Source organism: Muscardinus avellanarius (assembly GCF_963383645.1).
Source record: "Muscardinus avellanarius genome assembly, chromosome: 3".
NCBI lineage: Eukaryota > Metazoa > Chordata > Mammalia > Rodentia > Gliridae > Muscardinus > Muscardinus avellanarius.
Genome location: NC_137788.1, coordinates 50,268,836 through 50,413,014, shown reverse-complemented (window position 1 = coordinate 50,413,014; position 144,179 = coordinate 50,268,836). Strand labels below are relative to the sequence as shown.

General features: G+C 38.4%; 2 protein-coding genes across 2 annotated transcripts; both read left to right on the top strand.

Moving 5' to 3' along the window:
- Positions 1 to 12,618: 12,618 nt before the first annotated feature.
- On the top strand, positions 12,619 to 13,584 carry TACSTD2 (tumor associated calcium signal transducer 2; the record flags this gene model as incomplete). Its single annotated transcript, XM_080690889.1, has 1 exon — positions 12,619 to 13,584. One exon carries the CDS (start codon positions 12,619 to 12,621, stop codon positions 13,582 to 13,584), a length of 966 nt encoding a protein of 321 aa, XP_080547015.1.
- A 30,941-nt stretch (positions 13,585 to 44,525) lies between these two features.
- Positions 44,526 to 104,471, top strand: OMA1 (OMA1 zinc metallopeptidase; the record flags this gene model as incomplete). The annotated part of the gene is made up of 8 exons (XM_080692811.1): positions 44,526 to 44,998; positions 48,081 to 48,309; positions 49,968 to 50,141; positions 50,239 to 50,346; positions 53,591 to 53,719; positions 57,030 to 57,104; positions 85,048 to 85,197; positions 104,259 to 104,471. The coding sequence occupies 8 exons, from the start codon at positions 44,526 to 44,528 to the stop codon at positions 104,469 to 104,471; spliced, it is 1,551 nt and encodes a 516-aa protein (XP_080548937.1).
- Positions 104,472 to 144,179: the final 39,708 nt, after the last annotated feature.

Sequence of the window (144,179 nt, the reverse complement as noted above, 5' to 3'; positions counted from 1 at the left end):
TACACCCCCAAAATCACCAAAGGACACAAATTAGGACACTGGCCCCCTACCCCCAAAACATGTCAAACACCTTTCTGTATTTGTTTATTCTTTATCTCCCCACCCCAGGTCAGAACGTTCATCACGAAGGCAGAGATGGTGTTAATGATGTATTTCCCACATCTAGTGCAACGCCTCACATCAAGCACATACACCACAATATTTACCAAGTGAAGGACAAATGCACAAATCAATGAATGAAAAACTACAGTCACACTGAGGTAGAGGTTGGGCTCCCTGAGAACAGGCGCTGGCTCTGTGCTCATCTTTCCCATCCAGCTCTTAGAAAGAGCTCAGGAAACACAGGTAAATGAGCAAATGTACTGTATATTTGGGGCTGTATCCAAGTCAGATTCAGCTGCATCCAGATGGGCCTAGGACACTGGACTGGACGATGCCAGCAGTATTTCCATGATGTGCTGAAGCCAGGGACAGGCCTGGGTGGCAGAAGCCCAGGTTTCTAGTCCTAGCATGAGTATACTTACTGTGTCAACTCAGGCTCACCTGAGTCTTAGTTTTCCCTCTGATAAAATGAGGCAATTGGGGATTGATGATTGAATCTGTATCTGGAGCTGCCCCGGGTGGAGCTGCTCTGAAGTAGGCTAGGTGTGGGCAGAAAGTGGCTGACTGGCCTCCTACAGGTGCAAGAGGCCGGACATTCCCAGCACCCCAGAGCTGGGAGATGTCGGAACGCTCCAGAACCCAGAACTCCTTAGCTGTGAGCTGGGCTCCTTCCTCCTCCTATGTCTCTGTGATCCCCCCTTTATGTTCTTCCCCTCTGCCATGAGTTGGCACCTGACTTGTCACTTTATTAAAATACACAGAGCTTAGGCTGCTCAGCCTCCTCAGGCTGGATGCCAGTGGGAAGGCCCTAAGACTGGGAGGGGCAGGGAGGCTCTGTATACCTTGGTAACCTTGGCTTATTTTTTAACAAACAAGCTGGCTGAGTGGTTTGTCCAGCACCTCATTTCCTGTTATTTTCTACAGGGAGCATAAGCGGTTCACTGCAGTCAGAAGCCCCGGTTTGGAAAGCAGAAGCTGGCATTAATTGAGCATTGACTGGCATGCCAGGTGCTGCTCTAGGCTGAATGAAGGTTGGCAGACTTCAGACTACTGGCCAAATTTTATTTTTGTATGGAATATGAGCTAATAATGTTTTCTACATTGTTAAAAAGTCATATATGTGTCTCCATAATCATCACAAATTTTGGTCCTTATCCCAGAAGCCTAATACCTCACCTTTTACAAAAACAGTTTGTTAACAGCTTGCCAAAATGTCTGACATGGACTAGCTCCTCATCCTCACAATGACCCTGTGAAGTAGGTTACTATTATTATTCCCATTTCACAGATGAGCAAGCAGAGGCAGGGGAAGGTTACCTGATTTACTAAGGCCAGATAGCTAGTAAATAGACAAGGCAGCATTTGAACTCAAGCAACTGACTTCTGAGATCTTTGTTTTGGTTTTGGTGGTGTTACTGGTAGATATTTTTGTTTTGTTTTTAGTACTGGGGATTGAACCCAATGGCAGTCTACCTCTGAGCTACACCCCAACCCCATTTCATCTTGTTTTTTTATTTTAAAATAGGTCTCACTAAGTTTCTGTGGGCCTAGCTGTATTGCTGAGGCCGGCCTTGTACCAAGTACTTAAATTACAGGCATGTGTCACCACGCCTACCTCTGAGTTCCTTCTTAAGATCAAACTTCCTAGTGTTTTCACTAACAGGCTGGCTGTGTTGCCTTGAGCAAGTCATTTCATTGTCCCTGTTAACTGAGGAAAAGATAGGATTGTGTGTGTGTGTGTGTGTGTGTGTGTGTGTGTGTGTGTGTGTTACTGGGGGTGGAACCCAGGGTCTTTTCTACCTCTGGGCTATACATACTCTCAGACCTATTTTATACTTTATTTAGAAACAGGGTCACTAAGTTGCTGAGAGCCTCACTAAGTAGCTGAGGCTGGCTTTGAACCTGTGAGATCCTCCTGTCTCAACCTCCCAAGCACTGGGGTTACAAGCAAGCGCCACCATGCCCAGCTGAAAAGATAAATTTTAATCAGAGATTCTAAATTGAGGGAGAAAAACTCCTTAGAATGAATGAACCTCAGGGCCCTGTGCCACTCCCACGGAAAACTGAATAAAATCTAGGGTATTGTGCACAGCTGCATTGGTTAGAGGAGAGGGACCATCCAAAACCATCCAAATGTGGTGCACACTTGTAATACCAGCATTTGGGAGGAGACAGGAGGATCCAGGTTTGGGGCTAGCCTTAGCTACTTCGTGAGGCTCTCCGCAACTTAGTGAGATCCTGTTTCGAAATAAAGAATAAAAAATCGGGCTGGGGGTGTAGCTTAGAGGTAGAATGCCCCTGGGTTCCATCCCCAGTACTGCAAAGAGAGAGAAAGAGAGAGGGGGGGGGAGAGAGAGAGAGGGAGAGAGAGAGAGAGAGAGAGAGAGAGAGAGAGAGAGAGAGAGAGAGAGAAAAGAAAAGAAATAGACTCTAGGACCACAGCAGCTTAGCTCTGCTGGTCTGGCTTTCATGATCTGGCTTTCATGGGAGGTCCTCTCCAGCTTCAGCATTCTTCAAGGTTATGCACTTGGGTTGTCATTTTTGTCTCAATTATCATCTCTTAGGTTGTCCTTTCTACCCTACTGTTACCTATTGTAGTTGTCTTTGTAAAACACAATATTCTCTATTGGTTTGGGTTTCTCTCTACCCCTCAAAACACTGGATATTTGATCAATGAAAAAAGTGAGAAAAAAAGATATGCTTAAGAGCAAATTAGGTTTCTTGGCTGGTGTATTCTGCAACTCTAAGAAATTAATCCCCATATTAGTAGGGAGGACAGAAGCTGTGGTTTATAACCCTTTATTGTAATCATTCGTCTGTTCTTAGGTTGAAACATAGGTAGTGGTAGTTACTATGAGGACTCGGAGCGTCTCAGAGCCAGGGGCTGGGTGCTATTTTGTTTGCATCCCTTAGTCTAGTGTAGGCCTGGCACATGGTAGGCATCTGACAAAAGATGCCTGGCCAGCTGCCTAGATGGATGAATGAATAGAGGGATGAATGTATCAAGAATCAGCAGAGTAGGTGGAGAGTGGCGGTTCGGGATGAGAGCACTTAGTTCCATTGGGTCCTGGCTGTCTTCCAAAAGGCTTTGGAGGGCAGTTTCTTGTCCCTGACAGTCATGACTTGAAAAGTTACAACTGATCCTCAGCTGATAGAGCCAGGCCTGCACAAATGAATCCAGAGAAATGAATCTCCTTTCTGGCATCCTACTTAGGCCAGAGAAACAGTGTGGAGTTGCTTGTTCATTGTCTTGGGCCCATACATCCCAGAATCAGAGAACAATAGCATCTCCTCTTTCTCATCTGTCTTATTCTTCCTAGACTTCCAACATTTTCTTCTCTCCCACTCTTCTTCACCTCCACTTCCATCTCCAGTATGCCTCATGAATCCTAAGAGCTGACAGAAGGGGCGGAGTCCAGTCCTCAACACACTCAGCTCTGGATAGATGTGACCGGAGACCTCTCAGGATGGAGAGCCACAGAAGCAGGAGCAGTAGGGCTATCAGGGAGATGGCTGAGGTGTTGGACATTTATGCCCATGAGAAGGACAGCCAGGATAAGGACAGTGTGTCTCTACCAGGGACACTAGGAAGACCTGTCCAGCTCTCTTGCTTTGAACAAATGGCTCTTCTGCACTAGGCTACACCTTCTTCATTTGCAGGGCCTGCCATGCCTCCACTGACCTCCCCAAAGGGTGAGGTTCAGCTCAGATGTCAGATGGTGAAACCGGAAGTAGTGAGATAAAGTCAGCAATAAAAAAATAATAACAAATAATAATAATCTCCTAACTGGGCTTCAGTTGGGAGATTATTTCTCCCTCCTACACTCTACTTCATTTGAGCAGCTGTTGGCGAGGTTGGGATATAGTTTGAACTTTTACACTAGTAATTCTTTTGTGGAGTTTCTTTTAACACTTGGGTTCAGGAAAGTCATATAGTGTAGCAGCATGGTACCCCTGAAAGGGAAGTCCCCCAGGACCAGACACGAATGAGAACAAATCCAGCTCTATCATCTACTATCTGTGTGTTTTCATCTGCACATACAAGTGTCCTTTTGCCTGAGTGTCCTTATTCATAAAGGCAGAATAACAAAACCTACTTGGTTTAGGTGTTCTAAAGCTCACATATCATAATTTATCAATAGTACATGAATATTGCCCAGGACCCAACTATTCCTAGGAAAGAGAAAATAAGTAGATTTTGAAGGGTGAGTTTGGACTACTCCTACCTTTCTGGGCAAATGAGTAGAAAGGTGAGACAGGAGGAGTGAACCTTCACAGCATCTCAGGATTCTCCGCTGGCCTCTGCCCACACTGCCTCGTCAAATGACATCATTTGCTGGTCCAGGCCATTGGCAGGAACATTACCCACCACCACAGGGTTATGAGGTTGGCACAGGAGAAGGATGAAGAAATAGGGATGTTGAGTTTATAGATGACAAGAGAAAAGACAGGAGAGAGAGAGAGAGAGAGAGAGAGAGAGAGAGAGAGAGAGAGAGAGAGAGAGAGAGGAGATGTAGGGAAAGGAGCCTGGGGGCAGAACTGTCTTCAACTGAGTTGAAGTAACTTAGTAGTTGAACCAATGAGTATGAAAATCGGTGTCTGAAATCAGAATCATGGAATCTCCCCTAATGCTATGATGAACTTTCTAATGGAACTGCTTGGGCTGGGCTGGGCTGTCTCACCAGGAGGGAGGATGGTTTGGTATCCTAGGTGGCACATAAGTACCTGTGCAGGGAATTTGGAACAGGGATTCCCCCTTTGGGAAGGAGATTGGAATGCACATCCTCTAAGACCCCCTTCAGGCATCTTACGGTGCAGCACTTGGGTTCGCACAGCCTAGAAAGGTGGGCTAGTTAGGGGTGGCAGCAGCACATTTGAAACTTCCGGTCCCCTGCCTACATCCAGAACACTGGAAGTGCTTAGAAACAACAAGCACCTGTTTGCCTCCTCAATGGGACTCCCCATCACCTGGCCAGCCCTGGGAAAGGAAGCCCAGGTGACTCATCTACGTGGGCTCTAGGACTCCAGGACGCAGGGACAAGATTTCACAATCCCTTCTCAATCATTGCCAGATCTCTCCAGAAACTGCCAGCCCAGTAAGATTAACAACAAAGAAGCACACGTCATGGGGTGTTTTACTGGCTTTCCCCACTGGAAAGCTCTTAGAAGAGAAGCCAGCTATTCCAGAGGGATGGAACAGAATGCGAGGGGCCCCATGCATGGTTTGCAACTCATATACAAGGAACTCACCAAGAGAGAAGAGTAAGGACAGGGATACTGAGCTGAAACCATGGCAGACTTTTAGGAGGAACCACAGTCACCTTTCAAACCCAGATGAACGGTAAGCACCCAGTGGAACCACAGACTTCATAGCTAGATGCTCCTCAGAAAGGTGTAAGAAGTCAGGTGTGGTGGCACATGCTTGTAATCCCAGTACTTGGGAGGCTGGGACAGGAGGGTCATAGGTTTGAAGCCAGCCTCAGCAACTTAGTGAGATAGTTTCCAAACAACAACAACAACAAAAAATCCATGTGGGATAAAATGCCCTGGGTTCAATTCCCAGGAACACACACACACACACACACACACACACACACACACACACACACACGAACAAAAAAAAAAAGAGAGAAAGGAAAATCAAAAAGGAGTAGGGCCCCACCCAAATGAGCAAGTATCAACAGAAAAATGTGTTGTCTTGCTAGAAGAGTGAAAAAAAAAATTCAAATGCTCCCTGGCCAGCCAGGACCCAAACCACACCCCACTTATCATCCTAACATCTTTGCCCTACTCTCACTCATTCAAGGTCTTTCATCAAGACACTAAACTGACATGGAAAAATGGTTTTGTCACCAGACATGGGTTCAAATTCCTTCTAGGCTGATTCCTAGCTGTGTGACCTTAAGCCTCAGCTTCCAGCTTAAGTGATTGGGAACGATAAAATTAATTATTTTGTAGAGTTGCTGAGAGATTAAAAGGAATTTAGAATATGGCAATCAATCAATGGTAGTTTATACTAGTAACAGAAACTATGAAAATGGAGAAAAAGACACATGGAAGCAAAACCAAAAATCCTATCCCTAAATATTTCATCCTAAACTTTCTTTGTGGGATTGACTTAATGTGATTTTTAAAAAAATTCTGAACATCTTCAGCAAACAAGAAAATATAGGCAATGATCTATCCTCTGGCTCTTGCAAATTCTAATATTTCACAAAATTTGAGTTACAGTTCTTTTGTTGTTTGTTTGTTTGACTGTACCCAGAGGTGTTCCATTTCTGAGCTATAATCTCAACCCCATTTCATATTTATTTATTTATTTACGGTACTGGAGATGGAACCCAGAGGCATTCTACCTCCGAGCTGCACCTCCAGCCCTATTTCTAATTCTTTATTATTTATTTATTTATTTGGTGGTACTGGGGTTCCTGGAAGCCCTTCTACCTCCGGGCTACACTCCCAGACCTATTTTTACATTTGTATTTGGAAACAGGGTCTCCTAAGCCAGCACGCGGCTGGCTTCGAACCTGCGCAATCCTCCTGTCTCCGCCTCCCAAGCGCGGGGATTACAAGCATGCACCACCACGCCCGGCTGTCTAATTCTTTATTTTGAAACCAGGTCTCTCTGAGTTGCAAAGGGCCTCACTAGTAGCCGAGGCTGTTCACGAACTGCAATCCCTCAGCCTCCTGAATGCCCGGCTTCATTTTTTATTTTGAAACAGAGTCTCACTAGGTTGATGAGAGTCTTGCTAAATTGCTGAGTCTGGTCTCTCAAACCTGCAATCCTCCTTTCCCAGCCTCCCAAGGATTGGGGTTATAGGCCTGTGCCACCACACCCAGCTGAGTCACAGTTCTAAAGAAATGAAATGCAGAAGGTACAGTTGGGCACCCCTATCTATTCTCTTCTCTGTACTCCACTCTCCAGGTCCTGGATGGACTTCCTCTTCTATGTTCTGTTTCTTGGGGCCTCCTTCTATCCTGAGCTGACAGTCCCCACAGCTTCTCCCTCTATACTTCCTGAATTTTTGCTGAAGAACCACCTGCTTCTCCAGGGGTCCAATAGCCTCTGGGGAGGAAGGAAAGCCCTGTTTGGTGCTCCAGCCTGGTCTAGTGTCTCAAAAGAGGCTCCTTGTAGAGCTTGAGCTGATGGTGGTCAGACCTGAAAGAAGAGTGAGGAATATGCCCAACGCAGCCCAGGCAGCCTCTTAGACACTGTGTCATGGGGTTCTTACATCTATCTCTAAGAAGTAACTGCTGTTTCTATTTTGGAAAAACTGAAACCAAGGGAAGGACCTGCTCAGAGTCCACAGGTAAAGAATGGCAGCACAGACTCACAAGCCAACTGTTTTTTCACAGCAGGATAGAAGCAACAGAACCATTTCCATGGCAAAGTATGAGGAACTGGTGGTTAATGACATAGCTCTAGGGTTTTCAGGTGTGGGCTCACAGCCACGTTCTAAGCGGTTTGCTGTTTGTTAATGCTTTATGAACACAGAACTTTCCAAAAATATTTGCACAAAGAAGGGAAAGGAAAAAATTTTTTTTCTTGTTACGGTACCAGGGATGAAACCCAGGGACACTGTACCTCTGAGCTACACCACTAACCCTAGTTTTTAGTCTTTTTATTTTTGAAACAGGGTCTCACTGAGTTGTGAAGGGCCTTGCTAAGTAGGTTAAGACTGTCTGTGAACTGAGATCCTCCGGTCTCTGCCTCCTGAATGCTGGGATTACAAGCCTGCACCACCATGCCAGGTGCAAGAAGGAGAAATTTTAAAAAGCCCAGGAACAGGAGGTGAGACTTTAGTCTCTTTAATCCTGTTAATTTCATTTTTGTTAATTCTATATACACTTGCAATCAGGAGACCTGGATTCTGAATATGGCCTAACTACTTACGAGCATGTGACCATGGGCAGGTTCTCCCCGCCCCCTCCCAAGATATTTGTTTCCACATCTGTAAAACAGGGATAATAATAACTTTCCTGCCTACTCCCCAGGGGTGTTTAGGGAGTCCAGAAGATAATGGGATACAATACACCAAAGCACTACCTCCATGTAGATATTGTATACATTTCTGTGTCCTGGGAGTCAGGCAAAGGTGAGGGACTCTCAGCATCTCTCCTCCCTAGTACCCAATTCCTTGGATTTGATCTTCAGCAGCGCCTGTAATCACAGGCTTTGTGAAGAACTCTTTAATGGTCTCCAAGCATTCTCACATTCCTGAGATAGCTGATAAGAATAGCTAAGATTGTTCTACTTAGTACATACCAAACACTGTGTTGGGTGTTTTGCATTCTTTATCTCAAATCATAAAAATAATTCTGAGTGATAAATATTGTTTCTTAAATTAATTAAACACAGTGTGTGTGTGTGTGTGTGTGTGTGTGTGTTGTTTTTATAGCTCATACCCCTTAATATAAAACTCACGTGTTGGTCTTATCTTACACCAAAGAGAATTAGGTAATCACTAAGAGTTCATAGAACAGAGCATATGAATAGCAGAAGTAGGAGGTTCAGTAAGGAGAAATTGCTTGTTTGTTTGTTTGTTTGTTTGTGTTGCTGGGGATTGAACCCAGAGGCATTTTATCTCTGAGCTTCACCCCCAGCCCAATTTTTTATTCTTTATTTTGAAACAGGGACTCACTAATTTGCAGAGGGCCTCACTAAGTAGTTGAGGCTGGCTGCTAACCTGAATCCTCCTGTCTCAGCCTCCCAAATACTGGGATTACAAGTGTGCCACCATGCCCTGCTGAGAAAATGTGTTTTTAATAACAAAGCATGCAATCATTTTTTTCACAGACATTGGGGAAATGTGAGCATTACTCCCCCTGCCCCATTTTACAGTGAAGGAAACTGAGGACCAAAATGCTGAAAAAACTTGCTAAAAACCACACAGCATGTGAGTGTTTTGAAGCCAGGATTTGAGCCTGTCCAACTGATCCTAACTTCACTTTCTTTCTACCACATGCTGTGCCCTGCCTGCAGAACTCCGGCTGCTCATGGCCTCACCAGACCACATCCCTCTTCCCTACAGGCACAAAGCCAATAAAAGTTGGGGATCATACATAAAAGCAAAAGTAACACTCAGGGCATTATTATCAAGTCTTCCTTGAGACTGGGTGTTGGGAGGGTGGGTTAGAGCAGGGATGGACACGTAAGGCTAGGGGAGGTAGTAAGATTTAGATGTAAAAGTACTGAAATGGTCCACCATGAGCACTCCTGGAGGAGTACATACATACTGTAACATTCTGGGCACAACTCAGCATGAATTATTCCAATACACACCCCTTAATGCCTCTCAGATGGGCGTGCTAGGGCTACAGGGCTCAGATGTGGTTCCTGCCTGCTTATAAACACTTCAAAAGCCTGAGTTGATGGAATGCTTTTGTTAAATGTTTAAGAATTAAAATTTAAAGGTAAGATAAAGCTAAAAGGTGCTATTTTTCCAAACTAGGCATGAAATGGATGAAGGGAGAAATCAGAACTGGTGCTATGCTGACTTTAAGAACCTATCCTGTTTTAGAACCACAGCAGTTAAGGAAGAGGTTTGGGGCATTTGAGGATCTTCTTAGGCTCACCACCTTCCCACAGAGGATATGGAGCCTGGGCTCCTTTTATTCCTTTCCTCCTGGAACCTCTGAGTAGTGGCGTAGAGGCCTCAGAGAACTCATCCCAGTGATGCACGTCTTCTGGGACTTTCTTAGCTAAGTAGTCCACACATCCTTACATGTATTCCTGAGCCTTGATAACCCTCCCCCATCAGCTTTGTCAGCCTGGAACTCAGTGGAATTTGAAAATCAGGTGGCTCTGTTAATCAGAGGGCACTGGCTACCTGGTCCATTGCTGGGGAAGTGCGAAGACAAGATCAGTAGTTTAAAAATAAATATGCAATCCAACCTTTTTACAAAATCTAGGAGTTTCAAAAGCCTTAGCTTCTACTGTTTTATCTATTTAGACTGATTTCAGAATAACCTGCGAAAACTCTATTATACCCATTTTATAGATGGAGACGAGAGTGGAGAAGCCCAGAAAGGTAGTGTGTGCTAATCCCAGTATGTAGAAAATTACAAAGACACAGAGAAGACACCTATTCCTGAGTGGAGCAAGGGGAATCACATCAGAAAAGGCTGCCTGGAGTTGACCCAAGAGCTGAGTAGAAAACACAATAATGTGCTAAATAGATGGAGAAACTCCAGGAAGGTGACTTTGCAAAGGCTTGAAAACATGAGGAAAGCTGGAGGGGTAGCAGGAGCAAGATGACAATGACAGTCATGGCAGCTAGCACCTCTCTATTCTTTACACCTGCAGATCCTGTCTGAACCGGAACTCTTCTAAGCAGTTTATCTACATTAATTATCACAGCCAACCAAACCGTAAGCTAGGTACTTTTATTGTCTCTATTTTATAGATGACACAGAGAAGATATGTAGCTTGTCTATACGGTCACAATTGAAATGTTATCATGTGCTAATTCATTTATTTATTTTTGTGGTACTGGGGATGGAACTCAGGGGCCTTCTACCTCTGAGCTACACCCCCAGCCCCGTTTTCTATTCTTTTATTTTGAAACAGGGTCTCACTGAGTTGCAAAGGGCTTCACTGAATAGTAGCTGAAGCTATGTTCAAACCACAATCTTCCTGTCTCAGTCTCCCAAATGCTGGGAATACAAGTGTACGCCATCATGCTTAGCTCTCATGTGCTAATTTAAGAAGTATGAAGTTTATCCTAAGAGCCAAGAGCACATACACACACACACACACACACACACACACACACACACACACACACACACTACTAAGCTTGAAGCATTTTCAGCCTAGAGAAGATAGGCACAGATCGGTGGCTGAGAATCTTCTCTGAGCCAGAGTGGCCTGGGGTGGATGGAGGAACTGAATCTGGCTATTGGTCCAGAGAAACCCTGGGCAGAGACTATAGGGAGAGAGAGTGCATAGAGATGTTCTCACCCCTCCTGGTGTTGGTCAACAAGAAATTTTCCCTCACTTCACAACTTCCTTTACCTGTAAAAGCAGAATAATATGTCTCCATCTACCTGCCTCAGGAATTGCTTGAAAATTAATGGGGCAGAGGCCCAGCTGGCTTTCATGTGTTAAACAACACCTTTGTACTGGTGGTACCCACATTAACTGCTGAATATATAAAATGTGCTTTGATGGAGGACTGGGAATAATTATAGCTTGCTAATTATTGTTAATTTTACCATGGCTTCGGAAACCTGGACTTTCTCAGTAATTCAAAAAGAGATTGAGACCCCTCTGTCCCATTAAAGGAGACACACACTGGTAGGCTGGCAATTTCTTTCATTATGTGCACAGTGGTTGAGGTCTGCTCTTTGAGGATCAAATTCCACACAGAACTCCTTATAGTCTTGCTGGCTCTTTAAGAATGTGTTCCTTCTCATCTCCTTATAAAAACTAAGTATAAGCATAGTGTGTGTGTGTGTGTGTGTGTGTGTGTGTGTAGGAGAAAAAATGTTTGACAGAATTTTTAATACATTGGACACCAGGAAATTTGGTTCTACTGGAGATGTGCTGGGTAACAAAACTGTTTTCTTTTTTTTATTCTTTCCTCTCTTTTCTTTCTTTTTTCTCTTTTTTCTTTCTTTCTTCCTTCCTTCCTTTTTTTTTTTTTTTTTTAACGTGCTGAGGGTCTCACCAAGTTGCTGAGGCTGGTCTCAAACCTGCGATCTTCCCATTTTAGCCTCCTAAATACTGGGATTACACGTCCGGCTCAAAACTGCTCTTTTTAAACTTTAGATTTTGCATTACTTTGTTTCCACAACATTTAAGATCTCACGACTGCCAAGCCAGATACCAAAAGACCCCTCCCAGGAATCGGAGGAAACTGAAAACTGGGAAGCTTTCGTGTGTAAGCCGCGCCGGCCACCACTTATAAAATGGGTCTCTTAGCCCAAGCCTGCTGCTGCTGTCGGGGCTGGAGGATGAGATACAGCGAGTGAGCCTAGAGCTCTGCTAGAACGGGGCGAGGGGCTGGGTGGGGGGAGAAGAGAGAGAGTGCGAAAGCCTGGCGGGTGGGGCCTGGAAAGGGGAGAGGGAAAAGGCAGGCGTGTGGGGCCGAGTGCGGAGAATGCACAGTCGCGGGTGGCCCTTCTGGATTCCAGGGACCCCCGCCCGTAGAGCGGCGGGACGCGGAGGTCCCCATCCTGCAGCCGCGAGGGGGCGGCGGGGCGGGGCGGGGCAGGTGCGGGCAGCCACAGGTGAGTATCGGTTCCCCCTCCCTCCTCTCGGTGGGGAGGAGACGGGAGCAGCGTCCCCGCCCCGTCCCATCCGGGCTGCGCCTCCGCGGGGCCGGGAGGTGGGGGGATGTGTCACCCCAGCCGGGGCGGGTGAGTCGCGGCAGAACCAGCCGGGCAGGTCGGGCGGACTATAAGAGCGGGAGGGAGCGGCCGGGCGGCAGACGCCCGTGGACCGTCCCCGTCGCCGGAGCCCAGCCCGCCGAGCCTCAGCGCCCGCGTCCGTCCGCGTTCCTCCGCCCCGCCATGGCCAGGGGCCGGGGCCTCCCGCCGCCGCCGCCGCCGCCGCTGCTGCTGCTGCTGCTGCTGGGCGCCGCGCTGGGCTACACGGCCGCGCAGCCCAACTGCACGTGCGCCACCAACAGGATGGCCGTCTGCAGCCCCGACGGCCCCGGCGGCCTCTGCCAGTGCCGCGCGCTCGGCTCAGGCGCGCTGCTGGACTGCTCCACGCTGACCCCCAAGTGCCTGCTGCTCAAGGCGCGCATGGTGGCCCCCAAGAGCGGCCGGCGGCTGGTGCAGCCCAGCGAGCACGCCATCGTGGACAACGACGGCCTCTACGACCCCGAGTGCGACCACGAGGGCCGCTTCAAGGCGCGCCAGTGCAACCAGACCTCCGAGTGCTGGTGCGTGAACTCGGTGGGCGTGCGCCGCACCGACAAGGGCGACCGCAGCCTGCGCTGCGACGAGGTGGTGCGCACCCACCACATCCTCATCGACCTGCTGCACCGCCCGGCCGCCCGCGCCTTCAACCACTCGGACCTGGACGCCGAGCTCAGGCGGCTCTTCCGCCAGCGCTACGGGCTGCGCCCCGGGTTCGTGGAGGCCGTGCACTACGAGGAGCCCACCATCCAGATCGAGCTGCGGCAGAACGCGTCACAGAAGGCCCCCGGGGACGTGGACATCGCCGACGCCGCCTACTACTTCGAGAGGGACGTCAAGGGCGAGTCGCTGTTCTCCAGCAGCCTGGACCTGGGGGTGCGCGGCCAGCCCCTGCAGGTGGAGCGGACGCTCATCTACTACCTGGACGAGAAGCCCCCCCAGTTCTCTATGAAGCGCCTCACTGCCGGCCTCATCGCCGTCATCGTGGTGGTCACGGTGGCCGTGGTCGCCGGCGTGGTCGTGCTGGTGATCTCCAACCGGAGGAAGTCGGGGAAGTACAAGAAAGTGGAGGTCAAGGAGCTGGGGGAGTTGAGAAACGAGCCCAGCTTGTAGGTACCCGGCCGTGGGGGCGGGGAGGGGCCAGGACTGTGGCTTTACCCCTGACCCTTGAGGCCTAGTGGAGGCCTTTTCCTCCCCCAAACCTGCTACCCTGTCCCCTCTCCATTCGCACCAACTTTGATCGATAGGTCCCGGTCTCAGGGTCACTTCTTTTTGACTTCCATCTTGAAGGAAGTATTTTGTAAAATCCCCTCCCTTTCTGTCCAACAACAAGAAACTTGACTCCAAGAGTTAAGACTGGCACAGAGCCCAGTGTAAGGAGAACCAAACATCTGATGACCCAGCCTCTTTTGCAAGCGATGGGATCCACCCCAAAGGCTGAAAGGGGTTTAGATGGGAAACTCATTTCAGCACTTTTACTGCCTTGGGTTTAAGTTATTTGATGTGCTTTTCTGTACTGTGGTCTTCCCAAGGAGAAGAGGAGCTTGTTAATTGGACCTGTGGAGTATGCTCATTTACTGTCATTTGTATTTCCAACCACATAGCTTGTCTGGAGGACAGAAACCTGTTTCTGCTGCCTGAACACATTGTAGATGTCTTTGTTAGAGGACAGGCTGCCCCAGAAACAGCGTCTGTTCCTCAGCTCACCCTTACTACGGCTGAATTCGCATTGTTTTCTTTTGTTAAAAAATATTTGTACATATGTCTTTGATAATGCTGCTATGATTTTTTTTAAAAAAAAATTGAATTTAATAAAATGTGGGAAGGACACAACCCCAAATATGGAGTTTGTGAAACTCTCCTCAGACTCATACCACTTTGGTCTCTTTTAATTTCCTATGACTTGGGGGCTTTATATTTTATTTCTGATTACATTTACTTATTTTCTTTCTCAATTTAAAATTTTTTTATATTTATTGGTGCATCTCCATTATACAGAATGGTGAGGTTCACAGTGTCATATCTGGATATACGTAAAAACACATCTTTTTTCGTGGTACTGAGGATTTAATCCAGGGGCATTCTACTTCCAAGCTATACCCTCAACCCTATTTTACTTTTCATTTTGAAAAGAGGATCTTTCCAAGTTTCTGAGGCTGGCTATGAACCTGCGATCCTTCCATCTCAGCCTCCTATATAGTGGAATTATAGGCATGTGCCCTGCACCCAGCTAAATACAATATGATCAATTTCACTATCCAGTATACTCTGTCTCCTGCCCCCTCCCACACCCCAAAGGATCGCCCTAGATGGAACACATATAAAGCTTTTGCTCAGAGGGAGATCAAGAGTTTTAGGCCTCATTGCAGTGGCATCATGGCCTCGGATTCCTGCTGCGTGTATTGTAAACAGAAGCACCATTCTTTGGGCTCCCTGTTCTGAGCATACTCCATGGGGATTTTTTTTTTTTTTTTTTTTTTTTTAGATTCTAACACTTTTCCTTTTTTTTTTTTTTTTTGTAAAAGTGTCCAGCCATTTTATATTGTTGCTCTGGTGTTTCCTGAGCTACACTAACTGGCTGTTCTTTCTAGATAAATTATTAGGAAATCTTTAAATTGCAAGAGGGTGCGTTTGGGGGTGGAAGCTGAGCGTAGCTGCTGTCCCTGGGAAAGGATCTTGTTTGGCTGTCTCTAAGCTAGCCTTTACACCGGTAGAGACTGGAAGCTCTGATTTGTTTATCAAACCGTATCTCCTCTGAATCCCAGCCCTACCATTGAAATAGGAGGTACTATTCTCATTTAGCCCACGGGCAAATTTCTTAATCCCACAGTGGTGTGATGCTAAGAGAGGTTAAGTAAACTTTCTCATGAAACTAACTACAGCCAGTCTCTAGTGGGTCTTATGATCTGGCTGTAGGTGCAGGTGATTTCCCTAGGGTGTGTGCTTTAAAGAATTTCCTTTCCTGGTAGCTGTACACCCTGGCCATTGGCTCCTCATGCTTACCTCCTGTTCATGCATTCATGCTCATTTCTGTGAAGCCAGGCATGTACAGAGGGGCAGCCTACAGGTACTCAAGCAATTGCTATAACCTGAAGCCCATAGCTACTGCAATGAGCATGTGTAAGCAAGCAAGTGGTCTGTGTATCAAATATTCTACAATACACAAGCAACATCCAGGACTTCAGTTTCTCTCCCAGGAATCCATTTCATGCTCTTCCTTCTACTCTGCCTCTTACAGTCTCTGCCCACCCTTCAAGATTGAAACACCAGTGAGAATATGGGGAGGAAAAGCTCCCGGCCGCTGTGTCCCCAGCTTGAGGCTGTGGGTGTCAGGCACTGGTAAAGTGGATACTTGAGACTGCCAGAGAGCTCAAAATCCATCACCACCCAGCTGGGGAGGGGCTCGCATCCAGCCTTAAAAATCGCCTCAAAAATCCTTTCTGGTGCCACTGGCATTGTGATACATACCTGTAATCCTAGTACTTGGGAATCTGAGACAGGAGGATAGCAGGTTTGAGTTCAACCCTAGCAATTTAGCAAGAGGATCTTTCAGAATTAAAAATAAAATGCACTGGGGTGGATAGCTCTGAGGTATGAATGCCCCTGTGCTCAGTCCCCTGTACCCAAATAAAACAACCTCCCTTCCTCACATATACACATATAAAACCAAAAACTCCTCTTGGGTTCCGGTGGGACTTTAGGTGGGGAAAAGAGGCTGTGGGCTGGCTCCCTGAAGGACAGTGGGGAAGCTACAAGAGATTTGAAGAGGTAACTTTGAGAGTGAGACTCTCCATTCTCCCACTCCCTGGGCTTTCCACTTTCCTGAGTCATGGAGCTGTGACTTAGCACAAGGGATGAAGGCCATGGCCTCTGACCTAAGCTCTTATTTAGCTGGTTTTGGAAAAGAGCAAGTGGTTTCTCGAGATTAATGTTTCCGTGGCACAGCTGGAACTAGAAAGCTCATTGTTTCAAGAGTCTCTTTTAAAAAAAGGAATCACTTGACTGCCTAGAAAATAAACAGATTGCGGATGGAGTGGGCGACTGAACAAAGGCGCTTTAGGCAAAAGCCATTCCTCTGTCAGAAGGTCACTTGTGTACAGAATCGAAGTTTCAGCACCAATTCCAAACTATGAATCTTTGCCCTTTCAAATGACTCACAGCTCTAAAAGCACTTTCACATGTGTAAGCATCGGGACTTACTGGAAACAATGGAAGTGTCCACAAACCCAAGTTCAAGGCCTGCTTCTTAGGCTGGGGAATCACTAACTCCCATCCCCTCATCTATTGAATGAAACTACAAATCCCTCTCTTGCTACTGTGGAGAGGAAGTGAGGTAATTGATGTATGTGCCTAAGAAAATCTGGATACCTTTCTTAATACTTTCCTCTGGGCCCTTTATGCTTCTGTTGTGAAATTCAGATTACTTTTGTGTAGACAGGGTTCCAGCAACAGCTACCTTCAGGGACTTAGCCTCAACCTCCAGGAAACCCCTTTCCTCCCAAATTTACCTTTCATTGCTTTGAGCTCAGGGAGAGAAAGGAATGTAAGAGGCATGTGTGGCTCACCTAGCAGGTCCCAGCTTGTCCTCTGAGCCTCTAGGAGGCACAACGGATTTCCTTGTGTAGGTCAACAAAGCTTTCTCCACTCTGTTTTATTTATTTATTTATTTACTTATTTATTTATTATCCTCCTCTTCATCATCATTATTTTCATTTTTGTGGTGCTTGGGATTGAACCCAGGGGCATTCTACCTCCAAGCTCCAGCCCTGTTTTATTTTTTATTTGGAAACAGGATCTCAGTAAGTTTCTCAGAGCCTTACTAGGTTGCTTAGGCTAGCTTCGAACCTATGATCCTCCAGTTTCTGCCTCCCAAGTACTGGTATTACTGGCATGGGCCACCAAGCCCAGCTTGGCTGTTTACTTAACTGGAGTTATTTAAAAAAAATACCCATTCTCTCATCCCCACTTACATATTTTTGCTCACCATTTTTCAAGTAGAATGTTAGAGCTGGAAAGAGGGTCACTTAGTTTAACATCCCCATCTATGGGTGAAAATCAGAAGTCCAGACAAGAGAATGAATTTGTCTAAGTCAGGTAGAGGGCGACTACCTTAGAGCTTCAAAATCCTGACTCTGTCTCCTCTAATTTTTATTCCTCTTGCCTCCCTGGTTAGTTTCCTGTTTCTTTTTCCTTGGTGATTTCTGTTAAGTAGCTGTAAATCTTTAACTTTTGACTCACCTAAATGGGAGAGATAGTTGGATTGAATGTAAAACAGATTAAAGCTTTGAAGTTACCTGGGAACTTTTTCTCTACTTGTAAAATAGCTATAACTTTTTCATCTATAACTTTTAGCTATACTTTTATTTATAGCTTGATTTTTAAAATCAGGCATAATATCTGAAAATACTAAGTATGTGTTTAGAGAACAATCCTCTCTTATTAGAACTAAGCTAGTTATTCTAAGAACTTGGAAAAAAATGGAATGTGAGCAGAATTTCTACCCCATTTTCTTAAGAAGCCAGCTCTGTTCATAGACTTTGGCTATTGGGGAGGGCAGAGCAATTTTGGAGCCACCTGTTTAAAGAGGCAACTATGGCCTATCCAGTTTGTATAAAATAGCTAATTTCTATCCAGGTGAAATATCGGTCTTTATCCATGATGTTAAATAGAAATAATTGGCTGGGCATGGTGGTGCATGTTTATAATCCCTGGGCTTGGGGGCCGGAGACAGGAGGATCGTGCAGGTTAGAAGCCAGCCTTGCTGGCTTAAGAGACCCTGTTTTCAAATAAAAATATAAAAAATAGGTATCTGGGAGTGTAGCCTGGAGGTAGAAGGGTTTCCATGGACCCCAGTACCACCAAAAAAAAAAAAAAAAAAAAAGAATATATTTGTCTTGCTTTTTAAACTACAGGTTGAAAACCTGAAGTCTAACCCAAAAATCTGAAGTCTTACTTGCTTCAAAATCTGAATTTCTTGAGAACCAGCCTGACATCACAAGTGGAAAATTCCAGACCTGACCTAATCAGATGAGTCATTGTCTAAGCAGAGATGTGCAAAAAATATTGTATAAAATTTTCTCCAGGCTATGTGTATAGGTGTATATGAAACAAACTGGGTGTGGTGGTACATGCCTGTCATACCAGTACTTGGGAGGCTGAAACAGTAGGATGGCAGGTTTGAAGCCAAGCTCAGCAGCAAAGCAAGACCCTGTTTCTAAATAAATAAATAAATAAATAAATAAATAAATAAATAAATAAATGGTTAGAAATGTAGCTTGGAAGTAGAATGCTACTGGGCTCAACCCTTAGTACCAAGAAAAAAAAATGCATTTTGTAAGTTTAGACTTGTGCCATATATCCCCAAGCTATCCCACTATGTATATGCAAATACTCCAAAGTCTGAAAAAATCCTAAATTGGAAATACTACTGGTCCTGAAGTAGTTTGGATAAGAGATTCCTAGCCTATATTTAGTACTGAGTCTTACCAGTCTTTTATTTTAGCTTACTCTTTTACTCTAATATTGGTATGTGTGGATATATTACTCCTGGAACAGAGGGGAAAATTAAGAGACAAAGGAGTTAAATGTTTTTGCCCAAGGTCACACATCTAATAAGTAAGCATATCTGGGAAGATTAGAACCAAGGTAAATTCACCCTCTGATTCATGTTATTATGTGTGTGTGTGTGTGTGTGTGTGTGTGTGTGTGTGTGTGATGAGGATTAAACCCAGAGGCATTCAACCTCCAAGTTATACCCCCAGACCAATATTTTGTTCTTTATTTTGAAGCAGGGTCTCATTGAGTTGCAAAGGGCCTCACTGAGCAGCTGAGGCTGTTCGCGAACCTGCAATCCTCCTGTCTCAGCCTCCCAAATGCTGGGATTACAAGTGTGTGCCACCACACCTGGCTTCATGTTCTTTTTTAAAATATACTTTTATTGGTGTATTATTGGCTCACATCATAATGTAAACCATGTTGATAGTGGCATACACAGCCTTTGGTGGGCTTTCCCCTGGCCCTCTTTCCATCCCCCTTCCCCATACAAGTTACTGAGACTGACACTGCATTTTCACATGTGTACATAAAGCTGATGTAGTAATTCCTCCACTGATCCTCACTCTTCTCTCTCCTTTCCCTAGACCACCTTTCTGGCTCCACTCAAGTTTCATTATCTGGGGTCCCTCTGGTTTCCCAGTTACTCACTAGCTTCCTGCCTATTAGAGAAAACATATGACCCTTCTCTTTCTGTAAACACATATTTTTAAAGTGGAAAATCTAAGTGGTTCCTTTAATCTGGGGTCCTTTCTCTAGATATAGATAAAAGTGGTTGGTAAATTTACTCTATTTCAACTATTTAATTATAGTTATTATTAATGTTTCTTGAAATTGTATACTCTATCCCAAACACCTCAGGCCAGGAAGTATTAAAAATCACTCCTCAGATGCTTTAGTTAAAAATATGAAAGATGATACTATTCTGATGTGTCCTTAACTACTCCACAGAGCACACATTTTAATTTAATTAATTAATTAATTAATTATTTTGGTGGTACTGGGGATGGAACCCAGGGGTCTTCTACCTCTGGGCTACACTCCCAGACCTATTTTATATTTTATTTGGAAACAGGGTCTCTTAAACCAGCTGGGGTTGGCTTTGAACCTGTGCAATCCTCCTATCTCTGCCTCCCAAGCGTGGGGATTACAAGCGTGTACCACCACACCCGGCATTTATTTATTTAATTATTTATTTATTTATTTGGTGGTCCTGGGGATGGAACCCAGGGAGAGCACACATTTTAAGAGGAAAGCTCTTTGTTAAAAAGTTTTTTTTTTTTTTTTTTGTCAATTGCTTATGATCCCAAAAAGAGCTGTGGAAAAGAACAGACCTCTTCTTTTGTTGCAGGAGAAAGGCTAAAAAAAAAGTTAAAGAGGAGAATAATAGCTGAGAGTTGAGTTCTGGCAGACAGTATGATATGATCTGATATTCAATCAATTTCAAAACAGAATTTATATATCTCCACCTGACATCAAATATAAATGACCCATCAGCCATGTGGTCAGTGTTTCTGAGCACAGGATGCCTTGCAATAAAACATTTTCTGCTTTATTTTACTTTTTCCCCCTTTAACAAACCTCCATATTCTCTCTCCTGCTTTCAGTCCAAGCCAATAGCTTGATAAGACAGGGCCTCATAGTAGAAAGAGTATTAAGATAAGACAAAATACTTTGAATATTAATATTGACATTTTTAGTCCACCAGTTATGGGAAAATATCCCCAAGCAGCCAATTCCGGTGTAATTTGAGGACCCTGCTCTCTTATAGCATTGCTGGGAAGTGATTTCAGTTTATCTGAATGCCCCAAGAACGCAGGTACTCCCTTCTTGTCACACAAGGTGTCTTAGATGCCCTTTCATTATTTTTTCTGGAAAGTGACCTGAAAAGAAACAAAGACTCTTGTCAAAATTCTTTTTTTTCCCTTCTTCCAGGTTAAACACTTTGAGTTGTATTCTCTTTTAATCTTCTCAATAATCCTATGGTTTCAGTCAATAGGGCCAGCTCCAGAGCATAAGTGTCAGTGGCTGCAGTGGCGGGCAGCGTGGAGGGACACTGCTCCGATATCAGGGAATCTGGAAGCTGTTCCCACATCAGGGAGTCCGGAAGCTTCTCCCACACATGGAGGCCGAAAGCTACTCTCACATCATGGTGGCTGTAATCCCCTGTTATATTAGGGATCTCTGAAGCCGCTCTCACATCATGGTGGCCAAAAGTCGCTCTCATATCAGGGAGGATGAAAGTCCTTGTTATATCAAGGAGGACAGAAGTTACCTTCCAATCCAATAACCAATAAACTATACTGCTCTTGTAATTTGTATAATTGCAAGCCAGAGTATGTTAGTTTTCTATTGTCATTCTAACAAAGTACCACAAACTCAGTGGCTTAAATAATACACACTGGTTATCTCAGTTATATAGGTCAGAAGTCCAACCCAGATCTCACTGAGCTAAAATCAAGGTATCCAAAGGGCTGAATTCCTTTTGGGAGGTGTTAGGGGTGGGGGAATGTTGTTTCTTGCTCTTGCAGGTTGTTGGCAGAATTTAGCTCCCTTCAGTTGGGCTACGCTTCACTTTCTCATTGTCTGGAAACAAGCCCTTTCCCAGTGTGTCGAGGTGGCCCACATTCCCTAAATCACACTCCCCTACCTTCATCTTCAGTGTCTACAATGGCAGCAATTTCTTCTCTCTGACCTCCTCTTTCTGGCTGTACCTGGAAAGGATCTCCCCACTTGCAAACAGTGCTGTGATTAGATTGAATCCACCCAGATAATTTAGGTTGAGATGATCTTGTCTCAAGTTCTCTAACCTTAAAATATCTGCAAAGTCCCGTTGGCCATATAAGGTAACATATTCATAGGTTCTAAGATTAAGGCATGAACATCTTAGGTAGAGGAGAACATTATTCTGAATAGTAGAGAGAGAGAGAGAGAGAGAGAGAGAGAGAGAGAGAGAGAGAGAGAGAGAGAGAGATTTCCATTTAGGTATTGCTATCAACTGCATGTGTATCTGCTTCAACTTATATGTTGAACTAATATCCCCAATGTGTTGATATTAGATGTGGAGTTAGGGACCTTATAAAAGCAGTTCAAAAGAAACCAATGATCTTTCATCATGTGAGGACATGGCAAAAAAAGATGGTTGTCTGAATCAGGAAGCAGACCCTTACCAGACCTGAATCTGCTGGCACCTTGATCTTAGACTCCCCAGCCTTCACAACTGATGAATCAATGTGTGTATAAGCCACCCAGTCACGAGGCGTTATTAGAGTGGCCCAATCAGACTACGTCATCACCAAAGAAAACTCATTCCCGTATAACCATCTCCTCTATTTCCTTTTTTTAACAGTCTTTTCTTTCTTTTTTTTTTTTTTTTTTTTTTTTTGCAGGGGTGGGGATCTGGGGATGGAACCCAGGGGCATTCGCCCTCTAAGTTATACCCCCTGCCCTATTTTTATTCTTTATTTTGAAACAGGGTCTCACTAAATTGTAGAGGACCTCACTAAGTAGCTAGGGCTGGCCACGAAACACGATCCTCCAGTCTCCCGAATGCTAGGATTACAAGCATGTGCCATCATGTCTACCTTAACAAAGTCTTTTCTATGAAGAAAAATGAACTACCAGAAGAATTATTCCTGTATCCCACATCAGGTCACATAGGATGCACCTAGTAAGTGCTCAGGAAATGTGTGTTGAATTAAACTAGTTACAATGCCTTCTAATGACTGTATACCCAGAAGGTGCCCAATGTTGTCCTCTAAGTTTTTTTTTTTTTTTATGGTATTGGAGTTGGAACCCAGGGGTATTCTATCTCTGAGCTACACCTCCAGTATTATTTTATTTTTTATTTTAAAACAGGGTCTCACTAAGTTGCAGATGGCCTCACTAAGTTGCTGAGGCTGGCCATGAACCTGTGATTCTCCTGTCTCAGCCTCCCAACTAGTGGGATTGCAAGTGTGTGCTAACATGCCTGGCTCCTATAAGCTTTGAGTTCATTATCTCATGGATTTCACAGCAAACCTATGAATATGAAGTATGTTCTGACATTCTTGTTTTATTGATGGGAAAACCAAGGCCTTAAATAAAAAATCACATAGCTGATAATGAGCGAGCTAGAGGTCAAGCCAGATCACATCTCCTCCAGAGACCATGTGTTCCCTACTATACCCTACACCATGTAAGGCCAAAGAACCATGCTTCTCAACAAATAGTGATTATGTAGCAGGGAGGCTTATTCTGTGGGGCCTACATGGAATCTCTCAAAGGACCATTTGGGAGCTTAACAGATGTCTTTTAGAATCAAACACATCCTGGTGGAAATCTTCCAGTTGTAATTTCCCTCCTGGAACCATTCTTAGCTGCTGCTAAATTCCACCAGAGGTTTTGCTGTTACTTTTTATGGGAAACTCAAGAAAAAGATTATTGAAAGGGAAGATACATTACTGGGTTAGGACCATTCACTGTCAGGAAATTATGCTGAAACAGGAGATCTGCATCCCCTGGTACCAAAAGCAAAGCCATTGTTCTCCATTTCAAAAACGTCGCGGGTTCATGCTGCACAAGGCCAAAACAAGATGGGCAGGAAGAAAAAGGAAAATGATCAGAAAGTCCAAACACATTAACCAGCAAATTTTTTTTTTTTTTTTTGTGTGTGTGTGTGTATGTGTGTGATACTGGGGATAGAACTCCTAGCTGCACCCCCAGCCCTATTTTTTATTCTTTATTTTTGAAACAGGGTCGGTCTCACTGAGTTGCAAAGGGCCTCACTAAGTAGCTGAAGCTGTATGAGAACCGTGATCCTCATGTCTCAGCCTCCCAAATGCTGGGATTACAAGCATGCACCACCATGCCTGGCTTTTTAATTAGCAATTTAACAGGAGCATCTCAACTTATCCAGATCATCTTGCTTCCTTGGGAGGAGATGAGTGGAGCCTATGGGAAGCCTTGTATCCTCACGGCTCCCACCCTGGTCACGTCACCCCCCTCTCCACTCCTTGTGGTCTGACTCTGTCACAGGAAATGTTCTGTCCCCTAAATTGGCACGCAGAGGGTCAAACTTGTCCCTTTGCCACTCAAATGTTTTGAAGCACATTATCATATGCTACTGAACAAGAAGATGCAGAAGGCAGGGAGAGGTACTGTACTAGGTCAGCAGACGAGGCTGAAGGTCCTTTCTAGCTCTGTGACCTTGACTATGGCAGTTCACCTCCCTGAGCCTCACATTTGCTTCTTAAAATGGGTTGAATGATGTCCACTCACTGTAGCTCATCGAGCTAGCTCTTATCATACTGGGACTGAGATGAGTTTGACCCAGTAGCCATTTGACCTGGGCCAGCTGTTGCTGGAATGCAGCCTCCTGTGACTGTGGGTGGACACTCTGGAGCAGTCACGAGTTGGGCTTCCTATGTCTTTAAAGATGCAGTAAATTGTCCATTCATTCCTTCAAAGATTTTGTCTTATTTCACACAGATATTATACTCTTTGGGGGACTATATGATGAATTGGACAGATATGGTTTCTTGATGTTCATTTATCATTCTTTTCTTAGCTGGCATCCCTACAACCTTCTCAATGGGGGAAATACCCCTGTTTACAAGAGTCTTGGTGGGAGGCCAGATGGTCCTGCTTCTTGGCAGGTGGGACATGGGCTTGTGACCTGCCTCGGCCAAATGAACTTTCCTACCTGACACATTGATCTGGAGGACAGGAAGCCATAAATCAGGCCAGTTGTGTGATTTCCCACTGCAGCATCGGTATGGCCAAGAGTACAGCTGTTCCACTGGTACCAGGAGTTCAGTGGTGGAGAATCCTAATAGATTTCCTCCTAGTATGACCTTGGCCACCTCCCGTGCTGCACAGCCAACCTTAATTCTTGTTCATTTTCTGTGTCTGATAATCGGTCTTCCCACTGATTATGTGAACTTAGCTCAAATCTTTCAATAAATTCCTTTTATAATGAAAGTAGCCAGAATCTGCTTCTGTTATTTACGATCAAGAATCCTTACGAGTAGAATCTCTGCTTTTATGGAACCTAAAGGCAGAGACAAGTATTAACCACAATCATATGACTAAGGGTACAGTGATAAAATGGGTAAGTGCTCTAACGAATAAAAGATAAGAGTTCTGACCCAGACCTGGGAGAAGTCACATCCTTAAGGAATTGATGCTTGATATGGGATGGTATTTATGCTTGAAGAGAAGCATCTCCAGTCAGATATAGTATCATGTACAAAGGTCCTGAGGTAGGAGGGAGTGTGGATCATCAGAGGACCTCTGAATAGAGCAGCAAGCATGGGATGTAGATAGACTGGTGCTACAAGAAGCTGAGGAAGTGGGCTGGGGATAGACTATGGAAGGCCTTCTATGTCAATTAAATATTCAGACCTTTGTGTAAATGATAAAAATCTTGTCCTTTGTACAGAAAATTTAGGAAAAAAGGTCCTATCTAGCTATACTTATCTTGTGGTGTAGTATTGGCAAATGGGATGGTAGGTGAAGCAATGGGGCATCCTTCACTCTGTTGTAATGACTTCAGATCCTCCCCAGTCAAGGGCATAGGGATATCATTGAATAAAAACTTTTAAAGCAGTGGGTGACATAATCAGACTAGCGTTTTAAAGATCCTTCTGGGTATAGTATGGAGATTGGTTGGCAAGGATCAAGAATTGAGCAAAGGGAGTAATGGAAACCCAACCTGGGAACAAATCAGGCCACAGAGGTGGCTGGACTAGGGATGTAGACCTGAGATGGTGATGAGGAGAAGAGGTGTATTGGAAGAATATTTAGGAGGCAAAATTAGTAGAACCCTGGGATGAATTCTATATGGGGAAAAGGAGAGGTTGGATTAAGTGGCCAAGGCTGTCTAGGTACAATTTTGCGAGTAGCCTAGCTGTTTGGCAGTGTGTGATCTTGGATCAAGTTACCCTCCTTGTGCCTCCATGTCCTCATGTATACAATGGGAATGATAATATGCCTCCCCCCTCATAGCAGCAGTTAGAGAAGTGAAATTCTTAGTGCATGTGAAGCTCTTAGACTAGTGCCTGGCATGTAGTGAGCCGCACTCATAAATGTTGGCTGTCTTCAAGGTTATATGAAACCAGGACACACAGAGCCCTTGCAAGCTCCAGGAAGGGAGGCACTGTGGCTTTTCATTCCATTATATTCCAACCCGCAGCATAGCTTGGGGCCCAGCCAGTGCTCAGTAACTAATGCCGATTGGATGGATGGATGGATGGATGGATGGATGGATGGATGGATGGATGGATGGATAAGGAGAGTGTATATGTCTCCTAGAAGGGAGATCCAGCCTGAGAGTTTAAACAAGGCCAAATGTGTCCCTTTGACATAGGGATCAACTGTTCTAGGAATTAGATTTCATATGTTTCTATTCATATCTCACCACTGAAATCAATATTCCGAAAGGAAAGGAAGCTACTTACAGCCCCATAGAGATTTCTTAAGGAAAAGCAACAGAGAACACATTTAGGTAATTTAAGAGTAGAATAAATACAAAGCGAAAATCAAGGAGAAGTCAGTAAATATGATATGTAAAAAGTTAATCGCTTTGCTACATAAAGACAGAAATTAATTAGGAAAGCAATTATCTAGTTCAGGCCTCAGCTAGAGACCTTTGCGTCAATATGAAAGGGTGCCCCCTTCTGGGCAGACAAATTAGACTCCATTTAGTTGGAATCAGCCAGGCAGAGCAGGGTTCCTCAATTGTATGTGCCTTTGTAAGAAGAAAAACCAGGCTCCCTCCTCAGGCAAGGGCACACAGGTAGGTGAGTGAAGTCAGGCTTGACTTCAGCACCTGCACCCCCACCCTCTGGCCTTTGTGCAGCACATACACAGAACAACCTTGTGACCCAGCAGTGACTTCAGTAGAGGGATGAAGATTATGAATGGAAAATTCCAGAAAAAGGAACTAGAAATACTAATTAACATCTTTAAAATATATATACCCAATATCACCAGAAACCAATTGAGTTGAAAGCCTAATGATATAAACATATTCTTTATGAAATGAGCAAAGCCAGAGTTAGTCCTGGTGAAGAGGTATTACTTGGTAAGATCTTTTTGGAAAACAAGTTAATGATATCCACCAAGAACCTTAGATGTTTATAGTATCTATTTTCTTTGGCTTCCTAATTACGTATCAAGGAATTTATTTCAAGGAAATACACAGTCATTCAAAGATTTACATTAATAACATGTTCCCTGTAGCACATCTTTTAATAGTAAAAAGGTGAAAATAATCCATCGTATAACAGTAAAAAGGTAAAAATAATCTAAATACCCAACAGAGGAATGAGTACATAGGTCAAGAACTCCTTGAGACATTTGGTACATTTCAGAATTTAGAAATGTGCAGATTATAGGACAATTTTGTGCACATGTTATTTAATCCCCTTGGCAGGGTCTGTGCCAAGCAGCTTTCAGTCACCGCATCCAGATTTCTGTCATGAACCTTATGATAGAACTAGACCACAAATAGCCACAAGTCCCTTCAGGTCAGCTTTGCTGTGTCAGGAATTTGCATCAAACTTTCAAAGCAGCCTTTGGTTTTCACCACCTTGGCTATTTGTGTATAGTGGATTGTAAATCTGTATAAATAATATCAGCCTTCCAAATACTGGGTTTATGCATGTCTGCCACCATGCCCAACTGACTTTAATCTAAAAATATACTCAATCTACTGTAGAACCAAGTGATATCATTATATAACAATACCACTCCATTTTTAAAGAATGTAAACAACTTTTTAAAAAATAAGTTTAAATAATTTTGCATAATTTGTTAAATTTAAACTGATTGTAACTGTTTCCTTTTTCCTCCCCTTCTTCTTTTTCTCCTCCTCTTCCTTCTTTTTTTTAAAAATATTTGAGTGGAATGGCATACTGTGTGTGTGTGTGTGTGTGCACATATGTGGTACTGGGGACTGAATCCAGGAGCATCCTACCTCTAAGCTATACCTGCAGCCCTTTTCAGTTTTTGCAACAGGTTGTCACTAGATTTCTGTGGCCACCCTTGAACCTGTGATCCTTCTGTCTCAGCCTTCCAAATACTGGGTTTACGGATGTGTGCCACCATGCCCAACTGTATTGTATAATTTTTTTTAATCAGTGAGAAAATCCACTGTTCTACTATGGTCAGTCAGTTGTACTTCAGTCTCTACCCTTTGAAAGGCCTGTGATACATAAGAAAAGAAAACCCACGTAGCCACCTTTTGTTTGTGGAATCAGATGTATAAGCCTTCAAAAATGCTAAGGAAGGCCCAGTGCTTGGATGATGGGGCCTAAAGAACCTGCATAGTTTTACTTAAAGGTGAAAGAAAATGTTTTGGATTGGAGTGAAGTTAGGTGGTAAGGGAGAGAAAGATCACTAGGTAGGTGATTGGACCATGTGTTTTTAAAAATATTTTTAGGGGCTGTCATACAAGGTACCACAAACTCAATGCATTAAAATGACAGAAATTAATTTCTTACAGTTCCACAGCTTATAAGTCTGTAATTGAGGGGTCAGCAGAACCAGGTTTTCTCTGGAAGCTCTAAGGGAAAATCCTTTTATGCATTCTCTAGTTTCTGGAGGTGGCTCACAACGCTTGGTGGCCCGGCCTGGAGTGGTTATAACTTCTCTTTCTGGTTTCTCTCCTCACTCCACCTCCCTAGTCCCACATCCTGTCCAGAACTTGTAGTCAGTGTTCTGGATTTTGGCCATTTCATTAGGTATGAAGTGTGGCTCACTGTTGTTTTAATTTGCATTTCCCAGAGAACATACAATATAAGCTATTTCTTCTTTTTGTTAAATGTCCATTAAGATCTTTGGCTGATATTTTCAATGAATTATTTTGTTTTCTTATTGTCGAGTCTTAATTGTATATGGTGGACAATAATCCTTTATTATCTTTTGTAAATATTTTCTTCTGTGACTTGTCTTTATTCTTTTGACAGTATATTTTGCAGAGTTGACATCTTCAATCTTGATGAAGTCAGTCTTATCAATTCCTTCTGGCATAGATCTTGCCTTTGGTGTTGCATTAAAAAAAATTGCCAGACTCAAGTTCATTTAGATTTTCTCCAGACTCAAGTTCATTTAGATTTTCTCCAGTGTCATCTCCTATGCTTATAGTCTGGTATTTTACATTTATCCTGTGATCTATTTTAAATTAATGTTTTCTCCAAATTATTACCTTGCTTTATTGTTTTAGATCAGCTGGCAATATTTATGTGAGCCTATTTATGGGTTCTATATTCTATTCCATTGTCCTATGCATCTATTCTTTCAATAATACCTCATTGTCTTGATTAGTTTTATGGTAAGTCTGAAGTTAATAATAATAGTCTTCTAAATTTGTTCTACTTCAATATTGTTTTGGCTACTCTGCATATTTTTCTTTTCATTATAAGTTTTGTGATAATTTTTCCAATGTAAAATAACTTGTTGAAATTTTGATTGAATTTGCATTGAATCTATATGTTGATTTGTGATGAATTGATATTTTGACAATATTGAGAGTTTCTACCCATGAACATGGAATATTTCTTCATTTATTTAGTTTTTTATTTCTTTCACTAGAATTTTACACTTTTTCTCCTATAAATCTTTTACATTCTTTTTATAAATTGTGCTGAAACATAGATAACAGAGCAATGTGAATACGGAGGCAGAGTTTGGAGTGATTCAAGAAACTCATTTATTTTAGTTTAGTGGTTTCAGCATGGGATTTGGAGACAGGCTAACCTGAGTCTCAGTACTTCTACTTAATGGTTTCTTCATAGGAGTAATAGAAGCATAAAGAACCCCAGTTGTGATCAAGTGGGCAGCTCACCAGACCTGGTATAGATATATGCAAGATTTATTACAATTGCTAGTAAGCCAAGATTAACCTTTTTTTCTTCTTTGTTCTTCTCAGGTATTTTGTTACAGCACTGAAAACACTGATGAACACACACATCCTTTACATAGATTACCATGCATTAATTAAAATGGATTAAGTTGATCTGTATATATTGATTTAGAAATGTCTCCTTATGTTATTCAAGTGATAAACTAAAAGTCACAGATAATGTGTATAGTGTAAGGTAATCATGTTTTTAAAAACACAAGATTATACCCCAAATATTTGGTTGTATAAGAAGGGGACTCAGTATGAGATGGACTGATGAAGTGATTTTTTAAAATTTCTTCTAGCTTTCAGATTCTGTAATTCTAAGAAGTAAAAATTTATACACCTTTAAAAAGTATACTGCTTTGACCCATATGAGAAAGCTGTAAAACTTTATAGAGAGACATAAAAGAAGTCCTGGAGAAATGGAGATGGATGTCAGGTTCCTAGATTGATAGTCAACATTTCAAAGATATAAATTTCACTGAAAGTAATCTAGGATCAAAAACAACAACAATAGCAAAATCAAATTCTAGTGCACTGGGGGATGTAAAAATAGTTCTAAATCTCATTTTGAAGGTTAAATGTGTAAGGAAAGCCAGACAATATTTGAAAATAAAATGTGTATTGTAAGGTAGTTAGAATCTTGTACTAGTGGTAAAACAGACAAACCAAGCAACAAAAAGAAAATACAGAAACACGGTAATTTAGCATACAACAAAAATTACACTTCAAGTCAGTCAGGAAAGGATGGATTATTTAGTTAATTGTTGGACTAGCAGTCACCTTTTGTGATTCTGCCAAGGAAAACACACATATACAGAGCTTTTGTAGAAGCTTACTGGCCTAATCATTTAGAAAACATTTTAGGTTATATTTTTCTCTCTGACCTGATCCTGAAATACATTTCTAGTTTCTGCGGTTTGAAAGTAAATGTCTCTTGGACCCCATTCTCTGGAGACAGCCATGCTTAAAAGTGGGCCCCTGGGGGTGTGGCCTCTGAAGGTAGGGCAAGGTTGGAGATGGATCCCTAGGGGTATGGCTCTGGGGACCATATATGTGCCTCACCCCATCTCCTTTCTCTGTATTCTGCCATCATGCCTTGGGAATCTTTAGCACCAGATCTTATATGACAGCAGATATAAATGGTGTGTGTGTGTGTGTGTGTGTGTGTGTGTGTGTGTGTATGTGTGTGTGTGTATAGATGAACTTTCTTAACCCATAAGCAAATAAATGCTTTTTCCTTTACATTTTGTGCATGCCAGGTGTTGGAGCATAACTGTAAGAATGCTGACTGAAACATTAACAGTTTAAAGAGTTTTTAAAAATTCAAGAAAAGCTGGGCATGGTGAAGCACACCTGTAATCCCAGAGACAGGAGGTTCGCAGGATCATAGCCAGCCTCAGCAACTTAGTAAGGCTCTTAGTAAGCCTCAGCAACTTAGCAAGACATTTGTTTCCAAATAAAAAATAACGTAGGACTGGAAGTGTAGATTGGAGGTAGAATGACCCTGGGTTCAATCCCTAGCACCCCATTAAGAAGAAAAAAAAAAAGATTTAAGAAAGAACAAGGTCATTAAAGTACTACAAAAATTGATAAATATATAATTTTGAAACATATTGCAAGTATTATCTCAAAGGCAGAAAGCACAATGAAAAAATGGAGAGGATTGTCCATATCAAAAAATTTAAAATTAGGTATATTTATATACATGAATTAACAAAATTGAATGACAAACACCAAGTGGAAAAAATGCTACATAAACAACAAGCAATTATTAAATACATACAAGACTTCTACAAACCAATAAAATAAAAATGAATATTTTATAGAAAAATTGGTTAAGGGTATAAATAGGCATTTGCTAAAGAAGAAATTCAATAGCATATAAGCATTGGAAAGTGCTTACCTTGTTAGAAATCGCACTAAAATGACAAGGGTAGGGGGAGATTCCATCCTATCAATGTTTTAAGTAGTTTAACAGTGTAAAGTATTTTAAGCTTGCATTTCAAGAGAGTTACATATCAAAATGTTAGCAATAGCTATTTTGGGGGAGTAGGGGTATGGATAACTTCTTTATCCTTTATTTTGACTTTTCTGTGGTGTAAATATTCCTCTAGGGAATGAGCAAGGATGTGCCTATGCTGTAGCCTTTCTCTTTGACTTTACCTGGAGCCTGTGGAGACTTATTGAATTATTCTGGAAGCCAGCTACAGGATCCAGATCCTGGTGACTGTTATTCAGACAAAAGAAATACAGCTGGAGTCAGAAAGACCAGTCAGGAATCTGGTGCAATAAACTGACAATTTATAAAAATAACCTACTGGACCTTGGTGTGACCATTCCCTTCAAGCAGAAAAGTGTTTTAAAGCAAAAAGATCTGCTTGTGTTATGTGGGAAGAATGATTGGGATGACAATGGATAGGAAATGCCACAATCATTTTTATTGAAAAAGAACATAAAAGCTGAGTGCAGAGGCATATATGTATAATGCCAGTACTTGAGAGGCTGAGACAGGAGGATTGAAAGTTCAAAGCCAGCCTCAGCAACTTAGCAAGATCCTGCTTTGAAATAAAAAATAATACAGTAAGTCTAGGGGTGGTAGAATGCCCCTGGTTTCAATCCCCACTAACACACACACACACACACACACACACACACACACACACACACACATAAATGCAGGTGCTGAAATTTTGTAGGTTGTGGTGACTTTGAATTCACAACCAGCCAGTTCCACCATGTTGAACGGTCATGCCTGGCACATATTTGAGAAGAAAGAAAAGCTACATCAGTGAGGTACTGCCCATGCATTGCAGCCCACCCAGTAACGTGGCCCCTCATCAAATCCTGAGCCATCTCACCTGGGTCTCAACCTGCATCATAACCAGCAGAGATCTGATTGTTGTGCTGAGTTTCTGTCAAAACCTTCTCTAAAATAAGCCGTGCCTCACAATTCTTCAGAATTTCTATCACCTTTAACTCAGTACAGCTTTTAGTACTTCCTGTAGGAGGTATGAATAAAACTCTTTTAAAAAAAAAAAAAAAAAAAACCAAAGTGGCTTTCCATCGGAGAAAATTGAGTTGTCTTAGATTGGATTCCTTGGAAACAGATTGAGATAAATCTTTGTAGGCAAAGTTATTGGAGAGGGTCATCAGGAACAACACTTATAAGGAAACAGGGAAAAGAACACTGGGTACAGGGAGACATGGGACTTCTCATCCAATTCCAGAGAACTCTGGAGAGAATAGCCTGGCAGGATTATTTTGAATTGAAATACAGAGAGGGACCAGCACTTTGTTCTCCCAATTGGCCAATTTTTGGACAGTATGTGCTATCTCTGGGGTGAAGGCGCTTCCTTGAATGAGACAGGTGCCTTCAGCCATATGAAATCTCCCAGGAAGCAGGCAGCTGCTGAAATGAGTACCTCTGTGAATGGGATCTACTGTGCAGAACAGTATCAACTGTAAGTATTAATGCCCAGGGGTCTAACAGCTGTGACAGTGTCTGAGGACAAATGCTTCAATAGAGTCCTTCAGGCAAACTCTTCTACCATGAATGATCAGTAAAGAACTCCTACAAAAAGTGCTCACACCTCATCAAGCAGTGCTTAGAGTGGAGCTTCTTATCCAAGGGCTTAGCCAAAGGAAATTATTCTTGTCAGTCTTCTGAATAGCTTTGGATTTGTGACCAACACAAAATTTTCAGGTGTAGCAAGCCAATACAAGAATGTTGATTCTTAGAAAGAGATCTGATCTTGTTGTGTCTCAGTCACTCTGGGATATTATAGCAAATAACCACAGACTTGGGGGAGGTGTTTAAACAGTAAATATTTGTTTGTTATAGCTCTAGAGGCTGGATGTCTGAAATCACAGTGCCAACATGGCAAGATACTGCTGAAGGTTCTTTTCCTGGTGTATAGAAGCCATCTTTTTGTATGCTTACAAGACAGAAAGATAAAGTCTTGGTTTCTTCATCCCCTTTAGAGGGACTAATCCTATTCATAAGGACTCCATCTTGATGCTGTAATATGGGACCTTAGAAAGTCCTGGTCTCCAACTATGAAAAAGCAGATTTAAATTTTAACCTATGAATTTGGGGGAATCACAGGCATTCAGTCTGTGGAACGCTGGATAGAGGATTTTGCAAAGGGCAGTACAAAGAAGATGAGTAGTCAGAAAAAAAGACTTTTTATTTTATTTTATTTTTTTCAGAAAATTTATTTATTTGGGCATATATATGATACATAAAACACTTTTCCGAGCTTTTAAACATAGCTGAAACTAATGCATATAAGAAACTAAACTAAATGATATATTCGTCCTGACGCTAATTGTAATCCTAATTCTAAACATATGTGAAACTCTTAGAATACACTGAAATTGAACATAATTGCACATATATATGACATGTAAAACACTTTTCCAAGCTTTTAAACATAGCTGAAACTAACGCATATAAAAAACTAAACTAAATGTTATATTTGCCCTAACTCTAACTGTAATCCTAGTTCTAAACGTATGGGAAAATCTTACAATACACTGAAATTGAACATAATTGCACATATATATGATATGAAAACACTTTTCCGAGCTTTTAAACATAGCTGAAATTAACACATATAAGAAATTAAACTAAATGTTTTATTCGTCCTAACGCTAACTATAATCCTAATTCTAAATAAATGTGGCACTCTTACAATACACTGAAATTGAACATGATTTCGTGTTAGGACGAATATAACATGTAGTTTAGCTTCTTATATGCGTTAGTTTCAGCTATGTTTAGAAGCTCGGAAAAGTTTTTTACATATCATATATATGTGAAATCATATTTAATTTCAGTGTATTGTAAGAGTTTCACATACGTTTAGACTTAGGATTACAGTTAGCGTTAGGATGAATAAAACATTTAGTTTAGTTTCTTACATGCGTTAATTTCAGCTATGTTTAAAAGCTCGGAAAAGTGTTCTATATATCACATATATGTGCAATTATGTTCAGTTTCAGTGTATTGTAAGAGTTTCACATATGTTTAGACATAGGAGTACAGTTAGCGTTAGGACGAATATAACATTTAGTTTAGTTTTTTATATGCATTAGATTCAGCTATGTTTAAAAGCACGGAAAAGGGTTTTTCATATCATATATATGTGAAATCATGAACGAAAGTCTTTTTTAAAGTCTGAGATCCTCCAGATGCTATGACCATGCAAATGTGCAATGAGATATGCCATGGGGAGCACATTGGCTGATAGTCCCTGACCTTCTGGGTCCTCCCACACATTCACAACAAGCCTATTCTTCTCTTTGTCAATGAATGAGCATGTGTGAATACTAGTAGATGACCATTCCTGTGAGATACAGACTCCTCTAATAGGTCATTTTGGCTCAAGGACTCTGTTTCTAAAACATTCTGAGAACTATGCTATAGCCTGAAACGCTTCTTACCCAATTTTCTTTTCTCTTCCTTCTCCTTTAATCAATATTAGACCTGCAGCATGGTCTGAGGGCTCTCCATGCCTATTCCTGTTCTTTTTCTATTATCTTTCCCAGGATTCTCCCTTTAATAACTCTGCGCATCTGACCCGTCTTGTCGTCTGCTTCTTAGAGGCTGGTGATACTAGAAGTTGAACAGGGATATGTGGTATTAGAAATGGGGTCTGAGGAAAAGAGGATAAGGTGGGCTTTGAGAGTGGCTCACTGACTTCCCAGTAGCAAAGAACACTCCATTCTGAGTGGCACATAAGGCATGGATTGGATAGTTTCTGGCACCAGACAGTGGCCCAGCTGCACAAGATGCCATTTCCTTTGTGTTGGTTTTCATTTGAAAGATGGAAGTCTCCAGGCATGGTGGTGTGCATATGCAATTCCAGGTACTTGGGAGGCTGTGGTGGGAGCATCATAATGTGGAGGTAACAATGTCTGAGAGAACTGTGGAATCTGCTAGTCACTGCTATGTTTTTATTGATGTCCTGCATGAAATAATGAGAAATTGAGGGCCATTAGTAAGTAGTTAAGGCTGAGTGTGAGTCTCCATGGTAGGCAAGAAAGAGACTCTTAACTCCTTCTGTGGGGAGTAATACATTAGTCAGTTTCACATTACTGAGACGGACTACTTATGAAGAAAAGGTCTAGTTAAGCTCACAGTTTTGAAGGCTCAAGTCTAAGGTCAGGTGTGCCTACTGGTTTGGGCTCTCACAAGGGTGCACATCCTGGTGGGAGCCCATTTCAGCGTGAGTACTTGCATCTTTCGCTGGTAAGCAGGGAGAGACTATGGATGGCTGGGGTCCCACAATACCTTCTTGAGGACACATTACTAGTGACCTAAGGACCTCCCACGAGTCTCCACCTCTAAAACATCATAGAGCCTCTCAAAACGATTAACCTGGGGATGAAACCTTTCACTCATGGATGTTTGGGAGACACTACCTATATTCAAGCCACAGCAAGTGGGAATGCAGAAGATTTGATAGTAAGAGTCACAAAGTCCCAGAGATGTTTAAATGCTTAGCTAAAGCAGATCTAAGTCCTGGTTGGGGAAACTTGGGACTTAAAGCACGGACTAGGACCTCTAGATAGAACCCTTGAGGATGCTGGCTCCACAGACCCTCAGAGTTTGCAGACCTGGCCGACCCCTCCCTAGTAAGAGTAGCACTTCCCTATGTAGGAAGGCAGTACCGAGGCCTCTATCACAAGGCAACAGGCATTTAGGAGCTTCCTCCTCTTTCCCCATCTGCTATTGGTTATGGGTAAGGCTGATAATTATAGTTGAATCCCAGGATCACCCAGGTGGGGATGCATTGGACTTGATAAAGGAGGAGAGAGCCTGCATAAAACAGGAGTTACAAGAAGAATTAGCATGCAGCAGCAGGAACCAGAAGGAAGCATTTTGATTAGTTTTGATTTTTGAGCATACTTGATTAAGATAGGCAGGAACTCAAACTTGGCTGCATAAAAAAAAAATCTTTGACTTGGGGGCACTTTCTTGGGACTTGAGACCCTGATAAGATCTTAGAAGATGGTGCAAACTCATTGCTAGGTGATTCTTAGAAACCAGGAGAAAGTGTAACATCTCCAGGTACTTTCTTTGGTCTCTCAGCAGCCCATGTCCATGCCCTAACACAACTGAGTTGTAGACAGTGTGGAGCTGGACCATATCCCACAGAAGGTTCCCATTTACGACACCAATGACATTATGCTAAGCGGGCAGGGTGGGAAGAGGTGCCTGGCACAATGTCTTACCTTGGTAAGACATAGTACTTTACAGGTTCATAAAACAACTCCAGGGAACTGAGAGACCTGCTGCTTCAGTGTTAGTATCCAGTGGTCAGGGGTTTAACAGGTTGTAACCTTCAAAGTAAGAGGCAAATGATATAATTAAAATGTGCAAGATAAAATAAAAAGGTCACTTGTAAGTCCTCTGAAAGAGGTACCTAAAATTGTTCAGAGTGATTACGACCTTTGAGTTTTTCTATTTTTCAACAGAATGTAAATATAACAAACCACAGTGGGATCACTACTTCTCACCGCTCTCTGATATTTTACTTATTTACTTGTTCACTGCTCATTGTGCATTTTCCTCATTGTAACATAAGCCCCATGAAAGTCAGGTCTTTGTCTTATTCACTGCTGTATTCTTGGCAGTCCTATGAAAGCAGAGTATTCCCATAGTAGGAAGGGAATATGCTAGTATTTCTACTACAGCAGCTCCAGAACCAAGAAGCCTTAGTCTCTGGGTAGCCCTCGAGTCGCTTGCCTTTTGGCCAGTCTTGACTTAGGCTCTTGGGTCGTTCTTTGGGCCCAACTCAGCTGAGGCAAATACCAGGGACCTGAGTAATCCATTCCCAGTTAAGCAGCAGCACAGAGGCACGTCCTCCCTCCGGCCACACGGGGGCGCGAGGGCGCCACAGCCCGCGCCGGGCCAGGCGTGGGGAGGACGACTCTGTGCCGGAGCATTGCCTGCCCGAGTGGGCGGAGCAAAGGGCCGCGCTGAGCCCCGGGCAGGAAGTGGGGACCAGGGCTCGGGCGGGAGTGCGCGTGCGCGGAGCTGGGGCCGGAGCCGCCCGGCCTTTCCCGCTGTCCGGTCTGTCCTCGTGGTGACGCCTTTATCTTGTTTTCGGAGCTGGGCTGGGAGGAGGGGGCGCAGCTGGGGTCCCCGGGGCGCGGGGAGGCGGGCGGGGCAGGCGCAGCCTCGGGACGCGCGACCTGGCGCTGCCTCAGTATCCCCCAAAGAGCCTCTCCCTTCCCCGCAGCCGCGGGTTTCTGAGCTCGGCGTTCCCTCCTGGGCGGGACGCTGCGGGCGCCTGGACCCCCGCAGACCCGCCGGGCGCGGGTCAGGGCAGCTCGGGCTCAGCCTCCACCTTCTCAGGGAGCAAGTTTCCCTGCCGTCCTCGCCAGTGAAAACCAGAAGGTGCCATGTCCAGACAGTTGTAGGGAGTTTTAGTGGTTCCTTTATAAACTTTTCTACAAAAATCAGTTTGTATATTATCTAAATGCAACCTCTGTGCGTAAAACCAAGCAAAAGCGTCCCGGTGCCACGCAGCCCTCTACGAGCAAGAAGTGTAAGCGCAGGAAGGCGGGGACACCTGATCTGTAATTCAGGGGTTGACCCGCTGTAGACTCTCCACCCAGGCCTTGTGACCCTCGTTGAAAGCATTTAGAAATGACCCGTCATTTCTCTGGCGGGGTGGAGGGGTGCAGTGTGACATTTGGAAGCTTAAGAACCAAGTCGGCTGCCTTACAGTTTTTTTTTTTTTAAGCTTTCCATCATGTGTGTACTTTGCTTGAATGATTATTTTAAAGCACATGTCCTATTTTTGCCAATCTGACAGTTGTTTCCATAGAAACTAGAGAAGAAATAGTCATTTCCAGCAAGCGTTGTTAAAACTGTCTTCCAGTCTTCAGCTGTGAGTGCTGTACTTGCTCATTCTGAGATGGTACTTAAAGAATTAAGGACCCGGAATTTTCTTAGAGGCTAACAATCCAAATTGTTTAATTTTCGCACATCATTAATTTAGTAATCCTAGAAGTCTGCCAGCTATGTTTGTTGACCTGCCACAGTTTTTTGAAGAGGATGTGCGAGCTCTAATTCTTTCTTGAGTGCTCTGTAGTCTAGTGATTGGTCCTTTAGAAATGTAGAAATAGGTTTCTACCCCCATTCTGACCCGATTTTAAGAATACACCAGGGATTGTAAAATATCAGGTACTGTTTTCTGTTGTACGTGACACTTGGTTGTGAGTGATAATTTTAATTATATTCGTGCAATATTTGGTTGGGGCTTTTGCTTTTACCTTCTTTAAGTACAAAAACAATTCACACACATCATGAGAGATGAGCAGGAGTGTGCTTTTCATATGAGCAGAGCTGAGCAATGGGAATAGATGCATGGGCATAGATGTGACAGCTTGGTTTTCTGAGGGGTGTAAGTGAGCCAGAGATTCTTTAACTTGGGAATGGGTGAAGGAGGTGTACAGAATATCTGGAAAAGCACCGGGGGTAGTGTTATGAAGAAGTTTATTGAAGCTTATAGAAAACCAATGGAAATAAAAAAAAATATTTGCTTGGCTTGAGGTTTACAAAATAATATATCCTGTGAAAATTTAGACTGCACAAAAATATATAAGTTGTAAATACTAAATCCCTTGTAGCCACTATTTTACTACCTGAAACAATAATTACAACTAGCTTGTATATCTACCTTAAGATTTTTTGGGGTATATATTAGCATATTTTGTCATTACTATTTTTATAAATTTGGCAGAGATTTTTATCTGTTCTTTGTAGCATCTCTACCACCCAGAATGTTGTCTGGCATGTAGTAGAAACTCATGAATGAATGCATAACAGAATAACAGAATTCAGAAGTCAAAAACTGAATGAGATGTATATGTTTGGTCAAGGTGGACCAGACAATTTTTTTTATGTTGTTTGGCAGCGGTTTTTTTTTTTTTTTTTTTTTTGTGTGTGTGTGTGTGTGTGTGTGTGTGTGTGTGTGTGTGTGGTACTGGGGATGGAACCCAGGGGCATTCTACCTCCAAGCTATACCCTCAGCCCTATTTTTTATTCATTATTTTGAAACAGGGTCCCAGTAAGATGCAGAGGGCCTCAATAAGTAGCTGAGGCTGTCTGTGAACCGTGATCCTCCTGTCTCAGCCTCCCACAAGTGTGCGCCACCATGCCTGGCTAACAATTTAAAATTGAGAAATTTCACATCAAATCTAAATGTCTGACTTGCCTTGAAAGATTTGAAATATTTGGGAACATTAAGCTCAAGTTCCATTATACTTTTTTTTGTGACTCCTTTTAGATTGGAATGAATCTACATTCACATGTTAGGTCTTTATTGATATCTTGCTGAACCCTATAAACCTGTGCTGTCTGGTGTGATAACTATTAGTCACAAAGAGTATGTCCATTTAACTTAAGTTAAAATTAAACTAACTAAAAATTCTGTTTCTCACATGCACCAACCACGTTTCCAGTGCTCAATAGCCATGTCTAGGGGCCGCTATATGCAAATACAGCACATGCATCATTACAGGAAGTTATTTGGTGCACTGCTGCCTGAGACTTTAGGGTTGCCTCTCCTGCCAAATAGAGCTTTTGCAAATAGCATTTATTATAATTGCTTTTAAAATTTGCATATCTGTCATGACGCACATCGTCTTTTAAGTGTCTGCACAGTATTTATCACCATAGGAATTTATGTGAACTATAGGCTAAATTCTGTTGTCTGATTTGCATTGTAGAAAAGTTGCTTTAGCTTCAGTTTGGGAGGTTGACTGGAGGGGGAGGAGTTGGTAGTGAAATAAGGCAAAGTGGTTAGAGAGTGTATAGTAATTAATACTCTAGGTTCCCAGGAAGAGCTAGATTGAGCTATTAAGGTGAAATTGACAGAAAGGATTTAACGTGGGTTTAGAATTTCTGGATGTTAAGGTCACTGTAGAGGCAATTTATTGTCTTTTGGAACATTGTGAAATTTATAAAGTGTAGAAGGAATCCGAAGATAGTTCCAGTAGGCAACATGCATATTAAAATGTCATCAATTTGTATATAAACAAATGTGTAACTATTTCATACCAAATAAATGTCTTGGTCAGAAATCATTGATTTGCAAGATAGAATAATGCAAGAGATGCAAAATTTGTAAGTTGCATTTAGTTATTGTGTCTTTTTAGCATTCACTGATCATAGATTACATTTTTGTGCATGGTATATTATAACTTGGAATCAGAGAGTACTGCATGTACCTTTTTGGAGGGGTATGTCTGGCTTCTGTAGCTCACTAGTACAGGTACTTGTATACAGTTGATCGTATTCTGTTACCTTACTAAACTAATATATTCTAGTAGTTTTTTTTTTCTGTTGATTCTATTGGATTCTCTTTTTTTGTTTGTTTGTTTCTTTGTTGGTGGTACTGGGGTTCCTGGAAACCCTTCTACCTCCAAGCTACACTCCCAGACCTATTTTTTATATTTTTATTTGGAAACAGGGTCTCTTAAGCCAGCAAGGGGCTTCGAACCTGTGCGATCCTCCTGTCTCCGCCTCCCAAGCGTGGGGATTACAAGAGTGCGCTACCATGCCCAGCTTTATTGGATTTTCTATGTAGATGTTATCTAGAAATAAAGACTGTTTTACTTTCTTATTTCTTGTCTGCATGTAGTCTCCTGCATTCCTTCCCCCTTCTGTGTCTTTCTCTGTGACTAGGACCTCAGCACAGTGCTGAGTGGAATAATGAGAGTTTATATCCTTGCTTTGTTCAGAGTCTTGGGAGGAAAGTATAGTCTTCACCAAGAAATGTTCTATTGGCTGTTTTCTGTAGATGTCTTGTATGAGGTTGAGGAAGTTTCCTTCTATTCCTGGTTTATTGGTAGTTTTTATCTGGGATGGATGTTGAGGTTATTATATGCTTTATCCGTGTCTATTTAGATGGTTATATAATATTTCTTTTTTCAGTTCACTAATTTATAATATTATTGGTTGATTCATGAAAGTTTAACTAGCCTTGCATTTCTGGGATGAATCTTACTTGCTCACCAGGTCACCTTCTTTTATATATGGACTTAGATTTTCTAAAATTGTTAACTTTTATATCTAGGTTGATGAGTGATACTACTTTATGGTCTTCTTAGCATGCAGTTGTCTTTTAATGCAAGATAATGCTAGCATTAGAAATGTGTTGGAGCCGGGCGTGGTGGCGCACACGTGTAATCCCAGCATTTGGGAGGTTGAGACTGGAGGATCCCGGTTCGTGGACAGCTTCAGCTCTTAGGCCCTTTGCAACTCAGTGAGATCCGGTTTCAAAATAAATAATTAAAAAATTAGGGCAGGAGGTGTAGCTCAGAGGTCGAATGCCCCTGGGTTCCATCCCCAGACCCACAAAAAAAAAAAAAAAAAGAAAGAAATGTGTTGGAAATGACTTTTTTCACCTTTCTAGAAGAATTTGTATAGGATTAACATTAATTTTTTCTTAAATATTTGATAGAATTCCCCAGTGAAGTCATTCTGGCCTAGAGCATTCATTGCACAGAAGTTTTTAACTACAAGTTTAATTTTAAAAAAAGTTATAGGACTCTTCAAGTTATCTTCAAGTTATTTATTTTTTCTTTTTTATTTAAAATATTTTTTTATTGGTGCATTGTAGTCATACATCTTAATGGAGTACAAAACGGTAGAGGCATACATGCATACATCACCCAAGTAGCCCTTACCCAGTTCCCACTCCATTTATTTCCCCCTCCCTCCTAATGTTTGGCTTAGTGATTGACTTTGATTTGTTAGGTTATTTCTCCTTGAGTGAGCTTATGATTACATTTTTAAGGAATGTATCCATTCATCCAGATGTCAAGTTTGACATTTCTCTTCAGTTGGTTTCAAGTTCTTGTGTTGAAATTGTTTCTTTTGTATATCTTGTGTGGGGGGTTATTAAACTTCATGGGTTTAGTTTATATCATTTGGACAATTTTTGGCCATTATTCAAAAAAATTTTTTTTCTCTATTATGCCATCCCCTTTTGGAGAATTTCAGCTACAAAGATATTAGGCAACTTAAAGTTATCCTGTGCCTCACTGATGCCCTGTGCTTTATTTATTTATTTATTTATTTTGGTTTCCTTTCTTTCTGGTATGTCTTCAGGTTCACAAATTTTCTTTTCTCTGATGCTTAATCTCCTGTTTTGGTCTGTATATCTTTCATCTTGAACATTGTAGTTTTCTTATTTAGAGGTCAAAAGTAGGCTTTTAAAACAACATATGTCTCTATAAAACATGGTCAAATTTTTCTTTAGCTTCTTAAACATCTGGAATATAGTTATCATAATAACTTGAATATCTCTCTCTACTAATGCTGTGATTTGTATTGTTTAGCAGTTAGTTTCCATTGATTGGTATTTCTTATAATTATAGACCATATTTCCTGCTTTCTTCATACCTGGTGATTTTTTATGTAACATGTACCTTGTTAAGTGCTAGATATTTTTGTATTCTTATAATCTTGATTTTTTTTTTCTGAGATGTGGCTTTTACTTAGAAAAAATTTAATATTTTTAGGTGTCACCTTTAATTTATGTTAGTTGGGGTCAGAACAGCTTTCAGTGTAGGACTAATTTTTCTCTAACACTGAGGCCAAACCCTCTGAGTACTCTACACAATGCTCATGAGTTAAGAAGTTTTCCACTTTAATGGGTGTGAATAGACAGTGTAACCTGCCCTGTGTGAACCCTTCATTGTGCCCTCTAGTCTCTTCAGGTAGTTCTAAGTGTCAGGGTTTTATTAACCTATGCTCTGATAGGACTCAGCTGAATGTGAGAGGTACGTCTCTGTAGATCTCTCAAGTTCTTCTTTGTGTAGCTTTGTCTTCTCTTGTTGTCTGCACCATAAACTCTTAAGTCCTTGGGTTTACTGGAATGCAGGTTGGTTTTTTCAGTTTAGGGAAGCTGCCAGGCTTCATTTAGGGTCCTCCTATATGCCCCAGGCTTCCCCTTGGACATCTCTAGGCAATAAGCTGGGCAAATATAGGGCTCATCTTGTTTCCCATTTCTCAGTCTTTAGTTGCTAAATGCTCGGTGTGTTGAAACCACCATTTTATGTAATCTGGCTTTTTAGTTGTTTTAGGTGGGAAGGCAAATCTCATCCCTCTAATCCATTTAGGCTCTAGTTGGAAGTCTCAGAATTTTATTTGACAGAAATAGATTTGCATTTTAAAAGATACATTTTGCAAGTTAATTTTCTATTACATTACACATTTTTTGCCCCTAGTTACTGCCAACTCGTAAATTTTGCTTTTTTTAAAAAAATCTAATCTGTTTCATGTTCCCCAAATAATTTGCTGTTAAAATAAACATAGAATCCTCAACTAAAAGCAAAAAAAAAAGAAGTGAAAAAATTTAAGTTTCTAAAGTACACATTATACAGTAAAATAATGTTATCTGTACTTTTCTTGTTTTTTATTGATGAAAGGCATTGCTACAAGGGCAACACATAGGAAAACCCAAGGTAATTTAGTCTGAGATGGTAGAGAAGAACTGTCAAACCTATTTCATTTTCAACTTGGCAAAAATATTCTCTGCAGATATTTAAAGTTTTTTTTCTTGCATTCCAGATAATCAAAAGAAAGATGAGCTACATCTTTGGACTGCAGTCTGCTACTAGAAACTGTTTTCTCTCAGGAACAGTGGCCAACTGGAGGAAATGGACCTCCCTAGCAGTAACTTCCTTGGGCTCTCATCATGTACAAAGACTCCACATACTAAATAAGTATCAGTGTAACAGGTTGACTTTCCTGCCCAGAAACTTTCACTTCCATAGGACCTTTAGTAACAGAAGAACAGGATGCCTTTCAAGGGCCCAAAGTAAGAAAATGTGGATGGTTACTCACAAATACACTGCATGGAATGACTCTTTTCCAAGACGGATACTGATAAAGGAATGTTCAGTCGTACCTGCTTTTGCAGCTTTGCGTCCTCTGAGCTGTTTGGTAAAAGCTGCTAGAAGTTTCCACACTTCTCCACGGGTGCAGGCTGCTCCTGTTCCTCTCTTATTGGTCATTCTGAAACCAGTGCAGAAGCTACTTGCAATCATTGTGGGCAGGTAAAACACTTGAAAAACAAAACAAAACAACAACGACAAAACTTTTGTGTAAGCTTTTGTATTCACGTTTTGTATCAACTACTACTAACTTTTAAAAAATTAAACATTAGGGTTGGAAAACCACACTTTTAAAGAAACCTTGTTAGTCCCCATCCATACCATATAATATGCTCTAAATTAAGTTTCTAAACAGTAGGTCTTATCCAATTTGGTTATGTATGATAGGCTGCGAACTTCTGATCCTTCTACCTCAGCCTCCCACATAGTTGGAATTATAGGCATAGGCAACCTTGCCTAACTTAAATAATACCTCTTTAACCCTGTTTTTCTCTTATTTCATGAAAATTAAAGAAAACTAATTGTCTTTTCATGAAGCTTTTTTAAGTTTGATAACTATGAAGTTCCCTCTAGGCCTCTTTTTTTTTCTTTAATAAATTAACCAAGAACTTCTCTGTAACTTGTTCTTCTTTATGATTTAGTTGCTTTTCTGAAAATAAATAGCTATCAGCCAGTCGTGGTGGCGCACCTTGTAATCCCAGTACTTGGGAGGCTGAGACAGGAGGATCGCTGGTTCATGGACAGCCTCAGCTACTTAGGCCCTTTGCAATTATTGAGACCCTGTTACATAAAAAAAAAATGGGCTGGGGGTGTAGCTCGGAGGTAGAATGTCCCTGGGTTCCATCTCAAGCACCATAAATAAAAAAAAGAAAAGAAAAAGAAAACAAATAGCTATTCTAACTCCAAGATTAAATAAAAAACTCGTCCCGGGTTCTTGGGAAAACAGCCTTCTGATGCCTTACACTTGTCCTTTTAAATTCTTTATTTTTATTTTTATTGTTGTTACTACTCTGTCACTTAAAATTTCCATTTAGAATATGTTCTGCATATATTTTTTATTTTTTATATTATTTATTTATTTATTTATTTATTTTTGGTGGTACTGGGGTTCCTGGAAACCCTTCTACTTCCAGGCTACGCTCCCAGACCTATTTTTATATACTTTTTTTTTATTTGGAAACAGGGTCTCTTAAGCCAGCGTGGCTGGCTTCGAACCTGCGCCATCCTCCTGTCTCTGCCTCCCAAGCGCAGTGATTACAAGCGTGCGCCACCACGCCCGGCCTATTTTTTATTGATGAATTGTAGTCATTTATCTTGATGGAGTACAAGATGGTGGAGGCATGCATGCACGCATCACTCATTTAGCCTTTAAGTATGTCCTATAAAGCCTTAAGTGGCAAATAAGTATATTTCATGTTTGATTTATGTCTCTTATGGTTCAAATACTTTTTAGATATTTCATGTATGCTACTGTGTTAGCTTCCCATTGCTGTGACAAAGTACCTGAGATAATCAACTTAAAAGGAGAAAGGCTTACTTTGGCTCACAGTTTCAGAGGTTCAAGCTATGGTTTCTTGGCCCTTTTGCTTTGGGTCTATGGAGGTACAGTACATTAAGGCAGCAGTGTGCATGGTGAAGACCTATTTGTTTCGTTGTCAGGAAGCAAAGAAATAGAAACAGAAAGAGGCCAGGGTTCCAATAGCCTCTTCAAGGGCACACCCCCATTGACCTCACTCTCTCTCACTAGGCCCCTCCTTTAAGATTCTACCACCTCCCAATCCCAGTATGGGCCTTAGTAGACATTTCCAAACCATAGCAGCCACGCAACAAAATTATGATAACTTTGAGATGTTATTTTTAAAACTAAATTTAAAAAAATAAATTTTTAGCTGGGCATGGTGATGCATGCTTGTAATCCCAGTGCTTGGGAGGCTGAGACAGGAGAATTGCAGGTTTGCAGCCAGCCTCAGCTACTTAGTGAGGCCTTCTACAACTTAGTGAGACCCTGTTTCAAAATAAAGAATAAAAATAGGGTTGGGTGTACCTTGGAGGTGGAAAATTCAGGGTTCAATCCCTAGTACCACAAAATAAATAGATAAATAAATAAATATAAAAAATAAAAATATTTTCTTATCAAGAGAATGATGTCACCAGTTGTGGTTTCACACACTTGTAATCCCAGCATTTGGGAGGCTGAGACAGGAGGATCGTGATTCATGGAAGCCTCAGCTACTTAGGCCCTTTGCAACTCAGTGAGACCCTGTTTCAAAATAAAGAATAGAAAATAAGAGGTAGAATGCCCCTGGGTTCCATTCCCAATATGGAAAAAAAGAATATATATGTTAAATTTTATTATGATTTTATAGATCAACTTTCAAGGAAACATTTTTACCCCATTATAAAAAGTGCTTGTAGTCAAGATGTTTCTGAACTCTGCTAAGCAGTAGAGAGTACTATTGATTGGGAAAAAATGGGCTCCCTCAGATGGTACATTAAAAGCTCCCTCCTTATTTACAGTGCTTCTGATCTTTTATTACACCTCCTTTCTCATGTTCTAGAGGAGATAGAGGAGTTTCTGCTTCTTAGCAATATTTATTTCTAAAATCAATGCTGAGATAGTTTTCCTTGCACCTTGCCAGACCACTGGCAGATTGTGCCTGAAGTCGGAGATGCAGTGGGAAGAATGGTGTTTATGGGTATAGATTTATTGTACCATAGCTCCTTAGATGTTTATTTGGGCAATTTATCCCCATTAAGATGGTTAAGTGGTCAGACTCTGGAATGTTATTGCCTTCATTGCCTGCTTTTCTTCTCATTACCTTGGCAATCTTGGCTGAGTTGCTTAACTTCTTCGCGTCTCAATTTTCTATACCGTGGTTATTAGGAAGATTGAAGGAGATGACATATGTACAGTGATTAAAAGAGTACTTTGCATATGGTAAATAGTCAATAAATGTTAATTAGTGGTAGTTGTAGTAAAATGATAAAATAGCTCCTCATTTAGTATTTGGCCTTAAAATAGCTGAAGAAGAAAATTCAAATGAGCATTAGAGTTTTTAGCTATAGCTCTACATAGCTGATTACTCTTTCATCATTCAGCTCACAGTTTTGTAAGTTAGAAAAGCCATCTATACAGAGAAATATATCATAAAGATTCAAGTGTTCGACAACATAAAATTCTAGCATATACATTTGTGTATTTGGTGATATGTGCCAGGACTTTGAATTTTTCTCTTTGTTCTAGGGGCATAAGGAAATGGTGGCAGGCACTTCCTCCTAACAAGAAAGAACTGTTTAAAGAGAGTGTAAGGAAGAATAAATGGAAGTTATTTCTTGGTTTGAGTAGTTTTGGACTGCTCTTTGTAGTATTTTATTTTACTCACTTGGAAGTGAGCCCAATTACAGGAAGGAACAGGCTACTGCTACTGGGGAAAGACCATTTCAAACTCCTCTCAGAACTGGAATATGAAGCAGTAAGTACTAAGAGTTATCGTTGATTAGATTGTCCAAGGTAACACTCCAAGCAGGAAAGTTTTTGAAAAAGGAAAGATGTGCTGCTTTTTAATTTTAGTCTGTTACATGAAATTAACATAAATGAGGTGGCTAGTTTGAATCAGCTTGATGTGGAGAAAATGATGTGACCATTAGTTCTGAGATTCTAGCAATTTCCTTTCAATCTGCATAAATATTAATGAAATGTATTTTTGGTAAAAGTTTAACCTTCGTATTAAATTAAAGTATTTTTTTTCTAGTTAGTGGGTTATGAAAGTATCTTGCTTTTTATGTTGTTTTTGTTCTCTTCTAGGCAGTTTTTTGTTTTTTAAAATACTTAGGAAAGCCGGGCGTGGTGGCGCACGCTTGTAATCCCCGCGCTAGGGAGGCGGAGACAGGAGGATCGCGCAGGTTCGAAGCCAGACGCGCTGGCTTAAGAGACCCTATTTCCAAAAAATTTAAAAAAAAGCATAAGATAGGTCTGGGAGTGTAGCCCGGAAGTAGAAGGGCTTCCAGGAACCCCAGTGCCACCAAAAAAAAAAAAAAAAAAAACTTAGGAAAGAGCCGGGCGTGGTGGCACATACTTGTAATCCCAGCATTTGGGAGGCTGAGACAGGAGGATCAGGGTTTGCAGCCAGCCTTAGCTACTTAGTGAGGCCCTTTGCAACTTAGTGAGTCCCTGTTTCAAAATAAAGAATAAAAAAGTTGGGCTGGGGGTATAGCTTGGAGGTAGAATGCCCCTGGGTTCCATCCCCAGTTCCGCAATAAAACAAAAAACAAAACAAAACAAAAAAAACACTTAGGAATGTGGAAATAATATTTAAACATTTTACTTGCATATAGATTAAGAAAAGAAGATGTACATTATCTGATTTTGATCCTTATAAAGCTACAATAATCGAAACAGTGTAGTACTGCTATAAAGGCAGATATATAAACCAGTGGAATCTTCTAGCTGTGTTCTTTTTTAAGATTGTTTTGGGTATTTAGAGTTCATATTTCATGTTAGGATAGATTTTTTTCTGAAAAAAAGTATGATAGTTTCACCTTAAAAAAAAAGAAACGAAAAAATATCCTCTGGTAAGAAAGAAAACAAGAAAGAAATATTGAAATGCTATCTCTGAGTGCTCAAAAGTTTGATATCAGACAAATGAATCTGTTATGTGAGATTATCATTGTTAATTTTGGATAAATTGCTATAATATTAAATAAATAAATAAATAAATACATAAATACATAAATAAAAATAAGAAATTAAAAAATAGGGCTGGGGGTATAGCTCAGAGATAGAATGCCTCAGGTTCAATCCCCAGTACCACAAAATGAATGAATGAATGAATAAATAAATAAGCTTGATCACATAAAATAAATATTATTGAGAAAAAAGGAAGAATGAAATTTTGATTTCAGTACATTTAAATAAAAAATTTTCGTACTAGAATCTGTTCTTTTGTGAGAAGCCATCTTGCCTTGGAATGAATAATTCAAATTTGAGAAACTTGAGTGTTTAATATATCCATTTTTTCATATTTAAATTCAAAGTGTTCGATATTAAGTAACCTAGTAACTCTCCATGAAACAGTATAAATATTTTGTAGAGCCAAAACTCTTAAAGAATATTTTCTTTTTAAATTTCTAGTGGGTGGAAGAATTTAAAAATGATGTGCTAACTGAGGAAGACCCTCGATACCTGATTGTTAAGGAAGTGGTTCATCATCTCATTGAGTGCAATAAAGATATCCCAGGGATCTCTGAAATCAATTGGGTTATTCATGTGGTTGATTCTCCAGTCGTAAATGCGCTTGTGTTTCCAGTAAGTGGATGTTCTGAAACACATTTTTATTGCTAAATTTAATGCTCTTGTTTTTTATGATGTCTTAATTTCTTACATTATTTTCTTTATGGCACAGAATGGACAAATGTTTATTTTCACTGGACTGCTAAATAGTGTAACTGATATGCATCAATTTTCCTTCCTTATGGGCCATGAAATAGCACATGCAATACTTGGGCATGCTGTAAGTACCTAAAGTGAATGTCTAGATATTTCTTCAAAGTTAGTCAGTTGTATTTTTTAAAGAATAGAATCTTTTCAGTGTTTTCTTCTTCAGTTAATGATGGAATTTTGGTTTTTAGCAATTGCCTTATTTTACTCTTACCTGAATAAATGTGATTGGCTAATTCTGAGATTTTTTTTGTGGTCTTTATATTTGATATTGAATAATTGGTGTTTCTCTTAAGTACTATTTTTATCACCTATTTTGCTAAGAGTAATTATTCTCAACCTCTATTTCTAATTAGATTTTAAACTTTCTAAAATTATTAACATACTTATAATCTAGGCAGGAAATTAATTGTAGGAAATGGTATTACTTTTGAAGTGAGCAAATCAGTTTTCCTTTTTATTCATTTTCAGAGGACAGTATAGAACATCTCTGAAAACATCTAGAATGATATGCCACATATAATTACTACAAAATAATAATACCTTGTCCTTCTGGATACTGAGTTCTTTTATATGTACCCTCTTGTTCATGACCTTAGTATCTCATGAAGTGTGTGTTTATTGTCCCTTTTTTCTATATGAGGGTACAGATCTTTAAAAAGACTCAAACACTACATGACAAAGTGGCTGAATCACAAATGGAAACTAGATCTTCTGCACCCAAGTCCAGAGATTCTTCCTTTTATCACAGTTACCTGGTTATTGGCAGCACTTTTCTTTTAGATTGTAGACTGCAGATTGGTTTATGGTCTTGTGATAAACATCTGTTTGACTTGGTATGAATCTAGGAAAATAATATATATATATTTTTTTACTAATTTTTTAACTCATTAAAATGTGAATGATTCTTTTGTCCACAGAGGAAATTATATTTTTAATTGAAAATTTGAAGGCATATCATGAAAGGATTAAAAATGTTAAGTCAGTAATCAAGTAATATTAACTTCAAATGGAAACAATAATATTTATAATCTTCCAAAAGGTCATCTTAAGTTCTACCTATTCTTAGAGAATAATAATAAAATAGGATTCAAAGTTTTTCTTTTTTTTTAAGTTTTTTTTTCAGTACTGGGGATGGAACCCAGGGACATTCTACCTCTGAGTTATACCCCCAGTCCTATTTTTTATTTCTTATTTTGAAACAAAGGCTTACTAAGTTGCGGAGGGCCTTACTAAGTAGCTGAGGTCAGTCACAAACCTGTGATCCTCCTGTCTCAGCCTCCCAAGTACTGGGATTACAAGCATACACCACCATGCCTGGTTTAAATTTTTTATTTTTCTGAAGCACAGATAGTAATTCTCTTTCTTATTTCTTCTGAGTTAACAGGAAAATTTAAAAACTACTTTTCTTAAATATACACAAAAATAAATTCAAACAACTGATAGTGTCGTTATAGGAACTCTGATATCTTCCAGGTAATGGTGTCATACCTGAAGAAATAAATCAGTTTTGGCTATTTCAGTATTTACTGTTGGGCAATACTGCTGGGCCCAGTGGCGTTCACTTGTACTTGGGAAGCTGCGATAGGAGGATGGAAGGTTCAAGCCAGCCTCAGCAAGTAGTGAGACTGTCATTAACCTAGTGAAACCTTGTTTCAAAAAATAAAAATAAAAGGGCTGGGGATGTGTCTTAGAGGTAGAATATCCTAAGTTCAGTCCCCAGTACCAAAATGAATGCATGAGTAAATTAACAGATAAGTAAATGAATAAATAAATAAATAAAGATGTCAGCATTGTGCACATTTGTTTTCTGGCATCTGGTTGAATTCTTATATTCTTTGTATTATTGTCATTTCTATCACTGCAACAACAATAACTAGATGAGATGTAAAATGCATAGTACTTAGTAATACTATGTAGTAGTACTTAGTACAGACTAGGTACTAATACTTTTTTGGCAGAGTTCTTTATTATCTGAACACTTCTCATTTGGGTTTCTCAATTTTTATTAAATCTAACCTTTTATGTTGTCTTTACTATACAAATACAGTTTCTTTTTTTTTTCTTTTTCTTTTTTTCTTTTTTTTTTTTTGCAGTACTGGGGATGGAACCCAGGGACATTCTACCTTTGAGCTACCCTCATCCCTATTATCCCTATTTTTTATTCCTTATTTTAAAATAGGTCTCAATGAGTTGCAGAGGGCCTACAGACTCAGCCTCTTAAATGCTGGGATTACAAGTGTGTACCACCATGCCTGGCTTTTTCAAGTTTTTTTTTCTTTTTAAACTGTGTGTTAGCAATTATTCTTTAATAATTAAAGCAAGGACTTTCTATTCTGTAATGACTTCACTATTTGAGTTTCATTCTTGTACATTAAAATAATTCCATAATTATTTTTCACAACACACTATTCTTAAAATGAAGCAAAGTGTACTTTTGTTTAAAGACACAGTCTAAGTCACTGTTTTTAGGAATCAACCATATTTTACACAATTAAGTAATGACTGCTATATTGTCAGTCATAGCACTATGTGAACATTTATTTATTACCCAAGTTTAACAGCAAACAAACGATTCAGTGTATTCAACTTATATTAGACATTGCTAGTTAAATTAACTATTTCATGTAAAACCTTTTTTGATTATTGCTGTCAGTAACAACAAAAACAAAACTAATTTTTTAATGAGAAAAACTAAAATTTTAAAATTGCCAACTTGAACAGATCAAACATACTTTCATGCATTAGGCCATAAAGACCAAAAGACCTTTACTTAAAACAAACTTTTAGTCTTTTTCTGAATTGTAATTTGTTATGACTGTTTTCTGAGCTAGGTAGTGTTTAGTCTTTATCCAAAAATAAAATTTACGTTTAAAAAGATATAGTAACTGTATTAGAGACTAAATCTTCCGTGGATTGATTCTTGGTCCTTTCATTAACAAAATGTAAATTTGGGCAGTTCTTTTAATGGTTGTATCCATCTTGGCTTCATTGTCATAAAATAGTAATATGTACTTATTTCACAGAATTGTTGTGCTGTTAATATAAGAAACTGCAGGCTAATGAACCTGTCATTTTTCTTGATTGATAATCAGTAAATATTAAATGCATGAATTGATATAGTATCATGTAAGAGAAAAAAAAATCAGACTGGGAAAGGAATAGCACAAATAAAAAAGGAAACTTTAAATTTTATTTGGTGAAGGCCAGTTAAACACACACGATTATTTAATGTGTTTACAGATGATAACTAGAAAATGTAAACATATGCCTTCTCAGTTTATCAAATGTACTTTTAACCTTTTGATTATTTTCAGGCAGAAAAGACTAGCTTGGCTCATTTACTGGATTTCCTAGGTATGATTTTTCTTACAATGATTTGGGCCATTTGTCCACGAGATAGTTTAGCTATTCTGGGCCACTGGATACAGTCTAAATTGCAGGAGGTAAGTCTGAAATAATAATTTATAATGGTCTGTTCTGAGGATATTGTGATATTACCATAAAATAAAATATAACAGATATTTTTATCTTTTATCATGCAGTATGAATTTTTTTTTTTTTTTTTTGGTGGTACTGGGGATGGAACCCAGAGGCTTTCTATCTCTGGGACTATCCTCCTAGACCTATTATATTTTATTTAGAAACAGGGTCTCACTAAGCTGCTGAGAGCCTAAATAGCTGAAGCTGGCTTCGAACCTGTGCGAACCTCCTATCTCAGCCTCCCAAGCGTGGGGATTACAAGCGTGTGCCACCACACCTGGCTATGAATTCTAAATTTTAGTGTCTTATGTCTTCTCATTATTAGGGAATATTCTTATATATGAGCATTTAAATCAAGGAATTCTGCATCTCTCAAATAAATGATGCATGTGGATGGATTAGAAGGATGTGTTTACTTATAGCTAGTTTTTTTTCCCCATAGTTGTTAGTCTTACAGAGAGAAAGCACAGGCACTGACCCTTACTTTCCTTCTGTGACTGTGGTTTGTGGTGTTTTAATTTTGATGGGGGACTCTTTAAAGAAACCTCCAAACTTTAATGGGCAAGGCATTGGCTAAAGATGCTTTACCGTCCTCCCCACTGCTCACTCCCAGTTCAACAAACACCGCCTCAAAAGTGGGGAAACCACAGTCTTACTAGGTGCTTTCAACTTTTGTTGTTTGTGCTCATGAATAATGATCACAATCTAAAAGTATATTTCTTCATTTTGTTTAAAATACTGCGTTACTGAAAGTAGGTCTTGTAATCTTCATGACCGCTTTGTTAGCTGTGATTAATTATTTATTTTTTTACATCTTTCTTCAAATATCTCTTCTTATCCCAGGAGGTTTGATTATTTAGGAACAATCTGTTATTTGTTTATTTAATGATTTGTGGAGCACCCATCAGAGTGCCATCTGGGTGCTGTTCAAACTTAATGTGGAAAATTCTTAGAGACAAATTACTTTTGAGATTGGGTAATTCTTTTATTCAATGTTGCTATATCATCTGGCTTCATTTATATTGAAATAAATGTTCTCAGAGGGACAGAAAGAGTGATTACTGCTTTAGCTTATGGGATCTTATAATTTGAACTTTGTTTCTGTCACTCACCTGCTGGGATGTCAGAGGAGTTCATATAGTTTTCCCCAATCTATCTATACATATACAGATGTTTTTTTTTTTTAATGGAACCCGAATTTGATTATAACAAAGCTATCTTGTAGTTCTTTCTTGAAATGCTTGACAGATTCTGCCTCTGTGGTATAATTCTTCAATTTAATAATTAAACTAAAAATAAAGTAGGCATGACTTCTGTTTGAATTCTTTTTCCCTGAATTGAGATCCCTTGATACTTTTGGTGACAAGGTGATGGTTTTCCATCTACAAAGCCCTGCTCACTGTGCTTGGAGAACAGAAAGGACTTTGCTGACAGCAAATCATTAGGGACTGGGAGTTGCCCACATTCATTTGTTGTCATGATTGAATGCTACACTTAAGGCAGGACTTCTCCATCTGAGAACTTTTGACATTTTGGACTGGATAATTTTTGTGTGTGTGTGGAAGGCTATCCTGTGCCTTGTTGGATGCTTTGTGGCATATCTGGCCTCTAACCATTAGATACCAGTGGCTCCCCCACCACTAATTTGACAATAAAAAGTATCTCTACTTATAAATGTTCCTATGGGACAAAAATCACACCAGGTTAAGAAACACTAATTTAAAGCATTAAGCAACCTGGACATGGTGGTACATGCTTGTAATCCCAATACTTGGGAGGCTGAGATAGGAGGATCACAGGTTTGGGGATAGTTTTTCAGGAAGTAGTGAGATTCTCAGCAACCTGGTGAGACTGTTTTTTAAAAAAAAAATAGGAGCCGGGTGTGGTGGTACATTCTTGTAATCCCAGCATTTGGAAGACTGAGACCTGAGGATCACGGTTTGCGGACAGCCTCAGCTACTTAGTAAGGCCCTCCACAACTTAGTGAGACCTTGTTTCAAAAAATAAAGAATAAAAATTAGGGCAGGGGGTGTAGTTCGGAGGTCGAATGCTCCAGGGTTCCATTCCCAGGCCCGCAAAATAAATTAAATAAATAAATAAATAAATAAATAAAATAAAAAATAAAATATTAGGGTGAGGGTATATCTCAGAGGTAGAATGCCCCTGGGTTCAATCCCCAGTAACCCCCTACACACACATTAAAAAAAAAAATTAGGCATAGTACCTGGCATCAAATGAGGACATAGTAAATATGAGCTATTAATTTTATTACTGGTTCATTTAAATTTTATTATTTAGTTCATTTTGCAAGTCTAGGAGTTTGACACTTTTATTAGCTCCATTTTAATTTGATGCTTCTGGCTCTCCTTTTAAAGCCAGCAGTTTTAATTGGTATCAGTAGACAAGAGGAGGCCCATGCAGACTGCTCACTGAAAGTGAAGACATCATGTATATGGTTCATCAACCTAAGACAGATGTGATTGAGAAGGGAAAAAGTCATGTCTAATGGCCACACACTGTGGATTGATTGATTATTTCTAGCCATCACAAACATGTTACTGCTTTTGAAAAATCGCGTCTCCAATTAATAGCTCTTTCCTCAAAAATGCTGCCTATTGATCCATCTCCTACAAAGTTTTAGTACTTACTGAAAATTAGAATTTAACTGAAAAGCACCCTCATAAATATAAGTAATTAGGAAAATTAATGTTACAATATCGAGTTGTGTTTTGTAAATTTCAAGTCAGAAGAAAATTTCATTTTCCTAACTAATCAATACTTAGAAAAGGAAAAGGAAATTAAGATAATTTATCAAAGAAAGAACATTCTGCTATATTGTTGATTTTCCTACTGAAACAAATCCTTTGGTATTGTCACTGGTTCTTATATACCTATACTTTTTAAAATTTTGATTTAAAACTACAAGATTAAAATGTTCTTTGACCATATTAAAAGCCTACATCAATAAGCTTTTTTAGGAACCCTCTATTCAGTGAATGGAAATTATAATTGGAAAAGTAGAAATAAACTAATTAATTATACTGCAGATTGTCCAAAAATTTGTAGACATGACTTTTTCTATTCTTGTTTTTAAAGTATTAATCTGGTAGAGGAAATAAAGGTTATATTTATGTTTTAAATGTTATTTCATAGACTATAGAAATTTATCCTAGATATTCCATGGAAGTAATTAAAAAAAAATCCCATTCTGTTATTCCTTTTGTCACAAAATAAATCTCATTAATGGAGTTTTCCTATCCTTTTTCTTTTTAGTATTTGTTTAATAGACCATATAGTAGAACACTGGAGGCTGAAGCTGACAAAATTGGACTACAGCTTGCTGCAAAGGTAAAGTAATTAGTAACTGAAAATAGTGTCCTTCACATAGTAACAGATAAATGTGTGCTGTCTTAATGTTTGACATGAGCAGAGAATGAAAATTGGACTCTATTAACCGAAAGTATTAATCAGCTTCTCATTATTACAACAAAATGCCAGAGGCAACTAACTTTAAGAAGAGATTTATTTATCTCACAGTTTTGGAGGTTCAGAGGCTTGGTTCCTGCATTGGCTCAGTTCTAGGGCAGATGGAAGATGGAGCATGCATAGAAGTAAAATAGTCACATCCATAACCAGAGCAGTGAGAGAGACAGGACAGGCAGGATCCCACAGCCCCCTTTGAAAGGGATATGTCCATTGAGCTAGGGATCTCCCACGCCATCTCCTAACAGTGGCACACTGGACCATACACTAATCATAACATACTTTTGGGAGTCACTCAGGCCTAACTCAAACCGTAGTCCCCTTTCTACAATTTTCATTAATCTATAAAGTTGGAAGATTGTGGCCCTTATAAGAATGCATAACAAGAGTTTGTTTGTTTGTTTGTTTATTTATTTATTTATTTATTTATTTATTGGTGCTGGTGATTGAACCCAAGGACATACTACCTCTGAGCTACATTCCTGACCATATTTTATTTTTTATTTGGAAACAAGGTCTCACTAAATTACAGAGGGCCTTACTAAGTTGCTGAGGCTGGCTGAGAACCTGTGATCCTCCTGTCTCAGCCTCCCAAATACTGGGATTACAATCATGTTCCATTTAACTCCTGTATATGAGACTGTATGTGTTATATGCCTTTGATAGAATATGTAAAATTCTGGTGCTATAATTATCAGGTAATATAAAAACATTAATCTTTTATTGGAAAGAATTTCTTGCAGGCATAATTTTTTCTTGTTACAGACATAAATTAGGTAAATTGAAATTTAAAGACATAGGGAAGTCTGCCCAGCTATAGTGGTGAATGTTTGTAATTCCCACTACTTGAGAGGTAGGAACAGGGGAAACGCAGATTCAAGATCAGCCTTAGCAACTTAGTGAGGTCCTCAGCAACTTCATGTGACCCTGTTTCAAACTAAAATATAAAATAGAGCTGGGGTATAGCTCAGAGGTAGAATGCCCCTGGGTTCAATCCCCATTACCCAAAGGGGGAAAAAAAAAACAACCGCCACGAACATAAAACATAAGAATATGTAATGTTTCAATCTCATTTTAAAATTTATGCCCTCCATTCAGAAAGCTATTTGAGTAAATAAAAAGATGTGTAGTTGTTTTCCCTCTATCTGGAGAAAGGTTAATCCTATTGTAGCTGAGATCCTGGCTGAGAAAACTGAACTTTTGCCATTTAAAGAAATGGTAACCCATGGGTGGGATTCCTGTCCCTTTACCGAGCTTGAAGGGAGCACATTTACCCTGTCTCCCATTGGAAGAGACGTTTCCTCTTTCCACCAGATGAGATTGTAGCCAAAGGTTTCATATATGAAGCAGAGTGTGAGCTTTCACCAGGAACCAAACCTGTTGGCACTTTAATCTTAAGACTTCTCAGTCTCTGGAACTGTAAGAAAGACATTTCTATAATTTATAAAAAATAAATAAATAAAAGAAATGGTTGAAGACCAGGCATTCAGGTTGTATTTGCTGTTGCAGGTGGCTGGCGGCTTTTTTTATTTTTTGGGCTAATCACAAAGAGAAAAACCCTGAGCCTTTACTTTTGTTTAAATTGGCTTTGATTCTCTCCACTGAACAAAGTACTTCTCACCTGGCTACGTTTTAATCACTGTGATAACTGAGTTAGTAGAATTTAACATTAGAAATAAAACATCATTTAAAAAATGAATATAAGCAATGACACTTTACATATTGAATTCAAATTTTATTTGGTCCTTTGTTGAGTTTCTAGTAATTATTAAAAGTCACTATTATTTGAACCTCTCATTATGAGTTTTATGGATTTAGTTTAATCAATCAAGATATTACTCATTGACAAAAGCTAAAGTGGCTTTTTGAATGTTAAATAAGTAAGATTAAGTGAATTTTCAGGTTGCATACATTAAGGTCCCAATAAGGGACCACAGATTTGCTATATCAAGAATTTTTTAATTTCAATATATTATATATGTAAAATTTTCTTTATTTTATATTCTAGTTAAGAAACTTTAATTTTTGATCTCAATAAATTATCCCTGCTTTATTTCCAATAAATTTTATTATCTTCTTTGTATGTTATTTAAAGACACAGCCAATATAATTTTTTTTCTTATAGATACATAAAAGACTCAGCACCATTTATGGGTAAGAGTCTTTTTTTGGCCACATTTTAATGTTTCTTTGTCATAAAGGTGGGAGTATATATGGGTGTCTGTTTCTGGACTCAGTATTCTCCTCCTTTGGCATGTAATTTCTTTTAGCCAATACCACATCATCACTGATGCTTTGTAATAAGTGTTGATATCTGATAGTTTCTCTCCACCAATATTGTTCTACAAAATTGATTTAGTTGTTCTTGGACTTTGCATTTTCATTGACATTTTACAATCAGCTTATTAAAGACACATTTATATAAAAGCATGCTTGGAATTTTGACTGGAATTACATTGCATTTACATATCAATTTGGGGATAGTTGACTAGTGTCTACCATCATGAATTTTCCATCCATGAATATATATTTTTGTTCATTTTTTTAGATGTTCTCTAATTTTTCTCAATAATGTTTTGAAGTTTTTTGTGTATTGGACTCATACAAATTTGGTTTGATTTCTTGTAAAGTGCTTGATGCTTTTGATGTTATGATAAATGGTGTCATTTTAAAATAAATTGTTTCTATATACAAATATAATTGATTTATATGTATGACTTCACACACAGCAACCTTTATTTTCTCCCTTTTAGTGTGTATGCCTTATTTCAATATCCAGAAATGTTAGTATGAAATTGATGGTGCACAACTTTTTTTTGTTCTGTTTAAAGTTTCAACATTATTAGCATAAAATTACTTTAATATATTTTACTATGCTTTTAGTGTCTAAAGGATACCTGCATTTTACATATTAAATTTCAAATGTCCTTTGTGTTCCTAATATTGATGATCTCTGCCTTGTATTTTTGCTAGTTTTATCACATTAATCTTTTCAAAAGCCATCTTTTGGCTTTACATGTTCTGTTTTCTATTAAATCAGTCTTTCTTCTGCTTACTTAGAGTTTCATATGCTAGTCTCTTCTGTCACTTACGATGAATATTTTTATCATTGATTTTTAAGCTCTGTTTTGTTTCTAATACAGATATTCCTCAACTTAGAATAGGGGTTATGTCCTTATAGACCTGTTTTAAGTTGAAAATATCCTAAAGTTGCAGATTTGTTTATACTGTGGTTTGGAAGTGTCTTCCAAAGGTCTAAGTACTAAAGGCTTGGCCCTTGGCCTATGGTGCTGTGGGAGGTTGTAGAACTGTTAGGAGGTAGAGCCTAGTGAGAGGAAGTTAGGTCATTGGGGGTGTGCCTTTGAGGAGGATATTGGGGATCTGGGCCCCTCTTGTCGTTCATTTCATGGCTGTCATGAAGTGAATAGGCCCTTTCTGTTACACGTTTCTGCCATGATATATTGTGCCTCCACAGGCCCAAAGCAAGGGCCAAGTGATCCTGGCCTGAAACCTCTAAAACTATGAGTCTAAATAAACTTTTCTTCCTTAAGTTGATTATCTCAAGTATTTTGTCACAGTGACAGAAAGCTGACTAACACAATCTATTGCACCTAACCTTTTGAACATCATGGCTTAGCAATGTACTACATGATAACATATTGGTGTTTGCTTATGGTTGACTGAGTATTGGGGCTCACTGCTGCCGCCTCAGCATCACTAGAGTATCCCACCATATATTGATAGCCTAGGAAAAGATCAAATTTAAAAATTTGAAGTTCCATTTCTTCTAAATGCTTATGACTTTCTCACAGTCTTAAGGTAAAAATATTTGTAAGTTAAACCATTGTAAGTTGGAAATGGTGTATATATACTTAAGGCTTTCCTTTTTTCTTAAAGTCTTTACTTATCATGTTTCGGGTATTAATATATATTTTTTAGTTTAAAATACTTGTTTTCACCTTTTATAAATGAATTACTTAGAGGTATATTGCTAAATTTTTTAACATTTTATGATTTTATGGTTATTTTTTATTTCTAGCTTAATTACACGCTGTAGAATATACTGAATGATTAGCAATCTTCGGAAATTGTTGGGTCTTGCTTTCTGGCACAGTAATGTGGTCAAGATTATTAAAATGGTGTGCACTTCAAAGTGGATTCTGCCATTGTGGATGTTCTACAGATGTTAGTTTTATTAAGTTTGTTAATTTTGTTGTTTTGGTTCTCATAAACTTTCTAAATTGTTTTTCACCTTTTTATCTTCTAGTTATCAAGGGAGATTTGTTGTCTTATGTATTATTATAGGTTTCCCTTTCTCTCCTTTCAGTTATATCAATTTTTGCTTTGTGTATCTTTTAACCATTATTATTATTCATAACCTTTCTGTAGATTTTTTTTTTTTGTGGTTGAACCCAGGAACATTCTATAACTGAGCTATACCCCCAGCCATATATATATATATATATATATATTTTTTTTTTTTTTTTCCTTTTTTAAACAGGGACTTGCTAACTTACTTGCTAAAGGACTCTGAGGCTGGCTTTGCACTGTGATTGTCCTATCTTAGCCTACCAAGAAAAGTGATTACAGGTATTTGACACCATGCCTGGCTCCATTGTTTTTATTATTATAGAATCCCTTTGTCTTTTGTAATGTTTCTTGCCTAATGTTCATTTTTTTTTTCCTGTTTTAGTATTGTTATCCCAGCCTTGTTTTGGCTAGTTCTTAAATGCTATATCTTTTTCCTCCTCTTTATTTTCAAACTTTTCATTTCCTCTGTGTATCTCTTTTATAACCAGAACATAATATATTTTTCTTTTATCTTTGCCTTTTTGGGACTGTCTTTAATTGACTAATTTTGACAGTTTCTTGTTGACTAATGACATGAAGCATATTTTCATGTGTATATTAGGTATTTATGTATCTTCCTTTGTAAATTGTCTGTTCAGATATTTTGCCAATTTTTAAATTGGATTTTTATTCCTGAATTTTTCCTCTTTTAAATTTTTTATTGATGCATTGTAGTCACCTTGCTAGATACAACTACTTTTGTCAAATAATGTATATTAAAATATTTTATCATTCTGTGGCTTGCTTTTATGTTTTTAATTTTTCTTTTTTGTGGCACTGAGGATGGAACCCGAGGACATTTGACCTCTGAGCTATACCCCTAGCCCTATTTTATGTTTATTTTGAAAAATTAAGTTTAGCCGGGCATGGTGGTGCATGCTTCTAATCCCCGCACTTGGGAGGCAGAGACAAGAGGATCGCACAGGTTCGAAGCCAGCCCCGCGCTGGCTTAGGAGACCCTGTTTCCAAATAAAAATGTAAAAATAGGTCTGGGAGTGTAGCCCGGAGGTAAAAGGGCTTCCAGGAACCCCAGTACCACCAAAAAAAAAAAAAAAAAAAAAAAGAAAAAGAAAAATTAAGTTTATTTTTGTCTCACTAAGTTGATGAGTCTCTTACTATTGCTGAGGCTGTTCTTGCACCTATGAGTCTCCTGTCCCAGCTCTCCCTAGTTCTGGGATTACAAGTATATGTCACCATGCCTGGTTCAATAGATTTGTTTTGAAGAACCAAAATTTCAATTTTTATGAAGTCTAATTTTTCTCCTATGGTTTACTTATTCTTTATTTAGTTCTCTAAGATGGGAGCTAAGATCATTGGCTTTAGTTTTTTTGTTCTTTAACATAAGCAGTTAAAGCTAAGAATTTCTCACCATCCATTACATTAACTGAAAATATCACATTTTGATATGTTGTGTTTTAATTATTATTTCAGTAAAAATGTTTCCTTATTTCCTGTATGATTTCTTCTATCCATGGGTGTTCAGAAGCAGTTCATTTTATGTCCAGATGTTTGGGGTTTGTCTAAATGTTTTATTGTTATTTATTCCTAATTTAATTTCTTTGTGGCCAGATAACCTGTTCTGTAAAAGCTTAATCTTTTAAAATCTGTGGAAACTGGTTTGTGGTCTAGCATTTGGCTTTTCTTTGTGAATATTCCATCCCTTGGGGGTAGGGGGAAAGAAACAAACAACTGTTTTATGGTTGTGAAGTATGCTTTCTATAAATACAAATGCAGTTTTGCTAGTTTGTAGTGTCATTTGGATTTATATCTTGATTTTTTTTCCTACTTGTTTACATGTTTTTGAGAATGGAGTTTCAGAATCTTTAGTTAAAATTGTAGATTTGTCTGCTTTTCAGTTCTTATAGTTTTTGCTTCATGTAATTCGAAGCTCTAAATTAGGTGAATACATATTTGGAATTATCTTTTTGAATTGATTGATCATCTGGAATCTTTCTTTTTGTTTCTAGTAGTATCCTTGACTTGAGTCTGTTTTGTTTGGTATTATATTAGTGGTACTTCAGTTTTCTCAAGCACTCCTCTTCACTTTGGTATATCTTTTTCTACTCATTTATTTTCAAGCTATTCAAGTTTTTTGCATTTTAAATGCTTCTCTTATATATGACATATGCTAAGTGATTGCTTTTCTAGTTGTCAATCTTCTTTTTAAGCTTGAAGTGCACAGTCCATTTATATTTAAATAGTCATTATATTTAGGCCTGCCAATTTGTTATTTGTTTTTTATTTGTCTTGTTTATTCTATGTTTTCTGTTCCTCCTTTTCTACCTTCTTTTCAGTTTATCAGTATTTCTTAGTCTCTTTAATTGGCTTTCTAGCTGTAGGTCTTTGCATTATTTTTTAATGGTTCCTTTTGGCATTATAATATTGATATATAACTTCTATCACCTTGAGGTTAATATGAAAAATTTTCTGGAAAAATATAGGGACCTTATAGTGCAATGTTTGAGAATCATTAAGGATTTGGGCAAAGATAGAGCCTATTCTTTGAAGTGTTTCCTTGCTTTTAATGTTTTCTTGAATACCAGCTGCACTGCTGGTTTCAGGTTCTGTCCACAGAAGCTTCAAGCCCAAGTGACTTCACTGTTTTGTTGCCCTAACCAAACTCCTGTTTGATGAATGCACTGATTAAAAAAAAAAAAAAAAGTCAGTAGCTGCACAGATCTGCTACCTGTGGTCTCTGCCTGCTTCTCTACAGCCCCCTCCCCACCACAACTCTTTGTGTCCCCCCACACCCTCAGGGATGCCAGTCAGTGATTTGGGCAGGGTTGACATAGTTTTTCACACCTTTTTTAACTCTCTCACTGTAAGAATTTCCTCCCTTAGATTTCTCAGTGCTTTTCCATTCCTCAACTATATTTTTCTTACTGTAACTAGTGAGGCCATTATTTTACATTTCTATTTTCTGTAGCTTTGTCTGTGGAAGCTGGGTAGTATTCACAAGCCAGAGAGACATGAACTGTCATGTCTTACTTCTAAAATTTTTCATTCTTAAACTCTTTTCTGTCTACTGTTTAGTTTTATATGTTTTCCAGTACATTTAAGTAGTTTGTTTTGTGCCGATATTAGACAATGACTTTGGTATTAATGTATTGGAAAATGACTTTGGTATTAATGTATCAGAAATTAGTTTCAAAATGTAAATAAAGTAGTCAGGGTCTGGTTGCAGCCAGGCACTTAGGCAGCTTGTTATAATGCAGGGTTCCATTACCAAAAGTAATTAGAAAGAACACAGAAGAATTGGAGCCCCGGGCCTTCATATTTTAAAGACAGGTTTACATAATAAATGACTTATAGCAGATTCCCCAAGAATGTGGGAGGAGGGTACAGGCCTCTGTCTAGGAGAGGGGGGCAGATACCATGTGACCCCTGACTTTGTTAATCATTCCGTCTTAATAAAGACCTGGGCCTACACTTGCATCAAGGCAGGAAGAAGGCTTTTGGATGAGCAAGAAATTCCTATAATCATAATCCTCATAATCATAAAAAAAGGGGCCTGCACGAAGTTAGTGAACGGGCTCACACCTAGTTGGATCAGAAGATTATTGGTTGGGCAAGATGAAGGATAATGTATCTTTATAAAAACTGTTCTGTATTCAAAACCTTAGTGACTTATTTTCAAGTCACTCCACTGTACCTATAAAGCAGTGCTTTGTAATTTCTGTCTCTCTCTCTCTTTTTTTTTTTTTTGCCTTTGTACTAATAAAAATTGCTTAAGCTTATAGCAGTAGAGTTCTGGCTTTTTTTTTTTTTTTTTTACAAATAGCTAAAAACAGTAACCCAAGGCTACATCTCACACTGTTACAGTGTTACACCCTAACCCTTTTTACTTTTTGAAAAAATGTCTCATTAAATTGCTGGAAGTCTTGCTATATTGCTGAGGCTGTCCTGGAACCTGAAATCTTCTTATCTTAGCCTCCCAAGTGCTAGGATTATAGGTATGCACCACCATACTTGGCTCCTATAGCCTGTTTTTGGACATTGTGCATCTGACTGTCTCTTTCTCTTTGGGGCAGTACTAGGTATCAAATCCAGGGCTTTATGTATGCGAGGCATGTGCTCTACAACTGAGCTATACCCTCATTCAGACTCTCTTGATTTCTTGCTATTTAATATCTAAATCATTTAAATTCTCTTCCTCCTTTAGCAGCCTTCTGATTATATCCTGATTATCTTTGTTGCATGCCCTAAAAGGGATAGTATGTGCTGACTTGAGATCACGAATGTACTCCTGGTAGTTTTGGGCAACTATAGCTATATCTATAAATTAATAAGTTGGCAGTCTGGTTTTTATGTTAGTCTGTAAGCTTGGTTAATGAGAGCTGTTCCTGAGAAGCAGAGCTATTGGTCATGTGCTAACCCACTGGATGTATGAACTTTCAAGGCTAAGGAACAAACAGAATATGGAAAATTTGCTAAAATGAAGTTACTCGTGTACGCTTTTTCAAAATAGGCAGCTGGCCTTCCCTGGGCTTCTTCTCTCTACTTTTGCACTGCTATTGGCTTCCAGTTTGTTTTGCATGTTTATATTTTTATTTTTCATTTTAAATACATTTATCATTACCTAAATTATCACAGTGATTAATATAGAGTCAGTAATAACTGGCAGAACTGAAGTGGGAACTGAACATAGAATTACTAGCTGTCCAGTTATCATATAACAAAAAGCTATCCTTTTAAGTATTTGATTTTGCAAATTGTGCATATTCGTTTATCACCATAAAGGAATTTTGACACTATAGTCATTTACAAAGATTACTTTTGTGTTTTTAATTTCACAAGCAGCTAAACCATCCATTTTCATTTCTGAGTATCTGTTTCTTAAGTTTGAAAAAGAAGAGTAATTTTCTTTTAGTGGTTCTAAACTAGGCCAGCCTCTTAGGAGGATATTATATATGATTGCTTTTTATTGTTACCATGATTGGGGAGGTGTGGAGAGATTACAGTGCTTAATGTGTGGGGAATAAGGATGACAAATGTCCTAAAGTGGCATAGAGAGCCTTCACAGGGAGGAATTCTGTAGCCCAGAGCTATAATACTGCTTCTGGGAAACACCGCCTGCTGGCTTAATACACCCACAATAACTATGCCAATAGCACCATCTAGTGAGGGAACTGGGTACCAAGCTGAAGCTGCTTTTCATCACAGAAATGAGAGACAATTTAAAATCCTAAACTTTATGTAAAAAAAAAAATTATGAAAACAGACTTTTGAAACAAGAAGAAAATTGGAGCTACTGCAATTCATCTTGTCCCTTTACAGGTAAGATAACTAGAGTCCAGAGAGGTGACTATTTGCTAACATATACCTAGTAGCAAGACCTTGGCACTTATTTTTCTGGTTTGTATTCTGAGCCTTCAGGGAACTATCTTTGTGCTCTATTTGGATTACTGACTTATTTTATTAGCTTAGTTACTCATTTAAGAAGTACAAAACAGTGAATTAGGAGAACCTCTCATTTAATAGGGCAGTAACAAAGTTATTTTCATAACGTATACATTATGCCTAACATCTTATTTTGAACTTAATTTTATCACCCAGAAAAATGAGTATTCACTTAGTGTTTTTCATTTTGTTGATGCATTGTAATTATACATCCTATTGAGATTCAGAGTTTACATTCATGCATGCATATATCACTTGATGTATTTTTCTTTCACCCTGCACCCCATCTTCCCTTCTCCTTACCCAATCATGCTAGTGAGATTGATGATGATTTATTTATATTTGATTATAACATCATTTGGTCTGCTTCCTTCCCTAAACCTCTTTTCTCTCCTTCCTTCCTTCCTTCCTTCCTTCCAAACCTCCTTTTTCTCCCCTCCCGCCCTCCCTTCCTTCCTTACTTTCTTTCTTTCTTTCTCTCCTTCCTTCCTTCCTAACCTCCTTTATTTTTCTCCTTCCTTCATTCCAAACCTCCTTTCTCTTTCTCCTTCCTTCCTTCCTTGCTTGCTTCCTTCCTTCCTTCCTTCCTCTCTCCCTTCCTTCTTTCCTTCTTTCCTTCCTTCCAAACCTCCTTTCTCTCTTCTTCCTTCCTCCCTCCCTTCCTCCTTTCCTTCCTTTCTCCCTTCTTTCCTCCTTTACTTCCTTCCAAACCTTTCTCTCTCCTTCCTCCCTCCCTTCCTTCCTTCCCTCCTTCCTTCTTTCCTCCTTTACTTCCTTCCTTCTAAACCTCCTTTCTCTCCTTTCTCTCTCCCTCCCTCTTTTCCTCCCTCCTTCCCTTCCTTCCTCCCTCCCTTCCTTCCTTCCCTCCTTCCTTCTTTCCTCCTTTACTTCCTTCCAAACCTCCTTTCTCTCTCTCCTTCCTTCCTTCCTTCCACAGTTCACTCTTCAGCTGTCTCTCATTTTCATAAGGTTCCTTTCTTTTGTTTTCTCTCTAGCTTCCATATATGAGAGAAAATATGTGGACCTTGTTTTTTGGCTAAGTGGCTGATCTCACTTAGCATGATGTTTTCTAGTTCTATTCATTTTCCTGTAAATAACACAATTTTGTTCTTTGGACCAAGTAAAACTATATTGCTTGTATACAACCATCTTTTTCTTATCTCCTTATTTATCAATGGACACCTGGTTTGGTTCCATGACTTGACTATTGAGTATTCACTTAATTTCTAATTGGTAAGATTTAAGCTCTCACTCTCAAATCTTATGATAAAAGTTTATCTAAGATAAAGAAAAAATATCCATGAAAATAAACTTAAAACTTAATATACTGTATTGATTGATTTAATGTTTCCCTGGCTAGTTGTGGTTATTACTAGTCCTGTTTTAATACTAGAAATTAATGTCTAGAATTTAATATCTAGAAAGTCCTGTCCTTTTTTTCTTTACACACTGCCACACACTTGATAAACATAAGTACCCTATGTATACTATTATTTTTATTGACACTTCCTTTTCTTTTTTGTAGTAAAAGTATTTAGCATGAGATTTACCTTGAAAAATTTTTAATATTTTAAATATTTATTTTTAATATTTTAAATATTTAATTTAATATCATTTCAATATTTTATTTTATTTTTAAATTTTTATTTATATGTAGAACCTATTGAAAATGTTACACATTTAGACTGTGCTTGGTGCCCTCATTCCCCCCAGTTCCTCTCTCCCCCCAACAGTTAGTGTCCAGGTTAACCATGCTATATTCATATATTCAGATCTAGCTCCTCCATTAATCAACCTCGCCTTCCTCCCTTCTTCCTCTCCTATCCTTCCATTCTAGCTTTGCTGAGATTTCCCCTTCATTATCTAGAGTCCCTCTGGTATCCCCAATGCTCCCTAGTTTGGGCATATTAGAGAAAGCATATGTCCCTTCTCTTTCTGTGCTTGACTGTCTCACTTAACATATTGTTTTCCAGTTCCTTCCATCTTCTTGCAAATGCTATTATTTTATTCTTCTTTATACCTGAATAGAATTCCATTGTGTGTATTTACCATAATTTTGCATTCCATTTATCTGTTGATGGAGACCTAGATTGGTTCCATATTTTGGCTATTACAAATTGTGCTGCTATGAACATAGGTATGCATATGTTACTATAGTTCTCTGATGTCAACCACTTTGGAAAAATACCCAGGAATGGTATAGCTGGATCATATGGTGGATCCATTCTCAGTTTTCTAAGGAATCTCCACACTAATCTCCATAGTGGCTGAACTAGTTTGCACTCCCATCAACAGTGTAAGAGTCCCTCTTTCCCCATGTCCTCACCAGCATTTGTTGTTATTTGATTTTTTTATGCTTGCCACTCTGATTGGGGTTAGATGGAATCTTAATGTAGTTTTGATTTGCATCTCCCTGATGGCTAATGATATAGAACATCTTTTCATGTGTCTATTGGCCATTTGTATCTCTTTTTTTGTGTGAAGTGTCTGTTCAGTTCAGTTGCCCATTTCTTGATTGGTTTATTTGTTTTGCTAGTATAGAGTCATTTGAGCTCTTTGTATATTCTGGATATTAGCCCTCTATCAGAGTGGTGGCTGGTAAAGATCTTCTCCCATTCTGTAGGCTTCCTCTTTAGGTTCCTGGTGGTTTCCTTTGACGAGAAGAAACTTTTTAGTTTGATGCCATCCTACTTGTTAATTCTTGCTTTAATTTCCTGCATTTTGGAGGTCTTGTTGAGAAAGTTACTGCCTATGTCTGTATGTTGTAGTGTTGAGCCTATGTACTCCTCTAATAGCTTCACAGTCTCTGGTCTAATTTCTAAGTCATTGATCCATCTCGAGTTGATTCCTGTGCACTGTGAGAGGTAAGGATTTAGTTTCATCTTTCTACAAATGGATAGCCAATTCTCCTAGCACCATTTGTTGAAAAAGCTGTCTTTTCTCCAGAGTGTGAGTTTGGCCCCTTTGTCAAAGATTTATTGACTATAGGTGTATGGGTTTGTTTCTGTATCTTCTATTCTGTTCCACTGGTCAGTATGCTTGTTGTTGTGCCAATACCATGCTATTTTTACTACTATTGCTCTAGAGTATAATTTGAAGTTTGGGATTTTGATGCCTCCTGCATAGTTCTTATTGCTGAGAATTTCTTTGGATATTCTGGGTCTTTTCTTTCTCCATATAAAGTTCATGACTGATTTTTCTAGGTCTGTGAAGAATGTCATTGGTATTTTAATGGGAATTGCATTGGATCTATACATCACTTTCAGCAGAATGGTCATTTTGATGATATTTATTCTGCCTATCCATGAGCACAGGAGATCTTTCTAATTTCCAAGGTCTTCTTCAATTTCTTCCTTAAATGTTTTATAGTTTTCTTTGTAGAAATCCTTGAAATCTTTGGTTATATTTATTCTTAGGTATTTTATTGGTTTTGAGGTTATATTCACTATAACCTCAATTCACTATGGAATTGTTTTCTTTATTTCTTTCATTGCAGATTCATTGTTGGTGTAAAGAAAACCCACTGATTTCTTTAGGTTGATTTTGTATCCTGCAGCTTTGCTGAATTGGTTAATGAGCTCCAGAAGTCTTTTGTTTGAATTCTTTGGGTCTTCTAGATAAAGGATCATGTCATCTGCGAATAAGGATAGTTTTAATTCCTCTCTTTCTATTTTAATTCCTTTGATTTCCTCTCTTGTCTTATTGCTGTGGCAAGAGTCTCAAGGACTATTGAAAAGGAGTGGAGATAGTGGGCATCCATGTCTTGTTCCTGATTTTAGAGGAAATTCTTGCAGTTTTTCCCCATTCGATATGATGTTGGTTTTGGGTTTATTGTATATTGCCTTAATGATGTTGAAATATGTTCCGATTTTCTGCAGTGTTTTTAACATAAATGGGTGTTGGATTTTGTCGAATGCTTTTTCAGCCTCTATTGATATGATCATGTGTGTTTTGTTCTCAGTTCTATTTATGTGGTGAATAATGTGTATTGATTTGTGTATGTTGAATCACCTTGCTTTTTTGGAATGAAAATGAACTTGGTCATGGTGTACAATTCTCTAGATATGGTTTTCAATGCGTATCGCTAGTATTTTGCTTAGAATTTTTGCATCTATGTTCATTAAGGATATTGGTCTGTAATTTTTCTTTCTTGAGGTATCTTTATTTGGTTTGGGGATTAATGTGACACTGGCCTTGTAGAAGGAATTTGGGAGAATTCACCTCTTTCAATTTCCCAGAACAAGTTGTGAATTATTGGTATTAGTTCTTCACTGAAGGTTTTGCAGAATTAAGCTGGAAACCCATCAGGGCCGGGGCTTTTCTCTGATGGCAGAATTTTTATTGCTTTTTCTATTTCTTTGCTTGATATTGGTTGCTTTAGGCTTGCTATGTTCTCTTGGTTCAGTTTAGATAAGTGATATGTGCTTAGAATCTATCGATTTCTTCTATGTTTTCCGGTCTGTTGAAATATAAATTTTCAAAATAGTTTCTGATCATCCTTTGAATTTCTCCACTGTCTGTGGTGATGTCTCCTTTTTTATTTCTGATTTTAATAATTTGAGTTGATTCTTTCTTTAGGTTAGGTTGGCCAGGGGTTTGTCAATCCTATTAATCTATTCAAGGAACCAGTTTTTTGTTTTGTTAATTCTTTGAATTTTTTTTTGTTCTCTATTTCATTTATTTCTGCTCTGATTTTAATAATTTCCTGCCTTCTGCTGGCTTTGGGATTAGACTGTTACAGTTGAAATATTCTGTATTTGTCTTTTAGGTCCATTTGATTTATAGTTTTCTTTAGTTCTGAAGAGTCTTTATTCATCTTTTGCCTTGAAGATCCATCGAGTGGTGTGAGAGGTGTGTTGAAGTTTCCCAATATTATTGTATTTGGGTCTATTTGAGTTTGATGTCTAGGAGGGTTTGTTTTACAAATGTGACTGCACCCACATTTGGAGCATAAACATTTACTATCATTATATCTTTTGGATGGATTGTTCCTTTTAATAAAAGGAAGTGCCTGTTTTGTCTCTTTTGATGTGTTTTAGCTTAAAGTTTGTTTTGTTGGATATCAGCATTACTACCCCTTCCCATTTTTGGTCTCCATTGGCATGATATATCTTTTTCCATCCTTTCACTTTCAATCTGTGAATGCCTTTGGCTGTAAGGTGAGTTTCTTGCAAAGAGCATATACTTGGATTATGTTTTTTAATCCATATTGCCAGTCTGTGCCTTTTGATTGGTGAGTTAAGTCCTTTGACATTCAGTTATTATTGCAATACAATTTTTGTTTGCTGTCATTTTGTGTTCTAATTTCTGTTTGGTATAATATTATTTCTTCTTTACTTAGATGCCTTGCTGACCAACTTCATCTCTGGTCCTGTAACTTGCTTCTTTTTTGTTTGTTACGGTTTATTTCCTTAAGTATTTTCTCTAGTGTTGGCTTTGTATTCATGAATTTTTTGAGATTCTGCTTATCTTGAAACACTTTTGTTTCTCCTTTAATTTTGAAAAATAATTTTGCTGGATATAGCAGTTTGGGTTGGAAGTTGTTTTCTTCCAGGATCTAGATCACATCATACCAGTCTCTCCTGGCATTCATGATTTGGGTTGTATAGTTTGGGGTAATTTTTATTGTTTTACCCCTAAATGTCACCTGTATTTTGTTTTCACTGCTTTTAAGATTCTTTCCTTGGCTTCCATGTTGGTCATTTTGATTATTACATGGCATGGAGAGGTCCTTCTTTGATCTTGTCTTAATGGTGTTCTATGTCTTCTGAATGAGTAAGTCCAAGTCTTTTTTCCATGTTTGGTAAATTCTCTGAAATTATTTCTCTGAAGAGATTATGAATGCCCTTGGTTTGTACCTCTATCCCTTCTTCCATGCCTTTTATTCGTAAGTTAGGAATTTCATATTGTCCCATAGTTGTGGATGTTTAGGTTTTATTGCTGTAATGGATTCTGTATTCTGTTGACTGTGCTTTCAGTTTTGAATGTGCTGTCTTCTAACAATGATATTCTACTCTTCATTTCATCTAATCTTCCAGAATTTCTTTCTATTGCTCTTTTCATTTCATTTATTGACTTTTTCATTTCATTCCAGACCTCTTTCTGATTCTTTCTTAGTGTCTCCTTTTCCTCTTTAATTTTCTCTATGCATGCTTTGAGGCCTTTCATCATATTGTAGATCAGGATTTAAAATTCTTTTTCTTGCATTTTTTGTAGGTCAGTATTCGTGATTTCCATTGTTTCTTTACTATTCCTAATTCTCATATTTTCAAGGTTCTCATGCTTGTTTTTCTGATATTTTGGAGTCTTTTGTGGTCATTATGTCTAATCCAGTCTTAGTAGTATGAATTTAGAAGTGTCAGCAGATAAGCAGTACTTTTTTTATAATGGTGAGGGTTGGGTGATGGTGGAGGAGTTGGGGTGATGGGTGCAGGAATTGGGTAAGATAGAGGATATGATTAGGTTGAGGAAGAATTTCAGTATAATAAGGTAGTATATGGTTGAGAATGGGAGAAGGTTATATAGTAGGACTCTTGTAGTTAGTAAAATATTTAAGTATGGAGATATGAAATACCATGAGTATTAAACAATGAAATAGAGAAAAGGATAAAAAAGTTTTGACATAGGCTAGAGTGAAGAAGTTCACAAAAGGATTGGGGGGGGAGAGCAAACAAACATGAATAATGTAACAAAACAAGATAAAAACCAAAAGAGAAAAAAAAGGACAAAAATGAAGTAAAATTAAAAGAACTAGCGACCATGTGAGACGACAAAGTAAAACAACCAAACAAAAACCCTAATAAAAGAAAAAAAAACCCTCAAACCCAAAATAAAACAATTAAAAAAACCCCAGTACTACTAATTTACAAATATGGGGTGGGCCCGTATAATATCCGAATGTCTGATTGCTGTGGTAGCTTCTGTAGTATTTTCCAATGACTCTTATTTGCTCTGTACCATATTGTCAGCTTTTGAGCCTACTCTTTGAGTGTTGGGCCCCTCTCTTGACTCTGACAAGTTTGTGTTTAGGTGACAGGGCATTGGGAGTCACTGTTAATGAGTTCTGTGCAAGTCCCGGGTTCTGTGTATTTCCAGCCTGTACTTCACATCTCTGAACTCTCCTAGAGATCAGGCCTCTGCTTCCCTACCCGCAGGAGTGGGGGGTGTCAACTGTAGTCTTGGAGCGACCCCCTGTGGCCCTCTGAAGGTATCGCACCTTGAGCACCTTTCCTGTGTCTCTGGAGGTTCTAACTGGACTAGCCTGCCAGGTCTCGCAGTGCACAATGGGTGCACACGGTTAACTGCCATTTCCCATGTCACACACTGGGTGCACGCTGGGTCCCGTGGCTCATCTTGGCGCAAACTTACCTGGGTGCCCTGGTCTGGGGCTCTGGAGAGCTAGCTGCACCACTGGGTCCTGTGGCTTTTCTGGGTGCAGACAGTTACTTGGTCCCCTTCCAGGTCTCTGGAGGTCTTGCTGTGCTGTTGCAGGTGCCACCTCTGGTGAGCAAATGGTGCCACTCGGGTGCAGCTCACCACTTAACATGTTGGAGCTCTATGGCCACTTTCAAACTCTTGGGGTTTTTTTCTGAATTTCTTGGGGCTGCTGTGCCAGGACTTGCGGTTTGGGCCTGCAGCCTGTGATGGTGCTGGAGGCTGGCCGCATCCACAGCAGGTCGTTGTGGGCTTGGGCTTTTTTGCAGTGGATCTCGCAGTTCAGAGTTACTGGATTCCTTTCATCGTGATTCCTGGATCTGTTTTGGGTCGTGAGCTATATTTATTTTGTTTATTAAGACTCTGCCTTCTCAGTAGTTGAACTTTAATCTCTCTACCTTGAAAATTTTAAATGTATAATACAGTATTTACTGTAGTGAAAGTGTTCTACATCACATTACTTTGCATAAGTAAGAGCTTCTATACCCCCTTATTACTGTTTCCTGCCAGCTCCTGACAACATTGTTTCTGAGTTTGACCATTTTACATATCTCACCTCAGTTGAATCAGACAATATTTTTTTTTCTGTGACTGATATATTTCATTTAGTGTAATGTTTTCTAATGTCATCCATGCTTTTGCTGGTAACAAGATTTTCTTTTTTAAGGATAAGTCATGTTGTGTGTTTATACTGTACGTTTATACTGTATTCTTTCATCTGTCAGTGAATGCTTAGGTTGTTTCCACCTCTTGGCTATTGTGAATAATTCCTCAGTGACTGTAGGAATGTACATCTCTCATTGAGATCCTATTTTCAACTCTTGGGTGAATACCCAGAAGTGGGTTTGGCTGAATCACATTGCCATTCTGTTTTTTGTTTTTTAGTAACCATGATACTATTTTCTATAGTTTGCAGAATTTTACCTCCCACAGAGAATATACAATGGTTCTATTTTCTTTACATCCTAAATAATGCTTATATTACTAGAATTTATTTTTATAATAGCCATTCTAACACGTGTGAGTGGTATCTCATTGTGGCTTTAATTTTATTTTTCTGATGATTAGTGATATACCTATTGACTATGCAGTTTTTAGAGAAATGTTTATTCAAGTCTTTGGCTTACTTTTGAGTTATGTTTTCTATTGAGTTGTAGGTATTTCTCACATATTTTTATATTAACCCATAGGTTGCCTTTGCATTCTGTTAACTGCTTTGCTGTGGAGGAGATTTTTAGTTTGATAGTAGTCCTACTTGCTTGTTTTTTGTTTTTGTTGTTTGTGCTTTTGTTGTATCTAAGAAATCATTGCCAAGATCAGTGTCATAGAGCTTTCCTTCTATCTTTTCTCCCAATTTTATAGTTTCAGCCTTACATTTACAACTCATATCCATTTTTCATTGACCTGGGATATCTTTCTATTTATTAGAGTTGTCTTTAATTTCTTTCATCATACTTACAGTTTTCAGCATACAGGTCTTTTAATTCTTTAGTCAGGTTTATTATTTTATACTTTTTGATGATTTTGTGAGATTTGCAAGATTTTCTTTTCAGATAATTTGTTGTAAGTGTATAGAATGCACTGATTTTTTTTGTGTGTTGATTTTATATCCTGAACTTTACTGAATTTGTTTAACATTTTTGAAGTAGAATCTTTAGGGTCTTCTATGTATAAGATCATATCATCTTCAAAGGTAAATAGTTCCACTTTTTTTTTTCTTTTGACTTAGATACCTGTTATTTCTTTCCTTTGTCTAATTACTCTGGCTAGATTGAATAGAAATGTTAATATTGAATATTTTTGCCTTGTTCCTGGTCTTAGAGGAAAAGCTTTCCACTTTTCATTGATATAATGCGAAATATGGGCATGTCATATATTTCCTTTACTGTGTTAAGGTATATTTATTCTGTATCTAATTTGTGAGTTTTTGCTTTTATGAAAGGATGTCAAATATTGTCATATGCTTTTTTTGAAACTATGTTTTGCAACTAATGAGATATTATTTCCTTCATTCTGTTAATTTTTTGCTTCATATTTACTGATTTGTATATGTTGAACCATCTTTGCATCACAAAAATCCCACTTGGTCACAGTGAGATCTTTTTAATTATATTGTTGAATTCACTTTGCTAGTATTTTGTAAAGGGTATTTGTATCTATGATTATCACAGATATTGGACTCTGGTTTTCTTTTCTTGAAATGTTCATATCTGGCTTTGATATCAGAGTGATGCTGGTCCAATAAAAAGAATATGGATATATTTACTCTTTTATTGTTTAGAAAAGTTTGAGAAGGGTTGCTATTAGTTGTTTTTTAAATGTTGGTAGAATTCAACCTTTGACAGGAGACATTTTGTTGTTGATTCAATCTCTTTACATTACTCATCTGTTCAGATTTTTCTATTTCTTCATGATTCAGTCTTGGTAGATTGTATGTGTCTGGGAATTTATCCATTTCCTGTGGTTATCCAGTTTGTGGGCATATGTTTGTTCACAGTAGTCTTGTTTGATACTTTGTATTTCTATGGTATTTGCTGTAAGGTTTTCTCTTTTATTTCTGATTTTATATATTTGATTCTACCTTTTTTTGTCTAACATTTTGTCAATTTTGCTTATCTTTAAAAAAAAAACCAACCAACTTGTTTTTGTTAGTCTTTTGTATTATTTTTCTAGTCTCTTTCATTTATATCTGCTCTGGTCTTTATTGTTTTCTTCCTTCTGTTAATAACTTTGGGCTTAATTATCTCTCCTCCTCTTTTCTCTTCCTCCTGCCCCCATCTTCTTCTTGTTTCAGCAAGTATAATATTAGGTTGTTTATCTGAGGCTTCTTTTTTTTTTTACTGTGTAGAAAGCCTGCCTCTTAGGACTATTTTTGCTGTAGCCCATAAATTTTGGTATGCTGTGTTTCCATTTTCACTTGTTTCAAGATTTTAAAGTTTTCACTTCTCATTTCTCTGTTGACCCATTGGTTTTTCTGGAGTATGTTAATTTCCATATACTTTTGAATTTTCTAAAATATCCTGGTATTAAGTTCTAGTTTCTTGCCATTGTAATTAGAAAAGACACTTGATATAATTTCAGTCTTATTAAATTTTCTAAGGTTTGTTTTATCCCTAATATTTTTGTTCTCTGCTGGAGAATGTTTTGTATGTGTTTGAAGAGAATGTGTATTCTGTTGTTGGATGGAAAATTCTGTCTATGTTTGTTAGGTCCATTTGGCCAAAGTGTCACTCAGGTCTGATGTTTCTATATTAATTTTCTGTTAAATTGAAAGTGTGAGGGTATTGAAGTTCTCCACTGTTGTTATAATTTATCCCTTTAATATTTATTTGTTATATTTGTAAATATATACATTGGTATATATATTTACAGTTGTTATATCTTCTTTATGAATTATGTAATGTCCTTCTTTATCTTTTTACATTTTTGACTTGAATTATATTTTATCTGTGCAAGTGTAGCTACTATGCTGTCTTTGGGTTTCTGTTTCTGTTGAATGTCTTTTGTCTATTTCTTCACTTTCAATCTATCTTTTGTGTCCTAAAGCAAGGAGAGTCTCTTTAAGAAGCATATATAGGTCTTGATATTTTCAAGCCATTCAGTGACTATCTTTTTGTTGTATATTTTAATTTATTTATATCCAAGTTAGTTATTGATTTTTGGTACTTATTACTGCATTTTGTTAGTTGTTTTGTTGTTGCTTTGTAGATATTTTGCTTCTTCCTCACTTGCTATTTCCCTTTGTAGTTTGGTAGTTTTCTGTAACAATGTACTTTGAATCTTTTCCATTTTTGTTTTGTGTGCTCTACTAAAGATTTTTTGCTTTATGGTTACCATGAGATTTATATAGAACATTTTATGCTTAAAACAACTTATTTCGCACTGATAACCACTTAACTTTGATTACATGCTGCTGTACACACACACAAACACACACACCACATCTTTTTTCTAAGCTTTTGATGTCAGAGTTTTTCACTTTTAAATGTGGAGCCCTTGAAATTTATTTTAGCTATAGTCATTATTAATAGTTTGTCTTTTAATCCTTATACTAGAAATAACATTATCTTACACAGTAGCATATGGTGTTTTACTTATACCACTGAGTTTTGGCTTTTGTATATTTCATGTTATCAATTAACAGCTTTTTGTCTCAGTTTTAATACCTCCCTTTAGCAATTCCATTATGAATATTATTCAGAATTCTTTGCCAGTCATTTCATAAATCTCTATTTCTTTGGGGTTTATTACTAGAACTTGATTTTTATTTCTAAGTGACATGATTCCCTTATGCTTTGCAATCCTTGGTCCTTTTTGCCTATGCATTAGAGAAGAACCTTTTTTGGCCTTTACAGGTATTCTTTGACCAGGATAGACTGACTACTTAGTCTAGCCTCTGCTTCTGTAAAGTTAGCTGGTGACAACCCCAGCAAGGCAGAGCTTGTGAGTTTTCAAATTAACTTGGTGACTTCTTTTAAGAAATATTTTATCTGCATAATTCCACTATTTGGGATCTGCAGTTAGATAGGGCTGCAATGTGTGTTCCAATATTAGATGTAATCACGCACAGGATAGGCAGGACCAGTACTGTGCCCCTTAGAAATGCATCATTGGGGATTGCCTCTCTGTCGGACTTGTCTGTTGTGTTGATTAGGGGATGAGGAGAGGTGGCTTGCTCCATTCAGTTCTGTAGACCATGTGGGTGCTCAGACTTGTTTCTAAGTGTTTTCAGAAGGATGCTCTAGGTTATGGACAGTGGCTGGTGGAACTTGCTGTGAAAGGGCATGGAACCAGAGATCCTGTTTCACCATTTTGCTGATATCAACTACTAGCAATTTCTCCCTATCAAATATTGTTTAAAGATTGCCATCATCTGTGTTACTTAGAGATTGAGCAGGGAAATATTTTATTTAATCTTTTGATGAGCAATTATAGGATAAAAATTAGAATAGTATGATTTTGGTTTGCATAGAAAACTCATATAATTAGATAATTCATGCATTTATAAAGGCTTTTGAAATATTTATCTTCCAATTTTCAGTATTTTGCTTATTTTCTTACTCTGCATAAGCTGTACATTTAAAATGATTTCAGTTAGCCGGGCGTGGTGGCGCACGCTTGTAATCCCTGCGCTTGGGAGGCTGAGACAGGAGGATTGCACAGGTTTGAAGCCAGCCTCAGCTATGCAGTGAGGCTTTCAGCAACTTAGTGAGACCCTGTTTCCAAATAAAATATAAAAAAGGTCTGGGAGTATAGCCTGGAGGTAGAAAGCCTCTGGGTTCCACCCCCAGTACCACAAAAAAAAAAAAAAAATGATTTCAGTTGATATTCTTTCAAGTCATTGTACATTTTATGAATTGTTTTAGGTAACCTTACTTGTCTCAGCTTTTCTGGTATGAATGTGATGACCTACTATTGACAGGTGTTTTCGTGAGTATTTGGAATTCAGCCATAACCAACTACTTCTATGTGAATATATATGTTATACATATTTTTATTTACTTATTTATTTATTTTTAATATTGTAGCAATTTATTAAAAATTAACAATGATAATCTCACATAACAGATTCATTTGTCTGATATCAAACTTTTGATCACTTAGAGATAACATTTCAGTATTTCTTTCTTGTTTTCTTTCTTACCAGAGGATATATTTTTTTAAGGTGAGACTATCATATATTTATATATTTATTTTCAGAAAAATTCTATCCTAACATGAAATATGAACTCTAAATACCCAAAACAATCTTGAAAAAGAACACAGCTAGAAGATGTATATTTTATGATTTCAACCCTTATAAAGCTACAATATTCGAAGCAGTGTAGTACTGCTATAAAGGCAGATATATAAACCAGTGGAGTAAAATAAAAAGCCTAGAAATAAATTCTTCCATATATGGTCAAGTTATTTTTGACAAGGTTTCCAAGAGCATTTGGTGAACAAAACAATAATCTTTTCACTATATATTGTTGAAAAATAATGATTACATGATAAAGAATAAAATTGGACCCTTACCTAACACCATATACAAATATTAACTCAAAATAGATAAAAGACCTAAATGTAAATCTTAAGACTTAAACTTTTAGAAGAAAACCTGGGTCATAAAACTTCACAACATTGAAGTTGGCAGTGCTTTCTTGGATATGATTCCAAAGGCACAGGCAACAAAAGAATAAACAAACAAACTTCATAAAAATAATAAAAAAAATTGTACATCCAAAGACAATGTAAACAGAATTAAAAGATACTGATAGAATGGGATAAAATATTTCCAAATGCTATCATCTGAAGGTATATTAATATTCCAAATATAAATCCTCAAAATTAGCAACAATAAAAGCAAACAATATAATTTAGAAATAGGTAAGAGACTAAAATAGATAATGAATCTCCAAATATTTTTATATGACCAATAAGCACATGAATATCACTCATCATTATCATAATATAACCATTAAGGAAATACAAATAAAAACTATAGTGAAATACTACTTCACATTTGTTAGGATGGCTACTTAACATGAATTACTTTGCTCTAGCCCTTTACCTTGAGTTTGTTTACTATCTTTACTTGTAATGTGTGTTTCTTGTAAGCAGCAGATGGATAGATTCTGGTTTTTAATCCATTTTGCCACTTTATGTCTTCTTATTGGGGAATTGAGGCCATTTACATTCAGTGTGATTATTGAGAGATAACTTTTATTTCCTAACATGTTAAGATTTTATTTCTGTTTGAGATACTGTTTATTTTTCTTTGCTTAGTTGACTGCTGGATGGAAAATCTTATTTCTCTGGTTCTGGTGTGAATTACCTATTTCTTCTTTGTAGTTAATCTCTTTGAGTATTTTCTCTAGCGCTGGTTTTGAAGACATGAATTCCTTCAGTTTCTGTTTGTCATGGAAGCTTCTTATTTCCCCATCTAATTTGATAGATAGTTTTGCTGGGTAGGAAATTTTTGGCTGGAAGTTGTTTTCTTTTAGAGTTTGGAATATGTTACTCCAAGCCCTTCTGGCTTTCATGACTTGGTTTGGGAAGTCTGGAGTGATTCTAATTGGTTTGCCTCTGAATGTCACTTGGCCTTTTGTTTTTGTTGCCTTTAAGATTCTCTGCTTGGCTTCCACATTGGTCATTTTGACAATTATGTGGCATGGGGAACCTTTTCTCTGATCCTGTCTAAAGGGAGTTCTATAAGTTTCCTGGACCTGTGTATCGACCTCTTGCTGTATGTTTGGAAAATTTTCTGCTATTACTTCCTTGAAGAGATTATTGATCCCTTTGGTTTCACCTTCTTTTCCCTCCTCTACTCTGATTATTCTTAGGTTAGCTCTCTTAAAATGGGCCCATATTTCCTCAGTGTCAGATTCCTGCTGTCTGATTTTTTTCTATGTTAGAAATTATGCATTCGTTTTTGGAGTGATCATCTTCTAGGACCGAGATTATATTCTCCATGTGGTCTAATCAGTTGTTTATAGTTTGAATTGATGTCTTTACTTCAGTGATTGCATCCTTTATTTCTTTTAGACTCTCTAAATTCTTTTTGAATGTCCTGTATTATTTCTACAGTTATATTCCTGATTTGGGGTTGTGGGCGTTCATTATTCTATTGTTGTTCCTCTTTCCCATGATTTCAGAAGTTTGTGCCTTCTCTGGGTTCTTCCCCAGGTCACCATGACTTCACTTAGGGTGCTCTAGATCTCGAGTTTGTGGTTATCTCAGCCGCCACTACTCCTTTACTGCGTTGTATTGCAAAGTTTTAGACCCAGGGAGTTAATCAAGGCTGTGCGAGACCGTGGGAGTGCCAAGCTGGGCGATTCCCACAGGGAGCTGAGACTAGGGTGTGGTATCTCTGCCACTGCTACTCCTTCACTGGGTTGAACTGCAAAATCTCAGACCCAGGGATATTATCAAAGCTGCACAAGTCCTTGGGGGTGCAATGCTGGGATTTCTCCTTTAGGGGCTGCAAGTTCACTTACGGCTGTTGAGTACACTCATCTGGAGCTGTTGTGGGCATAGTGAACTCACAGCTGCCGGTGGCGGCGGCAATATGGCGCTGCTGCCACGCCCTCGGCTGTGAGGCTGGCATATTTCTTTTCTGGTTTTGATCTCTGTTCTGAGTCCCTGGAAGGCATGATGAGCTTGGCCACTGGGAGTTTTAGATGTTCTTTGCACTGAAAGAACTGCTGAATCACACCTGAATGATCCGCACCTGTTCACTTCAGCTCCTTGTTTACCTTTCCTTTCTGGAGCCTGGTGCTGTGAGGCAGGATCGTGTCAGCGTGACTCCACCTCCGCAATGTGGGCTGGTTTTTTTCTGGTCTTTGGTTGTTCTAGTCTTCTTTTTCTCTGTCCCATGTGTTTACATTTTTTATTTCTCTGCTGATAGTGTTTTCTGGCTATGAAAAGTGATGATTTTGTGGCAATAGAGATCGAGTGTTAGCAGGACTTGTAAATGCTGCTTTTCTTGGTCGCCATCCATGTTACACATATTTTGTACATGGAGAATGAATCTATAGATACACACTTCTGTACGTGTAAAACACAGATCATATATTTGTATGTTTGCTATATGTCCGTCTCATGTACTTCTGTTTATATGCATATGTGTATATTCATATCTCTGCAGTGATATGGATTCTTTTAAACTCAATTCTCAGAGGTCTTAGAGTTACACTCCTTTAAATATTAAATAAAATTGATTTGAATTTCAATTTTTTTCACTAAATTTTCCTAGCATTTGAAAATCTATTAATGGCTTTTGATACAAAATGATATATTGTAGGTATGAACCAGTTTTATTAGATGTGGTATTTTGTATGACTTTTGGGTATCATAGTCACACTACATTAATTCTTTCTGATACCACATTTTAGTCAATACGATATAATTTTTTTCTAAATTTTAACTAAAAGTAAAATAGTTGAAAAATATACAGTCACTTCTTATCTCATTATATTTTACAGAAAAAATAAGAAATATGAAGAAATTGAACAGAGTTATGAAAATAGTCTTACCTTATGGAGGATTTAAAAATATTTTTTGTTAAAAACATTTTAATATAGTTTAGAAATAAGATTTCCACTCTCTCTCTACTGTGAATATCTCAGTTACACTCTTTGGGTAACTAATGTTAACATTTCTTAAACAGCCTTCCGGAAATATTCTGTCTACTTAGAAGTATATGTATGTGGGTGTATATATGAGTGTATGATGGAACTGGGCACACATGTACTAAGATCTATATGTATTCTTTAAAAAAAAAAACTTATGTAAGATTGAGGGGAAGTAGATAAGTTAACATGCATTAAAATACAACTCTTTTGCTGGGCATGGTGGCACACGATTATAATCCCTGTGCTTGGGAGGCTGAGACAGGAGGATTGTGCAGGTTCGAAGTCAGCCTCTGCTGGCTTAAGAGACCCTGTTTCCAAATAAAAAATATAAAAAATAGGTCTGGGAGTGTAGCTGAGAGGTAGAAGGCCCCTGGGGTCCATCCTCCTAGTACCACCAAAAAAAAAAAAAAAAAAAAAAAAAGCAACTCTTTTCTTCCTGCATGCTTATTTGACATCTAATATTCTAGTGGTATAAATTAGGGTTAAAAATTTCTTTAGTGCAGTTCAGTAACAATTTATATGTTATTTTTATGAAAACATAATTTTTAAATTTGTATAGAATTTTTACCCTAAATGAATGCTCTTAATATCCATCACACTGAAAATAGTAGGCTATCCTGGGGCATTTGGATTATTGTGAATGTGGAGGGGCATGAGAAGGGAGGGTGGATGTTCTGTAATTTCTCTAGCACCTTATTTGAGTGCTTTTTTTTGTGGTATTGGGGATGGAACCCTTCTATCTCAGGGATACACTCCCAGACCTATTTTTATATTTTTATTTGGAAACAGGGTCTCTTAAGCCAGCATAGCTGGCTTCAAACCTGTGCGATCACATCTCCACTTCCCAAGTGCTGGGATTACAAGCGTGTGCCACCATGCCTGGCTTTTATTTGAGTTTTTAAAGCAATGAACATACTCTATGAAAGTGGTGGTAGGAAATGTTACATATCAAAATCAATCACTAAGGCCAATATGAGAAGGAGGGAGTGAGGAGGGAATGGGGTGGTACTTGGGGAAGGGCTGAATGATTTGTGCCTATATGCCTCTACCATATTGTACCCCATTAAGATGTATGTCTACAATGTACCAATAAAACAATTATAAAAAACAGTAGGCAACTCGGGATTTTCATCGGCTAAGAGGGATTCCAGGCAAAGTTGACTGCCTATTCCACCCACTAAAAGTCTGCCTTTTGTTATTTAGATGCTATTATGCAAAATAAATCAGTTTACTTACATTATTCTAAAAAATAAAAATAGGGTATGTATAAAAATGAATGTGTAGGTATAAACATATTTATTAAAAGATAAAAAAGTGATAATAGTGATTGTTCTTGTATAGTCTATTTGCAGGTTTTATTTACTCTTTATAGAAGTTTTCTATTTTAACGTTCTCTTACAATAAATAATAAATTATTTTTAATCAGAAAAAATGGAATGACTGAAATGTAATTAAAAAAAGTTCTCATAACTAATTTTATCAACCACTTTTATTACTTTTGGTTTTAGGCATGTGTGGATGTAAGAGCCAGTCCTGTGTTGTGGCAGTGGATGGAGTTTGCAGATATCCTCCAGGGCCATCCCAAGTTGCCTGAATGGTTATCGACACATCCCTCTCATGGAAACAGAGCTGAGTACTTGGATAGGCTTGTCCCACAGGTGAGCTGATTTGTGTAAAACAGAGTCATTTTTGCTGCATCATTTATTATTAATCCTGGCACTTCTCTTTTCTAGAAAGAGAGTTCTAGTATGTCTTTTGATTAGTATAATTATTGATGATCAATTTTCATAAGATTGGGCTGAAGAGTAAAACCCTACATGTCTTGGGAATTAAATTACTACATACAGCCGGGCGTGGTGGCGCACGCTTGTAATCCCCGCGCTTGGGAGGCAGAGACAGGAGGATCGCGCAGGTTCGAAGCCAGCCGCGCGCGCTGGCTTAGGAGACCCTGTTTCCAAATAAAAATGTAAAAATAGGTCTGGGAGTATAGCCCGGAGGTAGAAGAGCTTCCAGAAACCCCAGTACCACAAAAAAAAAAAAAAAAAAAATTACTACATACAGTTGATTTTTATCAGTGATGAAGGTTAAACCTTCATTAACATCTGACATTTCACTTTAACTGATTTGATGAAAGTTTAAAACTTAAAGCATATTATTTTTACAATATATTGATCATAATATAATTTTTCTTAGTGATGCTAGCTTTTTGTCAGAAATAGCAGTTAATGAATTATATAAAATTTGGCTCAAATAGATATTAATTCCAGTTTTTTTCTTAGAAAAATTTCTTCATGTTGATTTGCTTCTGGTTATTTCTTTGTAAAGATAGACTGGCTATGTCTATGTACTAGCTCTTTTCTTTTCTTTTTGTAGAATTAATTAATGGATCAAGCTCAGGCAGCTTTCTCCCAAGTAGTTTTTACTCTCCTCTGAAATTCTTTTGATCTGCTTCATCATTCAAAACCTTTTCCACATCAGTACAGAATGGATGTCAGGAGTCTCTGAACCAGACAACAGATTCTCTTCTGACTCATTTGCACTAAATTTGCCAGCTGGTTTTTGAAAGCAGCAGGTTCTTTAGCAGTTTAGAAATTGATACTTGGCTATTTGCTAAAGGATAGCTCAACAGGTTCAGGTATATTATAGAAGTATCTTTCAGTATGACTTCAAAATTCAGCTCAACAAATACTGAGTATCTGTCAAAAGCAAAATATGATCCTACATTCAGGAAATACAAAGAAAATTTTTGCATGATGCTAAGGTAAGTATAAAATGATTAAAACAAGGAATATTCTTACCAGGAGAAAAGTAGAAATATAGTGGTATGTGTTTTTAAGGAAGAAGAATCTACATCAATTTTGGGAAAAGAATCAAGCACAATATTTATTCATTCATTCATGTGATCAATACTTATTGATGTTTATCGGTAGTCTTCCATTCTTTATTCTGTTGCTGGGGAATGAGCAAAGAACAAAATGGTCTCCACTGCCTTGGAACTGGCATTCTAGATAATAACACAACAACACAACAACAAACACAACCACAAACACAACATCAACAATTTGAACCTGTACGTCAAGCATCATTAAGGATACTGGGGAAAAATAGTGAAAGATATTAGAGAGGGATGGGCAGCAAAGAATAGGTAGGATTCTACCTTCTACTGTCTAGAAAGGCCTCTTTGACTAAGATCTGGAAGGGAGAAATTTTTCACACCGGGGAAGCAGCTAATACAAAAGACCTGAAATGAGAGTATGTTTGTTGTGCTCAGGGGACAGCAAGTAAGACACTGGGGCTTAATAGAGTTAAAGAGAGAAAAACTATTCAGGATAAGGTTTAGAGGGGCCAGATTATGAAGGTTCTAGTGCATTGTAAAGAGATTCTGTGCAGAGGAGTGACTTGATTGGAATCATGTCCTACATTCATCACTGGGATTGTGGTATATAAAATAGACTTGTAATGGGATAAGAGTGGAATCAGGATATTGAAGATGCTTTTGGAATAATTCTGGTAAGGAGTGATGGTGGCTTGAATCAAGCTATATGGTAGCAGAGGGTGGGGCACTAAGATTCTAGATGTATTTTGAATGAGTGATACAAGGATTTATTGATATTTTGAACATGGTATTTTACATTAACATTGGAAACAGCTAGGACTGGATTCTTTACATGTGTTTTAGTTCGTTTGGATTTCTATAGCAGTATACAAAACACTGGGTGGTTTATAACCAATAGAAGTTTGTTTCACACTGTTTTAGAGACTGGGGAGTCTTAGGTCAAAGTGCCAGCAGATCTGGTGTCTGGTGAGGGTCATCTTCTCGGCCCATAGATGCTCTCTTCTAGTTGTAGCCTCACTTGGTGGAAGGAGCAGGGGATTCTCTAGAGTATCTTTATAAGGGTACTAATCCCATTCATGGAGGTTCTACTCTCTAGACCCTACCAGTTTCTAAAGTCCACATTCTAATACTATCACATGGGGGTTTAGAGTTGCAACATAGGAATTTTATATTTAGTCTGTAGTAACATTATCCTAACCAGAGTTTATTTATATTATTAATTTGAAGGCAAAATATTTGAGAAAGAAATAACTGAAATTTACCTTATGGAATGTTTAGTAATCGTCTTAAGAAGTCAGCATGGGCCTAGAGTAATATGTGTTTACTTAGTAACTAGTAACACTGAAGTCCACTTACTTTAAGAGCTTCCTTGGTGCTACCCCAAACCCAAGGACCTTATAGTACCTACCAGGCCTGTCTCAAAAGCCAAAATAAATGTACAGTTTTCTCTTAGAAATCCCTTTCCTTTTGTTTTCACTCAGTGAAATTCTAAAAACATATGGTTTGTTTAAACCAGATAATGAATCCTATTAGCTAACTTCCACTTAAAACTTTTCCTAAATTCTGAGTTGTCTTTTTATCAGATCACTGAGGATTTTCAGAGAGGTAAAGAATATGCTTTAAGTTGGGTATAATGGTATATACCTATAATCTCAGTACTTGGGAGGCTGAGACAGGAGGATCACAGGTTTGAAACCTACCTCAGCAACTTAGCAAGGCCCTCAGCAACTTAGTGAGACACTGTTTCAAAATTTAAAAAATGAAATAAATGGCTGGGGGTGTAGCTCAGAAGAGGATGCTCCAAAGTTCAACCCTCAGTACAAAAAAAAAAGTACATTAGGGAAATGTTTAAGATAATAATGAATTGGTTGGTGAGTATGGTGAAACATGGTTGGTGAAACAAATATTATTTGGGAGCCATTTAAGAAGAAAAACACAGGAGGTATTTTTCTTCTAAAAATAAACTATCCCAGTTGAGAAACTTAATTTAAAAACCTCAGATATGTCTTATATTTCCCCCCCAAGTGATTAAATTCAATTTGAAAGCAGTAAAACTCTACTACAATATTGGGAGTAATTCAGTGGTTGAAGGGAAACTAATAGTTAGTACAAGGGTATGTTGTTAATTAGAATACACGACATAACTCAAATATTGTAATTCTCTACTATCATAGGTCTCATTTCTGTAATGAAAGAAAGCAATTCTTCAGGCAGTGTGTGGAATTATGTGAGTCTATATACTACTAAAGAATGTATTTTAAAATTACATTTTACTTAGGAGTTTTTCTACTCAAATGAGTACAGTATTATATTCTACCCAGGGTTCCTGTCCTTTGACATTCCTGGTGTTAAGGCTTAAAGAATGGATTCTCAAAGTTGGTTGGGAAGGCTACACCAGAGCACAGAGTGTTCTGGGCGAGAGACAAGTGATTTCAGTCACTCAAAAAGGGGTGGTAGTTGAAGCAATGAAAGTGGATGAGTTCACCTAAGAACTGAGTACAAAATAGAGTCCAGGACACAGTAACAGCAGAGGTGGCATTTCCCGCATTTAATTGGGGGGGAGGAAGGCAGAGTCTGTTCCACAACTGATTCATAGGAGGAGAACCAAGAAAGTAAGATTCTGTGATTCTCTGATGAGAACACAAATTTTGATAATTTTTATTTTTTAACTTACTGAAGATTTTAAGTCCTTATTTCTTTTTGGATTCCTTGACTATCATTACCATATTTATTGCCATAGCCTATCAATCAGTAAGATGTTTTAAATTCATTTGATGCATTCAACAAATATTTATTGATCATCTTTTATGCACCGTGTTATAGGCGATGTGAACAAAAATAGTCAGAAATGTGTCAATGAATAGGAGTGGGTGGGAAAAGTGGGGCTCTGTGGTTTCTTTTTATAAGGAAACTGGTCCCATTGGATCAGGGTCCCACCCCTGTGTCCTCACTTAACCTTAATTACCTTCTTTTGGGCCCTGTCTCTAAATGGCTCATTCTTCCTTAGCAGATAGATCATGTGAGCAAAAATGGGCAGAGCGCTGTAGGAGCAGTTTAAAATGGGTTAGGCAGAGGAGGTGCCTCTGTGGCTTTGCTCAGAGGTGGGATGCTAGAGGGCTTTGGCCAGAGAACCGGAGGACTGACAGAGTCTGGCAGTGCTCAGAAGAATGTGATCTACAGGTCCTGCAGACAGAGCAGTACAATTCTCATGTAATTTTGGAGTACTTTAGTATAATATATTGTTCAAGAAGGAAGCCGGGCGTGGTGGTGCACGCTTGTAATCCCAGAGCTTGGGAAGCTGAGACAGGAGGATTGCACAGGTTCAAACCCAGCCTCACGTACTTATTGAGGCTCTCAGCAATTTAGACCCTGTTTCCATATAGAGTATAAAATAGGTCTGGGAGTATATCCTAGAGGTAGAAAAGCCCCAGAGTTCCACCCCAATACCACACACACACACACACACACACACACACACACAAGAAAAGAAAAAACAACCCAAAAATATATTGTTCAAGAAGGAGACTGGTTCCTTGTTTTTAAACCAAGATAACACTCCTAAGTTGGAAAAAATATGTCCTTGCTATTTTTTAAATGTGAATTCTGAGGTAAAATATGTGTAGTTTCTTAATTAAATATAATCTTATGATCCACTAGCATTTAAAAAGGATAAATATAGGTTTATAGTAATAAAATTATTTGTAGCTAATAAGCTGATATGCTATAATTTTATTTACTTGAAATAATCAGTTAAATTTAGGAAACATATTCCACATATTTTGGTTACCATAACAACTTGGGTGAAAAATTGAAGAACAGATGTTGTATCAACCTGTTGATTTTTTAATAGTATGACAGTTTTTAAATTATAGTTATGCTATTCAGATTTTACATTTATGTGTATCGTGATTTGTCCTTGAAAAACATACCTCATTTAACTCTTTTTAGTAAGAATTTTTATAAAACATGAGTAGACATGAGCAAGGGAAATTTACTTAAAATATTTAAAAACTGATATTTAGCCGGGTGTGGTGGCGCATGCTTGTTATCCCCGCGCTTGGGAGGCAAAGACAGGAGGATCGCGCAGGTTCAAAGCCAGCTGCACTGGCATAAGAGACCCTGTTTCCAAATAAAAACATAAAAATAGGTCTGGGAGTATAACCAGGAGGTAGAAGGGTTTCCTGGAACCCCAATACCCACCAAAAAAAAAAAAAAAAAACCCAAAAGAACAACAACAAAAAATGATATTTAGACTGCTTTTTTAAAAATTCTCTAGTTTTTTCTTCTTTTTTTTCTCTCTTTCTGTCCCTTCTATCTCCTCGGTGGAGGGAGGTTAAGGGAATGGACAATGATAGAATATATAGGAAAATAATTAATTTGGAGGTTTTTTGTTGTTTAGAATTATTTTATAATCATCATAATTTGAATAGGATTAAAAAATAATTTTAGTGCTTTTGATGCCAGTTTTATTTGCAAACTTTTTTAAAATCTTGATATTCAAATTTACTATATTTAATTTTTAGATATCAAAATAACTCACTGGCAAACTGTGAGTACATTCATTTTAATCTGATTTTATTTTGAATTCTTTAAGCTTTCAGTTAGGGGTTTTGAACTCATGCATAAATTATTCTTATGCACTTATAATTAGACAAAGTAAATGAATAAGTCATTAATATTATACATCTCATGAGCAGAAGATTTGAGTGTTTAACATTAAAGTGAAATGTCGGCCAATGTACACAAACATACACTGTTCACCTTACAGAATTTCATTTTGTCTGACGTGGAGAGTGTTGAGGAAAAGGCAAATATCATAGCAGCTACTATAATTGAATTGGCCTCTGAGTCATACAAAGCCAGGAAGCCTGACAGTAACATTGTCTAAAACCTTAAAAAATCAAAGTGCATGTGATATGTATCTACTTGAGGTTGAAGTGAATGGACTATTAGGGAAAAAATTACTTATAGGAGGAAGGGAGGGAAGAGAAGTAATATTTTTAGAAAAGCATGTTAAGATATAGAGATTTTTTTCTCCTTGAAATGTCTTGCTTTCTATTTTCAAATCAAGCTTTTAATCTAATCATTAATCTTTTTGTAATATTTTCCCATTTTTTCCTTTTTATTAAACATAATTGTTATTGTTTATATTTTGTGAATTAGTAACTATTGTTTTGTTTTTATGTACTGAGAATTGAACCCAGAGGCATTCTACCTCCTAGCTACATCCCCAGCCCTCTTTATTTTTTTGTTTGGAAAGAGGGTCTACCTAGATTGCCAAGATTCTTGCTTTGTTGCTGAAATGCCCTTGAACCTGCTATCTTCCTGACTCAGCCTCCCAAGAACTAGGGTTACAGGTGTGTGCCATCACACCTGGCTATCATGGTTGTTTTATTTGATGTGAATTATATAGCAGAATCCTGATGTATAGTAGTTGATGTGTAGTTCCTAGAAGAATCAGCAGTTGTTTGAATACATTGTTGCTGAGAATAGTGCCTTTTAAAAAATGAAATACATGTGTATTTGTTATTATTTTAATTATATATATTTTTGGTGTACAACATAAAGTTTTGATTAGTTATGTATATTGTGGAATAATCAAATTGAGCTAAGTAACCTTACATATTTATTTAGGAGTGTCAATATTTAAAGTCTACACTCTTAGCCGTTTTAAAATATACTGTATATTATCATTAGCTATGGTCACAGTGCTGTATAAGATCTTCCTAGAACTTAGTCCTTCTATGTAACTGAAAGTTTGTAGACTTTAACCAGCATTTCACCAAACACACTGCCCCGTGCCTAGGCCCTGGTAAGCCGCTATTCTCTCAAATTTTCTAAGTTTGACTTTTTTAGATTCCACATGTATGAGATCAGAGAGTATTTTTCTTTCTGTGCCTGGCACATTTCACTTTACCTAATGTCTTTCAGATTTATCCATATGGTACAAATGATAGGATTTCATCATTCCCCTATGTTTTATCAGTCTTCAAGTAGTTGACTATAACATGTTTTTGTTTGGAAACCTTGTTTGGGTTTTTTTTTTTTAATTCCAGAGGATAATCGATCTATTTTAAGGTGGAATTATTTTTCTTTTATAATCATTTACCTTACATTTTCAGTTATTTATACTTACCTCCTTTATATCACTTTAAAAACTAGTCAGATTCCAACTTCCATTGCAGTGTATGAGAAGTGAAATGAGTTTAAAGAGTAAGTTTTTTGAAAGGTAAAATCATGACTCATACAAAAATAAAATGAGCACCTCTGAGATTTTATTTAACTCAATAATGAGCGAAACTCTAATCTGTAATAACTAATACAAAGGAGAATTCAAGAACCATAGTGTAAACCAAGAAATTGTAAACAAGGCTAAAAGGCAAGATAAATGCAGTTCTATTTGTACACAGAGTAGGTTTGCAGATGAGGAACACAGGCACAGTTAGACCATACCGGCCTTCCTTCCACTGTAGGAAAGTAGGTCTGGGCTGTTGGGAACTGACACAAAGAAAGGTGGTCTTAAATTTTGTAGGCATCTTAGAATATAAAAGTTAAGAGTTAAAACTTATTATTCCAGTATTTGTCTCAAACCTGACAAGGTATTGTTAGATTCTAGAAAAATTTTCCCTCTTGCCGATTGAGTTTCTGTGTGGTGACCTTCCTCCTGTCTGTAGATTTCTGAGGTTTAGGGAAAGATTTTTGCTCTTTCTCCCTTTCCTTTTTTTAAACCATTCTGTAGCCATATTGACTTTTATTTTATTAATACACACATGGTCAATAAGGAATTCAAATGGACACAAAACTACTCCACTCATAGGGCAGTAATTGGTTGTATTCCACCAGACTTTGTTAATTTCTATTTTCATGGACAATTATCATTTTTATTATTATTAATTTTCTACAACTTACAGAGTTGTGAAATAGCTCGAAGGTCATCAAAGATGGGGATAACCCAGAAGGGTGCACTTACGAGGTCACCTAATATTTTTTTACCCATTTCAAAGTCTTCCGCATTTCTTTGTTTTTATTGTCTATTAAAGTGAAAACTGTTATGGTGCCCCTGTTAGGCTCCGAAACTGTTATAGTGCCAAAAATTGTTATGGTGGTACAACATCACAAAGGCGCCAAAACCGTAACAGTGAGATGTAGCCGCGGGTTCTTGTTCTTAGCTGTGCGTAGATAACAATAGCTAGAACTTCTCTTTTTTGCTGAAAGCTTAAGCAATTTTATTATTACAAAGACAGAAAGATAGGACAGAACTTAGATTAAAGCACTATCTCATAGAGAGTTGACATAGTGGGGTGACTTGATAGTAATTCACCAAAGTTTTTGGATACAGAACAGTTTTATAGATACATGGTCCTTCATCTTGCTCTACCAATAATCTTCTGACCCAACTAGATCTGACCCTTCTGGGGCAGGTCTTTTGATAAGGGGATTCCTTCCTGTAGGCCTGCCTTGTCTTGGGTATAGACCCCAAGCCTTTTGTTACACCCCAAAATGTGTTAATTGATTATCAAAGTCTGGGATCTCTTGAAGGCCTATGGCATCCCCCCACATCCTTGGGGAATTTTGCTTGTCTTTAAAATGTAAAAGACCCTGGGCTCCCTCTATTTTCTTGTTAATCACTCTTGGTACCTGGAACTCTGCAGGGTCCCTTCCCTGTTGGAGTGCCTGCCTGCACCCAAACTCTGGCTTTCTAATACCAAAGTTATTTTCAAATACCTTTTGAAGTCATTTCCCAATACCAGCACATTGTCTATTGTCTTTTATTTTTCTTTCAAGGAAAATATACCAAATCATTATCAGACAGATATATAAAGTTAAATTTTGTTTTATTATTGCATAACCAGGTAGAGATTATTCTTGTCATATTTTTTTGTCTCTTTTAACAACCCATTGTTTCATTAATTTTTTAGTTTGTTGCTAAGTTAGTCTTTGAAGTTCTTGATGTTAATCTCCTTAGGCCTTTTCAAAAGTATATGCTTGCTTTCAGAAATTAAGATACAGAGTTGGAAATAGAGATGGTGAAAAAGGGCTGGTTTTGTTTTCCAGGAGAAACATTTAAAATCTCAGTCACTTCGAATGAAAAGCACAGACATTAAATCAAGGTTAAAGTTTCAGAAATGCAAAAATAATAGAAGAGAAAGGAGAATAGAGACCAAGTTTTTTTTTTTTTTTAATTTTAGTTCTAGATGTATTAAGTAACGTAAATCCTAGACATCAGTGCATTTTACCTCTAATTACTTTACAGAGGAGGCAGAAAAGCTATGTACCTTTCACACATCTTTGTTGGGAAGAGCTTCTTCTGACAAAAGGCAGATTAACAAGAGAGGAACAAATTTATTAACATGCCTACCTCATGTATACACAAGGGATACCAGGAAAAGAAGGCTTGAGTTTAGGCTTAGATACCATCTTCTACTAAAACTAAGTGAGAGGGGTATAGTGAAGGCCTGGTGGACGTGGCCATGGGAGGTGGCTCTGGGACGTGTCTAGAAAAAGAACAGTAAACAAGAGTAAGCTATGTTGTGGGACGTCTCTAGTGACCTAGAGAGTCACCCTTCTCTTCTTGGTGCACAGAGAGTTCCTTTATAGATATAAATTTTACAAAAGGATAACTTAACGCTTTTCAGAGTTACTCCTCTGTGTGCTATTTCCCAAAATGATGGGTTCAAAATAATTATTGTGCTAAAGAGACGTATTTGGGGTGTGGTGGCATAGTCTGGTTTCCTACAGTCATATTTTGAGATGATGCGTTTAGAACTTCATTATATGGGAGTGAAAATGGCTTTCTTCTATACTTTTAGGATTTTTTGCTTTTGGGCTAGGCTACTAATTAAATTAACATAGAACATTAACAGAAGGAAAGCTGTATTCATTACATACATATGCACAGGAATACCACAAAATATGAGCCATAAAGAAGAGTTAGATGATGTCAGGCATTGTCATGCATGCCTGTAATTCCAGTACTTGAGAGGAAGCGACAAGAGGATCACAGGTTCGCAATGAGTCTCAGCACCTTGTGAGACCCTCAGTAACTTAGTGAGAACCTGTTTCAAAAAATAATAATAATAAAGCTGGGTGTGGTGGCACACACTTATAATATCAGCATTTGGGAGGCTGACACAAGAGGATCGTGCAGGTTCAAAGCCAGCCTCAACTACTTAGTGAGGCCCTTTGCAACTCAGTGAGACCCTGTTTCAAAAAATAAAGGATAAAAAAAATAGGGCTGGGGTTGTTGCTCGGAGATAGAATGCCTCCGGGTTTCATCCCCAGTACTGCAAAAATATATATAATGATAACAATAATAACAATAACAGTAATAATAATAATAATAATAATAATAATAATAATAATAAAATAGGGTTGAGGCTATAGCTCAGAGGCAAAATGCCTCTAGGTTAAATCTCCAGTAACACACACACACACACACACACACACACACACACACACACTTAGATGACTGTAGCTCATATAGCATCCTGAACTACAGAAAGGAATAGGGTGTGGGTCTTCTGGGTGTGGTAGAGACAAGCTATGAGAAAGTAAGGACAGGAAACATATGGTGAATAAAGGTTGTCTTTTTATACAGTTAAAAAGTCTTTCAAGTAATGAAAGTTGAAGAATAGATGATAGTCTGTCTGGGCATGGTATGAACCTCTAGCCCTCTCTCCTGTAATTGAGTTAATCTCTCCTGGTTGATGAGATTACCCAAGACGGGTGTCAAGACAGTTGAGTCCCTTTAGGAGCATCTGTCTTTAGGTAGCTAAAGGGAGTTGCTTATCTTGCTTTCCTCTGCTGTCCTCTTGAGTGTCCTCATTTCCAGTAATTTGGATACTAAAGTATTATATTTAAGGGTAGCACTGCCTGAACTCTTGTACACTGTCTACCTCAATATGCATTTCAGAAAGTACTATCATTTTCTTCTATAATCATACCATTATCCCGCTGTATGGGTTTGCTTAACATGACTTGAGTTGTAATCACCAATATGAGTTGTAACATAATTGCCTCAGAGTAACCCTGATTTTTTTTCTGCATACTTTCCCAGAAAACTACAAGTAGATAAAATAACTATAAAGTTGTATATGGGGTATAACAACTGGACCCTGGTTGTAGAGATATATTAGCTTTAGACAAGCCAGGTACACTTCGGCTAGGATGAAGTCATTTTGTCCTAACTCATACATCCTTCCCTCTTTCTGACCAAAACTGTGGAATTAACTGTTCTTGCTGCCACCCAGAACCACACTCCCATCAGTAAGTCCATTAGTGAATTGCACTCTGTGTAATTCTAAACCAGTCAACCACTTTTTCTTTGGTTTCATGACACCTTGTGGCTAGTTCTCAAATACTTAGGCAAGGCTATTCCAAAACACCTGCCTATGGGAATTCATAATGATTCCTTAAAATTATATATCCTGTCCATATATAAATTTCTCTTTCTCAAAATACGGTTTATAGTGGGTTTGTTCAAATTGGGATCCATTACAATCAACATATTGTGATTTGTCCTTATATTCCTTACATCTCCTTGACTTTTGAACAATACCTCTCCCTTTTTATTTATTTTAATACAACATTGACTTGTTGAATAAATTTAGCACATTCTAGAATCTAGGTTTATCTGATTGCTTCTTTGTGGTATCATCTACCTTGTTGCTCTATATATCTGTAAATAGAAGGACTATTTTGGCAAGAACATTTTATAGGTGGAGTATTATGCAGCATGTTGCTTGGCATTGAGTCTCTTAGTATCTGGCAATGCCATGCCAAAGTCCATCAGTGAGTTTGGATGGTGATGTCCTCACTCTTCATTATATATGAAGTGTTTTCCCCCTTTGGCCCCAGCAAGATATTTGGGGTAATGATTTTGCATCCTGCAGATACTCAGTTCTCAAACAACTGCAGTTTTTGGATTGAGGGCTGTCTTCTCTATGTGAAGAGGCTAATCTGAGTGTCTCTTCAGGAGGAATCTATATAACACAATGAAGAAGGAAGTTAGATCAGCCAAATCAACCCTACTGGAATTACAGATGTCACAGCTATAGTTTTCTCCCTTTCAAGAGTAGATCTAGGAGGTAGGTAAAGAAAGACTTTAAGAAAATTAGAATAATAATAAATATACACGAGTTGAGAAGAAAGGAATAATGAAGCTAATTTTATTTAAAAGAGGTATTAAATATCTGAGTGTCCTTAACTGGCCATACCACAAGGAGCCTCATCTAAACTAATTCCAATAGTGATAATAGAAAATAAAGCCTCTGATATGTTCCTAGTAAAGTAAAACTTAAGAGTAGAAAAATTTATTTAAAAATTCACGAGTCCCAGGCAGATTAAAAAATTGTAGTATTAGAAGAGCCAACCTGGCAAGAACTGGGACAGAGCGGTGCCACCTGCAGCTGGTACACAGGCCTGACTTACCGCAGTGAGTGAGAGAGGAGAGAAGGACTGTAGAGACCTAAGGCACCTTCATTTTGGGAAGTTGCTAAACTTGTAAATACGAAAGAGAAGCTGTAAAACTTTCCGTGGAGGCTATAAAATGCAGAATTGATGCCCCAGAGCAAAGACTCATGGATATGGAAGATAAGGAACATAGCACAACCAAATTAAAATACCCAGAGCCACCAAGTGTCTAAAAAATGAAAGAATATTGATGAGACAGGAGGATCGTGAGTTTGAGGCCAGTGCACAGGAACTTAGCAAGACTCTATTTTGAAACAAAAACTCAAAAAGACCTGGGGATGTAGCTCAGAGGTAGAATACTCCTGAGTTCTATTCCTAGTAACACAAACACACACACACACACACACACACACACACACACACCACACACACACACACACACACTGACACATACAGAGTTATAGTTAAAAATTTCAAAACTAATATATATATATATATATATTATATATTTGGTATACTAAAATTAATATACTTAGGAGGCTGAGGCAGGAGGATCACAGGTTCGCAACCAGCCTCAGCAATTTGTGAGGCCTTCCACAGCTTAGTGAGACCCTTTTTAAAAGTGAAGAATAAAATAGGTCTGGGGATGTAGCTTGGAGGTAGAATGCCCCTGGGTTCCATCATCAGTACCACTAAATAAAAAAAAATAAAAAATTAAAAAAATAAAATTAATATAACAAAAGTGAAAATATAGTGGTCACATAAAAATTAAAATGCTTTAGCCAAGCCAGGTGTGGTGGTGTACGCTTGTAATCCTAGCATTTGGGAGGTTGAGACAGGAGGATCGTGGTTCTCTGAACAACCTCAGCTACTTAGTGAGGTCCTCTAAAACTCAGTGAAACCCTGTTTCAAAAAAAAGAATAAAAAATAGGGATGGGGTAATTCCTCTGGGTTCCATCCCCAGTACCGCCCCCCTCCCAAATACTTTAGCCAGGTGTGGTGGTGCATGCTTATAATCCCAGTACTTGGGGGGCTAAGACAGGAGGATCTGGGTTCACAGCCAGCCTCAGCTACTTAGATCCTGCACAACTTAGTGAGACCCTGTTTCAAAAGAAGAAAAAAATAGGGCTGGGGGTGTGGCTTGGAGGTAGAATGGCCTTGGGTTCTATCCCCAGTACAGTAAAAAAAATAAAAATAAAAAATAAAAGTAGATAAATGCTGTCAGGTAAACAAGAAATCCATAAAAAGTAAGAATATCTTAAAATCAGATCCATAATGAGGTAGTTATATTCTCATGCATTACTACCAAACCTACCTACCTACCTTTCTTTCTTTCTTTCTTTCTTTCTTTCTTTCTTTCTTTCTTTCTTTCTTTCTTTCTTGGTGGTACTGGGGTTCCTGGAAGCCCTTCTACCTCCGGGCTACACTCCCAGACCTATTTTTACATTTTTATTTGGAAACAGGGTCTCCTAAGCCAGCGAACCTGGCTGGCTTCGAACTTGCGCGATCCTCCTGTCTCTGCCTCCCAAGCGTGGGGATTACAAGCGTGCGCCACCAGGCCCGGCCCCAAACCTATATTTAAAGAAAAATTTTATCAAGTCAATGTCTCTGTTAATTAGTAAGGGAAAAATACAAAATCATAATAAGTGGTACAAGTAAAGGAATACAGTTACTAAAATTAAGCATAAGTAAGTAGAATGACAGTAGTTGATACTCTGGGAAATGTAGTTGAAGTGATAATCATTGGATCAGTTAGACAAAAATGTAGCTAGAATAAATAAATTCTTAGACAAGAATAAAAAATGTAGCCTGGTACAGTTGTGCATGCCTGTAATCCTAGTACTCCGGAGAGGTTAAGACAGAAGGGTTATAGGTTTGAGGCCAGCTTCAGCAATACAGTGAGATTCCCAGCAACTTAATGAGACCCTATTTCAAAGTAAAAATAAAATAGGGCTGGGTATGTGGCATAGAGATAGAGTGCCCCATGATTCAATCCCTAGTAACTAACAAAGAAACAGAATAAAATGTAAATTGGACCAGAAGAAGAATTAAAGTAACATTAAAACAAAAATATTTAGAATAATGTTACTTTTAGTTAGATGATGTTAGTTAATAGTTCAGGTCAAAATTAGAAGTAATTTTGTGTACTCATATGTGTATATGCATGTTTGAATTGCCAGAGGAGTTGCAGTTAAAAGTAGGAACTACTGTAAACTGGAATGAACCTCTTGAAATTAATTTAGAAAGAGGTAAAGTGCAAATTAATCAAATGCCATTAAGAAAAATAACCCCCAAAATCCAACCAAAAAAACATCTGTATTCAAAACCCATTGAACCATAACAAATGAACAAAAATAAAGGCAACTGGCCCTGATGAGGATTTACTTTGAAGAATTTTTCACAAGATCAGAGAACAGTTTTCCAGGAGGTAATTAATTCTACCCTCAAAATATAAAAAGAGATCTCAAGTATCTGATTCATTTTATGTCATTTCATGTAACATAAATGATTTTGTTTTGACAATTTGATAAAAACACCTTTAAAAGAATTGTTGGTTTGGCATCATTAATCAGAAAATTATATAGTACTACATTATAGTAATTGTTTACTGTGAGCAGGTAAATTGTCCTCAAATTCATGGGTGTCATCACAAAAGGAAAGCTATTCATACAGGAGGAGACAGGGCTTGTGTTTGGTTTCTCTTCCTCCCCTTCTGCATCCTATCTTTGCCTTCCTCCACTAGAAATTCTGTTAGAAACCTGCCATCTTTCACCTCTGCCATTTTACCCTGAGCAAGCCACCATCACTTCTACCTCAGTTACTGAAGTCAATTCATATTTTAGTCGCTCTGTTCCATTTTTCACCTCAACCCATGATAGCCTGTTTTTAATATGTAGCCAGAATGATCTTTTAAAGTAATCACCTTACCTAAAACTTCCAAAGCTGGGCATGGTGGGACAGACTTGTAATCCCAGTATTTGGGAGGCTGAAACAGGAGGATGTAGGTTCCAGGAAAGCCTCAGCAAGTAGTGAGTCTAACATCATCAGCCTAGCGAGACCTTGTTTCAAAAATAAAAATAAAGGCCGGGTGTGGTGGCGCATGCTTGTAATCCCCGTGCTTGGGAGCAGAGACAGGAGGATCACGCAGTTCAAAGCCAGCTGCGCGCGCTGGCTTAGGAGACCCTGTTTCCAAATAAAAATGTAAAAATAGGTCTGGGAGTGTAGCCCGGAGGTAGAAGGGCTTCCAGGAACCCCAGTACCACCAGAAAGAAAGAAAGAAAGAAAGAAAGAGAGAGAGAGAGAGAGAGAGAGAGAGAGAGAGAGAGAGAGAGAGAGAGAAAGAAAGAAAGGAAGGAAGAAAGAAAGAAAAAGAAAGAAGGGCTGAAGGTGTATCTTGGTGGTAGAATACCCTTGAGTTCAATCTTCAGTGCCAGGAAAAAAAATCAAACAAACAGATAAACAAACGAACCTTCTAGAGGCTTCCCCTGTAACTAGAATAAAACTCCAGACTCCTTACTCAGTCTTCAAGTCACAGAATCTGAACGCTGCCTACCTTTCCAGCTTTATCACCTGTGGCTCTTCCCAGTTTTCCTTGGTTCTAGTATTTTACATCAAGCTTGTTTCTTTGCAGTTTCTCTGCTTGCTGATTTCTCTGCCTGGAACACCCTCCCTTCAGTTCTTCACACAGTTGTCACCTCCCTGGAAAGGCTTTCTCTGATCCTTCAGTGTCAGGTGGCCTCTCTTCCATGCTGTCCTTCCTCCTTTCCTTCCTTCCTTCCTTCCTTCCTTCCTTCCTTCCTTCGGTACTGGACATTGATCTCAGGGGCGAATTTCTACCTCTGAATGATACCCCAGACTTTTTATTTAGAAATAGGGTCTTACTATGTTGCTGAGAGTCTCACTAAGTTGCTGAAACTGACCTTGAACCTGTGATTCTCCTGTCTCAGTCTCCCAAGTACTGGGAGACACCAGTATGCTGTCTATTTCTTTATACACTATTCATTCTGTTCATGTGCATAACTAAAGTGTTATTTACTTGTTCACTGTCTGTCTTCTACCCCAGAATGTAAGGCTCCTGTGCACTGATGTATTTCTAGTGTATGTGGCAATTTCTGAGATGCTTAGTGAATATTTAAGTTGACTGGGTGATATATAATAGGAAAAATAAGCAATATAGTAGTAAGCTAAAAATAGAAACATTGGCAGTAGAATTCAATAGCACTTCTACTCCCTTATAAAACATCGGCAGTAGGAAAATTAGTAGTTGATAATGGGGGAAAAAGATGCTTATAGGAAGTCATCTTACGAAAAGAAAAAAAAAAAGCAGTGGTTTAAGGAGCCTTGGCTTCTAATTCTGACCAACTTAGCTAACTTTGATGAAGGACATCTAACCTTCTGTTTTCTTCACATGCAAAATTGGGTGATAGTATCTTCAAGGTTTGGCTCTATGCACTTTCTGCACTGCATCAGTCAAATCTGATCACCTTCTTTCCTTTATTGCCTCCCTCATTTATAAGATGCTTTTATGACAAGTACTCTACATTAGGCTCAGGATATGAAAATAATCCATGTTGTAACAGCAGTTAACAAATGTAAAGTACCTGACACAGTGCACAGCACAAAGGAAACAGTCAGTGTCTGTGTCTCCCACTTATAGCACTTATAGTTGAATTTTTTTTTTTTTTTGGTGATACTGGGGTTCCCGGAAGCCCTTCTACCTCCAGGCTACACTCCCAGACCTATTTTATATTTTTATGTGGAAACAGAGTCTCTTAAGCTAGCGAGGCTGGCTTCAAACCTGCGCAATCCTCCTGTCTCAGCCTCCCAAGCACAGGGATTACAAGCGTGTGTCACCAACACTCGACTTATAGTTGGATTCTTTAGGATGGCTAATTCCATATTTACTACAAATCTTCCTCAAGATTTTCAGAACCATATATTTATGCTGTGAGATCCTGCACAACCTGCTCTGCCCTCTGTCCCGCTCTGCTTGTCTGTAGTGACCTTCTCACTGTCCCACAACCCCGAGCTACATCCCCATCTCCTTTGCTTGCGTGCGTTGCTTCCTCTTGGAGTGCTCTTCTCCAGCATTGTCACGCGGTTTCTAGGTCTCCTCTCGTGCCCTCAGGTCTTCCATCCCACCCCCAAAGTCATTATTTTATTTGTCCAGTCTCTCTAAATTTCTGCCATTCCCTCAAATACTTAGTGGTTTGGTCCCCTTTCCCGAACTTTGCTTATTTTACTTGAGACAATGTCCCTGTCAGAAAGTCAGAATTACCAAAATACTGATCTCATTTTTTAATCAAAATATTTTTCTTTAAAATTCCTCTACATATTAAGAGTCTTTTCTTTAAAAATATTTTAGTTTTAATGTCTCAAATATCCATATGCTCGTTTTAGAGTTAGGAAACTAGTTAAGGCTAGTGAAAGTAAAATTCTCATCCTACCCTCAATTTTGTTGGTAACTATTTTCCAAGATTTTTTTTTTAGTTTTCTACTATATCTAAAAAGCGTGCTTATGTTTCTATTTCCTAATTTTCCATTTTAGGCCTTCTTTTATTTATTTTCTACTATAGTAGAGTGGCTCCCCTTACCACTGTCACACCCTGTACATACATGCACATATTTTCAGCTCCCCCGTCCCCCTGTCCTATAACTCTTTAAATTATTTAATCAAAATTGTGATTTTGGTTAGACCAGGATTTGATGTTTTACTTTTATTGTCAATTTTATTCCAGTACTGGATATTGAACCCAGGGGTGCTCTGTCACTGGGCTCTATCAGTAGTCCTGTTTGTTTTGAACAGTATCTCCCTAAATTCCCAGGCTGACCTCAAACCTGTGATCTTCTGGCCTCAACCTTCTGAATATCTGGGATTACAGGTTTACAGGTTTGGCCACCGTGCTGGGCTAAGATTTGGTATTTAAACTGTAAGCATTAGTTATAGCTGAACCATATAGTATATACTATGATTACTTTTCCTTCCCCTGCAGCATTTTATTTTTCCTGGAGTTAAAATTGTCATGATTTTGATTTGTTTCCTTTTCTAGGTTGTTAGCATCAGTTCCACTCCAGGCTGTCCCAGTTGTATCTATCTTTTTTTCAGTATGCTCAAACATGTATATTCTACTATTTTCCTTTTCGTGAAAAGAATCTCTCAAGAGAGTCTTCAGATCCTGGTTGATCTGAGTGGTTGTTCTCAGGGTGTACTTGAGTTTGGCTGAACCCATAGAAATATCTCTAAACTGGTTTATCATCACCAGAGCATTTGAGCAATTGTAAATACAATTTCTGTTGTTTTACTATTTGAGCAAATCATAAAAAGGAGATATTTACCAAGAACTTACCTGTGGTTCTCTTTTATATGTTGTAACCAAGATAACTTTTATCCTAAAAATAAAGAATATATTATTATATTTGGTTATTTTGCAAAATATATATCAGGAGTTTCCTTATGTTTTTTCTTTGTAGGCCCTCAAAATTCGTGAGATATGTAACTGCCCACCACTTTCTGGACCAGATCCTCGTATACTATTTAAACTCAGCATGAAGCAACTTCTTGAAGATGTAGAGAAAGAAGACCTAAAAATCACTATTAAGAAACAGAAAACAGATTCTCTCCCCATTCAAAAGCAGGAGCAAATACCGTTAACATACATAGTTGAGAAAAGAACTGGCAATTGAATTAAGATTTATGAGACTAAGGATATGTGAAGAATACAGCAATCATTATAATTTTTATGTTACTTTCTAAAAAAATGTCTGGAATGAAAAAGATATTCAGGATCCAATCATGTATATTACAGGTATTATCTAAATTCTTCCAGGTGTTTATTTTTATGAAATATTGATGTATTTTAATCTATTTAAAATATATTTAATGAAGGAATGTCACAGAATAAATTTATATTACACGATTTTCTCTCTTCTACTTGCCTTTGATTTGGAAGGCAGATTCTTGGTGGGTGAGGAATCTGAACATGTATTGTTATTGTAGAGAAGGTTCCAGCTGAGCCTGAACTGGATTTCAAAGTCCCTGCCATGGTGATGAAGCTGGAAAGTCCTATCTTCAGGAAGTAGTTTTCATTGGAGGGGGAATCATATGGAAAGGAGACTTTGGGTTAGAGAATTTTCTGGTCCATCAATGGAAGATGAGGGAAAGAGCTGGTGAAGCCATTTTTATAGGTTCAAGAAGTGGTGTTTGTAGCCCAAGTGACAAAATGAGGAGAGAGGGTTGGTCATTTTCATGCAGCCACAGTGCCTTTCTGGTAAAGCCTCAGAGAAAGTCCTGGCATCATGTGTCCTCAATAGTATTACAGTTTGGGGTTCTCAGAGGAGACGACCACTCTGTTCTCCTTAATGGTACCACCAGGAGAGGCAGGAGTGAGATGTTGTCTCCAAGTTTATTCCTCTGACTAGCGGACGTCAGCAAGGATACCAGAAGGTGAGAGAAGAATCACAGGACACATCCTTAGTAATGCCCACCCAAAACATTACTCTATTAAAGAAAGATGGAAATAAGTTTTTAAGATAGGAGTTATTATTTATACAATATTTTCTCTCTACCAAACCGGTGAAGTCTAGGGATACTCAAGTTATATTTCTAAGCAGGATGTTTATCTTGAAACACATTATATTAAATGCTTTCTTAGAGAATTAAAGGGGAAAGAAATTTTTTATTCAGTATCTACTGTGAGCTAGGCCTACATTTATTTCATTTATTCCATTATTTTATGAAGTAGGTTTTATTTTAATTTTACACTGAGAAACAGGCTTGGAGAAGTTAAATAATATATTCAGTGTCTCTTACTTAGACAAAGCAAAAGATATATTTGTCTGGCTACCAATCTGTTCATATTCCATTACTCTTAGTCATCTTAATAAGCTATCAAAAGATTAGAAGCAATCTATTCTCATATGTTTGTTAGCTTTCTCATATATTACCTACTTCAATACAAGTAAACCTCTTACAGTTATAAAATTGGAGACCGCTTGCATTTTCTGTAGCATGATTTTCCAGGTCTTCCTCTCAGACCCTTCTATCAAAATCTACATGAAAAGTCTCGGATGAGACAGAATAGCAGAGTGGGCCCCTCCCTGCCCGTGGAAGCCTGTACAGACTCATTTGAGATATTTTCTGCTGCTGTTCAATTTATTGGACAGACAAAATATTTGACTAGTTTTTAAGACCAGAGCCTGTTTATGTTTTTCAGGGTTTATTATATATAACAGATAAGGTAGTTCTTGATCTGCACATAGAGAGGTTCACAGTAGCTGTTCTCTGTACTGTCATTCTTGCCTGGTGATTGGAGTTCTGTAAGAGGCACTCCATAACATGTAAAGACATTGGAGAATGTCACCTCGAGGTAAACAGTAAAACACACCATTTGATTTCCTAAGAAAGTAGCTTAATGAAGACCCTCGTCTATCTTCCCCTCCATCCTGTTGTCACATCTGATTGTGTTGTTCAGACTTATAGAAAACATGTACAAGTTGACACCATTTCAGAGAGAGTAGAGACAATATATTTACAGTGAATATGAATGATTTTTAACCCATAGAATCAACTAAAGATAAATGAGATTTTAGGAAAAAATACCAATTAGAATATAAGATGTATATTTATATTTTAAGAGTTATATGGAAACATCTCTATGTTTTGCATTTAGTTGCAGATTTTTATGTTGTCTGAGAGGATTTAGATGTTGGCTAGTTGCCTCAGGATAATAAATTTAACATACAAACTTAACCAAATCTCTTTTATAATTCAGATAGTTGTGAGAATGTGTCCTCTAAAACTATAGAAGATGTGTATATTTACTGCTATATCTAATATCCAGTAATTCTTGGCACATTGTGAGCATTCAATTAACATTTCACTGCCACTGAATACCCAACACCAATCATCTGATCAAAGGATAAAGAAAACAAAGAAACAATCATACTTTGTGAAGTCTTGGCCTCTTGGTAGATATGGGGCCCTGGACAAGTCACTTACTTTCTAACCCTTATTTCTTCATTTATAAATGGAAATAGTGAATCCTCATCCTAAGTGGAGTGATGTACTTGCAGCAGTTAGCACAAAGTCTAGAGCTTTGAACATGTTAAAATAGTTGCCATTTTTATTGAATGCTTACTTCATACTGAGTATTATGCTAAGCACTTTTTGAGCACTATTTAACCTCACAGTAGCCCTATAAATGGTAGCTATTATACTATCCTCCATTATAGACCAAAAACTGAAGTTTAGAGAGGTAATGAAATTTGTTCAAGGTTAAACTATCAAAAGACAAAGAAGAAACATTATTTGTAAGAACAGAAAAACCAATTTGAACTCAAGAAAATTTATCACCTCACCTAACAGAAAACCCCAGAGGTATACTAACTTTGGGCACTATGTAATACAGAAGATCATGACATCATCAAAGCACTGGCTCTTTTTCTTTGTGACTTTGTTCAGCTCTGGCTTCACTCTTTCCTGATTTTATCAAGATGGCTGCCAGCAGTTCCCATGGTTACAGGTTCCATTCATATCCAAGTAGGAAGAGTAACTCGTCTTATAACGATTGCAGCAAAGCCTTCAATACTGGAACTGCAACCCTGAAGCAGTCACCATGGCAAGGGGTAGATTATCCTGATCAGCTTAGTCCTATCAGGATCCAACCTTGAAGCTGGGGCTGGGCATAGTCAATACCATCTAAACAGAACAGCCACCGTGTGGTGGGTTCATACACCACAGAATAAATGGCGGGACTGGAATTAAAACTTATTACATAGCTGGGCACAGTAGTGCATGCCCAGAACCCCAGTACTTGGGAGGCAGAGATAAGATCACAGGTTCAAAGGCAGTGTGGAGTAACTTAGAAACACCCTGTTTCGAAATAAAAAGTAAAAAGGGCTGGTGGTATAGCTCCAAGGTAGAATGCTCCTGGGTTCAATCTCCGGTACCAAAAAGACTTCTTTAAAGAAAAAAAAAAAGAAAGAAAGAAAAAGAAAACTATTATGTTTATCCTCTTTCAGCAGGCAAAGAGAATTCTTAAAAAAAATTGACAATCTTAGAAAAATTAATGTTTCACATTACTAATAGTAAATTTGTTATTAGTATATTTGCTTTATCATACTACAAGATTTTGTTTTTACCTGGGTTATATCCTTAAAAACCAACTGATGAGATTGGAAAGATGGATGGTTATTTACTCATAAGAAAGAAAACTGAAGCTTAAAGGGATTAGGCAAGTTATCTAAGTGTGCATTTCACATGAATGGCTGAACTGGGATTGGAACTAAAGGGCTCACTGATTTGTAACCCTGTGTTCTTTCTGCAATACCACATTCTTTGGAGAAGCAAATATTATCTCCATTTTTTATCTGGAAACTGAAGCTCAAAGATATTAAACAATGTGTGTCTGGCACTACTTGGCTTTTAATGGCAGAACTGAGATTCAAACACCTGACTCCAAAGTCTGTGCTTCTCATCCATCTGCTGCCACTTCAGTTGGAAAATCTCACAAAGGTAAGGAAAGTGAGTGTTGCCCTTTACCCCTCACTTGTGAATAGCAGGGCCAATAGCTTTTCCCTTATTTAAAAAGACTCATTTTAAAAAATATGCTTCCACTGGTGCACTGTAGCCTCACATCATAATGTAGTTCAGAGAGATAGGGACATACATGCGCACAACACTTGGTGAACTTCTCCTCCCCCCCTTTCCCCCTCCCTCTCCCTCCCCATATATGATGTTGAGATTGGCATTGATAATTTCACACATGCATATAACATCCATGGAATTATTTCTTCCATTAATTCTCTCTTTTGGCACCACTACCACCCTCCCTAGACCTTCTCCATCACTCCACTGGGTTTTTTTCTACTTTATATAAAGTCCCTCTTGTATTGTGTTTACTCCCTAGCTTTTGCATATGAGAGAAAACATGACCCTTCACTTCCTGTGATCAACTAATCTCAACATAATATTCTCCAGATCCATCTATTTTCCTGCAAATGACGTAATTTTGTTCTTTATTGCTGAGTAGAATTTCATTATTAGAAGCATCCATTTTTAATACTCTATAACAGGTGGTCAGATACCAAATTGAAGCATGTTCATACATAAAAAAGAGTGGAATTTTTGCTAATCACCTCAGTGTATTTTTCTTAGGACCTAGAGAGTTCTTTAATCTGTGTTGAGAAATATCCCTCATTCTTTTCTAGAAGTAAGCCTCAGTATTTTGCCCTTCTACACCTGTCTCTTAACTTCCACCAAAAATGTTTGGCAGAGGTCTCCAAGGTCTCCTTTTCTTGGCTTTGTCTGTGAGTAGTCTTACCCCACAGTCTGTGTCTCAGGGCTTGGAACATCTGGACTCATGACCAGATCTCTCCTTCTCTGGCTGTTTAGAAGCTGAGACTGTTGGGGAAAAGGGGAGAAGGTGTAGTGCAGTCCTGTTTCCAGCTCTCAGAATATCTACAGTATTATCAGACGCCAACCAGGGCCTCTGACCACCATGTGCCCTCGGGCATTACCATAATCTCAGCCAAAAGAGCAAAAATTTGTGGTTTTAAATTGTTTAGATGGCCTAATTATGTGAGAGAAAATATAAAACTTTTTTTGGGCTCTTGGAAATATTAAGCATAGCTGGCAGATTCCTGATACCATCTTCACAGACCACAAGGGCCCTGAAACCTCATCTAGGGCTGTACTGGTGTGGAATTAGTTTTGTTCCCCCCACTCCTTCAGAATACAAATTAAAAGTACAATTAAAATGTATTAATTTGTTCAATAGATCCAAAGTATGACCATATATTTGTAGGTTAGAGATGATGGATAGTCTGCTTGAGTATTCTCTTGTTCTATGTTTAAGGATTTATTTTGTAAAGTAACTGATTTTTGCTCAGAAGCATTGAATTTAATTTTTCCAAAATCACTCCTCTTTGATGTAGCTGTGAAAGAACCAAGGGCAACATAACTGGTCTTATTTTTGCTTTGGAACAATGGGCTAGTAACATTTGCCCTGCCTACTTACCAGGGTTATTGTGGGTTTTAAATCGAGTAACAGATATATGCTTTGTACAAAATCCACAGGGCTATGCTCATGCTGATTCTTATATGTTAGCATTATTGGTTAAGAGAAATCATTTCCAGAAGCCATTGACTTGATCACTTAGAGCTCAGAACTGATGGTGCTGCCCTGGTTTGGAGAGAGCTCCCGATTTCCTTGTTAGGGTTTGGATATGAAATGTCTCCCCAAAGCTCATATACTGAAGGTTTGATGCAGCAATATCAGAGGTGGGTGGGGCCTTTGAGAAGTGATTTTATCATGAGGACTTTACCCACATCACTGGATTAATCCACTGATGGATTCATAGCTTAATAGATTATTGGAGGTGGCAGAAACTTTAGGAGGTGGGGCCTACTTGGAGGAATCATGAGAGAAATGTTCTTGAAGGGTATATTTTGTCCCCAGATCCTTTTTTTCCTAATCTCTCTCTCTCTCCTCTCCTCTCCCCTCCTCTCCCCTCCCCTCCCTTCCTCTCCTCTCCTCTCCTCTCCTCTCCTCTCCTCTCCTCTCCTCTCCTCTCCTCTCCTCTCCTCTCTTGTCCTCTCCTCTCCTCTCCTCTCCTCTCCTCTCCTCTCCTCTCCTCTCCTCTCTTGTCCTCTCCTCTCCTCTCCTCTCCTCTCCTCTCCTCTCCTCTCCTCTCCTCTCTCCCTCCCTCCCTCCCTCTCTCCCTCTCTTTCTCCTTGCCACCACGAAGTAAGTAGCTTTGCTTCACCATGTGCTCCCTACCATGATGTTCTGCCTCCCCACAGGCCCAGAACACTAGAAACAAGTGACCATGGACTGAATCCAGGAGTCAAAATAAATGTTTCCTCCTTTAAGTTGATATTCTCAGACATTTTGTCACAGCAATGGAAAACATTCAACAATTTTTACATTTAGATTCTTAAATATAAAGAAGTATTTTCCTAGAATCACCCATCCAATCTCCAAATGATGGGCTAGGGGAATGAAAACTAATGTTTATTGAGTCCTACTAAGGGCAATATCTTACAACCATTATCTTCATAGCAACCCTGCAAGGCATGGTTTAGTCTCCCAATTTATAGGTTAGAACAAAAGGGGGATTTCATCGGATAGTACAACCTGACCAAGATCACATAGATAGTCCACATCAATGATACTCAGAAGCATTAACTGTCATTACCATACTTTCACAAATAGAAACTGAAAGCAATTGGCAGGGCAACAAGAAGCTCATCTATATGGGGCCCTTGCTTTGTTCTTGTGCCCAGAGCTCTTCTGCTTCATAATCCCTGAAACTGTCCAGGGTTGTGTTTCTTAACAGCAACTTTATGAGCAACAAGCCAATCACCTAACTGAAAAATCACCCCAGACCTCAATACACATATTGGCACATAATACGTGCATTATGAATTTAACCCAACAGGTTGAAATAATTAATGAATGGAAGTATGAATGAATGAGTGCAAACAAGCAAGTAATAGTAACCATTTGAATGTTTGAGATACTTTATTTACTAGCATAACAAAGGAAAAATTTTACTTATGTACTGGGAGTAGTAGTTCTACATCATCTCCCAGTGCCCAAGGGTTGGTAACCTCATCTCTACCATGACACTCCTGGCGCATCAGTATTACCCACTTTAGTAATTCACTAGCCCTATATCACCTGCTTCATTTTTTCTCCATAGTACTTGTGTTCCTCTGAAATTAAAGACTTATTTGATCCTAGTGGCTATCCAAAGTCATTTGGGCAATTAGCTTAGACTTGAACTAATCACAATGAACTAATTCCTGTTCTTACTAGAACTTTTAGGAAGCAACTCTTGAGGATTTGAGGTCAGAAACTGTGGATTCAGATCCTGCCTTCCTTATTAGCTTGTGAGGGAACAAGTTCCTCTGATTCTCAGAACCTCAGCTTCTCCACATGCATCTGATATGGAGATGGAAAGAGCTCTATCCTTGCACCCACCATGCTGTGCTGGAAGCCCGTCAATCATAAGCTGCTGGCCTGGGAGTACTTCAGGTAGGAGTAATGTCATTACCTTCTTTTCCCACAGTTTAAAGCACTTCTCAGTACTTGTTTTTTATACTAGAGCAACTATAGTAATAGTTACTGCCTATTAATGTGCCAGAAAATCTCTCACAATGTGTCTCACTAGTTTCACCAGATGGGCCAATTCCCTTTTCAGGGTTGCTCTAAAGTCTTGCCCTTCAGAGCTTAGCCTCTGCTGTCAGATAGAGCTCCTGAGCTCTGCCTCTGGGTTTGAGGCTGGACAGTTCTGAGTAGGTCACTTTACTCTTTAGGACCCAGCTCTCTGCCTGGAAGATAAAGATATTCATAGTAGATGCTTTGTGGGCCTTTGTGAGGACCCCCAGTATGCTCAGGACTCGGTGCATTGCCCAGCATGTAAGCACTGTCAGAATAAGGGTCAGAGTTGGTTAACATTCAGAGTTAGTGTGAAGATGGCTGGAGAAGCCATACCCATCTTCTTTTGGCTGCATAAGCTCACCTGCAACTCTGGGGTAGGGGATGTGGGTGTCTCTTGTTCTTTTCCCTGGGGTTAGGGGCAGCTATAAATGGGGTGGAGTTCATGTTCCCAAAAGCATGCCCCAGCTCTTGGGGATAAGAGTCAATAGACAAGGACCTCCCTATCCTGTTTGTCAGAGGATTCCTGGGGGGCTGAGCCCAGTGACCAAAGCTTTAATTCACTGGCCTGTGTACTCTTCATTGTATCTCCTCCCTTTCTTGGCTCATCCTCACCTTCTTACAAGTGCTTCCTGGATTAGCATCTAAGTCACCTAGACCCTGTGTGCCCTACTATCCTGCCTGTCTTGGGACCTGCTTTGGGGGAACCTAAACTGTGAAGTTAGCTATCAAACATTATTATATTCCCCATTCATCCCATGTTGTATATGGAGACATAAGTTCAGAAAGGTGAATTAACTGGCCCTTGGTTACACATCAAGTGATTTTAAGAATCTTAGGGTGGTTTTGAGGAAGTAACAAGTCAACTTTCAGACAGAAATGGACTTTGTAAACTGCAGTATTGCATGCATGTTGTTTTTTGTTCCCTCACAGCACCACCTCTTCTAATGATGACACAGAAGGTGGTCCTCTATAATGTACAGAGTAGCCATAAACATGCTCAGGTTTAATAGCTACTCACTCTTTGCCAGGCTTCACAATCTGTCCCCAGAGCAGCCTCACAGTTTGAGCTAGTATCCATGATTCATAGGCTCTGGAACCAGAGCCACCCTAATAGCCAACATGAAGTGGAAGTTTTGACTTGGAAATCATAGTCCAGGCATAAAGTGGTACTTATATACATGTGACAGCTTGTCTAGGAGCAGGAGAAGTTTATTTAACAGCCAGAACAGATTGCAGATAACACTCTGTGGCCTCGTCCAGAACACAGAAATCCGCTGGAGTGGAAATGCAAAGGAAACACAGGCTGGGAAGACAAGCCAGGTTGGGGAAGCCTATTAAGCAGCATGAAAGCTCACTCCTCAGAGGATGAACCCCGTGGTTGGATTGCCCTGGGGATGGGATCCCTGGGACTCTGTAGGGTCGGGAGAGTAATAATAATGGCTGCCATTCATTAATGCGACCACTTACAAATCAAGTCCTGAACACACCTGACATGCAAAGCTGGTTTGACTCTGGAACTTCTGTGATACAAGTGTCTCATTTTATGAATGAAGAGTCCAGAGCCCAGAGTTTTGAGTTACTTTCACTCAACCACATAGTTAAGGTTTCATCAGCCTTCCATGCTCCTGGGCCCCTAATGTAACCTTTGGGAGGCACCAAACCTTGGTAGCTTGGCTTGTTTTAGTGTGTGAACATACAGTGTGACATAGCACAATGTCTTTTGAATTAGACAGACCTTAGAAAATGATTTTGCTTTCCTGGGACTGCTTTCTCTCCTACCAAACATTTTGTAATACTTGACCCCCCAGAGCATCCTTGGGAAGGTGGTAGGTCTATGCATGTAGGTGCCTGGTGCACAATGAGTGAACCATTACTTGCTAGTGCTCTTTCCCCCTCACCTTATGGCTTGTACACCACCTAGTTTGAAAGATGATTTACAAAAGGAAGTTTGGAGCCAAAGCCTGAGAAGAGATTCACTACTTGCCAGATCTCTATTTAAGAGATTTCTTCTGCAAGGCAGAGAACTACAAAGGACAAATATAAGAAAGATTTTTAAAAAGTTTTATTTTCTTCTCTAGATTAACAATATGTAATAATCGGCTGTTATATGCCAAAGTTAGGAAATGACCACTTCTTAAAGAAGTAGTAAAGACAGATGACACAGAACTGCTCAAGAATGAAGCTAATGGCTACACAAATTGTACTCTGAAAACTTCCAGAAGGCGTCATTCACCCAGACTATGACGTGCATAGCAACTCATGGCAGCCCTATCTGTGGTGCTTTTATTATTTCTCTGTTGGAGCATGTTCATCTAGAACATCACTAGAAAGAACAGAAGTTGTAGGTGAGAGAAGAGGTGGTCAGAGGGACATTGGTTACTTTTTTTTTAACATTTATAATGGTAGTAGGCAACAGTAATAGTTAACACAAAGCAAAATATGCTATAGACTCTACTAAATGCTAAAAGCAAAATGTCCTATAGACTACTAAATACTGCATATGTTATCGAACTTTAGAGGCTAAAATACTGCTGTTTCCCAACCAATAGTCATTCTTCCTCTTCCTTTATGGCACAACTTATTTTGCCCCAGTGACAGTGTGCCCTGTAATGATACTCACTAGCCAGTGACTGGACTAAGAACAGGTTTGTGACCACATATTAGCGGTGATAAATCAAGTTAAGCAAATGTTTTCCAGGGATGGAAAGTGTTTTTATTCCTTTTAAGAGAACCTGTGGGAAAGGGTGCTTTTATTTGGGTCCAAAGCCCAAGAGTCTTTTTGTTTGTTGTCTGTACCTGGGTCTTCCATCCCTGCCTTGTAATTAGTGTGTCAAGCTGTGAAGGCCCAGAGAGTTCTGGAGACACTTCTTCAGAACCCCAGTATTATTGAGTTGCTGGGCCAAATGCATTGGCTCTTCCTCCCTTGAAACATTTTGAGAAGTGAGATATTAGATGTCTATTATTTATTCCCCTATTAAGTGGTTATTCTCTTATGTGTATCAAGGGTTTCTACTAATAAAATACTCTTGGTCCATTTTACAGATGAGAACTTAGGATGGTTAAGTCACTTTTCATAGGTCACATAGCTAGTGAGTAGGTGGGCTTCAAACCAAATCTGCCAGAGCCCAAGATTCTTCTGCCAGTTTTGTCAGGGGCCAAGTGTGAGGCCCAGGGGAATTACATCTTAGATGCACTATGCTGGCCCAATCAAATAAGAAGGGCTCTCAACACTAGAGAGTTTGACGAAACATGGAGCTCTCCATCACTGGAACTGTTTAAGCAAAGATGAGACAATCATCTGTCAGCATTGATGGAGAGGAAAGTCAAGCTCTAAGGCAGAGATGACAAAGATCCACAAGTGAGAGGCAAATGTTCTATGTTTTCTGAAATAGAATGAATAGGCCCAAACAAATAGGTGAAAAAGAAGTTGATACCTTAGCAAAGTCTGATGATGTGATGATGTTTTGGGCACCCATGCTCAAAGGAAATGGGTCTGATGATTTTGCTCTTTATTTTATGTTATTTTGTTTTTATTTTTAAAATTTTTATTGGTATATTGTAGTCATATATCCTAATGGGGTACAAGATAGTGGAGACATACATGCACATATCACCCAATTAGCCCTTACCCAATTTCCACCCCATTCCCCCCTCCCTCCTTCTCATGTTTGGCTTAGTGACTGACATCAATATATTTGTTAAAGTACATCATATGCATTAGAAAATTTCCCTCTTCCACCCCTCCATGTCCTCAGTTAGGTCACCTTATTTGCTCATCTATAGTATTTCCTTCATCTACAGTTCCTCCTATGATGCATTTTTTCCTAGCTTCTGCATATTAGGAAGAGCATAAAATTTCTTATTTTTTGTGACTGACTAATCTCACTCAGCATAATGCCCTCCAGTTCCATCCATTTCCCTATAAATAATGTAATTGTGTTTTACTTTATGGCTGAGTAAAATTCCATTATGTATATATCCCATAGTTTTGTAATACTTTCATCTGTTGATAGACATCTTGGCTGATTCCATAGTTTGGCAATTGTGAATTGTGAAGCTATGAACATAGATATGTATGCATTAGTTTGGTAGTTTGGTTTCCATTCTTTTGGGTAGATACCCACAAGTGGTATTGCTGGATCATATGGTAAGTTCATTCCCATTCTTCTGAGGATCCTCCATACTGTTTTCCAAAGTGGTTGCACTGATTTGCAATCCCACCAACAATGTATTAGAGTTCCCATTTTCCACATCCTGACCAGCATTTGTTGTTGTTTGTATTTTGAATGATTACCATTCTAGTTGGACTTAGGTGAAATCTCAGGGTAGTTTTGATTTGTATCTCTCTGATTGCTAGTGATATTGTGCATTTTTTCATGCATGTATTGGTCATTTGAATTTCTTCATTCATGAACTATCTCTTTAGTTCACTTGCCCATTTTTTAATTGGGTTATTTGTTTTCTTAGTGCTGAGTTTCTTGAGTTCTGTATATTCTTGATATTAGTCTTTTATCAAAGGAGTAATTGGCAAAAATCTTCTCCCAATATGTTGGCTCTTGGTGGAGCTTCTTGATAGTTTCCTTTGCTGTATAGAAGCTCTTCAGTTTAATGAAATCCCATGTATTGATTTGAGAAAGTTTTTATCTGTGCCTATGTGTTGCAGTGTTGGACCTATGTCCTCTTCAAGGAGCCTCAAGCTCTCTGTTCTAATTTCCAATTCTTTGATCCATCTTGAATTGACTCTTATGCAGGGTGAGAAAATAGGGTTCATTTTCATTTCTCTGCATGTGGTAACCAGTTTTGCCAACACCATTTGTTGAACAGGCTATATATTTTTCAGTGTATGCTTTGGTCCCTTTGTAAAAAATAAATTGGCTCTAAGTGTGCAGATTTCTTTCTGATTCTTCTATTCTGTCCTGTTGGTCTATGTATCTGTTTTTGTGCCAGTACAATACTGTTTTTATTACTATGGCTTTGTAGTATACTTTAAAGTCAGGTATTGTGATTCCTCTTGCATGGTTTTTGCTGTTGAGAACTACTTTGACTATTCTGGGTTTCTTATTGTTCCAAATGAATTTAAGGACTGATTTTTCTATGTCTGTGAGGAACAACCTTGGCAATTTAATAGGTATTGCATTGAACCTGTAGATCACTTTTGGAAGTATAGCCATTTTGATGATATTTACTTTGCCTATCCATGAACATGGAAGACATTTCCATCGTCTAAGGTCTTCTTCGATTTAGTTTTTCAGTGTTTTACAATTTTCTTTGTAAAGGTCTTTTACTTCCTTGGCTAAGTTTATTCCTAAGTATTAAGTGATTTTTAGCATCTATTGAAATGATCATATGACTTTTTTCTTTGGTTTTGCTTATGTGATGAATTACATGAGCTGAATTTTGTATGTTGAACCAGCCTTGCATCCCTGGGATAAACCCTACCTGGGCATAGTGTATGATTTTCTTGATGTGGTTTTGAATGTGTGTTGTTAGTATTTTGTTTAGCAGTTTTGCATCCAATTTCCTCAAAGTTATTAGCCTGTAGTTTTCCTTTTTAAAGCTGTCTTTATTTGGTTTTGGTACTAATGTGATGTTGGTTTCTTAGAACATATTTGGGAGAGTCCATTTCTTTTCTATTTCACAATATAGATTGAGGAGTATTGAAATTAGCTCGTCTATAAAGGTTTTATAAAATCCACTTGGGAAACCATCTGTTCCTGGGCTTTTCTTCTACAGTAGGCTGTATATTGCTGCTTCAATCTCTTTGATTGCTATTGGTTGGTATAAATTTTCAATATTTTCTTGACTCAGTTTAGGAAGGTTGTATTTATTTAGAAATTTGTCAATTTCTTCCAGATTTTCCATTTTGTTGGAGTACAGTTTTCAAAGTAATTTCTAATAATCCTCTGGATTCCTATCCTGTCAGTAGTGATATCTCCTTTTTTATTTCTTATCTTCATAATTTGGGCTGATTCTCTTTTTTGGTTTACATTAGTTAGTGGTTTATCTATATTTTTAATTATTTTTGAAAACTAGCTTTTGGTTTTGCTGATTTTCTGTATTTTTTTTTATTCTCTGCTTCATTGATTTCTGCTCTGATTTTAATAATTTCCTGTTTCTGCTGGCTTTGAGCTTAGACTGTTCTTGTTTCTCAAGAGCTGTAAGGTGTATCATTAGGTTATTTGTTTGGAGATTTTCTGTTCTTCTTGTACGAGCACTAAGTGCTATTAATTTACTTTTAATACTGCCTTCAAAGTATCCCAGAGGTTTTGATATGTTATATCTCTATTTTCATTTGTTTCTAGCAATTTCTTGATTTCATCTCTTACTTCTTCTATGACCCCTTCTTCATTCAGCAGTGTGGTGTTCAGTCTCCACATATTTATGTGGTTTCTCTGGATGTTCTTATAGTTGATTTTTAGTTTCATTCTGTTATGATCTGAAAAGACACAGGGAAGTATGTCACATATTTTGAATTTGCTAGTGTTCACTTTGTGGCCCAGGATTTGATCTGTTTTGGAGAAAGTTCTGTGAGCAGCTGAGAAAAATGTGAACTCTGCTGTAGTATGGGTAGAATATTCTTTTTTTTTTTATATAACAATTTTTTTATTGAACATAAATAGTATACATTTACACTATATTTGGTGCCCTCCCCCCCCCGCCCACATTTCCCCCCCCACACACACCAATGGTTGTCCAGGTTAACCATGTCTTATTCATAATTTTACACATGTTCAAGTGTAGACCCTTATTAATCGAGACCGGCCTTCCTCCTCTCCTATCTTACCACCCAAACTTAGCTAGTATTTCCCCTTCAATATCTGGAGTCCCTCTGGTATTCTTTGTGTTTCCTAGTTTGGGCATATTAGAGGAAACATATGTATCTTCTTCTTCTGTGCTTGGCTGATCTCACTTAACATAATGTTCTCCAGGGCTTTCCATCTTCTTTCAAATGATATAATTTTGTTCTTCTTTATGGCTGAATAGAATTCCATTGTGTGTATTTCCCATAGTTTTGCTATCCATTCATCTGTTGATGGTGATCTGGGTTGGTTCCATATTTTGGCTATTACAAATTGTGCTGCTATGAACATAGGTATGCATATGTTGCTGTAGTTCTCTGAATTCAACTCCTTTGGAAAGATACCCAGGAGTGGTATAGCTGGGTCATATGGTGGATCTATTCCCACCTTTCTTAGGAATCTCCACACAGATCTCCATAGTGGTTGAACTAGTTTACATTCCCACCAACAGTGTAAAAGAGTTCCTCTTTCCCCACATCCTCGCCAGCATTTGTTGTTATTTGATTTCTTTATGCTTGCTACTCTGACTGGGGTTAGATGGAATCTCAGTGTAGTTTTGATTTGCATCTCCCTGATGGCCAGTGATGAAGAACATCTTTTCATGTATCTATTAGCCCTTTGTGTCTCTTCTTTTGTGAAGTGTCTATTTAGTTCATTTGCCCATTTCTTGATTGGGTTGTTTGTTTTGCTAGTGTAGAGTCTTTTGAGCTCTTTGTATACTCTGGATATTAGCCCCCTATCAGAATGGTGGCTGGTAAAGATCCTTTCCCATTCTGTAGGCTTCCTCTTTAGGTTATTGATAGTTTCCTTTGATGAGAAGAAACTTTTTAGTTTGATGTTATCCCACTTGTTTATTCTTGCTTTAATTTCCTGAGCTTTGGAGGTTTTGTTGAGAAAGTTACTGCCTGTGCCAATATGTTGTAGTGTTGAACCTATGCTTTCCTCTACTAGCTTCACAGTCTCAGGTCTAATTTCTAAGTCTTTGATCCATCTTGAGTTGATTCCTGTGTTTGGTGAGATATAGGGGTTTAGATTCATCTTTTTACAAATGGTTAGCCAGTTCTCCCAGCACCACTTGTTGAAAAGGCTGTCTTTTCTCCAGCGTATGTGTTTGGCCCCTTTGTCAAAGATTAATTGACTAAAGATGTGTGGGTTTGTTTCTGTATCTTCTATTCTAATCCACTGGTCAGTATATCTGTTTTTGTGCCAGTACCATGCTGTTTTTACTACTATTGCTCTATAGTATAGTTTGAAGTCTGGGATTGTAATGCCTCCTGCGTGTTTCTTGGTATTGAGAATTGCTTTGGCTATTCTAGGTCTTTTCTTTCTCCATATGAAATTCATGATTGATTTTTCTAGGTCTCTGAAGAATGTCACTGGTATTTTAATGGGAATTGCATTGAACCTATAGATCAGTTTTGGCAGAATGGCCATTTTGATGATATTTATTCTGCCTATCCATGAGCACGGGAGATCTTTCCATCTTCCAAGGTCTTCTTCAATTTCTTTCTTTAATGTTTTATAGTTTTTGTTGTAGAGGTCTTTTACATCTTGGGTTAGGTTTATTCCTAGGTATTTTATTGGTTTTGAGGTTATAGTGAATGGAATTGTTGTTTTTATTTCTTTCATTGTGGATTCGTTGTTGGCATAAAGAAAAGCCACTGATTTCTTTAGGTTGATTTTGTAACCTGCGACTTTGCTGAATTTGTCAATCAGGTCCAGAAGTCTTTTGGTTGAGTTCTTTGGGTCTTCCAGATAAAGGATCATGTCATCTGCGAATAAGGATAATTTTAATTCCTCTCTTCCTATGTGAATTCCTTTGATTTCCTTCTCTTGTCTGATTGCTGCAGCAAGAGTCTCAAGGACTATATTGAAAAGGAGTGGTGATAGTGGGCATCCTTGTCTTGTTCCTGACTGTAGCGGAAATTCTTGCAGTTTTTCCCCATTCAATATAATGTTGGCTTTGGGTTTGCAGTATATTGCCTTAATGATGTTGAAGTACTTTCCTTCTATCCCAATTTTTTGCAGTGTTTTTAACATAAATGGGTGTTGGATTTTGTCGAATGCTTTTTCAGCATCTATTGCTATGATGATGTGGTTTTTGTTCTTGGTTCTATTTATGTGGTGAATAACATGTATTGATTTGCGTATGTTGAACCAGCCTTGTTTTTCTGGGATGAAACCGACTTGGTCATGATGTATTATTTTCTTGATATAGTTTTGAATGCGTATAGCTAGTATTTTGTTTAGAATTTTTGCGTCTATGTTCATTAAGGATATTGGTCTGTAGTTTTCCTTTCTTGAGGTATCTTTATTTGGTTTGGGGATTAATGTGATACTGGCCTCATAGAAGGAATTTGGAAGAGTTCCATCTCTTTCAATTTCCCGGAACATGTTATGCAGTATTGGTATTAGTTGTTCACTGAAGGTTTTGTAGAATTCAGCTGGGAACCCATCTGGGCCTGGGCTTTTCTTTGGTGGAAGAATTTTTATTGCCATTTCTATTTCTTTGGTTGTTATTGGTTGGTTTAGGCTTGCTATGTCCTCTTGGCTAAGTGTAGGAAGGTTAACTGTGCTTAGAAATCTATCAATTTCTTCCAGGTTTTCAAGTCTATTGGAGTATAAATTTTTAAAGTAGTTTCTAATAATATTTTGAATTTCTTCACTATCTGTGGTGATATCTCCTTTTTCATTTCTAATTTTGATAATTTGAGTTGATTCTCTTTTTCTTTTGGTTAGGTTGGCCAGGGGTTTATCAATTCTATTAATCTTTTCAAAGAACCAACTTTTTGTTTTATTGATTCTCTGAATTGTTTTTTTGTTCTCTATTTCATTTATTTCTGCTCTAATTTTGATGATTTCTTGCCTTCTGCTGGCTTTGGGAATAGACTGTTGCAGAATTTCTAGATCCTTGAGCTGTGTCATTAGGATCTTTACTTGGTGGTTCTCCGTCCTTTTTATGTGGGCACTCAATGCAATAAACTTTCCTCTTAGTACTGCCTTCATGGTGTCCCATAGGTTTTGGTAGGTTGTGTCTCTGTTTTCGTTTGTTTCCATAAATTTCTTTATTTCTTCCCTAATTTCTGCTCTTACCCATTCGTCATTCAATAGTGTATCATTCATTCTCCATGAATTTGAATACTTTCTTTCGAGTTTCCTGTTGTTGATTTCTACTTTTATTCCGTTGTGGTCTGAAAAGATGCAAGGAATTATATTACATTTTTTGAATTTGCTGGTATTTTCTTTGTGTCCCAGGATGTGATCAATTTTGGAGAAGGTTCCATGGGCTGCTGAGAAGAAAGTGTATTCTGTAGTTCCTGGTTGAAACACTCTGAAAATGTCTATTAGGTCCATTTGGTTTATGGTTTCCCTTAGTTCTAAAACGTCTTTACTCATCTTTTGCCTTGAAGATCGATCCAGTGGTGTGAGAGGCGTATTAAAGTCTCCCAGAATTATTGTATTTGGGTCTACTTGGGATCTTTATGTCCAGAAGGGTTTGTTTTACAAATGTGGTTGCACCCATATTTGGGGCATAAATATTTACTATCATTATATCTTCTTGGTATAGTGTTCCTTTTAGTAAAAGGAGGTGCCCTGATTTGTCTCTTTTGATGTGTTTTAGTTTAAAGTCTGTTTTGTCGGATATTAGGGTTGCTACCCCTGCTCTTTTTTGGTCACTGGTGGCATGGTATATCTTTTTCCATCCTTTCACCTTCAGCCTGTGAATGTCTTTGGCTGTGAGGTGTGTTTCTTGCAGACAGCATATATTTGGATTATGTTTCCTAATCCACATTGCCAATCTATGTCTTTTGATTGGTGAGTTAAGTCCTTTGACATTAAGAGATATTATTGATATATGATTTTTGTTTTCTGCCATTTTGTGTTCTGTCTACTCTTGGGTGGTGTGATCATTCTTCTTTACTTAAGTGGCCCACTTATTAACTTCCTCTCTTCTCTGATTCTGAAGTCTGCTTCTTTTTTCTTCCTTATGGTTTATTTCTTTAAGAATTTTCTCTAGTGTTGGCTTTGAATTCATGAATTTTTTGAGATTCTGTTTATCGTGAAAGACTTTGGATTCACCATTGATCTTGAATAGTAGTTTTGCTGGGTAGATGAGCCTTGGTTGGAAGTTATTTTCTTCCAGGGTCTGAATCACATCATACCAGTCTCTCCTAGCATTCATGACCTGGGTTGTATAGTCTGGGGTGATTCTTATTGTTTTGCCTCTATATGTCACCCGTCCTTTTGTTCTCGCTGCTTTTAAGATTCCTTCCTTGGCCTCTATATTGGTCATTTTGGTTATTATGTGGCGTGGAGTGGTCTTTCTTTGGTCCTGTCTCAGTGGAGTTCTGTATGCCTCCTGGACTTGAAGATCGAAGTCTCTTTCCAAATTTGGAAAATTCTCTGAGATTATTTCCTTGAAGATATTACAGATGCCCTTGGTCTGTACCTCTATCCCTTCCTCAATGCCTATTATCCGTAGATTAGGGCGCTTCATATTATCCCATAATTGCTGGATGTTTAGGTTTTGTTGCTGTAAAGATTTCTGTATATTGCTGACTGTGTTTTCGGTTTGGGATGTACTGTCTTCTAATATTGATATTCTGTTTTCCATTTCATCTAATCTTCCAGAGTTTCTTTCAATTGCTGTCTTCATTTCACTTATTGCCTCTTTCATTTCATTCCAGACCTCTTTCTGATTCTTTTTTAGTGTTTCTAATTCACCTTTAACCTCCTCTATACTTGTTTTGAATCCTTTCATCATATTGAACAACAAGATTCTGAACTCCCCTTCTTGCATTTCTAGTAGGTCAGTATTCGTGATTTCTGCTGTCTCTTCGTAATTCCTGGTTCTCATATTTGTAGCGTTCTCTGTCCTGTTTTTCTGGTTTCTACCCATCGTTCGTGAGTATTATGCTTAGTCAAATCTTAATATTAGGAGTTGGGGTATCGGCTAGTCAGCAGAGCCTTTCCAGTGTTGAGGGTGGGTGATGTGGGAGGAGCTGGGGTGATTAGTAAAGGAGTCAGATTAGGTAGAGGATATGTTTAGGTTGAGAAAGACTTTGAGTATCGTAAGGTGAAATCTTGCTAGGAATGAGAGAGAGTTAACTACTAGGACTCTTGTCGTTCGTGGAGTAATTATGAATGTAAGAGATACTTAGAGTATTAGACCAGGAGGTATATTATGTGGAAAAGTTTTGGGGGGGAAAAGTATGTAGGGTTAGTGTGGGAAGGTTTGTAAATAGGGGTGATGGAAGGAGCAGACAGACACAAAAAAAGAATAGAAAAAAAATCCACACAAGATACCAAGACTATTATGTAATCCTAGAAAAGGGAGGAAGACCAATCAAAGGAGGAGAATGAAAATAAAGGAAGGAAAGAGGAAGAAAGAGGACAAAAGAACAAGAATAAAATAAAAGGAGCTAGCAGCTGTGTGAAATAAAAAAATAAGGCAAACTATCCAATATATATATATATAAAAAAACAACATGTGAAAGTAAGAGAAGTATGGGGTGAAAGAAAAAAAAATAACACAGCAATAACCATACCAAAACAAAAGCACTGTAAAAGCAATATAAAACAAAACATCCACATTAAAAGTAAAATAAACAGTCCTCCTTATTTACGCATATGGGGTCAGGCCTATATAATATGTGCGTATGTGATTGCTTTAGTAACTTTCAGAATACCATCCAATGTCTCTTAGTTTTCTTTGTACTCTATTTTTTTATCTTCTTAGGTCACTCTGGGTGTTTGGACACCTTCTCTCCTTTAGCTGCTTTAGGTTTATGTGTCCGGATGTCTGGTTTCACTGTTATTTGATTCTATACAATTCACAGGTTCTGCGAAATTCTAACCTGTGGTCAGTACCTCTGCACTCACCACCCTAGACTCCAGCCTGTGCTTCCCTACGACACGGGTGGAGCATGACCAAGGTATAATTAGAACCTCCCCCTGAGGTCCTGTGCAGATATTGTGGCCCGATGGATTTTCCTGTGTCTCTGGAAATTCCAGCTGGGTTAGCCGGTGTGGTCCCAAGTTGTACCCTGGGCAAATGGGTGCTGGTTCCTGGGTGCCCACGCTTGCTGCCAGAGCTCTGCCTATTCCAAGGGTGCAGGCTGGGTGTGCTGCTTTTACTGGAACCAGGAGTGAGTGGATGCAGCTGTCTGTTGCTGCTGGTATGCTCTTCCAAGGTGTATTGAGCTGAGTTCTCGTTCTCGCTTAGAATTAAGCCTCTGGCTAGCAGGAGGGTGGGAACACCCAGCGGTGGGCCAGGAGTGCAGGATAGGTGCTCAAGGATCCAGTGCGTGGTGCCCAGTAAAGGCCTCTGCCTCCCGCGGGACGTAGAAACTGGGGGTGCCCCAAGGAGATTTCCAGTTTACACAGGGCTTTCGCAGCCTTGAAGGCAGTCTCTGGCAAGGTGGCGGGGGGGGGGGGGGGAGCTAGACACCCAGGTAGGCTCCAATTTAGTGGAGAGAGTTGGACAGGCAATGACTGCTAGCAGGGAACCGGGGCGCCGACAAGGTGCGCAGAGGGGAGTGCTCGGGTCTGAGGCTTGGGCGTGCTGGGGGGTTGGAGTGCAGCGCACGCTAGGGTCCGCACTTCCCGTTGCCCGCAGGTACCTGTCTTTCTTGGTCCAGGATTCGTGGGAGTCTCTATGCTGTTGTGATCCAGTCGCTGGTGGGCACACAAAATTCTGACGTGGGAGCTGCTCGCTGTTTTCAGTCCCGGATTATCTTGCTGCGGGACTATCGGGGCTATCGGGCAGGCAGCTCCGCGGGTCCGCGAAAGCAGCCCGCAGCCGCCGATCAGCGTTTGCAGCTGGTCCGGTGTCCGGGTCTATGTTCTTCTTCTTCTTCAAGTTCAGAGTTCCCCCGAGGTACCAGGATTTGTTTTGGTTCCTGGTATGTATTTTTTTTTTGTTGATTAAGACACAGCTTTCTAAGTATCTGAAGTTTTATTTGCTTCAGCTACTGAGGAGTACTGTGTCCCTCAGTCGCCATTTTGAAAAAAAAAAATGGGTAGAATATTCTGTATGTGTCTAATAGGTCCATTTGGTTGATGATGTTCTTTAGGTCTGAGGCATCTCTACTGACCTTTTGTCTAGAAGATTGGTCTAATAGTGTGAGAGGAGCCTTGAAGTTTCCCAGTATTATTGTGTTGGGATTTATGTATGACTTAATGTCACAAAGAGTTTGTTTTATGAAAGTAGCTGTACCTATGTTTGGGGTATAAATGTTGACTATTGTTATTTCCTTTTGCAGAATTGTTCCTTTTACCAGTAAAAAATGACCTGCTTTGTCTCTTCTAATAAGCTTGGACTTGAAGTCTAACTTGTGTGATATCATAGTTGCTACTCCTGCTTATCTTCGAGTTCCATTGGCTTGGATTACCTGGCTCTAGCCCTTTACCTTGAGTTTGTTACAATCTTTAGTTGTAAAGTGTGTTTTTTTGCAGGCAGCAGGTAGATGGATTTTGTTTTTTAATTCATTTTGCCACCTTATGTCTTTTTATTGGGGAGTTAAGGTCATTTATGTTCAATGTGATTATTGGGAGATGACTTTTAACTACTAACATATTGAGTGGTTGACACTACCTTCTCTTTGAGGTAGTATTTATTTTTCTTTGCTTAATTTTTTGCTGGATGGAAATTCTTGTTTCTCTGGTTTTGGTGTGTATTACTTATTTCTTCTTTGTAGTTAATCTCTTTGAGTATTTTCTCTAGTGGTGGTTTGGAAGACATAATTTCCTTCAGCTTCTGTTTGTCATGGAAGATTTTTATTTCCCTGTCTAATTTGAGAGATAGTTTTGCTGGGTAGTCAATTTTTGTTTGCAAGTTGTTTTCTTTCAGAGTTTGGAATATGCTACTCCAGGCCCTTCTGACTTTCATGACTTGTTTTGGTAATTCTGGAGTGATTCTAATTGGTTTGCCTCTCAATGTCACTTGGTCTTTTGCTTTGGTTGCCTTTAAGATTCTCCCCTTGGATTCTACATTGGTCAGCTTGACTATTTTGTGCCATGGTAAACCTTTTATCATGTTTAAAGGTGGTTCTATAAGTTTCCGGTACCTGTGTATCGACCTCTTGCTCTATGTTTGGCAAATTTTCTGATATTACTTCTTTGAAAATATTGCTGATTTCTTTGGTTTTACCTTCTATTCCTTCTTCTATGCCAATCATTCTTAGTTTAGCTCTTTTAAAATGGGCCCATATTTCCTCAATGTCCAATTCATGCTGTCAAATTGTTTTTCAGAGTTACATACTATGCATTTATTTTTGTAGTGATCATCTTCTAGGAGCAAGATTCTATTCTCTATGTGGTCTAATTTATTGGGTTTTTTTTTTGAAGATTTTAAAAGTTTATTAAAAAGATAGAAATACAGATGATAGTTACAGCCTCATGTTACCGGGTAACATGGGGGGTGGTTTGAATGAATTCACCCTAATTCATTGTTTATAGTTTGAATTGATGCCTTCACTTCAATGATTGCATTCTTTATGTCTTTCAGACTTTCTCTAAATTCTTTTCAGAAGTCCTGTATTATTTCTACACTTAAATTCCGAATTTGACCTTGTGGAGATCTCTGCCATTCTGTGTTGTCAGGTGGTGTTATTGTGGTGTCGTGGGAGCTCATTGATCCCTTGTTATTCCTCTTTTTCATGATTTCAGAAGTTTGTGTCTGTTACTTTTGATAGATTTTTTTTTCTGTCTCTAGGTGTTATCTGGTATATCCAAGGGCAAGTTATGTTGTATTCAATGGTGAAGGTTGAGTGAGGAGCAAAGTGAAGTCATAAATAGAGGAGTAGGGCAAAGCCTCAGATATGATCAAATAGAATGAGAGTATGAGTTTTGTAAGGTAGTATATAGTAGATATTAGAGATAGTGAATATGAGTCAGGTGTGGTGGTGCACGCTTGTAACTCCTGTGCTTGGGAGGCTGAGACAGGAGAATTGCACAGGTTCAAATCCAGCCTCAGCTACTTAGGCTCTCATCAACTTAGTGAGATCCTGTTTCCAAATAAAATATAAAATAGGTCCTGGAGTATAGCCTGGAGGTAGAAGGCCTCTGGGTTCCATCCCCAGTACCACCAAAAGAAAAAAAAAGATAGTGAATATTTAGTAGTATTCTGGTAACCAATGTAGAGTTTCCTGTATAGTGATATGAAGTAGATTTAATACAAGACAAAGAAGAGAAAAAAGAGAGATAAAAAGAAAATGTATAGAGAAGAGAGTATGTACAAGAGAAGAAGTTTGGGAGAAGGATTGGGAAAAGATTAAACAAACAGGCATACATGATCTCTCTCTCTCTCTCTCTCTCTCTCTCTCTCTCTCTCTCTCTCTCTACACACACACACACACACACACACACACACATATATACACACACAAAGAATAAAAAATCAAAACAACACCAATAACAAATTAATGCAACTCTACAAATATATGAATATTCAACAGACTGGGCCTTTGCAATGTCTCTTGTGCAGACACTGAGTGCCACTGGCAACTTTCTGCCGCAAGCCTGGTTCTCTGAGTCTTTCTCAGTCTACACAGATGGCCGGTATGAATAGGGCTAGATCTAGTGTTAAGCACAGGTCACCCTCCACATTTTCCACAGATGTGGAGTCTTTGTCTCTTCCTGCCTCCATAAGTGGTGAATGTGTCTGAGACTAAACTCAATGTAGGAGTCCCTGTTCTCTCCATCTAGGGATGGGCTGGTCTGACTTTTCCCCATTCACCAGGATTGGGTGGTTTGTGGTGATTCCAGAGATTCTACTAGTTGGGTCTAGTGTTAAGCATAGGTCTCCCTCCGTACTTTCCACTGATGCAGAGCCTGAGTCTGTCTGAGCCTCTGCTATGTCCAACAGCAGACTCTTTCCCAACCTTCACCAGGTTGAACTGCAAAGTGTCAGATCCAGATCCAGGGAGTTTATTGCGGCTGCAAGTCCCTGGGGGCACCACACTGGGTGTTCTCCCACAGGGATGGCAGTTTCACTTATTGTGTTGTAGAACACAGGTCTGGATATCAGGAGGGCATGATGAGCTCAGCTGCCACTCCTAGAATTTGTAGTTGGTGTTGGAGGAACTGGTGGTTTACAGTTTTGTTGAGCTGTAGCTGCTTACTTCAGGTCCTTGGTTGTTTACCTGTTCATTTCTGGAGTTGGGTACAGTGAAGCTAGATGCTGCTGTTGTGGTGCTTACAGCCCTAAGGTGGGCAGGTTTCTTTTCTGTTTTCTAATTGGTCTTCTTTTTTTCCTGCCATATTGTACTTACTGCATTATTTTTCTAGTAATGATATTTTCTGGCTTTTGTTCAATGCTGTTTTTAAGGCAAAGGATATTGGGTATCAGCAGGACTGATATGTGCTGCTTCCCTCGGTTGCCATCTTTCTGGCACCTCTGACTTTGCTCATGGACCATGAAGAATGACTGTGAGGTAAAGTCAGGTGTGGATTTTCATCAAAGTACCAGTTCTGCCACTTATTAGCTGAAAACCTCAGCTTTCCCTTTTGTAAGATGGGAAGTTGGCCTCAGTGTCCTTCACAAGGTCACTGTGACAATAAATGAGATGATGGTATACTTCCAAAAACATTTATTGAAGATCTAATATGTGGCTGGCCTTCTGCTGATTCCTGATATACGTAAGCTGAAAAAAAATCTTCTTAATTTAAAATAGTATTATACTTTATTCTTAAAAATTATCCAAGTGTTGCTGGGCGTGGTGGTGCACACTTGTAATCCCCGTGCTTGGGAGGCAGTGACAGGAGGATCATGCAGGTTCAAAGCCAGCCTTGCTGGCTTAAAAGACCCTGTTTCCAAATAAAAATATAAAATAGGTCTGGAGTGTACCCCGGAGGTAGAAGGGTTTCCAGGAACCCCAGTACCACCCAAATATATATATATAATATATATATATATATATATATATATATATATATATATATATATATATATATATATATATATCCAACTACCCACTGACCCACTGAGGAAACAACAACAGAAAGGACTCCATCCATCTATTTCAAAATAAATTGAACTTTTATCTAGGAAAATAGAAGAAATGGTTCCAATGGACTAAGTTTCCAACAACACAAATCCCTCAATGGTCTCTCTCTGCCACCGCTCAATAATGGTGTTTGCTATAAATCAGAGAGCTTCTTTATCAAGTGCCTTTGGAAGCGCTTGGGACAGATTTCACCCTAGAGTGAAATTAATCACAAATGCTGCTTTAGAAAGAGTGATGGGTGTGAAAAGGAAGGTTTGATGGAAGTCATTCTGATTCATCTCAATTGTGATAGCTGGAGTTTATAGAATTCTTTGATGTAGGTCTTTATATCTCTTTAATTGATATTAGTTGGTTTAAATTTTCTATATATTCTTGACTCAGTTTAGGAAGATTGTATGTATCTAGAAATTTGTCAAGTTCTTCCAGATTTTCCATTTTGTTGGAGTAGTTTTTCAAAGTAGTTTCTGATAATCCTCTGGATTTCCATGCTGTCAGTGGTAATATCTCATTTTTCATCTCTTAATTTAGTAATTTAGATTGATTCTTTTTCTTTTAGTTAGATTGACTAGTGGTTTATTTATCTTGTTTGTTTTTTAGAAACCATCTTTTAGTTCCATTGATTTTTTAAATTGTGTTTTATTCTCTACTTCATTGATTTCTGCTTTTATTTTAATAATTTCATGTCTTCTTGGCTTTGAGGTTAGACTGTTTGTGTTTTTCAAGGGCTTAGAGGTGTGTCATTAGGTTATTTTGTGATTTTTCTGCTCCTATGTGGCCACTTGTGCTATAAATTTTCCTCTTAATACTTCCTTCAAGGTATCCTAGTGGTTTTGATATGTTGTCTTTATTTATTTTTTGTTTGTTTGTTACTAGAAATGTCTTAATTTCAGCCCTTATTCTTCTATGACCTGTTCCTTATTCAGCAGTGTGGTGTTCAGTCTCCATGTGTTTATGTGGTTACTCTGGGTCTTCTTATAGTTGATTTTTAGTTTTATTTTATTATGGTCTGAAAAGATGCAGGGGAGTATGCCACATTTTTTTTTTTTTTTTAGTTTTTCTAGTGCTCACTTTGTGGCCCAGGATGTCATCTATTTTGGAGTAGGTTCCATAAGCAGCTAAAAAAAATGTGAACTCTGCTATAGTTGGGGAGAATATTCTATATGTGTCTAATAGGTCCATTTGGTTTATGTTGTTCTTTAAGTCCGAGGCATCTTTACTGACCTTTTTTCTAGAAGATGGATCTAGTGGTATGAGAAGAGTGTTGAAGTTTCCAAGTATTATTGTATTGGGATCTATGTGTGACTTACTGTCATATCATATTTGCTACTCCTGCTTGTCTTCAAATTCCATTGGCATGGCTTACCTTTCTCTATCCTTTCACTTTTAGCTTGTGAGCATCTTTAATTGTAAGGTGTATTTCTTGCACCACATAATAGTCAAACTGATTAACATAGAGACCAAGGAGAGAATCTTAAGGATGACAAAAGCAAGAGGCCAAGTGACATTCAAAGACAAACCAATTAGTATCAGTCCAGACTTCCCAAACCAAGTCATGAAAGCCAGGAGAGCCTGAAATAACACATTCCAAACTCTGAAAGAAAACAACTTTCAGCCAAAAAAATTTTACCGAGCAAAAATATCTCTCAAATTTGATGGGAAAATAAAAATCTTCCACAAAAATCAAAAGCTGAAAGAATTTATGTCTTCCAAACCAGCACTAGAGAAATATTCAGAGATTAATTATAAAGAACAAATATTTAAGAAATGCCAGAACCAAAAAACCAAGAATTTCCATTCAGCAAACAATTAAGCAAAGAACAACAAACATTATTTCAAGCAGAAGTTAAATCTCAACATGTTAGGAATTAAAAATCTTCTCTCAGTAATCACACTGATTATAAATGGGCTCAATTCCCCAAGAAAAAGTCATACAGTGACAAAATGGATTAAAAATCAGAATCCATCTAACTTGCTGTGTGCAAGTAACTCTTTCTTTCTTTTGATTAGGTTAGCTTGTGGTTTCTCAATTTTGTTAATTTTTTTAGAGAACCAGCTCTTTGATTTGTTAATTCTTTGTATTTTTTATTATCTATTTCATTGTTTTCTGCTCTGATTTTAATTATCTCCTGCCTTCTGCTGGCTTTTGGATTAGACTGTTTCTATTTTTCTAGGTCCTTGAGGTGTGTCATTAGGTTCTTTGGTGATTTTATATTTTCCTTATGTGGACACTAAGTGCGATAAATTTTCCTCTTAACATTGACTTTAAATTATCCCATAGATTTTGGTCCATCATGTCTATTTTTATTTAACTCCAGGATTTTTTTCATTTCTTCCCTTATTTCTCTTCTTATCCAGTCCTCATTCAAGAGTGTATCATTCCATTTCAGTGTATTTATGTAATTTCTTTATCTTTTATTTTTTATTTTTAATTTTTTTATTGGTGCACTATATTCATAAATCACAATGGGATAAAAAAAAACTTGTGTAGACATACATGCACACATTGCCCAGCTAGCCCCTACCCAATCCCCACACCATTCCCTCCTCATCCCTCCTTCCCATGCTTAGCTTAGTGGTTGACATCTAATATTATAGCAATTTATCCAAAATTAACAATAATAATCTCACATAACAGATTAATTTGTCTGATATCAAGCTTTTGATAACTTAGAGATAACATTTCAATATTTCTTTTATGTAATTTCTTTTGTCTTTCTGTTGTTGATTTCTACTTTAATCCATTGTATCCTGAAAAGATGCAGAAAATTATATCGTATCTTTTGAATTTACTGGTGCTTGCTTTGTGGCCCAAGATGTGTTTTGTTTTGGAGAAAGTTTCATGAGTAGCTGAGAAGAATGTGAATTCACCTTTTGCTGGCTGAAATGTTCTATATATTGTTAGGTCCATTTGGCTTATGGTGTTCTTTAAATATGAAGAGTCTTAACTCATCTTTTGTCTGGAAGAAACTGATCTAGTGGCATGAATGGTGAAGTCTCCCAATATTATTGTACTTGGGTGTATTTGAGACCTGATGTCCTGAAGTTTTTTTTTACACCCCACAATGCTCAAAATTATACTTTCTTGTTGGATTATTCCTTTATTAATAAGAAGTACCTCACATTGTCTCTTCTGATATGTTTTAGGTTAAAGTTCGTTTTGTTGGATATGAGTGTTGCTATCCTTGCTCAAGTTTACATGGTATATCTTTTTCCATTTCTTCATCTTTAGCATATAGATATCTTTGGTTGTAAATCAAGTTTCTTGAAAGCAACATATAATTGGAGTATGATTTTTAATCCACATTGCCAGTCTATGTCTTTTAGTTGGAGAGTTAAGATCTTTGACATTCAGTGTTATTATTGAAATATGATTTTTGATTCCTTTCATTTTGTGTTACATTTTCTGTTTCATGTAGTGTTATTTCTCATTTGTTTAGTTGCCCAAATGGTAGTATCCCTCTTTTCTGGTTCTGACATTTTTTTTTCCTGGGTCTGAGGATGGAACCTTGGGGCATTTGACCTCCAAGATATTATATCCTCCCTGCCCTAATTTTTTTATTCTTTATTTTGAAACAGGGTTTCACTAAGTTGTGAAGAACCTCACTAAGTAGCTGAGGCTGTTTGCAAACCAAAATCCTCCAGTGTCAGCCTCCCAAATGCTGAGATTACAAGCATGTACCACCAAGCCTGGCTTGGAATTTGTTTCTTTTTTTCTTCTTTGTGATGTATTTATTTAAGTGTTTTCTTTAATGCTAACTTGGTGGCCATGAATTCTTTAAGTTTCTGTTTGTCTTGGAACATTTTTACTTCTTTATCAATTAAAAAAATTTTATTGGTACATTGTATGTATACATCTTAATGGAGTACAAGATGGTAGAGTAATAATGCACATAAACCCAATTAGCCCTTACCTAATTCTCACTCCATTCCCTCTCTTCTCCCTCCTTCTCATGTTTGGCTTAGTGATTGACATCAATATGTTTGTTAATGTACATCATGTACATTAAGGGATTTTTCTCTTCTTCCCTCACATCCCCCTCAATTAGGTTGCCTTATTTGCTCATCTGTAGTTTCTCCTTCTTCATATAGAGTTCCTACTATGACCCATTTTCTCCCAAGCTTCCACATACTAGAGAGAACATCTGATATCTTATTTTTTGTGATTGAATAATCTCACTTAGCATAATGTTCTGTAGTTCATCCATTTCCCTGTAAATGATGTAATTTTTTTCTTTTTTATGGCTGTGTAAAATTTCACTGTGTACATATACCATAGTTTTGTTATTTATTCATCTGTTGATGGACATCTTGGCTGGTTCCATAGTTTGACAATGGTGAATTTGCAGCTATGAACATATATAAGCATGCATAAGTTTGGTAATTTTGTTTCCATTCTTTGGGGGGTAGATACCCAGAAGTGGTATTGCTGGATCACATGGTAAGTTTATTCCCATTTTTCTGAGAATTCTCCATACTGTTTTCCAAAGTGGTTGCACTAATTTGCAATCCCACCAACAATGTATTAGAGTTCCCACTTCTCCACATCCTCACTAGCATTTGTTGTTGTTTGTGTTTTGAATGATTGTTATTTCAGTTGAAGTTAGGTGAAATCTCAGGGAAATTTTGATTTGTAGCTCTCTGATTGCTAGTGATGTTGAATATTTTTTATACATTTATTGTCCATCTGAATTTCTTCTTTTGTGAAATGTCTAATTAATACCTTTGTGCGTTTTTTGGTTGAGTTATTTGTTTTCTTAGCTGTGAGTTTCTTGAGTTCTCTATTTATTTTGGATAGTATACCTCTATCAAAGGAGTAGGTGGCAAAAATTTTCTCCCATCCGTTGGCTCTTGGTTGAGGTTCTTGATAGTTTACTTGTGCTGTACAAAAGCTCTTCAGTTTAATACAGTCCCATGTATTGAATTGTCTTTTAGTTTCTTGTGCCTTTGGGGGTCTTGTTGAGAAAGTTTTTACCTGTGCCTGTGTGTTGCAATATTAAATCTATGCCCTCTTCAAGAAGCCTCAAGATCTTTGGTCTAATTTCCAAGTCTGATTCATCTTGAATTGACTCTTGTGCAGGGTAAGAAAGTGGGGTTAATTTCCATTTTTCTGCATATTGTTAACCAACTTTGCCAACATCATTTGTTGAAGAGGCTATTTTTGTTCCAGAGTATGTTTTTGGCCCCTTTGTCAAAAATCAATTGGCTTTAATTGTGTGTATTTGTTCCTGAGTCTTCTATCCTCCTCCATTGGTCTGTGTGTCTGTTCTTGTGCCAGTACCATGCTGTTTTTATTACTATGGCTTTTTAGTATAGTTTGAAGTCAGGTATTGTGATGCCTCCTGCATGGTTTTTGTTGCTGAGAACTACTTTGGCTATTCTTGTTTTTTTGTTTGTTTGTTTTTGTTTTTTGTTGTTGTTCCAAATGAATTTAAAGACTGATTTATCTATGTCTGTGAGGAATGACCTTGATAATTTAATGGTATTTCATTGAATCTGTAGATCACTTTAGGAAGTATGGCCATTTTGATGATATTTATCCTAACCAAGAACATGGAACATCTTTCCATCTTCTATGGTCTTATTCGATTTCTTTTTTCAATGTTTTATAATTTTCTTTGAAGATGTATTTTACCTCCTTGGTTAAGTTTATTCTTAAGTATTTTATTCTTTTTGGAATATCCTGAGTGGAAATGTTTTCTGAATTTATTTTTCAGTGGATTTATGGTTGGTGTACATAACACCGTTTCTTCCTGGAGGTCTGTGGGGACTGTGGTGCTGGCAGCTGCCTGCTCTGGCAGGGACTGGCCATGATGGCACCACTGCCACTGCCTGGAGTTTCTGTTCATCATGTAAGACACATGGAGCTCTTTAAAGTCCTCTACTATCACTTCTGGTTCTAATTATGCCAATTTTCTTTTTTTATTTGGTGCATTTTATTCATCCATCTTTATGGGATATAAGATGGTGGAGACAATATATGCACACATCACCCAATTAGCCCTTACCCAATTCTCACCACATTCCCTCCTTCTCCCTTTTTATGTTTGGCTTAGTGATTAACATTGATATGTTTGTTAAAGTACATCATGTGCATTAGAGAGTTTTTCTCTTCCCTTCTCCCATCCCCTCAGTTAGGTTGCCTTATTTGCTCATCTGTAGAATCTCCTTCTTTGTCTAGAGTTCCTCTTATGATCCATTTTCTCCCTAGCTTCTGCATATGAGGGAGAGCATCAAATTTCTTATTTTTGTGACTGACTAATCTCACTCATCATAATGTCCTCCAGTTCCATCCATTTCCCTATAAATGATGTAATTGTGTTTTTCCTTATGGCTGAGTAAAATTCTATTGTGTACATGTCCCATAGTTTTGTAATCCATTCATCTGTTGATGGACACCTTGGCTGGCTCCATAGTTTAGCAATGATGAATTGTGCAGCTATGAAATAGATATGCATGCATTAGTTTGGTAGTTTGGTTTTCATTCTTTTGGGTAGATACCCAGAAGTATTATTGCTGGATTGTAAGTTCATTCGTATTCTTCTGATGATCCTCCATACTGTTTTCTAAAGTGGTTGCATTAATTTGCAATCCCACCAACAATGAATTAGAATTCCTACTTCTCTATATCCTCACTAGCATTTGTTGTTGTTTATGTTTTCCGTGATTGCCATTCTAGTTGAAGTTAGGCAAAATCTCAGGGTAGTTTTGATTTGTATCTATCTGATTTCTAATGATGTTCAGCATTTTTATGTATTTATTGGCCATTTGAATTTCTTCTTTCATGAAGTGTTTCATTAGTTCACTTGCCCATTTTTGAATTGGGTTATTTGTTTTCTTAGTGCTGAGTTCCTTGAATTATCTGTATATTCTAGATATTAGTCTTTATTCGAGGAGTAGTTGGCAAAAATCTTCTCCTATTTTGTTGGCTCTTGGTGGAGCTTCTTGATAGTTTCCTTTGCTGTACAGAAGCTCTTCAGTTTAATGCAATCCCACATGTTGAATTGCCTTTGAGTTTCTTATGCCTGTGGGGTCTTGTTGAGAAAGTTTTTTTTTTTTTTTTTTTTTTTTTTTTTTTTTTTTTTATCTGTGCCTATGTGTTGCAGTGTTAGACCTATGCCCTCTTTAAGAAGCCTTAAGGTCTTTGGTCTAATTTCCAAGTCTTTGATTCATCTTGAATTGACTCTTGTGCAGGGTGAGAAAATGGGATTTATCTTCATTTTTCTGCATATGGTTAATCAGTTTTGACAACACCATTTGTTGAACAGGCTATCTTTTGTCCAGTGTATGTTTTTGACCCCTTTCTCAAAAATTTGGCTGTAAGTATATGGATTTATTTCTGAGTCTTCTATTCTGCTCCATTGATCTATTTATCTGTTTTTGTGCCAGTGCCATGCCTTTTTATTACTATGACTTTGTAGTATAGTTTACAGTCAGGTATTGTGATTCCTCCTGCATGATTTTGCAACTTTTCAACTTTCATTATTTTGTTGAGTTTTTTGCTGCTTTTCTTCCCTTTTCAAGAAGCAGTCTTCTGGTGATTGAGTCTCAACATGCCTGAATCCTGCTGTCTCTAAGTTGCCATCTTCCTTCCATAGTTAATATTTTCTAAAGCACCGACTATGTGTGCTAGTCACTATGCTTCCATTATCTCTTAGTCCCAAGAACAACTCCATGAGAGGTCTGGTTGTTTGTTTTGCAGATGAGAAAAGTAAGAGCTTTAGTAATGAAATGACTTGTATGTAGTTATGCAATGGTCCAGTGGCTTCAATAACAATGAAATGCAAGTCTTTGTGACTTCAAAGTTTTACCTTGAGCCTGCCATTTTTGATTGTAGGTCCCTGGCTGTAGAGCTCAATGGATATCAAGAAATAAATATAACTGGCTTACTATGACTGGTGATTCCAGCAATGAGGCCTGAGATAACCCTTTGTACCCAGCCTTAATGGCACAGTACTGTGATGATGGTCTCCAATATCTCATTTTTATTCATAAGATATAAGGTTTATGAATGAATAAAGGAAATACCCCCCCCCCCGGGCAGTATAAGTTTTTGCTTCCATTCTGCTTGTGCATCATCAGCTCACTTTTCAAGAGAACCTGCTCTAGGGATATGGTTGATAAATGTCCCAGCTGTCCTCCCTCAGATACACTGCAGTGGTTCACCTGGTTTCCTCTTAGTGAGTGGCTGAGCATAGCAGGGATGTTAGAGTGGAACAGCTTCTACACAGTATACTTCTAATAGACAACCTTTCTCTTGGGGACTTACTTTTGGCCTGGTTGAGATGTTCTTAGAACTGCACTGAACTCTTGGAAGCTCTTTCTACACCATCCTTCCTTCCCACTCTCCTTTTACACATGCCAGCCCCAGGTCACAGTCTATTGGCTTAACCTGACTGCTCCTGCTCTCCTTTCTATCATTCACAGGAGTTTCTCCAATATATGTCTTGCATGTCGTATTTCATATTTGCTTCTTTGAAGATGCAAATGAACAGACACGGTGATTCTGTTTTTCCCAAACTAAATGTATATCATCAAGAAAATGGATCAATACAGTGACAGTGTCATGGAACTGAATGCTATAGCATAGTGTAGAGTGATACACACAGTATGAGACATTTATGTAAAGTTTTAAATAAGTCAATGTAATATATCATTTGTAGACACATGCATGTGTAATAAAAGTCTGAAAAGACACTAGTGAATGATAAACACCAAATTCAAGGAAGATATTGCTATAGAGGAGATAAAGAGAATGAAATGCAATTGAGTTTTATATTTTAAGCTGAGTGGTTGGTACACAGTTGTTCATTTTACCTGTGCTTTTCATATGCCTGATGTGTTTTATAATAAATCAAAATATTAAATCATACACAATGAATTGCTTCTAGTGAAAAACTATAAAATGATTTGAAATTAGCTATGTTTTGGGAAATTTGGGATCTACATTGTCACAAGCCAGCAGTTGAATTTGAGTCTATTGTGGCTTTTACTAAACTGAGCAGCAATTACTTTTTTTTTACACTTGTTTTTATTCTCTTCGTCACTTAACCACCAGCTCTAAGAAAGAAGACTCTCATCTCCTTATTTCTGAATCCCCATTGGCTATGGAAACCACAGGAGAGCAATATGTGTTTATTATGTCTCTAACAATTGGGAGATAAGAACGTGGGGTGTTGGGAATAGGGATAGTAGGTAGAGCAGAGAGCAGAACATAATATTATTTTTCAAACAGAAAGAAAAAGATTCTGCTTTTGAGTGCAGCTACCCTTGGGTACTAGTTCTGCAGTGGGATGGCTGAGGGTCAGCCATATTTGAGTTCTTATTACTGTGACAGCCACTTTGTTATATGCTACATGCATTTTGATTTTTTATCTTCACAATGACTCAAGAGAGTTAAGCATTAGTACCTCTTTTTACAAATAATAAAATGGATGCTCAGCACTTTTAGAAGAGCCTGAGCAACCCACCAAGCAGCCACACAAGAAGGATCAGCCTCTCTGGTCCTTCTCCCTGCTGGGAGGCACTGGAGCCAGATCCTGCATCTACTTTATCAGGCAAGTGGTGAATCTGCAATGGTGCTATTCATTCATTTACTAGCCTATTTATTTGTTCAGTGTCCCTGAATCCCAGAAACTATAGCACCAGACACTAGAGTACAGTGGCAAGGAGCACAGGCTGAGAACCACCCTTCAGGAACCCATGAGCACAGGTGTGAGCAGACTGTGATGAGTCTGTGATGGGTGAAGAACAGGGTACTCTGGCAGCACAAAGAAGTGCAGCATCTCCCGGGGAGGATTCTGTAGACTTCTTGGAGAAAGTGACCTCCAGATAAGACACAAGTAAGAGTGGGGGAAGGTGTATGATTGGAGAGAAAGGTTGTTACTTCAAGAAAGAGCAGCTTCTACAAGACCTGAAAGCGAGGGGAAAGAGACAGGGCTTCAAGTGACAACTGCCCTGAATGTCTCCTATATCTGCTTTCCAGCCTCAGAATCCTGGGCTTCCATTCAGACATACCCACCTAATCTGCATTAGGCCATGTCCTTTGAGAAAGTAGAAGCTGAGACAGGACTAAACCTGCAAGACTCTGGTAGGATAAATGCCCATGAGAAAAATGAAGAGGAAGCCAAGGGAGTCTGAAAAAGTCATTCATCCATAAGGCAGATTTGAGCTTCATCCATATGGCAGATTTGAGCTCCAGTGAAGGAGAGAGAGAAGGACGCATCTTAGGAAGCTTAAAGAAGTCCTAAGGAAATGTTGTCAGGGTTGTTTGGGAGTGCTCTAGCCAAAGTTTCTTAGAAGAGGGGTCCTGTGTATCCAGGAGGGACCCTTCCTGAGTGTTCCTGCCTGTTCCTCTGTTGGTAGGGAGTGGCCGGGGCAAGCATGGCACAAGGTTGATGCTGGATTTGGATAACAGCTATTGAGGCCATTGCTCAATGATGCTCACTAAGTTCAGAGATGAGAGGGGTATGTTCTTATAACCTTATCACTCCCCTTCATTTGTTAATCACAAGAAAGATCTGGACTTAGCTGAGCACAGTGGTACATACCTAGAGTTTCAGCACATGGGAGGCTGAGGCAGCAGAGTAGTTTGAGACCATCTTGGCCAGCATGGCGAGACCCTGTCTCAGAAACAAAACCAAAACATCTGGGCTTCTGTTTCAGCTTCTATCCCTGAGTTTTATTCTGATGAAAGAAGCACATTTAATGGGAGGTGGTGGAGACTAGTGGTGAAGATTACAGCTCAGAAGTAGCCATTTACCAGCTGGCTACTTTAAGCAAATTATTTAACCTTGCAGTTTTCTTGTATAAAAAACATGGTATATTTGGTACCTAAGTGTAGTGGTATATCTGTTGTTACTTTAGTGGAGTCAGTTTTATTTAGGAGCCATTTTAATATGCCAGCTTGACAGTGCTTCATCAAAATATAAATGCTCTGTACCCTTACCATTGCTGTGAGCCACGTACATCTATCCTTCAATGCCTGATCCTTCACCTCCCTTTCCACAAAGTGTTGCTGAACCCAAGGCTTGGTTTAGAGGTGTCCTCCAGTCCTGGAGCCTTCTCCCTTACTATGGGACTTTAGAGTGGTTGGTTGCATGCTTTATTGTAATTGTCATTTCTTCAAGTAAACTATAGCTCATGTGAGGGTGGGCACAATGTCCTGTTGCCTACTTCATCTTCAGTGTAAGGCATGATGCTGGCCCTGACCTGGAAAGGGTCACTCTGTAGGATTATTCAGAGTATCTGCCTGACAGGTGACAGGGGCTGTAGCCTGGCTGGTGTGCTGGTCATAGAGATGTGTGCTCAGGGGCTGTGTGTGTTGAAGGAGGCAGTGTTCTTATTGTTCTTCTTTGTGTTTGTGTTAGAGATTAAACTCAGAGGCATTCCACCCATGAAATATACTTCCAGCCCTTTTTATCTTGAAACAGTCTTTCTCTAAGTGGCTGAGGCTGGCCTTGCACCTGCAATCTTCCTGTTTCAGCCTCCTGAGTACTTAGAATTACAGGCATGAGCAACTACATCTGGCTAGGAGACAGCATTCTAATTTGAATTTAATAGTGTACTGATAGCACACCAAGGTGGGAATCATTGGGCTGCACCTACCCAGAGGCAGGTTTGCTTCTTATCTGAGAAAGGTGCCTTGCTGTGTAACAGCTTCTGATAAGCCAGACTTAGGCTGCATGTAGAAGCACTAGTTCAGTGCCTCACACTGTGTTGGCTGCTTCTTCATAGACTTCTTGAAAGAGGATGGACGAGCCCTTCTCAGTCTGCCTATGCCTTAGTGACATGAGGGGTTAAATTCTCATTTCTCTAAGGTCCTCTCCTGGTCCAATATTCAAAGATTCAAGAGATCCAAGTGCTGGGACAGCGCTAGGCATGAGAACAAAGTGCTTCCTCACATGGTGTTCTGTATCACATCCTTTCCTGGGCTTGGGTCAGCCCTGCCAGCCTATCATCCAGGCCAGTCTTCTTCTCTCCTCCATGGACACTGCCTCACAAGATCTTATCCACTATATTTACCTTGTACTTTTTAGTTTATTTGGTGACTTATTTATTAATTAAAGGCCGTAGAGACTGAACCCAGGGCCTTTCATATTCCAGACAATCACTTTGCCACTGACTTCATTTTACCTCTGTCATTAAGTGCCTTCTTACAAATGTAGACAAGAAAAAGAAATTCAGAAAGATAACTTGCCAAGGCCACACTTGTAAAAGTCACAGCCCAACCTGAATACAAATTTAGGCAGTAGAATTCCTCCTACCTTATTTTTGTTGCTTATATTTTTCTTTGTATTGCATGCTTCCCTGTATCTGTCCCTACACAGAATATAAGACTCTCCGCCAGGTGTGGTAGCACACACCTATATCCCAGTACCTGGGAGGCTGATGCAGAAAGATTGCAGATTTGAGGCCAGTTTCAAAACTTAGCAAGACCCTGTTCCAAAGTAAAAAAATAAAAAACAATAAAAATAAAAAGGGAGAATCTCAAGGATCTCACAGAGTACGTAATTCTACTTCATTCTAGTCTGTTCCAAATGCCTCATGCACAAAGTGGGTGCTGTTGAAATTCTTCTGCGCAGAAGCAGATATCCTGGAGATGCAATTACATTACACATCAAACCCTGGGAAGTCCTGTACACATACAGACCCCTTGCATGTGCAACAGTCACATTAATATCTTCTGTGCAGACAGGTGGTATAGCTGCTGAAAAAAGAGAGTCTGCTTGGGCTTGCTTAGCAATTATGGAGTCATTGGCCATAATGCTCTGCTCATCACTTTTGCACTGTTTTCTTCCCTGTTCTCTAATTCTCTTCCTCCACAGCTCAGATGCTGTATCTCCTACCATTAGTAGCTCATCTTCTTTGACCTCTCTCTCTGGATGCAGGGTCCACTTGCACAGGGCTGTGAGCTCAGCCTTCCCTACCAACATTCTTTTGTTTCTTTCTATATTTGGGATATCTGAGAGTCAGTAAACAGATAGTTCCAGCAGGAATCCCCACAGCCTGCTCACTCTCAGATTACTGGTCAATATTGAGACATGGCAAAACATGTAAAAACTTACATATGCCTGTGAATTCATGGACTTCTGCAGGTGGGTCCACATGGCCATACAGACCCAAGTCTACTGGGCCACAAACAGACATACATTTGCACCTATGGGAGTAGACACAGCATTTACAGGCAAACTCACTCATAAGTTGCATGCGGTATGTGCTGAGACCCACAGACACATTCACACATAGACTATCAAGTGTGCAAACGGCCTTATGTATGTGACACTCAGAATGTGCGTGCATGTATCTTCAAATGGGTACCACTGCATGCAGACACAGCACCATATGCTCTGTGAATAAAGACTCACACACAGCCATGCAAGGGCCAGGAAGGCAGCCTTAGCCTCTCCCCGCTGTGATGCTATCCTCAGATTCTACCACAGTTCTTGGCCTTTCAACGACTTGGGCTCACACCTTCTCCTTGGGGCCAGTCCTCCTTTATCAAGTTGTCTGGCCCTAGGCAGGTGCCAGAGCTTGTGGTTTAAGATTCCCCAGGTGCCTGTAGATGGCCTGTCACCTCCACACTCAGCCACTCCTCTCAACAGGAGCTCTCTGCTCTCAGTGGGAAAGGCACTAAGGCTCAAGGTAATTAAATCTCTCTCTTTTCGCTTCAGCAACATTGATCTGTGCAGGGACACACTCTGACTCCAAAGCAACAAAGCTTTTAATTTCTCTGCTGGAATACACTGTTTCTAGACTTGTTTCATATGTGAGTTATTAAGAGTGAAAGTTACAGCATACTTTCTCATCTTCAGAGCATGGTGAAGCTTACAAAGCATCTTTGCACCATTTTATTTGAGTCTCACCCCATCTCATACCATAGTTTATGTTATAAACGAGCCATCCCAATTTTACAGATGAAGGCACTCTGGAAAGCAATAGCTGTAACCTGCTACTACGGACTTTCTACTATGTCAGGCACTGGTATTTATTTATTTATTTATTTATTTATTTATTTATTTATTTATACTGGAAATTGAACCCAGGAGCATTCTACCTCCAAGGTACATCTCTCTCTCTTTTATTTTATTTTTTATTTGGAGAAGGGGTCTTTCTAGGTTTCTGAGAGTCTCACTAAGTTGCTGAGGCCTACTTTAAACCTGAAATCCTCCTGTCTCATCCTCTCAAGTACTGAGATTACAAGCATATAACAATATGCCCAGCTGCTCAGCTACTTTTAAAAAATGCATTATAACAAAAATGTTTATATTTTTTGTAATAGAATTAAAAAGTATGTCTATTCTTTTCTCTATTTTATAGATTAGTAAACTGAAGCACATAAGGCCAAATTAAGAAGTTTAGTTTACTTAGTAAGGATTATAGACAGTTATATATTATATGAAGTGAAAGGGAGGTAATAGA